Source organism: Callionymus lyra, chromosome 15 (genome assembly GCF_982586985.1).
Source record: "Callionymus lyra chromosome 15, fCalLyr1.hap1.1, whole genome shotgun sequence".
NCBI lineage: Eukaryota > Metazoa > Chordata > Actinopteri > Syngnathiformes > Callionymidae > Callionymus > Callionymus lyra.
In genome coordinates this window covers 6542118-6684708 of record NC_141832.1, presented here as the reverse complement: position 1 = coordinate 6684708, position 142591 = coordinate 6542118, and the positions used below count along the sequence as shown (strand labels likewise).

At 43.8% G+C, this 142591-nt stretch overlaps 8 protein-coding genes across 9 annotated transcripts in view; 5 read left to right on the top strand and 3 right to left on the bottom strand.

Annotated features, from left to right (window-relative positions):
- LOC148064684 (deoxyribonuclease-1-like) overlaps positions 1-6185 on the top strand; it is an 8052-nt gene extending 1867 nt beyond the window's left edge. The window contains exons 2-8 of the mRNA XM_087808780.1: positions 1995-2083; positions 2136-2219; positions 3093-3208; positions 3265-3377; positions 5717-5871; positions 5924-6017; positions 6078-6185. Coding sequence (XP_087664906.1) covers positions 1995-2083; positions 2136-2219; positions 3093-3208; positions 3265-3377; positions 5717-5871; positions 5924-6017; positions 6078-6128 — 702 coding nt within the window. The 3' untranslated portion in view covers positions 6129-6185. The remainder of the gene's footprint in view (positions 1-1994; positions 2084-2135; positions 2220-3092; positions 3209-3264; positions 3378-5716; positions 5872-5923; positions 6018-6077) is intronic.
- Positions 6186-8111: 1926 nt separating this feature from the next.
- On the top strand, positions 8112-13133 carry LOC148064683 (deoxyribonuclease-1-like). The gene is made up of 7 exons (XM_087808781.1): positions 8112-8817; positions 8870-8953; positions 10105-10220; positions 10277-10389; positions 12665-12819; positions 12872-12965; positions 13026-13133. Exons 1-7 carry the CDS (start codon positions 8801-8803, stop codon positions 13074-13076), a joined length of 630 nt encoding a protein of 209 aa, XP_087664907.1. The 5' UTR covers positions 8112-8800; the 3' UTR covers positions 13077-13133.
- Positions 13134-30728: 17595 nt separating this feature from the next.
- eci1 (enoyl-CoA delta isomerase 1) lies at positions 30729-33841 on the bottom strand. Its single transcript, XM_087809072.1, has 7 exons — positions 33756-33841; positions 31989-32090; positions 31806-31933; positions 31600-31746; positions 31417-31538; positions 31178-31356; positions 30729-31080 (listed from the first exon to the last, which is right to left on the bottom strand). Exons 1-7 carry the CDS (start codon positions 33796-33798, stop codon positions 30914-30916), a joined length of 888 nt encoding a protein of 295 aa, XP_087665198.1. The 5' UTR covers positions 33799-33841; the 3' UTR covers positions 30729-30913.
- A 3867-nt stretch (positions 33842-37708) lies between these two features.
- Positions 37709-46049, top strand: LOC148064681 (growth hormone secretagogue receptor type 1). The gene is made up of 6 exons (XM_087808959.1): positions 37709-37835; positions 38045-38220; positions 44296-44547; positions 44635-44935; positions 44989-45078; positions 45817-46049. The coding sequence occupies exons 1-6, from the start codon at positions 37709-37711 to the stop codon at positions 46008-46010; spliced, it is 1140 nt and encodes a 379-aa protein (XP_087665085.1). The 3' UTR covers positions 46011-46049.
- A 4722-nt stretch (positions 46050-50771) lies between these two features.
- Positions 50772-73481, bottom strand: LOC148064680 (histone acetyltransferase KAT7-like). Of its 2 annotated transcripts, none has more exons than XM_087808879.1 (15): positions 73330-73481; positions 65289-65433; positions 63955-64131; positions 63415-63678; positions 63272-63354; positions 62117-62206; positions 60790-60888; positions 60621-60731; positions 59473-59664; positions 59160-59249; positions 54390-54530; positions 54231-54324; positions 53588-53734; positions 53431-53537; positions 50772-53377 (listed from the first exon to the last, which is right to left on the bottom strand). In XM_087808879.1, the coding sequence occupies exons 1-15, from the start codon at positions 73342-73344 to the stop codon at positions 53279-53281; spliced, it is 1854 nt and encodes a 617-aa protein (XP_087665005.1). In that variant the 5' UTR covers positions 73345-73481; the 3' UTR covers positions 50772-53278. The 2 variants fall into 2 exon arrangements, with proteins under 2 accessions (XP_087665005.1, XP_087665006.1); XM_087808880.1 differs by having other exon boundaries at positions 60642-60731.
- A 445-nt stretch (positions 73482-73926) lies between these two features.
- On the top strand, positions 73927-85325 carry aldh16a1 (aldehyde dehydrogenase 16 family, member A1). The gene is made up of 17 exons (XM_087809717.1): positions 73927-74178; positions 75559-75658; positions 75721-75847; positions 76916-77073; positions 77137-77214; positions 80297-80487; positions 80545-80703; positions 81618-81776; positions 81830-81986; positions 82268-82343; positions 83277-83382; positions 83449-83582; positions 83663-83836; positions 84083-84269; positions 84543-84728; positions 84786-84911; positions 84978-85325. Exons 1-17 carry the CDS (start codon positions 74089-74091, stop codon positions 85116-85118), a joined length of 2349 nt encoding a protein of 782 aa, XP_087665843.1. The 5' UTR covers positions 73927-74088; the 3' UTR covers positions 85119-85325.
- An 11874-nt stretch (positions 85326-97199) lies between these two features.
- On the bottom strand, positions 97200-97585 carry LOC148064678 (exostosin-1c-like). Its single transcript, XM_087809750.1, has 2 exons — positions 97421-97585; positions 97200-97364 (listed from the first exon to the last, which is right to left on the bottom strand). Exons 1-2 carry the CDS (start codon positions 97520-97522, stop codon positions 97200-97202), a joined length of 267 nt encoding a protein of 88 aa, XP_087665876.1. The 5' UTR covers positions 97523-97585.
- Positions 97586-104376: 6791 nt separating this feature from the next.
- Positions 104377-132386, top strand: LOC148064677 (NACHT, LRR and PYD domains-containing protein 3-like). The gene is made up of 17 exons (XM_087810182.1): positions 104377-104546; positions 105748-105826; positions 105900-106079; positions 106158-106265; positions 106349-106462; positions 106656-106728; positions 107009-107228; positions 107358-109152; positions 117152-117325; positions 119394-119570; positions 121392-121565; positions 123723-123896; positions 125761-125937; positions 127805-127978; positions 128037-128210; positions 131820-132114; positions 132206-132386. The coding sequence occupies exons 1-16, from the start codon at positions 104510-104512 to the stop codon at positions 131905-131907; spliced, it is 3918 nt and encodes a 1305-aa protein (XP_087666308.1). The 5' UTR covers positions 104377-104509; the 3' UTR covers positions 131908-132114; positions 132206-132386.
- Positions 132387-142591: the final 10205 nt, after the last annotated feature.

Below are 142591 nucleotides of genomic sequence, written 5' to 3'. Positions count from 1 at the left end.
ATGTTTAATGACACCAGAGTTGATACTAGTTGATGTTTAATGACACCAGAGTTGATACTAGTTGATGTTTAAATACATTTTCTCTTCAACAGAACATGGAACAAGTTTGTCAGGTTTTTTACATCAAGGTCTCGATGTATACTTTAGTTTCTTCACAGCAAACATTGACGGAGAGAGTTCATGGAAAAAGATTCATTTGAATCTATGAAGTTAAGAGTTACTCACTTATGGAGGAAGATTTGTTTCTTTATTATTCAATTGAAAAATGTTGCTTCCTTAACTAAACCACCATTAACTAAACCATCCTTAACTAAAACATCAATAACTAAACCAACCTTAACTAAAACATCATTAACAAAACCATCCTTAACTAAACTATCCTTAACTAAACCATCATCAACTAAACCACCCTTAACTAAACCATCATTAACTAAACCATCGTTAACTAAACTATCCTTAACTAAACCATCATTAACTAAACATCCTTAACTAAACCATCATTAACTAAACCACCCTTAACTAAAACATCATTAACTAAACCATCCTTATCTAAACCATCCTTAACTAAACCATCATTAACTATACCATCCTTAACTAAACTATCTTTAACTAAAACATCATTAACTAAACCATCCTTAACTAAACCATCCTTAACTAAACTATCCTTAAATAAACCACCTTAAATAAACCATCCTTAACTAAACCATCATTAACTAAACCATCCTTAACTAAACTGTCCTTAACTAAACCATCATTAACTAAACCATCATTAACTTAACCATCATTAACTGAACCATCCTTAACTAAACCATCATTAACTAAACCATCCTTAACTAAACCATCATTAACTAAACCATCCTTAACTAAACTGTCCTTAACTAAACTATCATTAACTAAACCATCATTAACTTAACCATCATTAACTGAACCATCCTTAACTAAACCATCATTAACTAAACCATCCTTAACTAAACCATCATTACTAAACCATCATTAACTAAACCATCCTTAACTAAACCATCATTACTAAACCATCATTAACTAAACCATCATTAAATAAACCATCCTTAACTAAACCATCATTAACTGAACCATCATTAACTAAACCATCCTTAACTAAACCATCATTACTAAACCATCATTAAATAAACCATCCTTAACTAAACCATCATTAACTAAAACAAGATTAACTAAACCATCCTTAACAAAACCATCATTAACTAAAACATCATTAACTAAACCATCATTAACTAAACCATCATTAACTAAAACAAGATTAACTAAACCATCCTTAACTAAACCATCATTAACTAAACCACCTTAACTAAACCATCATTAACTAAAACATCATTAACTAAACCATCATTAACTAAAACAAGATTAACTAAACCATCCTTAACTAAACCATCATTAACTAAACCATCATTAACTAAAACAAGATTAACTAAACCATCCTTAACTAAACCATCATTAACTAAACCATCATTAACTAAACCATCATTAACTAAAACAAGATTAACTAAACCATCCTTAACTATACCATCATCAACTAAAACATCATTAACTAAACCATCATTAACTAAAACAAGATTAACTAAACCATCCTTAACTAAACCATCATTAACTAAACCATCATTAACTAAACCATCATTACATAAACCATCATTAACTAAACCATCATTAACTAAACCATCATTAACCAAACCATCATTAACTAAACCATCATTAACTAAAACAAGATTAACTAAACCATCCTTAACTAAACCATCCTTAACTAAACCATCATTAACTAAACCATCATTACATAAACCATCATTAACTAAACCATCATTAACTAAACCATCATTAACTAAACCATCATTAACCAAACCATCATTAACTAAACCATCATTAAATAAACCATCATTAACTAAACCATCATTAACTAAAACATCATTAACTAAACCATCATTAACTAAACCATCATTAACTAAACCATCACTATTGCTCGTCAGATCGTTCATCGATACGACATCGTTCTGATTCAAGAAGTTCGGGACAAAGATCTGTCGGCGACGACTGAACTGATGAAACACGTGAACACGTGAGTGACTTTTGTTGAAGACAAGTCGAAAATTTAAACATTTTCTCGACAGAAACTCTCAGTTCACGTACAAATACATCGTCAGTGAACCTCTGGGACGCAGTTCCTATAAAGAACGATACCTCTTCCTGTACAGGTACACCTGTCACTCACACACCTGTCACTCACACACCTGTCACTCACACACCTGTCACTTACACACCTGTCACTCACACACCTGTCACTCACACACCTGTCACTCACACACCTGTCACACACACACCTGTCACTCACACACCTGTCACTCACACACCTGTCACTCACACTCCTGTCACTCACACACCTGTCACACACACACCTGTCACTCACACACCTGTCACTCACACACCTGTCACTCACACACCTGTCACTCACACACACCTGTCACTCACACACCTGTCACACACCTGTCACTCACACACCTGTCACTCACACACCTGTCACACACCTGTCACTCACACACCTTTCACTCACACACCTGTCACTCACACACCTGTCACTCACACACCTGTCACTCACACACCTGTCACTCACACACCTGTCACTTACACACCTGTCACTCACACACCTGTCACACACCTGTCACTCACACACCTGTCACTCACACACCTGTCACACACACACCTGTCACACACACACCTGTCACTCACACACCTGTCACACACCTGTCACTCACACACCTGTCACTCACACACCTATCACTCACACAACTGTCACTCACACACCTGTCACTCACACACCTGTCACTCACACACCTATCACTCACACAACTGTCACTCACACACCTGTCACTCACACACCTGTCATACACCTGTCACTCACACACCTGTCATTCACACACCTGTCACTCACACACCTGTCATACACCTGTCACTCACACACCTGTCACTCACACACCTGTCACTCACACACCTGTCACTCACACACCTATCACTCACACACCTGTCACTCACACACCTGTCACTCACACACCTGTCACTTGTCTTTCCAGGGAAGAGTCTGTGTCTGTGATTGACAGCTTCACCTACGACGACGGCTGTGAGCCCTGTGGCAACGACACCTTCATCCGAGAACCGTTCGTGGTCCAGTTCTCCTCCGAGTCCTCGGGTACGAGTCCCTCCAGCAGCAGGTGTTGATGCTGATGTTTGACGTTTGTGTCGCAGCGACGCCGACCTTCGTGCTCATCCCTCAGCACACGTCGCCGGACTTCGCGCTGCAGGAGACGGACGCGCTCTACGACGTGGCCGCGCACGTGCGCGCTCGCTGGAACACCGACGTGAGCGGCTAGACGCCCGAGACATTCCCCAGCTAGACGTTCAATGTGGTCTAGAAACGTTTGAGAAACATCTTGATTTATCGTGAAAGTTCATATTCGGATCAACTATTTCGTTAAAATGTTTTTTATTTATCTTTAATTTGAATCATTTAATTCCATAATTTCTAGGTTTAAATATGTTTTTATATTGTTCACGAATATAGTTCAATGTTCCAAAAGTTCAAAATACATTTTTTAATTTAATAATTATATATTAATTCAATATAAATGTTGGTGTAAACGAGTCTCCAGACTCAACCAACAGAGCTCAGAGCTACTGATCAAACTTTCAGCCAATCATGTGATGAGCAAACGATCATGTGACTGATCGATCCAGTAGCTCTGGGCTCTTTTAGTAATGTCTGGTGGAACCATAATCGTTACATTTTTACATTGAATTCAAAAGACTAGGAAGTAAAAAGCGTTGAATTTAGAAAATGTATTTTTGAATAATTAAAGTTGAAAATTAGTTTTTAATTAATTTTGAAAATATTGATTTTGTTTTTATTCAAATAATGAAAATGAAATAAATTCTTCATAGAAATGATTGAATTAAAGGTTTGGTTGAGAGAAGTGAATGAAGTTAATGAAGTGAATGAAGTTAATGAAGTGAATGAAGTTACTAAAGTGAATGAAGTTAATGAAGTGAATGAAGTTAATGAAGTGAATAAAGTGAATGAAGTTGATGAAGTGAATGAAGTTACTAAAGTGAATGAAGTTAATGAAGTGAATGAAGTTAATGAAGTTAATGAAGTTACTAAAGTGAATGAAGTGAATGAAGTTAATGAAGTGAATAAAGTTAATGAAGTTAATGAAGTTAATGAAGTTACTAAAGTGAATGAAGTTAATGAAGTGAATGAAGTTAATGAAGTGAATGAAGTTACTAAAGTGAATGAAGTTAATGAAGTGAATGAAGTTAATGAAGTGAATAAAGTTAATGAAGTTACTAAAGTGAATGAAGTTAATGAAGTTAATGAAGTTACTAAAGTGAATGAAGTTAATGAAGTGAATGAAGTTACTAAAGTGAATGAAGTTAATGAAGTTAATGAAGTTAATGAAGTGAATGAAGTTACTAAAGTGAATGAAGTTAATGAAGTTACTAAAGTGAATGAAGTTAATGAAGTGAATGAAGTTAATGAAGTGAATAAAGTGAATGAAGTTGATGAAGTGAATGAAGTTACTAAAGTGAATGAAGTTAATGAAGTGAATGAAGTTAATGAAGTTAATGAAGTTACTAAAGTGAATGAAGTGAATGAAGTTAATGAAGTGAATAAAGTTAATGAAGTTAATGAAGTTAATGAAGTTACTAAAGTGAATGAAGTTAATGAAGTGAATGAAGTTACTAAAGTGAATGAAGTTAATGAAGTTAATGAAGTTAATGAAGTGAATGAAGTTAATGAAGTGAATGAAGTTACTAAAGTGAATGAAGTTAATGAAGTGAATGAAGTTAATGAAGTGAATAAAGTTAATGAAGTTACTAAAGTGAATGAAGTTAATGAAGTGAATGAAGTTACTAAAGTGAATGAAGTTAATGAAGTTACTAAAGTGAATGAAGTTAATGAAGTTAATGAAGTGAATGAAGTTAATGAAGTGAATGAAGTTAATGAAGTTACTAAAGTGAATGAAGTTAATGAAGTTACTAAAGTGAATGAAGTTAATGAAGTGAATGAAGTGAATGAAGTTAATGAAGTGAATGAAGTTAATGAAGTGAATGAAGCGAATAAAGTTAATGAAGTTAATGAAGTGAATGAAGTTACTAAAGTGAATGAAGTTAATGAAGTTACTAAAGTGAATGAAGTTAATGAAGTTAATGAAGTGAATGAAGTTAATGAAGTGAATGAAGTTAATGAAGTTAATGAAGTTACTAAAGTGAATGAAGTTAATGAAGTTACTAAAGTGAATGAAGTTAATGAAGTGAATGAAGTGAATGAAGTTAATGAAGTGAATGAAGTTAATGAAGTGAATGAAGCGAATAAAGTTAATGAAGTCAATGAAGTCAATGAAGTTAATGAAGTGAATGAAGTTAATGAAGTGAATAAAGTTAATGAAGTTAATGAAGTGAATGAAGTTAATGAAGTGAATAAAGTTAATGAAGTTAATGAAGTGAATGAAGTTACTAAAGTGAATGAAGTTAATGAAGTTACTAAAGTGAATGAAGTTAATGAAGTTAATGAAGTTAATGAAGTCAATGAAGTTAATGAAGTTAATGAAGTGAATGAAGTTAATGAAGTCAATGAAGTTAATGAAGTTACTGAATAACGCGTCACTAACTGACCACAGAAGCTGGTTCTGCTCCACAGAAGCTGGTTCTGCTCGGAGACTTCAACACCGACTGCAGCTACGTCTCTGGACCTCAGTGGCAGCAGATCCGACTGTTCACCGACAAAAGCTTCCACTGGTTGATCGGAGACGACGAGGACACGACGGTGTCCAGGACTCACTGCGCCTACGACAGGTGAGCGTCACGTGACCCCGACCCGGACTCGTTCACCACCTGCTCTCCTCAGGATCGTGGTCTCGGGGGACATGATGGACGGGGTCCAGCCGGGCAGCGCCGGCGTCTACGACTTCATGTCGGACCTGAACCTGAGCCTAGAGCTGGTAAAGTTCGGAGCGTCCGGTTCTGGTCGCCGTGAGTGAGTCACGTGTTCTGTGTCTCAGGCGCTGGCGGTGAGCGACCACTTCCCCGTGGACCTGACGCTGCTGAGCTGAGCCAGGACGCTCAGGAGAGACTCACGTAGATCCTCATTAAAATGAAAAGCATCTCAAGAGTTTGTCTGATTGTTGGAAACACACACCCACACACACACACACACACACACACACACACACACACACACACACACACACACACACACACACACACACACACACACACACACACACACACACACACACACTCTGCTGTGATTGGTCAAGCATGGAGGTTTGTCACCGTGCGTCATCAATAGTCTCCACCTCCAAGGAACTCGTTGTATAAAAAAAGCGTGATCACAGCTAGAGGAGGAGTAAAGCCATTATTACCTCATAATTGACTCTCGTAACCTCTCCTTCGTCCAGATTTCAGAGCAACTTTATAAAGTAATAACATGGTCATGATGAGAAGTTACTGCGTCTTGAAGAAAATTCACTACATGACACCAGAGTTGATACTAGTTGATGTTTAATGACACCAGAGTTGATACTAGTTGAAGTTTAATGACACCAGAGTTGATACTAGTTGATGTTTAATGACACCAGAGTTGATACTAGTTGATGTTTAATGACACCAGAGTTGACACTAGTTGATGTTTAATGACACCAGAGTTGATACTAGTTGATGTTTAATGACACCAGAGTTGATACTAGTTGATGTTTAATGACACCAGAGTTGATACTAGTTGATGTTTAATGACACCAGAGTTGATACTAGATGATGTTTAATGACACCAGAGTTGATACTAGTTGATGTTTAATGACACCAGAGTTGATACTAGGTGATGTTTAATGACACCAGAGTTGATACTAGTTGATGTTTAATGACACCAGAGTTGATACTAGTTGATGTTTAATGACACCAGAGTTGATACTAGTTTATGTTTAATGACACCAGAGTTGATACTAGTTGATGTTTAATGACACCAGAGTTGATACTAGTTGATGTTTAATGACACCAGAGTTGATACTAGTGGATGTTTAATGACACCAGAGTTGATACTAGTTTATGTTTAATGACACCAGAGTTGATACTAGTTTATGTTTAATGACACCAGAGTTGATACTAGTTGATGTTTAATGACACCAGAGTTGATACTAGTTGATGTTTAATGACACCAGAGTTGATACTAGTTGATGTTTAATGACACCAGAGTTGATACTAGTTGATGTTTAATGACACCAGAGTCGATACTAGTTGATGTTTAAATACATTTTCTCTTCAACAGAACATGGAACAAGTTTGTCAGGTTTTTTACATCAAGGTCTCGATGTATACTTTAGTTTCTTCACAGCAAACATTGACGGAGAGAGTTCATGGAAAAAGATTAATTTGAATCTATGAAGTTAAGAGTTACTCACTTATGGAGGAAGATTTGTTTCTTTATTATTCAATTGAAAAATGTTGCTTCCTTAACTAAACCACCATTAACTAAACCATCCTTAACTAAAACATCAATAACTAAACCAACCTTAACTAAAACATCATTAACAAAACCATCCTTAACTAAACTATCCTTAACTAAACCATCATCAACTAAACCACCCTTAACTAAACCATCATTAACTAAACCATCGTTAACTAAACTATCCTTAACTAAACCATCATTAACTAAACATCCTTAACTAAACCATCATTAACTAAACCACCCTTAACTAAAACATCATTAACTAAACCATCCTTATCTAAACCATCCTTAACTAAACCATCATTAACTATACCATCCTTAACTAAACTATCTTTAACTAAAACATCATTAACTAAACCATCCTTAACTAAACCATCCTTAACTAAACCACCCTTAACTAAACCATCATTAACTAAACCATCCTTAACTAAACTATCCTTAAATAAACCACCTTAAATAAACCATCCTTAACTAAACCATCATTAACTAAACCATCCTTAACTAAACTGTCCTTAACTAAACCATCATTAACTAAACCATCATTAACTAAACCATCATTAACTGAACCATCCTTAACTAAACCATCATTAACTAAACCATCCTTAACTAAACCATCATTACTAAACCATCATTAACTAAACCATCATTAAATAAACCATCCTTAACTAAACCATCATTACTAAACCATCATTAACTAAACCATCCTTAACTAAACCATCATTACTAAACCATCATTAACTAAACCATCATTAAATAAACCACCCTTAACTAAACCATCATTAACTGAACCATCATTAACTAAACCATCCTTAACTAAACCATCATTACTAAACCATCATTAAATAAACCATCCTTAACTAAACCATCATTAACTAAAACAAGATTAACTAAACCATCCTTAACCAAACCATCATTAACTAAAACATCATTAACTAAACCATCATTAACTAAACCATCATTAACTAAAACAAGATTAACTAAACCATCCTTAACTAAACCATCATTAACTAAACCATCATTAACTAAACCACCTTAACTAAACCATCATTAACTAAAACATCATTAACTAAACCATCATTAACTAAAACAAGATTAACTAAACCATCCTTAACTAAACCATCATTAACTAAAACATCATTAACTAAACCATCATTAAATAAACCATCATTAACTAAACCATCATTAACTATCATCACTATTGCTCGTCAGATCGTTCATCGATACGACATCGTTCTGATTCAAGAAGTTCGGGACAAAGATCTGTCGGCGACGACTGAACTGATGAAACACGTGAACACGTGAGTGACTTTTGTTGAAGACAAGTCGAAAATTTAAACATTTTCTCGACAGAAACTCTCAGTTCACGTACAAATACATCGTCAGTGAACCTCTGGGACGCAGTTCCTATAAAGAACGATACCTCTTCCTGTACAGGTACACCTGTCACTCACACACCTGTCACTCACACACCTGTCACTCACACACCTGTCACACACACACCTGTCACTCACACACCTGTCACTCACACACCTGTCACTCACACACCTGTCACACACACACCTGTCACTCACACACCTGTCACTCACACACACCTGTCATTCACACACCTGTCCCTCACACACCTGTCACTCACACACCTGTCACACACCTGTCACTCACACACCTGTCACACACCTGTCACTCACACACCTGTCACTCACACACCTGTCACTCACACACCTGTCACACACCTGTCACTCACACACCTGTCACTCACACACCTGTCACTTACACACCTGTCACTAACACACACCTGTCACTCACACACCTGTCACTCACACACCTGTCACTTACACACCTGTCACTCACACACCTGTCACACACCTGTCACTCACACACCTGTCACACACCTGTCACTCACACACCTGTCACTAACACACACCTGTCACTCACACACCTGTCACTCACACACCTGTCACTTACACACCTGTCACTCACACACCTGTCACACACCTGTCACTCACACACCTGTCACTCACACACACCTGTCATTCACACACCTGTCCCTCACACACCTGTCACTCACACACCTGTCACACACCTGTCACTCACACACCTGTCACACACCTGTCACTCACACACCTGTCACTCACACACCTGTCACACACCTTTCACTCACACACCTGTCACTTACACACCTGTCACTCACACACCTGTCACACACCTGTCACTCACACACCTGTCACACACCTGTCACTCACACACCTGTCACTCACACACACCTGTCATTCACACACCTGTCACTCACACACCTGTCACTCACACACCTGTCACACACCTGTCACTCACACACCTGTCACTCACACACCTGTCACTTACACACCTGTCACTAACACACACCTGTCACTCACACACCTGTCACTCACACACCTGTCACTCACACACCTGTCATTCACACACCTGTCACTCACACACCTGTCATACACCTGTCACTCACACACCTGTCACTCACACACCTGTCACTCACACACCTGTCATACACCTGTCACTCACACACCTGTCACTCACACACCTGTCACTCACACACCTGTCACTTGTCTTTCCAGGGAAGAGTCTGTGTCTGTGATTGACAGCTTCACCTACGACGACGGCTGTGAGCCCTGTGGCAACGACACCTTCATCCGAGAACCGTTCGTGGTCCAGTTCTCCTCCGAGTCCTCGGGTACGAGTCCCTCCAGCAGCAGGTGTTGATGCTGATGTTTGACGTTTGTGTCGCAGCGACGCCGACCTTCGTGCTCATCCCTCAGCACACGTCGCCGGACTTCGCGCTGCAGGAGACGGACGCGCTCTACGACGTGGCCGCGCACGTGCGCGCTCGCTGGAACACCGACGTGAGCGGCTAGACGCCCGAGACATTCCCCAGCTAGACGTTCAATGTGGTCTAGAAACGTTTGAGAAACATCTTGATTTATCGTGAAAGTTCATATTCGGATCAACTATTTCGTTAAAATGTTTTTTATTTATCTTTAATTTGAATCATTTAATTCCATAATTTCTAGGTTTAAAGATGTTTTTATATTGTTCACGAATATAGTTCAATGTTCCAAAAGTTCAAAATACATTTTTTATTTAATAATTATATATTAATTCAATATAAATGTTGGTGTAAACGAGTCTCCAGACTCAACCAACAGAGCTCAGAGCTACTGATCAAACTTTCAGCCAATCATGTGATGAGCAAACGATCATGTGACTGATCGATCCAGTAGCTCTGGGCTCTTTTAGTAATGTCTGGTGGAACCATAATCGTTACATTTTTACATTGAATTCAAAAGACTAGGAAGTAAAAAGCGTTGAATTTAGAAAATGTATTTTTGAATAATTAGAGTTGAAAATTAGTTTTTAATTAATTTTGAAAATATTGATTTTGTTTTTATTCAAATAATGAAAAGGAAATAAATTCTTCATAGAAATGATTGAATTAAAGGTTTGGTTGAGAGAAGTGAATGAAGTTAATGAAGTGAATGAAGTTACTAAAGTGAATGAAGTTAATGAAGTGAATGAAGTTACTAAAGTGAATGAAGTTAATGAAGTGAATGAAGTTAATGAAGTGAATGAAGTTACTAAAGTGAATGAAGTCAATGAAGTGAATGAAGTTACTAAAGTGAATGAAGTTACTAAAGTGAATGAAGTCAATGAAGTGAATGAAGTTACTAAAGTGAATGAAGTTAATGAAGTGAATGAAGTTAATAAAGTTAATGAAGTAAATTAAGTTACTAAAGTGAATGAAGTTAATGAAGTGAATGAAGTTAATGAAGTTACTAAAGTGAATGAAGTTAATGAAGTGAATGAAGTTAATGAAGTGAATGAAGTTACTAAAGTGAATGAAGTTAATGAAGTTAATGAAGTTACTAAAGTGAATGAAGTTAATGAAGTTACTAAAGTGAATGAAGTTAATGAAGTTAATGAAGTCAATGAAGTGAATGAAGTTAATGAAGTGAATAAAGTTAATGAAGTTAATGAAGTTAATGAAGTGAATGAAGTTAATGAAGTTAATAAAGTTAATGAAGTGAATGAAGTTACTAAAGTGAATGAAGTTAATGAAGTTACTAAAGTGAATGAAGTTAATGAAGTTAATGAAGTGAATGAAGTTAATGAAGTTAATAAAGTTAATGAAGTTAATGAAGTTAATGAAGTGAATGAAGTTAATGAAGTGAATAAAGTTAATGAAGTTAATGAAGTGAATGAAGTTAATGAAGTCAATGAAGTTAATGAAGTGAATGAAGTTAATGAAGTGAATGAAGTTAATGAAGTGAATGAAGTTAATGAAGTTAATGAAGTTACTAAAGTGAATGAAGTTAATGAAGTGAATGAAGTTAATGAAGTGAATGAAGTTAATGAAGTTACTAAAGTGAATGAAGTTAATGAAGTTACTAAAGTGAATGAAGTTAATGAAGTTACTAAAGTGAATGAAGTGAATGAAGTTAATGAAGTTAATGAAGTGAATGAAGTTAATGAAGTCAATGAAGTCAATGAAGTTAATGAAGTGAATGAAGTTAATGAAGTGAATAAAGTTAATGAAGTTAATGAAGTTAATGAAGTGAATGAAGTTAATGAAGTGAATAAAGTTAATGAAGTTAATGAAGTGAATGAAGTTACTAAAGTGAATGAAGTTAATGAAGTTACTAAAGTGAATGAAGTTAATGAAGTGAATGAAGTTAATGAAGTTAATGAAGTTAATGAAGTGAATGAAGTTAATGAAGTGAATGAAGTTAATGAAGTGAATAAAGTTAATGAAGTTAATGAAGTGAATGAAGTTAATGAAGTGAATGAAGTGAATGAAGTGAATAAAGTTAATGAAGTTAATGAAGTGAATGAAGTTAATGAAGTGAATGAAGTGAATGAAGTTAATGAAGTGAATGAAGTTACTGAAGTGAATGAAGTTAATGAAGTGAATGAAGTTAATGAAGTGAATAAAGTTAATAAAGTTAATGAAGTGAATGAAGTTAATGAAGTGAATGAAGTTAATGAAGTGAATAAAGTTAATGAAGTGAATGAAGTTAATGAAGTGAATGAAGTGAATGAAGTTAATGAAGTCAATGAAGTTAATGAAGTTACTGAATAACGCGTCACTAACTGACCACAGAAGCTGGTTCTGCTCCACAGAAGCTGGTTCTGCTCGGAGACTTCAACACCGACTGCAGCTACGTCTCTGGACCTCAGTGGCAGCAGATCCGACTGTTCACCGACAAAAGCTTCCACTGGTTGATCGGAGACGACGAGGACACGACGGTGTCCAGGACTCACTGCACCTACGACAGGTGAGCGTCACGTGACCCCGACCCGGACTCGTTCACCACCTGCTCTCCTCAGGATCGTGGTCTCGGGGGACATGATGGACGGGGTCCAGCCGGGCAGCGCCGGCGTCTACGACTTCATGTCGGACCTGAACCTGAGCCTGGAGCTGGTAAAGTTCGGAGCGTCCGGTTCTGGTCGCCGTGAGTGAGTCACGTGTTCTGTGTCTCAGGCGCTGGCGGTGAGCGACCACTTCCCCGTGGACCTGACGCTGCTGAGCTGAGCCAGGACGCTCGGGAGAGACTCACATAGATCCTCAATAAAATGAAAAGCATCTCAAGAGTTTGTCTGATTGTTGGAAACACACACACACACACACACACACACACACACACACACACACACACACACACACACACACACACACACACACACACACACTCTGCTGTGATTGGTCAAGCATGGAGGTTTGTCACCGTGCGTCATCAATAGTCTCCACCTCCAAGGAACTCGTTGTATAAAAAAAGCGTGATCACAGCTAGAGGAGGAGTAAAGCCATAATTACCTCATAATGGACTCTCGTAACCTCTCCTTCGTCCAGATTTCAGAGCAACTTTATAAAGTAATAACATGGTCATGATGAGAAGTTACTGCGTCTTGAAGAAAATTCACTACATGACACCAGAGTTGATACTAGTTGATGTTTAATGACACCAGAGTTGATACTAGTTGATGTTTAATGACACCAGAGTTGATACTAGTTGAAGTTTAATGACACCAGAGTTGATACTAGTTGAAGTTTAATGACACCAGAGTTGATACTAGTTGATGTTTAATGACACCAGAGTTGATACTAGTTGATGTTTAATGACACCAGAGTCGATACTAGTTGATGTTTAATGACACCAGAGTTGATACTAGTTGATGTTTAGTGACACCAGAGTTGATACTAGTTGATGTTTAATGACACCAGAGTTGATACTAGATGATGTTTAATGACACCAGAGTTGATACTAGTTTATGTTTAATGACACCAGAGTTGACACTAGTTGATGTTTAATGACACCAGAGTTGATACTAGATGATGTTTAATGACACCAGAGTTGATACTAGTTGATGTTTAATGACACCAGAGTTGATGCTAGTTGATGTTTAATGACACCAGAGTTGACACTAGTTGATGTTTAATGACACCAGAGTTGATACTAGTTGATGTTTAATGACACCAGAGTTGATACTAGTTGATGTTTAATGACACCAGAGTTGATACTGGTGTAACCCAGTCAAAGTAAATAAATAATATATATATATATATATATATATATACAATATAATATGTAACATTAAATAGTAATATAATTAGTAAAATGAATATATCAATATAATGTTTTAACTGTGATCATTTAAGTACAAATTGTGAGTTAAAATGTGTTATTGGAATGTGTTATATTTATTCATATATTGCGACTTTTGTGGGGAGTGGATTTTTGTTAATAGAATAATTGATGGCGCACCGGTGCGCGCAGGTGGCGCAGATTATAGGCCCGCCCCTGCCGAGGGAACACGGGCAGAATACCGGTGGTAGGGTTTTGGAGTGGATGTGTGTCGGGCGGCTGTGGACAAGAGGGGAAATACAGTGAAACTGAACGGACAAGTTGGCGAACGTGAATTGTCAACCCGACAATCTGGGCGGCCGTTACTTGCGCCGTGGACTTCCAAACGAAGTCCGGAGAGGTTACGCGGAGTTCCAAAAGATCGTCAGCTCACCACACGTGAGCCGACGGAGGACGAGGGTTCGCTCACACAGTTGAACCCGAGCGGTGGCCGTCAACGACCAGTCCGGGAGCGCACCTGCGGAAAGCGCGGCGGGTGCTGGAGCGCCCCCCCGACGAACCCCCGCCCAGACCTACGCTGAAAGGTACTGTTTTTTTGTATATTGATACCACTCCGCTGGAAGGAGGGACACTTTCGTTTGGATTACGGAGCCCCCCCACACTTCAGACCCGCGACGCCCTGGACCTTTAAAGAGCCGGCCGTGTGCGCGTGTGTGTGTGTGAGTGTGTGAGTGTGTGAGTGTGGGCCCTTGATTGTTTAAATTGTAAATGTACATACGGGTTGTTAGGGAATTTGAGTTTGTTCTTTTTTTTTAATCCCGGTTTATGTGTGTATTTGCAAATTGTTATTATTATTATTGACTAAAAACTAAGTTTTGAATTTAAACCTTGCGTGGTGTGTGTTTATTATTATTTGCCTATAGTGGTTCAAGGGGATTTATATATAGTAATTACGTTAACGGACCCGGAAGCCCTCCCCTACATAAAGCGCTACATAAAATGGAGGCACTGCTGGGATGTTTCTCTTGAGTTGCTTAAATAATAATAATTGATAGATTAATTGATAAAATATAATCATAATTTAAAGTTAAAAGCTAAAAAGCACACGCAAGCAAATCGTTACTTTTTTCAATAGTGTTAAAATTAAATAAGATACAATGGATAAGGCAGCTTTAATATCAGAACTGATTAGCTGGTGCCGTGGCGAGGGGTTGGATGAGAAACATGCCCTTATGGCCATCGTTCCAGAAGATGTGGACATAAGTAGTGTAGAAGAAACTCTGGAAACTATAAAGTTTTTCGGACGTGTCCGTGTCCGTGGGAGGATCTTCAACATGAAGCTGAACAGGCTGACGCTTCTATGTGAATGCAAGGAAGTGGTAAAGGAAGAGAGTGTTCCTCCTGAGGTTAGGACAATCGATGGTGGAGAGGCATGGCCTATCATCGTCATTGGAGAGGTCCCACCAGCAGCTGCGGAGGACTTTAATTTGAAACTTAAAGGGTTGCTGCAGGCTGAGGGGAAAACGATGGAGGACCTCAGATCTTTCTTTCCAAGTGCACCACCGCCTACAAGCTCCACTGAATCAATTCTGCGTGCTGTTGGCAACCTGCTGGAGAAAACGGCTAAACCAGCTGACGGAGGAAGCTACGCACGACTGCGCACCTTCTCAGGGGCCTTACCAACTCCACCCGGTGAGGAACCATTTGAATATTGGTTGGAACAGGCTTGGCTCCTGGTGGATGAGACTGAATGTTCTGAGCGGGAAAAGAGACGCCGGCTTATTGGGAGCTTAAAGGGGCCTGCATTAGAAATTGTGAAGGCAGTAAGGCACACCAATCCGGACGCCAGCCCAAAAGAGTGTCTGCAAGCGCTGGAAAGTGCATTCGGAAGTGCAGAGTCTGGTGATGATCTTCACTTTGCTTTCAGATTAATGCAACAGCTCAAAGGAGAGAAACTATCGGACTTCCTCAGGCATCTGGAGCGGTCGCGCTCTAAAGTGGTTGCAAGAGGTGGACTCCCTACTACAAGCATGGATAGAGCCCGACTCGAACAACTGCTGAGAGGTGCTTCTGGCTCAGATCTCATGCTGATCCAGCTGAGACTGAGAGAGCGAAGAGTTACCCCTCCAACCTTTCTACAGCTGTTATCAGAGATTCATGCTGAAGAGGAGTACGAAGCTTCACGGAGGAAGCTAAGTGCATCGGCACATCAGGTGTATGCTAATCCAGAGGTGGACGCCCGACAAGCTGAAATCCAAACATTGAGAGCCGAGCTGAAGGAACTGAAATTGCTGGTGGCAGCAGCAGTAGCCGGACCTACACCAGTGAAACCTGTTTGCTGGGAGGCTGGAGCAAGTAATGCCCCTGGCCCAGAGATCCAGCACGATGCTGAGCTGACTGCCTTAAGGAAACAAGTAAGGAGACTCAAACACAAGACTAGCCACCGGATGTCTGAGCAAGAAGCCGTAGTGTCTGTGTCTGCGTTAGAAGCCTCTAAACCTGTCTCCAGCGGCCCAAAGGGAGCATCAACCAGGTCGGATACTTTCTGTTATCGTTGTGGTGAGAACGGCCATTTCGCCACCAAGTGCCGAAACCCGGAGAATCCATCCAAGGTCATCAAGAAACTAATTCAGGCATTGAAACTGACGAAAGACAAGCAACAGTTAGGCGAGGCAACCACCAGTCACTGTGGAGTAAAGAGAAGTGCAGTTACCGCAACCGCACCGGCGGGCATTCCTGACCGCTTGGTGGGCCCCCCCAGTATTGTTCCTGTGACAGTGAATGGAATTAGCTGTAATGCCTTATTTGACAGTGGATCTAAGGTCACCATTATTTTTGAATCATGGTATCAAACTTATCTGCCTAATGTCCCAATACATCCAGTGTCTGGTTTAGCCCTGTGGGGGCTGAGTGAGTCGGAGATAAGTTACCCCTACCGTCGTTATGTGGTGGTCCACATCAAGTATCCAGCGCAGGTTGCAGGTGCCGACCAGACAGTGGCCGTCCTTGCACTTATCTGTCCCCAGCCTCGAACTGCTGACCAGACTCCAGTCATTGTAGGGACCAACGCCAGTCACATCCGACACATGATACAGCAAAGTAAGATGAAAGGCATTGACATCACCCAAACACTGGGCACAAGAGTGGCTCGGAATGAGTACAAGCCAGCATTCAACAACTCTACCACAGCATTGGAGGAAGAGGAGGATATTGGCTGTGTGATATGGCCAGGCCCTGGCCCTCTGACTCTGGCCCCTGGGGGTGACTGTAACGCAGTCTGCCATGTTAAGTACCAACGGGATGTCAAGAACGAAGTTTTGATGATCAACTCTTCTCCTGTTACTCCACTGCCAGCTGGCGTGCTACTTCAACCTATGGTGGTACGCAGTGAAGAAGTGAACGTCCACCACTTCCGAGTCCATGTCCAAAACGAGTCGTTGACTGAGACAATTCTACCAGTAGGAACTGTTATCGGACATATGTACCTGACTGATGCGGTCACTGCTCTCTCAGACTCCAATACAGCTGCAACAAAGTTTGATGCCAGAATGGTGAACTTTGGAGACTCACCTGTCTCGGAGGCGTATAAAGAGAGGCTTCGCCAAACACTAGCTGCAAGAGCAAGGGTGTTTTCTCTGCATGAATGGGATGTGGGATTGGCCCAGGGAGTGGAGCACAGGATCCGACTGTCTGACCCCCGGCCGTTCCGAGAGCGCTCTCGGCGCCTAGCCCCGGCTGACGTGGAGGACGTCAGAAAGCACCTGCAGGAGCTGTTGCAAGCAGGGATCATTCGAGAGTGACGTAGTCGGTATGCATCCCCCATAGTGATTGTCCGGAAAAAGAATGGAGCCGTGAGGATGTGCATAGATTACCGCTTACTAAACAGTAGAACCATCCCCGATCAGTACACTACGCCCTGCATTGACGAAGTGTTGGACTCAATGACTGGAAGCAAGTGGTTCTCTGTTCTGGATTTGCGAAGCGGATACTATCACATTCCTATGGCTGAGGAGGACAAAGAAAAGACCGCTTTCATCTGTCCCCTGGGGTTTTTCCAGTTCGAGCGAATGCCACAGGGGATAACCGGAGCCCCAGCTACTTTCCAGCGACTAATGGAGAAGGCTGTGGGGGACATGAACCTGTTGGAAGTGCTGGTCTATTTGGATGACCTCATTGTGTTTGGCAGAACCTTGGAGGAGCACGAGAAGAGACTTCTTAAAGTGCTAGACCGCCTGGCTGAAGTGGGCTTAAAACTGTCACTGGACAAATGTCAGTTTTGCCTGCCAGAGGTAAAATACCTCGGACATGTGGTGTCAGCCAATGGAGTTTCACCGGATCCCTCAAAGATAGAGGCCGTCACTCGCTGGCCCCAGCCTACCAATCTCAAGACACTTCAGTCCTTCCTTGGGTTCTGTGGCTACTATCGGCGGTTCATAGCCAATTATGCCGCCATTGTCAGGCCATTGTCGGAACTGACGAAAGGATACGCCCCAACCCAGATGGGAAAGAAACGTGAAAGGGAGAAGGGCAAAACCTACTTCAAGGACTCTGAGGCCTTTGGTGACAGATGGGATCAGTCCTGCACAGAGGCCTTCCACCATGTTATCCACTGCCTGACCCACGCCCCTGTACTGGCCTTTGCTGACCCGCACAAGCCCTACGTCCTACATGTGGACGCAAGCCTGAGAGGCCTAGGCGCAGTCCTGTATCAGGAACACCCAGAAGGACTGAGGCCCGTTGCGTTCGCCAGCCGGAAGCTGAGGATGTCGGAACATAATTATCCAATACACCAGTTGGAGTTCCTGTCCCTCAAGTGGGCGGTGGTAGATAAGTTCCATGACTATCTGTATGGAGTGCGGTTTACAGTGCGCACCGATAACAACCCTCTGACGTACTTGCTGTCAACGGCAAAACTCAGTGCTGTGGGGCACCGATGGCTATCTGCTCTATCAACTTATGACTTTGACCTTCAGTATCGACCTGGCAGACACAACACTGATGCCGATCTGCTCTCAAGAAACATGCCTGAGGAGAGTTCAGAGGATTGGGAGACCATATCACCAGCTGGTGTTAGGTCCATCTGCAAACGTATCTGCATCCCTGGTTCTGCAAACACCCCCTCAAGGTATGTAGACCAGTTGGGAGCCTCGCCTGAGTGTGTGCCAGATGCATATGCATATCCAACCCAGTTGTGTTTCACTTCACCTGCGCAGTTGTCAAGGCAGGAGCTCATTAAAGCTCAGCAAGAAGATGGAGTCATCAGATCTGTCATCCACGCTGTGGAACGAGGCAACTGGCCTGAGGTAAAAGAATCTAGTCCAGAAAGGTCGCAATTCAGGAAAGAGATGGGCAAACTGATGTTAAAAGATGGGCTGCTCCATCGCTTAAGCAAGAGACTGTCTGGTGAAGAACTCACGCAACGTGTCTTGCCCCAGGAGTTAAGGGAAGTGGTGTTAAAAGCCACTCATGACGATCTTGGACATCTGGGCATCGAGAGAACAACCGACTTGCTGAGGAGCAGATTATTCTGGCCTAAACTGGCACATGATATGGAACAATACATAAAAAACTGTGGAAAGTGTGTAACACGAAAGACCCCCTGTCATAAAGCCCCATTGCATCACATCACAAGCAATGGACCAATGGATCTAGTGTGCATCGACTTTCTGTCCCTGGAACCAGACTCTGCAGGCATTAGCAATGTGTTGGTGGTCACGGACAATTTCACCCGCTATGCTCAGGCTTTCCCCAGTCGTAATCAGAAAGCGCAAACTGTAGCAAAGATCTTGGTGGACAAGTATTTTGTTCATTACGGACTGCCAGCAAGAATACACTCGGACCAAGGGAGAGACTTTGAGAGTCAACTCATCAAAGAGCTCTTAACGATGATGGGGATCAGAAAATCAAGAACTACCCCCTACCACCCACAGGGAGACCCGCAGCCTGAAAGATTCAACAGAACCCTTCTTTCTATGCTGGGCACCCTGGGGTTGGAAAAGAAACGAACTTGGAGTAAACACGTTGGCTACATGGTGCACGCCTACAACAGCACCAAATGTGACGCTACAGGATACTCACCCTACTTCCTGATGTTTGGTAGGGAGGCCAGGTTGCCTGTAGATGTGTGTTTTGGAACCTCGCCTGATGGCAAAGCGGAAAGCTACCATTCACAGTATGTGGAAAAGTTGAAAGAGGACTTACGGTATGCTTACAAGCTTGCATCCAAAGCAGCTTTCCAAACGCATCAAAGGAACAAGAAAGCATAAGACCGAAGAGTCGGTTTCCAGGCGCTGCAAAAGGGCGACAGGGTGCTGATAAAGAATTTAGGCTTAAAAGGAAAACACAAACTTGAAAGTCGGTGGAAGCCTATTCCCTATGTGGTTCTGGAAAAAATGCCAAACTTGCCAGTATATAAAGGGAAACCAGAAGATGGAAGAGGAGGAGAGAAAACTCTCCATCGTGACCATCTCCTGCCGATTGGGCACTTGGTACGGATGCCGACTGCAGTAGCAGATAACACACAGAGCATCACCAGACAAACCAGATCCAAGAAATGCTTACCGGACCCCCCTACTTCTTTTCAAGCAGTCCAGGAGGATTCGGGTTCATCCTCAGAGGCCTCAGAGGTGGAGTGGCCTAGTCTGGCAACACGCTACAGTTGGAACCTGAAGGACATGTTACAACAGGTAAAGGATGCTGTTAGACGTTCAAGTCCTGTTCAAGACGTCCATGCTGGACAATCAGAGGCAGATCCCGCTGAGAAGGAGGACAGCATGGAGGAACACCACAGTACTGGGAGCCACAATACGGAACCAGAGGATGAGGAACGAGAGCTTACTCAAGATGAAGATGCAGTGTCTGAACACCCTAGCGACGATAGGCACCAAGAGGCAGGCACTAGAAATACCGTAAATAGCCCCCCTGTGCAGCGTCCTAAACGAACAATAAAACCAGTCATTAGGTTAACTTATGATGAGCCTGGTAAATCAAAGGACCAGCCATTAACCATCACACATAGGGGTGTGATCATCAAGATTGGGAGATAGTTTGACGAGGACATCAAAGCCTTTTAGAAGGGGGAGGGTGTAACCCAGTCAAAGTAAATAAATAATATATATATATATATATATACAATATAATATGTAACATTAAATAGTAATATAATTAGTAAAATGAATATATCAATATAATGTTTTAACTGTGATCATTTAAGTACAAATTGTGAGTTAAAATGTGTTATTGGAATGTGTTATATTATTCATATATTGCGACTTTTGTGGGGAGTGGATTTTTGTTAATAGAATAATTGATGGCGCACCGGTGCGCGCAGGTGGCGCAGATTATAGGCCCGCCCCTGCCGAGGGAACACGGGCAGAATACCGGTGGTAGGGTTTTGGAGTGGATGTGTGTCGGGCGGCTGTGGACAAGAGGGGAAATACAGTGAAACTGAACGGACAAGTTGGCGAACGTGAATTGTCAACCCGACAATCTGGGCGGCCGTTACTTGCGCCGTGGACTTCCAAACGAAGTCCGGAGAGGTTACGCGGAGTTCCAAAAGATCGTCAGCTCACCACACGTGAGCCGACGGAGGACGAGGGTTCGCTCACACAGTTGAACCCGAGCGGTGGCCGTCAACGACCAGTCCGGGAGCGCACCTGCGGAAAGCGCGGCGGGTGCTGGAGCGCCCCCCTGACGAACCCCCGCCCAGACCTACGCTGAAAGGTACTGTTTTTTTGTATATTGATACCACTCCGCTGGAAGGAGGGACACTTTCGTTTGGATTACGGAGCCCCCCCACACTTCAGACCCGCGACGCCCTGGACCTTTAAAGAGCCGGCCGTGTGCGCGTGTGTGTGTGTGTGAGTGTGTGAGTGTGTGAGTGTGGGCCCTTGATTGTTTAAATTGTAAATGTACATACGGGTTGTTAGGGAATTTGAGTTTCTTTTTTTTTTAATCCCGGTTCATGTGTGTATTTGCAAATTGTTATTATTATTATTGACTAAAAACTAAGTTTTGAATTTAAACCTTGCGTGGTGTGTGTTTATTATTATTTGCCTATAGTGGTTCAAGGGGATTTATATATAGTAATTACTTTAACGGACCCGGAAGCCCTCCCCTCATTATCCTGGTAAGGGGAGCGCTACATAAAATGGAGGCACTGCTGGGATGTTTCTCTTGAGTTGCTTAAATAATAATAATTGATAGATTAATTGATAAAATATAATCATAATTTAAAGTTAAAAGCTAAAAAGCACATGCAAGCAAATCGTTACTTTTTTCAATAGTGTTAAAATTAAAAAAGATACAATGGATAAGGCAGCTTTAATATCAGAACTGATTAGCTGGTGCCGTGGCGAGGGGTTGGATGAGAAACATGCCCTTATGGCCATCGTTCCAGAAGATGTGGACATAAGTAGTGTAGAAGAAACTCTGGAAACTATAAAGTTTTTCGGACGTGTCCGTGTCCGTGGGAGGATCTTCAACATGAAGCTGAACAGGCTGACGCTTCTATGTGAATGCAAGGAAGTGGTAAAGGAAGAGTGTTCCTCCTGAGGTTAGGCCAATCGATGGTGGAGAGGCATGGCCTATCATCGTCATTGGAGAGGTCCCACCAGCAGCTGCGGAGGACTTTAATTTGAAACTTAAAGGGTTGCTGCAGGCTGAGGGGAAAACGATGGAGGACCTCAGATCTTTCTTTCCAAGTGCACCACCGCCTACAAGCTCCACTGAATCAATTCTGCGTGCTGTTGGCAACCTGCTGGAGAAAACGGCTAAACCAGCTGACGGAGGAAGCTACGCACGACTGCGCACCTTCTCAGGGGCCTTACCAACTCCACCCGGTGAGGAACCATTTGAATATTGGTTGGAACAGGCTTGGCTCCTGGTGGATGAGACTGAATGTTCTGAGCGGGAAAAGAGACGCCGGCTTATTGGGAGCTTAAAGGGGCCTGCATTAGAAATTGTGAAGGCAGTAAGGCACACCAATCCGGACGCCAGCCCAAAAGAGTGTCTGCAAGCGCTGGAAAGTGCATTCGGAAGTGCAGAGTCTGGTGATGATCTTCACTTTGCTTTCAGATTAATGCAACAGCTCAAAGGAGAGAAACTATCGGACTTCCTCAGGCATCTGGAGCGGTCGCTCTCTAAAGTGGTTGCAAGAGGTGGGCTCTATCCATGCTTGTAGTAGGGAGTCCGACTCGAACAACTGCTGAGAGGTGCTACTGGCTCAGATCTCATGCTGATCCAGCTGAGACTGAGAGAGCGAAGAGTTACCCCTCCAACCTTTCTACAGCTGTTATCAGAGATTCATGCTGAAGAGGAGTACGAAGCTTCACGGAGGAAGCTAAGTGCATCGGCACATCAGGTGTATGCTAATCCAGAGGTGGACGCCCGACAAGCTGAAATCCAAACATTGAGAGCCGAGCTGAAGGAACTGAAATTGCTGGTGGCAGCAGCAGTAGCCGGACCTACACCAGTGAAACCTGTTTGCTGGGAGGCTGGAGCAAGTAATGCCCCTGGCCCAGAGATCCAGCACGATGCTGAGCTGACTGCCTTAAGGAAACAAGTAAGTAGACTCAAACACAAGACTAGCCACCGGATGTCTGAGCAAGAAGCCGTAGTGTCTGTGTCTGCGTTAGAAGCCTCTAAACCTGTCTCCAGCGGCCCAAAGGGAGCATCAACCAGGTCGGATACTTTCTGTTATCGTTGTGGTGAGAACGGCCATTTTGCCACCAAGTGCCGAAACCCGGAGAATCCATCCAAGGTCATCAAGAAACTAATTCAGGCATTGAAACTGACGAAAGACAAGCAACAGTTAGGCGAGGCAACCACCAGTCACTGTGGAGTAAAGAGAAGTGCAGTTACCGCAACCGCACCGGCGGGCATTCCTGACGGCTTGGTGGGCCCCCCCAGTATTGTTCCTGTGACAGTGAATGGAATTAGCTGTAATGCCTTATTTGACAGTGGATCTCAGGTCACCATTATTTTTTAATCATGGTATCAAACTTATCTGCCTAATGTCCCAATACATCCAGTGTCTGGTTTAGCCCTGTGGGGGCTGAGTGAGTCGGAGATAAGTTACCCCTACCGTCGTTATGTGGTGGTCCACATCAAGTATCCAGCGCAGGTTGCAGGTGCCGACCAGACAGTGGCCGTCATTGCACTTATCTGTCCCCAGCCTCGAACTGCTGACCAGACTCCAGTCATTGTAGGGACCAACGCCAGTCACATCCGACGCATGATACAGCAAAGTAAGATGAAAGGCATTGACATCACCCAAACACTGGGCACAAGAGTGGCTCGGAATGAGTACAAGCCAGCATTCAACAACTCTACCACAGCATTGGAGGAAGAGGAGGATATTGGCTGTGTGATATGGCCAGGCCCTGGCCCTCTGACTCTGGCCCATGGGGGTGACTGTAACGCAGTCTGCCATGTTAAGTACCAACGGGATGTCAAGAACGAAGTTTTGATGATCAACTCTTCTCCTGTTACTCCACTGCCAGCTGGCGTGCTACTTCAACCTATGGTGGTACGCAGTGAAGAAGTGAACGTCCACCACTTCCGAGTCCATGTCCAAAACGAGTCGTTGACTGAGACAATTCTACCAGTAGGAACTGTTATCGGACATATGTACCTGACTGATGCGGTCACTGCTCTCTCAGACGCCAATACAGCTGCAACAAAGTTTGATGCCAGAATGGTGAACTTTGGAGACTCACCTGTCTCGGAGGCGTATAAAGAGAGGCTTCGCCAAACACTAGCTGCAAGAGCAAGGGTGTTTTCTCTGCATGAATGGGATGTGGGATTGGCCCAGGGAGTGGAGCACAGGATCCGACTGTCTGACCCCCGGCCGTTCCGAGAGCGCTCTCGGCGCCTAGCCCCGGCTGACGTGGAGGACGTCAGAAAGCACCTGCAGGAGCTGTTGCAAGCAGGGATCATTCGAGAGTGACGTAGTCGGTATGCATCCCCCATAGTGATTGTCCGGAAAAAGAATGGAGCCGTGAGGATGTGCATAGATTACCGCTTACTAAACAGTAGAACCATCCCCGATCAGTACACTACGCCCTGCATTGACGAAGTGTTGGACTCAATGACTGGAAGCAAGTGGTTCTCTGTTCTGGATTTGCGAAGCGGATACTATCACATTCCTATGGCTGAGGAGGACAAAGAAAAGACCGCTTTCATCTGTCCCCTGGGGTTTTTCCAGTTCGAGCGAATGCCACAGGGGATAACCGGAGCCCCAGCTACTTTCCAGCGACTAATGGAGAAGGCTGTGGGGGACATGAACCTGTTGGAAGTGCTGGTCTATTTGGATGACCTCATTGTGTTCGGCAGAACCTTGGAGGAGCACGAGAAGAGACTTCTTAAAGTGCTAGACCGCCTGGCTGAAGTGGGCTTAAAACTGTCACTGGACAAATGTCAGTTTTGCCTGCCAGAGGTAAAATACCTCGGACATGTGGTGTCAGCCAATGGAGTTTCACCGGATCCCTCAAAGATAGAGGCCGTCACTCGCTGGCCCCAGCCTACCAATCTCAAGACACTTCAGTCCTTCCTTGGGTTCTGTGGCTACTATCGGCGGTTCATAGCCAATTATGCCGCCATTGTCAGGCCATTGTCGGAACTGACGAAAGGATACGCCCCAACCCAGATGGGAAAGAAACGTGAAAGGGAGAAGGGCAAAACCTACTTCAAGGACTCTGAGGCCTTTGGTGACAGATGGGATCAGTCCTGCACAGAGGCCTTCCACCATGTTATCCACTGCCCCTGTACTGGCCTTTGCTGACCCGCACAAGCCCTACGTCCTACATGTGGACGCAAGCCTGAGAGGCCTAGGCGCAGTCCTGTATCAGGAACACCCAGAAGGACTGAGGCCCGTTGCGTTCGCCAGCCGGAAGCTGAGGATGTCGGAACATAATTATCCAATACACCAGTTGGAGTTCCTGTCCCTCAAGTGGGCTGTGGTAGATAAGTTCCATGACTATCTGTATGGAGTGCGGTTTACAGTGCGCACCGATAACAACCCTCTGACGTACTTGCTGTCAACGGCAAAACTCAGTGCTGTGGGGCACCGATGGCTATCTGCTCTATCAACTTATGACTTTGACCTTCAGTATCGACCTGGCAGACACAACACTGATGCCGATCTGCTCTCAAGAAACATGCCTGAGGAGAGTTCAGAGGATTGGGAGACCATATCACCAGCTGGTGTTAGGTCCATCTGCAAACGTATCTGCATCCCTGGTTCTGCAAACACCCCCTCAAGGTATGTAGACCAGTTGGGAGCCTCGCCTGAGTGTGTGCCAGATGCATATGCATATCCAACCCAGTTGTGTTTCACTTCACCTGCGCAGTTGTCAAGGCAGGAGCTCATTAAAGCTCAGCAAGAAGATGGAGTCATCAGATCTGTCATCCACGCTGTGGAACGAGGCAACTGGCCTGAGGTAAAAGAATCTAGTCCAGAAAGGTCGCAATTCAGGAAAGAGATGGGCAAACTGATGTTAAAAGATGGGCTGCTCCATCGCTTAAGCAAGAGACTGTCTGGTGAAGAACTCACGCAACTTGTCTTGCCCCAGGAGTTAAGGGAAGTGGTGTTAAAAGCCACTCATGACGATCTTGGACATCTGGGCATCGAGAGAAAAACCGACTTGCTGAGGAGCAGATTATTCTGGCCTAAACTGGCACATGATATGGAACAATACATAAAAAACTGTGGAAAGTGTGTAACACGAAAGACCCCCTGTCATAAAGCCCCATTGCATCACATCACAAGCAATGGACCAATGGATCTAGTGTGCATCGACTTTCTGTCCCTGGAACCAGACTCTGCAGGCATTAGCAATGTGTTGGTGGTCACGGACAATTTCACCCGCTATGCTCAGGCTTTTCCCAGTCGTAATCAGAAAGCGCAAACTGTAGCAAAGATCTTGGTGGACAAGTATTTTGTTCATTACGGACTGCCAGCAAGAATACACTCGGACCAAGGGAGAGACTTTGAGAGTCAACTCATCAAAGAGCTCTTAACGATGATGGGGATCAGAAAATCAAGAACTACCCCCTACCACCCACAGGGAGACCCGCAGCCTGAAAGATTCAACAGAACCCTTCTTTCTATGCTGGGCACCCTGGGGTTGGAAAAGAAACGAACTTGGAGTAAACACGTTGGCTACATGGTGCACGCCTACAACAGCACCAAATGTGACGCTACAGGATACTCACCCTACTTCCTGATGTTTGGTAGGGAGGCCAGGTTGCCTGTAGATGTGTGTTTTGGAACCTCGCCTGATGGCAAAGCGGAAAGCTACCATTCACAGTATGTGGAAAAGTTGAAAGAGGACTTACGGTATGCTTACAAGCTTGCATCCAAAGCAGCTTTCCAAACGCATCAAAGGAACAAGAAAGCATAAGACCGAAGAGTCGGTTTCCAGGCGCTGCAAAAGGGCGACAGGGTGCTGATAAAGAATTTAGGCTTAAAAGGAAAACACAAACTTGAAAGTCGGTGGAAGCCTATTCCCTATGTGGTTCTGGAAAAAATGCCAAACTTGCCAGTATATAAAGGGAAACCAGAAGATGGAAGAGGAGAGAAAACTCTCCATCGTGACCATCTCCTGCCGATTGGGCACTTGGTACGGATGCCGACTGCAGTAGCAGATAACACACAGAGCATCACCAGACAAACCAGATCCAAGAAATGCTTACCGGACCCCCCTACTTCTTTTCAAGCAGTCCAGGAGGATTCAGGTTCATCCTCAGAGGCCTCAGAGGTGGAGTGGCCTAGTCTGGCAACACGCTACAGTTCGTACCTGAAGGACATGTTACAACAGGAAAAGGATGCTGTTCAAGTCCTGTTCAAGACGTCCATGCTGGACAATCAGAGGCAGATCCCGCTGAGAAGGAGGACAGCATGGAGGAACACCACAGTACTGGGAGCCACAATACGGAACCAGAGGATGAGGAACGAGAGCTTACTCAAGATGAAGATGCAGTGTCTGAACACCCTAGCCACGATAGGCACCAAGAGGCAGGCACTAGAAATACCGTAAATAGCCCCCCTGTGCAGCGTCCTAAACGAACAATAAAACCAGTCATTAGGTTAACTTATGATGAGCCTGGTAAATCAAAGGACCAGCCATTAACCATCACACATAGGGGTGTGATCATCAAGATTGGGAGATAGTTTGACGAGGACATCAAAGCCTTTTAGAAGGGGGAGGGTGTAACCCAGTCAAAGTAAATAAATAATATATATATATATATATATATATATATACAATATAATATGTAACATTAAATAGTAATATAATTAGTAAAATGAATATATCAATATAATGTTTTAACTGTGATCATTTAAGTACAAATTGTGAGTTAAAATGTGTTATTGGAATGTGTTATATTTATTCATATATTGCGACTTTTGTGGGGAGTGGATTTTTGTTAATAGAATAATTGATGGCGCACCGGTGCGCGCAGGTGGCGCAGATTATAGGCCCGCCCCTGCCGAGGGAACACGGGCAGAATACCGGTGGTAGGGTTTTGGAGTGGATGTGTGTCGGGCGGCTGTGGACAAGAGGGGAAATACAGTGAAACTGAACGGACAAGTTGGCGAACGTGAATTGTCAACCCGACAATCTGGGCGGCCGTTACTTGCGCCGTGGACTTCCAAACGAAGTCCGGAGAGGTTACGCGGAGTTCCAAAAGATCGTCAGCTCACCACACGTGAGCCGACGGAGGACGAGGGTTCGCTCACACAGTTGAACCCGAGCGGTGGCCGTCAACGACCAGTCCGGGAGCGCACCTGCGGAAAGCGCGGCGGGTGCTGGAGCGCCCCCCCTGACGAACCCCCGCCCAGACCTACGCTGAAAGGTACTGTTTTTTTGTATATTGATACCACTCCGCTGGAAGGAGGGACACTTTCGTTTGGATTACGGAGCCCCCCCACACTTCAGACCAGCGACGCCCTGGACCTTTAAAGAGCCGGCCGTGTGTGTGTGAGTGTGTGTGAGTGTGTGAGTGTGTGAGTGTGGGCCCTTGATTGTTTAAATTGTAAATGTACATACGGGTTGTTAGGGAATTTGAGTTTCTTTTTTTTTAATCCCGGTTTATGTGTGTATTTGCAAATTGTTATTATTATTATTGACTAAAAACTAAGTTTTGAATTTAAACCTTGTGTAAGAGACATACAGGCTGAAGATGTGCTGCACGGTGTGTTTGAGTGTGTGTGTGTTTATTATTATTTGCCTATAGTGGTTCAAGGGGATTTATGTATAGTAATTACGTTAACGGACCCAGAAGCCCTCCCCTCATTATCCTGGTAAGGGGAGCGCTACACTAGTTGATGTTTAATGACACCAGAGTTGATACTAGTTGATGTTTAATGACACCAGAGTTGACACTAGTTGATGTTTAATGACACCAGAGTTGATACTAGTTGATGTTTAATGACACCAGAGTTGACACTAGTTGATGTTTAATGACACCAGAGGCGATACTAGTTGATGTTTAATGACCCCAGAGTTGATACTAGTTGATGTTTAATGACACCAGAGTTGATACTAGTTGATGTTTAATGACACCAGAGTTGACACTAGTTGATGTTTAATGACACCAGAGTCGATACTAGTTTATGTTTAATGACACCAGAGTCGATACTAGTTGATGTTTAATGACACCAGAGTCGATACTAGTTGATGTTTAATGACACCAGTCGATACTAGTTGATGTTTAATGACACCAGAGTCGATACTAGTTTATGTTTAATGACACCAGAGTTGATACTAGTTGATGTTTAATGACACCAGAGTTGATACTAGTTGATGTTTAATGACACCAGAGTCGATACTAGTTTATGTTTAATGACACCAGAGTCGATACTAGTTTATGTTTAATGACACCAGAGTTGATACTAGTTGATGTTTAATGACACCAGAGTCGATACTAGTTGATGTTTAATGACACCAGTCGATACTAGTTGATGTTTAATGACCCCAGAGTTGATACTAGTTGATGTTTAATGACACCAGAGTTGATACTAGTTGATGTTTAATGACACCAGAGTTGATACTAGTTGATGTTTAATGACACCAGAGTCGATACTAGTTGATGTTTAATGACACCAGTCGATACTAGTTGATGTTTAATGACACCAGAGTCGATACTAGTTTATGTTTAATGACACCAGAGTTGATACTAGTTGATGTTTAATGACACCAGAGTTGATACTAGTTGATGTTTAATGACACCAGAGTCGATACTAGTTTATGTTTAATGACACCAGAGTCGATACTAGTTTATGTTTAATGACACCAGAGTTGATACTAGTTGATGTTTAATGACACCAGAGTCGATACTAGTTGATGTTTAATGACACCAGTCGATACTAGTTGATGTTTAATGACCCCAGAGTTGATACTAGTTGATGTTTAATGACACCAGAGTTGATACTAGTTGATGTTTAATGACACCAGAGTTGATACTAGTTGATGTTTAATGACACCAGAGTTGATACTAGTTGATGTTTAATGACACCAGAGTTGATACTAGTTGATGTTTAATGATCGTTAATAGACTTAAAAAACCAAAACAAATGATTCCGATGTTGACATTAGTTATTATTAAATAATGAAAGTTTTATTATTTTAATCACACGAACATGAACCAGAGAGAAACTCAAACATCTTCCATGAGGCACCAGAACAAACACGTGAGATGTTCTTCAACCTAGAGCTACATACATGAGGGTCTGCAGGTCTAGGGAGAACATGTGGGAGGACATGGAGGAGGCAGCAGCTCCTCAGTTCTTCCTCTTCTTCAGCATCTCCAGGTACAGGCCCAGAGACTTCTGGATGGAGTCCTTGGTGATGAAGCTCACAAAGTTCTTGACGTCGGCCTCTCGACACGACCTCAGCCGGTCCAGGGTCGGCTTCCTCATCATGGACTTGGAGAGTTGGCGAGCGTGATCTGAGGAACCGAGCGTCAATCAAGTATCTTGAACCAGTTCTGAACACGTCAGGACTGTGAAGGTGAGGATCACAGAGGGAGGACTTCAACTACAGACCTGGGATACTCAACCACTGCTTCATAGTGTCTGCCGCGGTGCTCATGAGCTGCTCCTGTGGCACCAGCAGGTCCACCAGGCCGACGCTCAGAGCTTCTTCAGGTGTGTAGAGCTTCCCCAGCTCCAGAGCCACCTCAGTTTGCCGGTGACCCACCGTGTTGACCATGGTGTCCTTGAACCTGGAGACAAGGTCGTTGACGGAACCTCAGGACTCACGGGGACCAGAGAGACCCATTTACCAGAACGGAGCCACGATGCCGAGCCGGGTCTCGTTGAGGCCGATGCTGTATCTGGGGTTGGACGCCATGATCCTGTAGTCGCAGCTGATGGACATCAGACACCCGCCGGCCGGGCTGGAACCCTGAGGGCGGAGAAGGTGGTGAGCCGCGGCAGGAGTCCTTCAGAGGCGTGTCGCCGTCTACGTTGATGGCTGCGATGGTGAACATGTTGGAGCTGTAGATCTTCAGCCACATCTCCTGAACCGCCTTCCAGAACTCCGCGCAGCGCTCCGGACTCTTCCCGTACATCTCCGTGATGTCCAGGCCCGCAGAGAAGATCTTGGGCAGACTCTGGACCACAGGAGGAGACGTTCATAGACAAACCTTCTGATGAGACGACGGGTCAGTACCGAGGTGATGACGAGGCCTCGGCAGCTCTTGTCCATCTCCAGCTTCTCCACGTTGATGCAGAGCTCGGTCAGGAAGTCCAGGCCCAGGCTGTTGACCGGAGGACTGTGCATCTGCAGAACAGCCACACCTGCAGGGAGAAGCTCATGAACCTTCACCAGGTGACCTGAGGAAGAGGAAGATACCTGAGCTCTGGTCCAAGTCCACCGTCATCTTAGGGGACGAGGAGCTGAACCTGGACTGGACGACTGAGGAGCCATGAAAGGACCAGAGCTGTGACTGAAGACCTGGACATAGAGAAGATACAAGTGTATATTGAAGATTAATACACAGATACGATATATATTGATATACAGTGATAGTGTAGTACCAAGGATATATGTGTAGTATTGTCCAGCACTTGACTCTGGTGTTGTGACAGTGTAGTAACAAGTATATATGTGTAGTATTGTCCAGTACTTGACTCTGGTGTTGTGATAGTGTAGTAACAAGTATATATGTGTAGTATTGTCCAGTACTTGACTCTGGTGTTGTGATAGTGTAGTAACACGTATATATGTGTAGTATTGTCCAGTAATTGACTCTGGTGTTGTGATACTGTAGTAACAAGTATATATGTGTAGTATTGTCCAGTACTTGACTCTGGTGTTGTGATAGTGTAGTAACGAGTATATATGTGTAGTATTGTCCAGTACTTGACTCTGGTGTTGTGATAGTGTAGTAACAAGTATATATGTGTAGTATTGTCCAGTAATTGACTCTGGTGTTGTGATAGTGTAGTAACAAGTATATATGTGTAGTATTGTCCAGTACTTGACTCTGGTGTTGTAGTATTTACAGACCACATGACTCTTGACGAAGTCGTAACTACTTTCATTTGTTTTCAAATCAAAATATGTCCAAACATCAGCTTTAAAAGCTGCTGGACTCACTGTATCCTCCCGTCCTCAGTCATCATTCTTTCTTTAGCTGTGGAGGACGTAACGACTGCTGCCATCTAGAGGCCGGAAATGTAATTGCTCCGCAAACATGAACGTGAAGATGTGAATATTTTCAGGTTAAAATTTTGAATAATTTTATTTCATAAACTCTTAAACTATAGAAGTATTTATAGCAAAGTTAAACATCAATAAACTTGTCATTTACATTTCTTCACTTAAATGTCAAAAAACACTGATTAACTGAAATCACAAGAATAATTCGATTTAGTTTTAACTAATGTTATACTTTCAATATATTTATTCAATTCGCAAATTATTATTTATTTTATTCTTTAAAAAAACGTTTTTAACGTGGTATTTGCAGGATTCTGAAAATATTTATAAGACGCTCATTAGTTTTAACTTTAAATTCAGAGTAACATTAATATTTATCTTAAGAAAACCTGAAAATCCTCTCAGTGTTAATTCTTTATTTTACAGAAATTTAAAAACAAGTTAAATATGTTGGATTTGACAGAATTAACATTTAGTGTTAATTTCACTGAATCAAGATACGAACATATTATTATAATAAATGTTATTAATAATTTAAAAAAAATGCATTTTCTTACTTTTATTCGAAAAATTAACGTAACACCGATGACGTCAGAGGAGGAATCGTTCATTTCTGCAGGTGTTTTTTGTTGTTGTTGTAAATATGTCAAATGTTTTTAAAATCAGCATTCTCGTTTGTTATTTGCGGGACCAAACGTATCGTCTTCATATCAACATATTTAGTTTCATTTACACAAAGATAACGACTTTAAAAACTGCGTTTTGACGCTAAAAACACGAATATTTGAGTTTTTTCTGCGCAGGACCTTTGACCGACATTCTACCTTCACAAAGTGTCGTTCAGACGCGGCTCGAAAGATCGTGTGTGATCGTTGAACAACTTATAAACGAGGATAGACGTGATTTAAAGACAAAACCCCGATAAAACGAAGATAAAAGTGATTTGAAGACACAAACCTGATAAAAACAACTTATTTCTCAGCGCTGCTCTCAATGCCATCTTGTCTAACTCGCCTCTCAAGTGTAGACGTCACAGCTCTTCACGCCCACAGCGCCACTTCACTACGGTAATATACCTCTAGTGGCGAAACGTTGTCATTACATTTTCCAGGGGGAAAAAAAAACACCCGTGAAAATAATGATTATTTTTATTTCGTTGTTATTTTTATACGCATTCACTTTAGACACGTATTTATACAAATATAATTTAATAATCGCCTGTAGTTTTAAAAAGAGTTTGATGTTGAAGTTGAAGTGACGTCACGATAAAAACACTATCAATAAAAGTGATCAGAAACATTCTGGAGGATAACGAGGTTGTTTTAGAATATATATATATTATATTAATGTTACTTTGCAATTCGTTCAATTACATATTGTTGTATTATCAACATTAAAATAATGAGCATCTTATAAATGTTTAACTCATCCTCAGAAAATGTCAAACAAAAACTGAATTTTAAAACAGCAATTGAAAATGTTTATTTGCCAATATAATCATTATTGAATTGATTAAAGTACAAATGATTGATCCTCTGCACCGTAGTGTTTTTATTTGCCACATTTATCAGACTTTTCACTGATGTTTACTGACACAGCAGGTAAAGATGTTACAAACACACATTAAAGAACCACTTTGTTCTCCTTATCAAGCGTCGACACTGGATTCACTGGAACATCTTCGTCTCTCAAGTTACCAAGAGCTTCTCTTAAATGTAACTTTCCTGCCTTTTGACACTCGCGTGGAAAGAAAAAAGTTCAACTCCCGGTTAAAGGTTTTCAAAACAATAGAACACGTAACAAAATAAAAGCCTTCCAAATCCTTGCATTTACAAGTGTAGAAATGGTAGAAAGATGAGAGACATTTAGAAACACTGTGTTCTCGTGTCAAATCCATCATTATTGAAGCAGTTGATGATGAGATCAGAGAAGGAGATTAAAAAGGAGATGATTGACCTTGTTTTCACCAGAACATATTTGAAAAAAGACATGATCGAGAAACATGTAGAGAACCAGTCTGAGGAGCAGAAAGAAAAAAGTCAAAATAATATGTGACGTAAACTCATCGACTTCATCTCTACACAAAGAAAACTGGAGTCTTTTATTGGAGGTCAAAGGTTACACTTTATTGACACTGAAGAGGAAACAAGAGTCACAATGATTACAAACAAACAGTCAAAGAAAGATTCATGAAAACACTCGTGGATCACGTTGACGCCTCAGAGAGTCTCTGTCTGAACATCTGCTGGAGACACTTCCAACATCTCCACTTCCTCCACAGGTGCTGGGAGCTGCTCTCGACTCCTGCTCCTCCAGACCACAACAACAACCACAACAACAACAACAACACACATCATGAAAATCACGACGCTGAGCATCAGAGTCCGCACTAGATGGTGATCAACCGCTGGCTCTCCGAACATTACAAGGGTCTTCGATGTGAACACACAACGTCTGTCTTTCTTAATCACACACCAGAACTCTCCGCTGTGTTCCAGAGAGATGTTCGTGATCACCAGGCTCGTGTCGGAGAGAAAGATTCTGTCTTCTTGTTCTTCATATACACATGATGTTCTTCCTTCAGTTCTGTTTGTCTTCATGAACCAGAGAATCACAAAATTCTGTTTCCAGTTGCTACATTGTAGAGTCACGTTCTCTCCTCCAGTGAAGAAGACATCAGCAGGCGGGTCAGACTCTGGACACACAAACAGGTAGTAATTATCATCCTGACCACTGCAATGACAGATGTACAGTATGTACCTGTGTGGTCCAAGGTCAGTAATGGAAACAGAGTGTAGTTGTGACTCTCTTCATGTTTCATCACTGAAATAATCCACCACACGTGTGGTTTGTTTCCACTGATGTCAGAGCAGTTCAGCTCCAGACTCTCTCCCACCCACCTGTGAATGTGATTTTACTTCACAGCTCTGATGGTTCTTCTCCAGACAGTAATAACAGAAGTCATCAAAACTCATGTCAAACGTTACCAGAAGAGATGTTTTGTTCTTCACTTGCTGTAGTTTGTACTCTGAAGATGTTTCATCATCGATTAAAGCTAATTCATCATTTATTCTTCTGTGGTTATATTGAGGTGAAGCCCACTGGACACTCTGGTTTGGTCCCACACTGTCACAAGTCAGCTCCAGTGTCCGTCCAACATAAGGGTAAAACGACCGACGTCTCATCTTTCGTGTGTCACACCAGGAGAGTGGAGTTCTTCTCGTGCGTCACGTTGTTCTGGGTCCAGCACTGTTCTTGGTACTGACCCGAGTCTGAGACCTCCAGTGTCTATTCTATAAGAACCTTCTCTCAGCCAACTGAAGTCATGAGGCTGTGAAGAGAGCCACAGAAGTTTCTTCTCCTCACCAATCCATCTTGAGATCAAGCAGACGTCATGAGCTGGTTTGTTCTGGGAGAAGCGATGACGGTCTCCTTCCATCTTGAGGACCTCAGCGAGGATGTTGTCGGAGAAGAGCGCCACCAGCAGCAGGATCAGTGTAGCCATGTCTGTGTCTGTGAGTGCGAGTCGACTCTGCAGCGACTTCATGATGTCAATCTCTTCACCATCAGCAGCTTCTCGCCTACGATTGGTGGAAACCAGACGATAACATCAGGAGGATGCGCTACATGCTACTTCCTGTTCGCTTTATCAGATGTGAAGCATCAACAGAAACTTGTCAACTCACATGATTGACCTTATTTTAATGCACTTCAGCTAAAAACAACCTGGAGGAGAAGCTGCTGCTGCTTCCAGAGTGTGTTGTCCTATAGAACCAGATGTTACTGCACTACAGCGACAGGACAGTACTACAGAGGGTGGTCAACACTGCCCAAAAAATCAGTGTACTTTAGGTTTACTTGAACACTAACTTTAGGTTTACTTGAACACTAACTTGTGGTTTACTTGAACACTAACTAAGGAAGAAAAAGGAGGAGGAAAAAGGAGAAAGAAGGAGGAGGAGGAGGAAGGAGGGAGGAGCGATGGAGGAGGAGAAAAGAGGAGGAGGATGAGGAAGGAGGGAGGAGAAGAAAGGAGGAGGAGGAGAAGGAAGGAGTGAGATAGGAGGAGAAAGGAGGAGGAGGAGAAAGGAGGAGCGAGGGAGGAGAAGAAAGGAGGAGCGAGGGAGGAGAATGAAGGAGGAGGAGGATGGAGCGAGGGAGGAGAAGAATGGAGGAGGAAGAAGGAGCAGCGAGGGAGGAGAAAAAAGGAGGAGGAAGGAGGAGGAGAAGAAAGGAGGAGGAGGAGGAGAAGAAAGGAGGAGCAAGGGAGGAGAAGAAAGGAGGAGGAGGAGGAAGGAGGAGCGAGGGAGAAGAAGAAAGAAGGAGGAGGAAGGAGGAGCGAGGGAGGAGGAGGATGGAGCGAGGGAGGAGAAGAATGGAGGAGGGAGGAGGAGGAGAAGAAAGGAGGAGGAGGAGGAGAAGAAAGGAGGAGCGAGGGAGGAGAAGAAAGGAGGAGGAGGAAGGAGGAGCGAGGGAGGAGAAGAAAGGAGGAGGAAGGAGGAGGAGCGAGGGAGGAGAAGAAAGGAGGAGGAAGGAGGAGGGATCACGGACGTCTCTTCATCTGAGGACGAGCAGAGAAACACCAGCAGATCCACAAATACAGTAAGATATTATTTCAACGTCTCCTTGTCTTTGAAGATCATGAAATATTTTGTTGATGTTTATCATTTTAAAATGTTTTAATTCACAAATAAGTTTATTCTTGAAGCAGGAGAACAAATAAACAAATAAACAAATAAACACTTTCAATGTTTGTTCATATGAATCAACTCAAGTTTTACATCAGAGTGAATGTTTTCAACAGTTTCCAGTGTTTTCTTCTTCATGTCATCGAGCTTCATCTGAAATCCATCGTCCTCACATCCCAGTGAGCCGGGGACACACGCCGCCCCCTGCTGCTCCCCCCCATCATGGAGGTACTGGAGTTGGGCAGCGGCTGCGAGGAGAACGTCTGTGGACCAGGACCAGGTCTGATGGAGGATTGTTCAAACCCTGAGTGTCAGTGGGAAGAACCTGTGATCGGACTAGTGGAGCTGGGTCAGTGACACACACGTGTGTGTGTATATATATATACACACACATGTGTGTGTATATATATATATATATACATATATACACACATACACACATATACATATACTGTATATATATATACAGTATATATATACATATATACACACACACATATACATATATATATATATACACACACACACACACACACTTATATTGATGTTTGTCTTCAGTGTGTGTCACCGTCATCTACGTCCCCCTGATGCTCTTCGGTCTCCTTGGAAACGTCCTGACGATCCTCCTGGTTTGGCTCCGCCCCCACATGAGGAGCTGCAGTTACCTGTACCTGAGCAGCATGTCTGTGAGTGACCTGTTGATCCTGCTGCTGCTGCCGCTGGACCTGTACAAGGTGACACACCTGTTCTACCACCACACTACAGCTGTACAAGGTGACACACCTGTTCTACCACCACACTACACCTCTACAAGGTGACACACCTGTTCTACCACCACACTACAGCTGTACAAGGTGACACACCTGTTCTACCACCACACTACACCTGTACAAGGTGACACACCTGTTCTACCACCACACTACAGCTGTACAAGGTGACACACCTGTTCTACCACCACACTACACCTGTACAAGGTGACACACCTGTTCTACCACCACACTACACCTGTTCTAGGTGACACACCTGTTCTACCACCACACTACAGCTGTACAAGGTGACACACCTGTTCTACCACCACACTACACCTGTTCTAGGTGACACACCTGTTCTACCACCACACTACAGCTGTACAAGGTGACACACCTGTTCTACCACCACACTACAGCTGTACAAGGTGACACACCTGTTCTACCACCACACTACACCTGTTCTAGGTGACACACCTGTTCTACCACCACACTACAGCTGTACAAGGTGACACACCTGTTCTACCACCACACTACACCTGTTCTAGGTGACACACCTGTTCTACCACCACACTACAGCTGTACAAGGTGACACACCTGTTCTACCACCACACTACACCTGTACAAGGTGACACACCTGTTCTACCACCACACTACACCTGTACAAGGTGACACACCTGTTCTACCACCACACTACACCTCTACAAGGTGACACACCTGTTCTACCACCACACTACACCTCTACAAGGTTAAACACCTGTTCTACCACCACACTACACCTCTACAAGGTGACACACCTGTTCTACCACCACACTACACCTCTACAAGGTGACACACCTGTTCTACCACCACACTACACCTCTACAAGGTGACACACCTGTTCTACCACCACACTACACCTCTACAAGGTGACACACCTGTTCTACCACCACACTACACCTCTACAAGGTGACACACCTGTTCTACCACCACACTACACCTCTACAAGGTTAAACACCTGTTCTACCACCACACTACACCTCTACAAGGTGACACACCTGTTCTACCACCACACTACACCTGTACAATGTGACACACCTGTTCTACCACCACACTACACCTCTACAAGGTGACACACCTGTTCTACCACCACACTACACCTCTACAAGGTTAAACACCTGTTCTACCACCACACTACACCTCTACAAGGTGACACACCTGTTCTACCACCACACTACACCTGTTCTACCACCACACTACACCTGTACAAGGTGACACACCTGTTCTACCACCACACTACACCTGTACTAGGTGACACACCTGTTCTACCACCACACTACAGCTGTACAAGGTGACACACCTGTTCTACCACCACACTACACCTGTACAAGGTGACACACCTGTTCTACCACCACACTACACCTCTACAAGGTGACACACATGTTCTACCACCACACTACACCTGTACAAGGTGACACACATGTTCTACCACCACACTACACCTCTACAAGGTGACACACCTGTTCTACCACCACACTACACCTCTACAAGGTGACACACATGTTCTACCACCACACTACACCTCTACAAGGTGACACACATGTTCTACCACCACACTACACCTCTACAAGGTGACACACATGTTCTACCACCACACTACACCTCTACAAGGTGACACACCTGTTCTACCACCACACTACACCTCTACAAGGTGACACACATGTTCTACCACCACACTACACCTCTACAAGGTGACACACATGTTCTACCACCACACTACAGCTGTACAAGGTGACACACCTGTTCTACCACCACACTATACCTCTACAAGGTGACACACCTGTTCTACCACCACACTACACCTCTACAAGGTGACACACCTGTTCTACCACCACACTACACCTCTACAAGGTGACACACCTGTTCTACCACCACACTACACCTCTACAAGGTTAAACACCTGTTCTACCACCACACTAAACCTCTACAAGGTGACACACCTGTTCTACCACCACACTACACCTGTACAAGGTGACACACCTGTTCTACCACCACACTACACCTGTACAAGGTGACACACATGTTCTACCACAACACTACACCTCTACAAGGTGACACGCCTGTTCTACCACCACACTACACCTCTACAAGGTGACACGCCTGTTCTACCACCACACTACACCTCTACAAGGTGACACACCTGTTCTACCACCACACTACACCTCTACAAGGTGACACACCTGTTCTACCACCACACTACACCTCTACACGGTTAAACACCTGTTCTACCACCACACTACACCTCTACAAGGTGACACACCTGTTCTACCACCACACTACACCTGTACAAGGTGACACACCTGTTCTACCACCACACTACACCTGTACACGGTGACACACCTGTTCTACCACCACACTACACCTGTACAAGGTGACACACCTGTTCTACCCCCACACTACACCTGTACAAGGTGACACACCTGTTCTACCACCACACTACACCTCTACAAGGTGACACACCTGTTCTACCACCACACTACACCTCTACAAGGTGACACACCTGTTCTACCACCACACTACAACTACACAATACATTACACCATCCACTACACAATACATTATACCATCCACTACACAATACATTATACCATCAACTACATAATACATTATACCATCAACTACACAATTCATTATACCATCCACTACACAATACATTATACCATTAACTACACAATACATTATACCATCAACTACACAATTCATTATACCATCCACTACACAATACATTATACCATCAACTACACAATACATTATACCATCCACTACACAATACATTATACCATCAACTACATAATACATTATACCATCAACTACACAATACATTATACCATCCACTACACAATACATTATACCATCCACTACACAATACATTATACCATCCACTACACAATACATTATACCATTAACTACACAATACATTATACCATCAACTACACAATTCATTATACCATCCACTACACAATACATTATACCATCAACTACACAATACATTATACCATCCACTACACAATACATTATACCATCAACTACATAATACATTATACCATCAACTACACAATACATTATACCATCCACTACACAATACATTATACCATCCACTACACAATACATTATACCATCCACTACACAATACATTATACCATTAACTACACAATACATTATACCATCCACTACACAATTCATTATACCATCCACTACACAATACATTATACCATTAACTACACAATACATTATACCATCAACTACACAATTCATTATACCATCCACTACACAATACATTATACCATCAACTACACAATTCATTATACCATCCACTACACAATACATTATACCATCAACTACACAATACATTATACCATCCACTACACAATACATTATACCATCAACTACATAATACATTATACCATCAACTACACAATACATTATACCATCCACTACACAATACATTATACCATCAACTACACAATACATTATACCATCAACTACATAATACATTATACCATCAACTACACAATACATTATAACATCAACTACACAATAATAATTACACCATCAACTACACAATACATTATACCATCAACTACACAATACATTATACCATCCACTACACAATACATAATACCATCAAATACACAATACATGATAACATCAACTACACAATAATAATTACACCATCAACTACACATTACATTACACCATCAACACCATCTCATGGACAATCAACTACACAATCAACTACACAAGCATCAACACAATCATGCAGACACACACTTGTGTATCGTCCAGAGAGAAAAAGTGTTTTGATGAAAAAGATGCTGCAGATGAAACTCAATTTACTTTATTGAAGACGAAGTCACAGCTGAGCTGTTTATGTGTGAGTGTGTGTGTGTGTGTGTGTGTTTGCGTGTGTTTGTGTGTGTGTGTGTGTTTGCGTGTGTTTGTATGTGTGAGAGTGTGTGTGAGTGTGTGTTTGCGTGTGTTTGTGTGTGTTTGCGTGTGTTTGTGTGTGTGTGTGTTTGTGTGTTTGTGTGTGTGAGTGTGTATGTATGTATGTGTGTGTGTGTGTGTGTATGAGTGACAGATGTCATCATATCGTTCTTATCACTGAAGCCAAAAATCAAATTTTTAGTTGTTTCTATATATTGTTGATTAGAAACAAACAGCATTGTTGTTAAAAACATGTCATTACAAATGAAACATAAACTCATTTATTTTAAGATATATTTCAATGGAACGTTGAAAACCAAACCCGTAATCTTTGGGTCACGACATTGTGATCGTTGTCTTCTGGCTTAGCTCTCTCTTGACTGAGAGTCATACCAGTTATGAGGACCAACCTCTGGCTCAGTCCGTGCAGACGGATCTTAACAGGGTCCCTGATCCTCCATATTCACGCAGCACCCAAAGAGGACACCCCAGAGGGACACAGGTGGACATGTTGGACAAACTCCCGTGAACCCTCGAAGATCCTGCCGAGGGCGCTGATCCACAGTTCCCCAACTCCAACGGACACCATCTCTTTCCTCCTGAGTCTGAGGTTTCCAGGACCCCAAATAGACCTTGCCCAGGAGACTTAGGACCCACTATGGTTGGAACACACCCTGCGATCACCCTTCGTACAAAGAGGAACCACCATCCAAGTCTTCCAATCCAGAGGTACTGCCCTCAATGACCATGTGATGTTGCAGAGGCGTATCAGCCTAATCCAAGGCCTTAAGAAACTCTGGGCGGATCTCATCCACTCTCGGGGTCACCAAGGAGCTACTTAACCACCTCGGCAACCTCGGTTCCCAGTGAGAGAGGAGCCGACACCAGAGTCCTGGACTCTGTTTCCTCCTTGTGAAACATGTCGGTGGCACTAAGGAGGCCTCGAAGTCTTGTTTCCAAAGATCAATAACGAAAGGAGCTCAACAGTCTTCCTGAAACCCAAACTGCAGATCGCTGGGCCTGGTACCTGTCACTGCTCCCAAAATTATGCAGGCCAAACATGCTCAATACGCTTCAGACAGTTGAGGCATCATGGCCGAGTCGGACTCACTGTCCCCCACCTCACCAGTTGAAGTCTTCAAGTGTCCAAGACAAGACGACAAGACTAGAGACTCGATCGTGGAACTACAAACCACAGTGTCCATGTGGACAGTCTATGATGAGCACAGAAGTCCAATAATAATGGACGGTTCTTTCCGAAACACGCTATGCTGGGTCTTACTGCCATTGCCAACACGGGAATTGAAGTCTCCCAGAAGGACGAGGGAATACCTTTGGAGCCATTTCGAGCACCTTTTCCAAGGCATCCCAAAAAGGGTGGATACTCTGAGCTGCTGTTTGGAACAAACCCACAGGATCTGTCCCCCAGCCTTAAAGTGAAGAGAGACCCCCCAGTTCAACAGGGGGAGGTCAACCTGACAGGTATCGATCCCTCTGAGAATTCAGTATTGCTACCCGTGCTCGGCGCCAACCAGTAGCAGCTCCAGAGTGGAACAGTGTCTGACCCCTAGTAAGAGTACCTGATCCAGCTCAGGATCCTTCCAGGTCAGAGAGGTGACATTCCATGTCCCTAGAGCCAGCTGTAGCAGCTGAGAGTGGGCTTGCCAAGTTGCCCGCCTGAGTCTTCTGCCCGGCTCACACAGCACCGAACACTGCCCCATGTTTCTTTTTGGGCTGTGCCCAGTCGGGCCACATGGGTGTTGACCCAGACACCATGTGCTTGCCATCAGCCCCATCCCTGGGCCTGGGTAATCCAGTAAGGGTTCTTGAGCTGCTCTTTGTCTGGTCCCTCCTCCCAGACTTCATGTCTTTGGTGACACTACCTGAAGTTCCAGGGATCATTGGGACACACAAAACCCTCCATCACGTCAAGGTGGTAACTCCAGGTGGGATCATGTCACGATTAAAAACTAAAATGCAATAAAAACAAGATAAAAGTGAACATAAAGAAACTGTTATTAAATAAGATGTTATTTTATATTTCTATAATAATGTCTTCATTGTCTTCGTCTTCGTCTTCTTCACCTGATCCTGCAGCTCTGGCGTCCGAGACCCTGGACTCTGGGCGACTTGGCCTGCAAGTCAACCATGTTCCTCTCCGAGTGCTGCACCTTCTGCACCATCCTGCACATCACCTTCCTGTCCCTAGAGCGCTACATAGCCATCTGCTGGCCCATCGCCGCCAAGACCCTGGTCACCCGCCGCCGCACCAAAGCCGTCATTGTCGCTCTGTGGATCTCCGCGGCCATCAGCGCCGCGCCGGTGCTGGTCATGGTGGGCGTGGAGGACGTGGGTGTGGACGAGGTCGGGAGAGGACAGAGGCCTGGAGCCTTCATGGACCCGGAGATCAACGCATCCGTGTGGAGGACGCCCGAGCTGGACTGGCCTGGAGTGGGAGGAGGGACAGCAGGAAGTGCAGGAGACAAACAGGAAGTTGTGGACGGGCAGAAGAGGCTGAGGGAGGATGAAGGCGGGGGCGACATGAGGGAGTGTCGCTGCACGCACTACGCCATCACCTCAGGCCTGCTGTCCGCCATGTTGGTCCTCTCCAACCTCTACTTCCTGATCCCGGTCTGCGTCCTGGTCCTGGTCTACGGACAGGTCGGGCGCACGCTCTGGCTGCGGCCGCGGAGCAGCCGGAGAGACCAGAGCGACCGTAACACTGTGAAGATGTTGGGTGAGTCAAAGTCACACTAAATAAACCTTTTCACCACCTTCCTCGTCCTCCAGGAGTCATCGTCCTCGCCTTCGTCCTCTGCTGGCTGCCCTTCCACGTCGGCCGCACTGTCTTCTCCCTGTCTCTGGGCATCGGGTCGGAAAGACCTGACACTAACATGGACACACACATGGGGACAAACATGGACACAAACATGGACACACACGTGGGGACAAACATGGACACAAACATGGACACACATGTGGACACACATGTGGGGACAAACATGGACACACATGAGGAGACAAACATGGACACAAACATGGACACACACCTGGGGACAAACATGGACAAAAACATGGACACACACGTGGGGACAAACATGGACACAAACATGGACACACATGTGGACACACATGTGGGGACAAACATGGACACACATGAGGAGACAAACATGGACACACACGTGGGGACAAACATGGATACAAACATGGACACACATGTGGGGACAAACATGGACACAAACATGGACACACATGTGGACACACATGTGGGGACAAACATGGACACACATGAGGAGACAAACATGGACACAAACATGGACACACACGTGGGGACAAACATGGATACAAACATGGACACACATGTGGGGACAAACATGGACACACATGAGGAGACAAACATGGACACAAACATGGACACACATGAGGAGACAAACATGGACACACATGTGAACACAAACATGGACACACATGAGGAGACAAACATGGACACACATGAGGAGACAAACATGGACACAAACATGAACACACATATGAACACAAACATGGACACACAAGGACATTCTATCAACACAAACTCTTCACGTGCACGAGTCGCGCACACAGACTCACACCTGTACTTCCTCTACTTCCTGTCCCAGTACTTCAACCTGGTCTCCAGCGTCCTCTACTACCTCAGCGCCGCCGTCAACCCGCTGCTCTACAACCTCATGTCCGAGCGCTACCGACAGGAAGTGCGAGGCCTCCTGCGGACGCACACGTCTGCGGAGCGACGACACACATTCACGTCCACACAGTCCACCACCGCTGTGTAGACACACACACGCAGAGATGAACACACTCTCTCAAATATGTGTATAGAAGTATAGACAACTATGTTAACAGTTACACACAAGCACACTACTCACAGATATACTGTTTGTGTTAGTTTGTGTTTGTAAGTGTTTGTGTGTAAGTGTTTGTGTTTGTAAGTGTTTGTGTGTGTTTCATATTCTTGACGTCATGTTTCAACTCTGGATCAGGAACGTTCGTGTTTTCCTTTGACAAAAGTGACGTGATGAGAAATAAAGTTGTAATACAAACGTGTAGCCACCAGAGGTCAGTGTCGCTTGATTTAAATTCCATATCTTTCTTCGAATCTGTCTTTGTTTCTGTCTGTCTTTCTTTCAATCTGTTTTTTCTTCTTTCTGTCAGTCTTTCTTTCTTTCCTTCTTTCTTTCTTTCAATCTTTCTTTCTTTCTTTCAATCTTTCTTTCTTTCTTTCTTCCTGTCTCTTTCTTTCTTTCAATCTTTCTTTCTTTCTTCCTGTCTCTTTCTTTCTTTTTTTCAATCTTTCTTTCTGTCTTTCTTTCCTTCTTATTGTCTGTCATTCTTTCAATCTTTCTTTCTTCCTGTCAATTTCTTTCTTTCAATCTTTCTTTCTTTCTTCCTGTCTCTTTTTCTTTTTTTCAATCTTTCTTTCTGTCTTTCTTTCCTTCTTATTGTCTGTCATTCTTTCAATCTTTCTTTCTTCCTGTCAATTTCTGTCTGTCTGTCTGTCTGTCTGTCTGTCTGTGTCTGTCTGTCTGTATTTATTCTTGTCTCTTTCTTTCTTTCAATCTTTCTTTCTTTCTTTCTTCCTGTCTCTTTCTTTCTTTCTTCTTACTTTTTTTTTCTCTCTCTCTCAGGATTTAAACCTCATTTCAATATTAAAACTGATCCGACGCACAAATGAATGATCACAACAACAACACAATCGACTGATATTTCTTCCCGTCATTATTGGACTGTTGCCGCGACGACACTCGGGGGAGGAGCCTGACAGAGTGATGCTCACCAACGGCCCCCGGAGAGCTGGGACGGATTTACGTCTTCACCGTTGTTGTCCAGTAGTTTTTCTGCTGAAGTGATTCTTGACTTTACACCTCAGTGTTGAGACCAACAACCCTGGTTTAAAACTACACAACACTACACAACACAACAAATAACAACACTACACTACACTACTCAAGAGTGTTGATACCAGGGAGTTTTACCAACAACCCTCGTGTATAACTACACAACATAACACAACACGACACAATACAACACGATCAAATATTCTGATTCTGAATTATAAATCAATTTCAATGATCTTATATTGATTATTACTATCTTAACTGTTAGACACACACACACTCACATACACACAAACACCCTGACACACACACAAACTCTCTCTCACACACTCACACTCACACAGACACACACTCACACACACACACCTGTCATGAGGGTCTGTTCTCTCCATCATGAGGGGGCGAGGCCTGGCGAGTGTTTAAAAGCTGCTGCTCTTCCTTGGATCACAGTAACACACTCACACTCACACACTCACACACTCACACACACACACTAACACACTCTTGACACGCAGGTGTGTGTTCGGACTCATGGAGGCGCTGAAGTTGCTGCTGGTTCTGCTGGTTCTGGGGTCTCGAGAGGAAGAAGTCGAGGCCTGGAAGGTGAGAGGCTTTTATTTTGAAACTTCATCTCGACTAATAAATATATAAAAGTGTTTATTGGCTTAAATGTATCGAGAAATAAATGATTCAAAACTACAGTAAATTAATAAGAGAAACAAATGTACAATTATTTTAAATGAAATATTTTATTATTAATGTTTTAGTTAAATTCTGATCAATTTTACTGTGAACGACTCAAAATTAAACATGTTTATAAAATGTATTTATCACAAAATTCAACAACATGTAGAAAAGTAAGAGATGAAAGAAAGACAAGATCAAAGAGGTGAAAGAAGGAAAGAAGAAAAGATCAAAGAGGTGAAAGTAGGATAATACATACTGGCATATACAATATGTGTGTATATATAATATATGTGTAGTTATATGTGTGTGCATATATATAATATATGTGTATTTATATGTTTGTGTGTATATATAAGTGTGTATATATATGTGTGTGTATATATAATGTGTGTATATAACATATGTGTATATACATATGTGTGTTTATTTATAATATGAGTGTATATATATGTGTGTGTATATATAATATGTGTGTATATACATGTGTGTGTTTATATAAAAAATGAGTGTTTATGTGTGTGTATAAATAATATGTATATATATATATGTGTGTGTATATATAATATGTGTGTATATATATGTCTGTGTATATATAATATGTGTGTATATACATGTGTATATAACATGAATGTATGTGTGTGTGTATATAACATGAGTGTATATGTGTGTGTGTAACATGAGTGTATATGTGTGTGTATATATAACATGAGTGTATACATGTGTGTATATATAACATGAGTGTATACGTGTGTGTGTATATAACATGAGTGTATACGTGTGTGTATATATAACATAAGTGTATACGTGTGTGTTTATATAACATGAGTGTATACGTGTGTGTATATATAACATAAGTGTATACGTGTGTGTTTATATAACATGAGTGTATATGTGTGTGTATAACATGAGTGTATATGTGTGTGTATATATAACATGAGTGTATACATGTGTGTATATATAACATGAGTGTATACGTGTGTGTGTATATAACATGAGTGTATACGTGTGTGTATATATAACATAAGTGTATACGTGTGTGTTTATATAACATGAGTGTATACGTGTGTGTATATATAACATGAGTGTATACATGTGTGTATATATAACATGAGTGTATACATGTGTGTATATATAACATGAGTGTATACGTGTGTGTGTATATAACATGAGTGTATATGTGTGTGTATATATAACATGAGTGTATACGTGTGTGTATATATAACATAAGTGTATACGTGTGTGTTTATATAACATGAGTGTATACGTGTGTGTATATATAACATGAGTGTATATGTGTGTGTAAATATAACACGAGTGTATATGTGTGTGTAAATATAACATGAGTGTATATGTGTGTGTATAACAAGAGTGTATATGTGTGTGTATAACAAGAGTGTATATGTGTGTGTATATAACAAGAGTGTATATGTGTGTGTATAACAAGAGTGTATATGTGTGTGTATAACAAGAGTGTATATGTGTGTGTATATAACAAGAGTGTATATGTGTGTGTATAACAAGAGTGTATACGTGTGTGTAAATATAACACGAGTGTATATGTGTGTGTAAATATAACATGAGTGTATATGTGTGTGTATAACAAGAGTGTATATGTGTGTGTAGCCGGTGCGGCGGCGGATCACAGAGCGACTGTCAGAACTTCTCAAACGATCCAGAGCTCAGACGTTTCACGGCCTGATGGGAAGAAGTCCAGGTGAGTTTTTACAAAGTAAACCTTTATTTAAAAACGCGTGTAACGTTTTCAACTGATTCACACACGTCGAAGATAAAACACACTTTTGAACGTTTACAGTTAAGCTCAAGCGAATGGTTAAAGGTCAAAGGTGAAAGGAAGTCTTCATGTCTTCAGCAGGAAACAGAGCAGAGATGTTCGTGGGACTGATGGGAAGAAGTTTGGATGAAGGTGAACAACTTCCTGTTTCACAATAAGACACACGGTCCATGGATTTAAACTTGATTTTTCTTTCTTTCAGACGCGCAAGAAAAGTGGAAATATGAATAAAGAAGAAGAACATCTTCAAGTCTGACTCATTAAAAATATGTTGTGAGACATAAGACTCGTTTATTATATTCAAGCTATCAGAGCCAAGTTTATATTATTCTTTATTATTTAAAATAGTAAAATAACGTTTTAAACATTTGCTATAAATGACGGTCTATAGAGAAAAATAAACATTAATAAAACGTGTGCGATTTAACTTTTTTTCTGAAGTTTCAACGTAAATAAACATTTAATTTCATTAACAAATCTATTATCTTTCAAGAAGTCAATGAAGCGATGCTTCCGGTTCCGTGGAACGCTAACAATGCTAACCGCTAGAAACAACGTTATGGTTTTATATTTAAGGTTCATCACAATCTTTAACAATATTCTATCTTCAAGTTAAAAAACGTGTGTAATCGTTTAAAATGTAACGATTAATGTTTTATAAAACGTACCGTCTGCTGCCCTCTGGTGCATCAGCGTGAAAAGTCCGCGTGACAACATTGAAAATTGGTTCCTAGTAAACAATCCCATTGATCACGTGACTTGGATACTTCGTGATATTTATTATTTAATTGCTCCGTTTCTGTTGAGAAGAACTGGATCTGTTCATTAAATATGCGATTAATTTAACTGTGTTTCAAATAGACGACAGAAAAATGCTGCAGATTAAACCAATAGTGTATTTCTTCTCACATTTCCGGTTCCGGTCTGCGCGTCACAAACAAACATCACAAATATATCGTTTACATCCTTCTTTACAATTATTCATCAACAGATCGACCTTCATCGATAGATATTTGTTGTTTGGTTTATGTTCGGATAAAAACTGAAAAGAAAAAAACAATTGTTTCTTTTTTAGTGAAAAAACACGCTAAAAAAAGACAATAAATGACTAAAATAGTTGCTCATTGTGTGTTTCAAGACGACATATTCACACACTTTTTTTAAGACGGATCATCGTTGGTCACGTGACCACGTCATGTGACAACAAACGAGTCGGAGGGTCGTGTGAGTTCATTTATTAGATCCAATCTACAGGTCGACGCACAAACCATGGAGTAGAAAACGAGTTCAACACAACAACAGCAATAAATTAACCAGTGAAACACAAAACGACAACGAAGGCAACGGTTTGTCAGAAAAGATGAATCACGTCTGGAACTGTGGGATTCAAACCCTCAACTGTAACATTCATCAGGAGTGTGTGTGTGTGTGTGTGTGTGTGTGTGTGTGTGTGTGTGTGTGTGTTTCTGTTCTCAGGTGTTACTTCAAATGTGTCGGGATTGGAACCTTCAACCTCAACAACTCAAACCTTCTGTGTGCGAGACACTGTGTGCGTCTGCGAGTTTGTTTTGTGTTCACGACTAGGTTCACGTCACAGTCGTTAAGTTCAAAGGTCAAAGTTCTTTTATGTTTTATATCAATAAAGTGTTTGACAAATAATATCTTTGAGGGTTTTTTTCATGAAAATATTCTCGGTGTTTGTTCATGTTTGTGTTGCAATTAAATCTCCGGCCTCTAGATGGCAGCGGTCGTTACGTCCTCCGCAGCTACAGGAAGAATGATGACTGAGGACGAGAGGATACAGTGAGTCCAGCAGCTTTTAAAGCTGATGTTTGGACATATTTTGGTTTGAAAACAAATGAAAGTCACGACTTCGTCAAGAGTCATGTGGTCTGTAATTTCTGCAACTATGCTGTGTCTTTTTTAACGGTTGCCAAGCAACAAAATTTCGTTGCCAGTTTCACCGCTGTGTTTTTCTGTGAAACGACAATAAAAGTACTAGACAATACTACACATATATTGTTACTAGACTTTTACTACACACCTAATGATTACTCTTCTATTGATTATTTCAATCTGAAAGGTGTTTTATTTTGAAAGGATGGCGTTTCCTCTGACGTAACATCATCATGTGACTCTTGACTCGCTCGATCCAGTGAAGTTTTCATTGACAATAAAGCCATTTATTTTGACCTCTGACCTCGTCATGACGTGAGGAAACGTTTGTAAACACAAAGTAAAACTGCTCAGAAGAAAATAAAGTGTTTCATGTTGGCTGAGATTTGAAGGACAGAACGTGACTTAGAACAACATAGACCAGTGGAGTCGAGATCTGTCTGTGGCTCCGGAGACGTGAGAGAGACTTGAGGGCCAAACATCACATGAAGAACAAGTCGACTCTTGTGGGAACAAACTTGAGTTTCATGGTTCAGTCACAGCCAGAGGATCATGTGTCTGTGTGCGACTGATCATGTCTGGTTCATAATGTGGCCCCTCACATCAAGTCTGGTTCATTATGTGGCCCCTCACATCAGTCCTGCTTCATAATGTGGCCCCTCACATCAGTCCTGGTTCATAATGTGGCCCCTCACATCACTCCTGCTTCATAATGTGGCCCCTTACATTAGACCTGCTTCATAATGTGGCCCCTCACATCAGTCCTGCTTCATAATGTGGCCCCTCACATCAGTCCTGCTTCATAATGTGGCCCCTCACATCAGTCCTTGTTCATAATGTGGCCCCTCACATCAGTCCTGCTTCATAATGTGGCCCCTCACATCAGTCCTGGTTCATAATGTGGCCCCTCACATCAGTCCTGCTTCATAATGTGGCCCCTCACATCAGTCCTGGTTCATAATGTGGCCCCTCACATCACTCCTGCTTCATAATGTGGCCCCTCACATTAGACCTGCTTCATAATGTGGCCCCTCACATCAGTCCTGCTTCATAATGTGGCCCCTCACATTAGACCTGCTTCATAATGTGGCCCCTCACATCAGTCCTGCTTCATAATGTGGCCCCTCACATCAGTCCTGCTTCATAATGTGGCCCCTCACATCAGTCCTTGTTCATAATGTGGCCCCTCACATCAGTCCTGGTTCATAATGTGGCCCCTCAAATTAGTCCTGGTTCATAATGTGGCCCCTCATATCAGTCCTGCTTCATAATAAGGCCCCTCACATCAGTCCTGCTTCATAATAAGGCCCCTCACATCAGGTCTGGTTCATAATTTGGCCCCTCATATCAGTCCTGCTTCATAATGTGGCCCCTCATATCAGTCCTGCTTCATAATGTGGCCCCTCACATCAGTCCTGCTTCATAATGTGGCCCCTCACATCAGTCCTGCTTCATAATAAGGCCCCTCACATCAGGTCTGGTTCATAATGTGGCCCCTCATATCAGTCCTGCTTCATAATGTGGCCCCTCACATCAGTCCTGCTTCATAATGTGGCCCCTCACATCAGTCCTGCTTCATAATAAGGCCCCTCACATCAGGTCTGGTTCATAATGTGGCCCCTCATATCAGTCCTGCTTCATAATGTGGCCCCTCACATTAGACATGCTTCATAATAAGGCCCCTCACATCAGTCCTGACTCTGGCTGTGACTGATGAGCTCGGAGTGTGTGTGTGTGTGTGTGTGTGTGTGTGTGTGTGTGTGTGTGTGTGTGTGTGTGTGTGTGTGCGTTCATGCCAGTGTGGGACCAGGAAGTGTGTGTCGCGGCTCCTCTACGTTCCTTTAGGCGGCGTCCACTTCAAGGCGTTGGCGTCGATGGTCTTGCTGCTCCCGCGTTTCCCCTCCTTGGACTTCCAGTCGTCGATCAGGTCCTGCAGACAGGAGGCGCTATAGAGGCGGCGCGTCACACCTGAGGCGACCTTACCTGTCTCTTCAGGACCAGGTGTTTGCCCTTCCAGTACTTGAGCATCTGCAGCGACTGCAGCGTGCTCACGATGTCCACCGGGTTGACCGCCGTCTCCTGGCTGATCTCTGCACCACAGAGGAGTTAGCTCCGCCCCCAGCACACCTGCGCCTCCTACCTTTGATGGAGATCTCCTTCCCCTGGAAGCTGTGCAGGTATCGCAGCAGCACCTCCTTCCAGTAGCTGCGATAGCTGATGAGGCCCAGGTCAGACAGGGGGCGCTCAGGAGAACCTACCTTCTCCTCCACCTTGGACAGCAGGTAACCTGGCGACATGTTGTTGTTTACACTCTGAGCTTCTTAAGTCTTTCTTTACACTCTGAGCTTCTTGAGTCTTTCTTTACACTGAGAGCTTCTTAAGTCTTTCTTTACACTCTGAGCTTCTTAAGTCTTTCCTTAGAGCTTCTTAAGTCCTTCTTTACACTCTGAGCTTATTAAGTCTTTCTTTACAGTCTGGGCTTCTTAAGTCCCTCTTTACATTCTGAGCTTCTTAAGTCTTTCTTTACACTCTGAGCTACTGAAGTCATTCTTTAAACTTTGAGCTTCTTAAGTATTTCTTTACACTCTTATCGTCTTAAGACTTTCTTTACACTGTGAGCTTCTTAAGTCATTCTTTACACTGTGAGCTTCTTTAGACTTTCGTTACACTCAGAGCTTCATTTGTCCTTCTTTACAATCTGAGCTTCTTAAGTCTTTCTTTACACTCTGAGCTTCTTAAGACTTTCTTTACACTCTGAACTTCTTAAGTACTGATGAACTCACTGAAGTCGATGAGCATCTTGCCGAATCCCTGCCTCATGTACTGAGGCATGGTGAGGATGCAGGACACGTTGTAGTTCAGGAAGGAGTTCTTCTCCTGCAATAGACAATCCATGAGTCAAGTTCTTCTCCAGGTCTGAAGAGAAGGATGAGAGTCCTCACCTTGGAGAAGTAGCCCACCAGGTGGCAGCCCGTGTTGTCGGCCTCCGTCATCACGTAGAAGAGAAACGGCTCCACGTCGTAGTACAGAGTCTTGTGGTCCAGGAAGAGTTTGGCCAGAAGACACAAGTTCTGACAGTAGATCTGCAAGAGGTTTGGACTCATGAGACTCAGCCATGACACCATTATGACTCGACCATGACTCGGGCAGGACTGGGGCATGATTTGGGCAAGACTCGACCATGACACGATAATGACTCGACCATGACACGATAATGACTCGACCATGACACGATAATGACTCGATCATGACACGATAATGACTCGACCATGACACGATAATGACTCGATCATGACACGATAATGACTCGACCATGACACGATAATGACTCGATCATGACACGATAATGACTCGATCATGACACGATAATGACAAGATCATGACACGATAATGACAAGATCATGACACGATAATGACTCGACCATGACACGATAATGACTCGATCATGACACGATAATGACTCGATCATGACACGATAATGACAAGATCATGACACGATAATGACAAGATCATGACACGATAATGACAAGACCATGACACGATAATAACAAGATCATGACACGATAATGACTCGACCATGACACGATAATGACTCGATCATGACACGATAATGACTCGATCATGACACGATAATGACAAGATCATGACACGATAATGACAAGATCATGACACGATAATGACAAGACCATGACACGATAATGACAAGATCATGACACGATAATGACTCGATCATGACACGATAATGACTCGATCATGACACGATAATGACTCGATCATGACACGATAATGACAAGATCATGACGATAATGACTCGATCATGACACGATAATGACAAGATCATGACACGATAATGACAAGATCATGACACGATAATGACTCGATCATGACACGATAATGACAAGATCATGACACGATAATGACTCGATCATGACACGATAATGACAAGATCATGACACGATAATGACTCGATCATGACACGATAATGACAAGATCATGACACGATAATAACAAGATCATGACACGATAATGACTCGATCATGACACGATAATGACTCGATCATGACACGATAATGACTCGATCATGACACGATAATGACAAGATCATGACACGATAATGACTCGATCATGACACGATAATGACTCGATCATGACACGATAATAACAAGATCATGACACGATAATGACTCGATCATGACACGATAATGACAAGATCATGACACGATAATAACAAGATCATGACACGATAATGACTCGATCATGACACGATAATGACAAGATCATGACACGATAATAACAAGATCATGACACGATAATGACTCGATCATGACACGATAATGACAAGATCATGACACGATAATAACAAGATCATGACACGATAATGACAAGATCATGACGATAATGACTCGATCATGACACGATAATGACAAGATCATGACACGATAATGACAAGATCATGACACGATAATGACTCGATCATGACACGATAATGACAAGATCATGACACGATAATGACTCGATCATGACACGATAATGACAAGATCATGACACGATAATGACTCGATCATGACACGATAATAACAAGATCATGACACGATAATGACTCGATCATGACACGATAATGACTCGATCATGACACGATAATGACTCGATCATGACACGATAATGACTCGATCATGACACGATAATGACTCGATCATGACACGATAATGACAAGATCATGACACGATAATGACAAGATCATGACACGATAATGACTCGATCATGACACGATAATGACTCGATCATGACAAGTTAATGACAAGACCATGACACGATAATGACTCGATCATGACACGATAATGACTCGATCATGACAAGTTAATGACAAGACCATGACACGATAATGACTCGATCATGACACGATAATGACTCGATCATGACAAGTTAATGACAAGACCATGACACGATAATAACAAGATCATGACACGATAATGACTCGATCATGACACGTTAATGACAAGACCATGACACGATAATGACTCGATCATGACTCAAACATGACACTATCATGACACGATAATGACAAGATCATGACATGATAATGACAAGACCGTGACACGATAATGACTCGATCATGACACGATAATGACTCGATCATGACAAGACCATGACTCGATCATGACAAGACCATGACTCGATCATGACACGATAATGACACGATAATGACTCGATAATGACTCGATCATGACACGATAATGACTCGATCATGACAAGAACATGACACGATCATGACAAGACCATGACACGATAATGACAAGACCATGACTCGATAATGACTCGATCATGACACGATAATGACACGATAATGACTCGATCATGACACTATCATGACACGATAATGACAAGATCATGACATGATAATGACAAGACCGTGACACGATAATGACTCGATCATGACACGATAATGACTCGATCATGACAAGACCATGACTCGATCATGACAAGACCATGACTCGATCATGACACGATAATGACACGATAATGACTCGATAATGACTCGATCATGACACGATAATGACTCGATCATGACAAGAACATGACACGATCATGACAAGACCATGACACGATAATGACAAGACCATGACTCGATAATGACTCGATCATGACACGATAATGACACGATAATGACTCGATCATGACACGATCATGACTCGATAATGACAAGACCATGACTCGATCATGACACGATAATGACACGATAATGACTCGATAATGACTCGATCATGACACGATAATGACTCGATCATGACAAGAACATGACACGATCATGACAAGACCATGACACGATAATGACAAGACCATGACTCGATAATGACTCGATCATGACACGATAATGACACGATAATGACTCGATCATGACACTATCATGACACGATAATGACAAGATCATGACATGATAATGACAAGACCGTGACACGATAATGACTCGATCATGACACGATAATGACTCGATCATGACAAGACCATGACTCGATCATGACAAGACCATGACTCGATCATGACACGATAATGACACGATAATGACTCGATAATGACTCGATCATGACACGATAATGACTCGATCATGACAAGAACATGACACGATCATGACAAGACCATGACACGATAATGACAAGACCATGACTCGATAATGACTCGATCATGACACGATAATGACACGATAATGACTCGATCATGACACGATCATGACAAGACCATGACACGATAATGACTCGATCATGACACGATAATGACTCGATCATGACAAGCCATGACACGATAATGACTCGATCATGACACGATAATGACTCGATCATGACAAGACCATGACTCGATCATGACACGATAATGACACGATAATGACTCGATCATGACACGATAATGACAAGACCATGACTCGATAATGACTCGATAATGACTCGATCATGAAACGATAATGACAAGACCATGACACGGTAATGACAAGACCATGACACGATAATGACTCGATTATGACACGATAATGACTCGATCATGACACGATAATGACTCGATCATGACACGATAATGACTCGATCATGACACGATAATGACGTGATCATGACACGATAATGACAAGACCATGACACGATTATGACACGATAATGACACAATAATGACAAGATCATGACTCGATCATGACACGATAATGACTCGATCATGACACAATAATGACAAGATCATGACTCGATAATGACTCGATCATGACACGATAATGACAAGATAATGACTCGATCATGACAAGACCATGACACGATAATGACAAGACCATGACACGATAATGACTCGATCATGACACGATAATGACTCGATCATGACACGATAATGACAAGACCATGACACGATAATGACTCGATCATGACACGATAATGACTCGATCATGACACGATAATGACTCGATCATGACACGATAATGACTCGATCATGACACGATAATGACTCGATCATGACACGTTAATGACAAGATCATGACACGATAATGACTCGATCATGACACGATAATGACTCGATCATGACACGTTAATGACAAGATCATGACACGATAATGACTCGATCATGACACGATAATGACTCGATCATGACACGTTAATGACAAGATCATGACACGATAATGACTCGATCATGACAAGATAATGACTCGACCATGACACGATAATGACTCGACCATGACACGATAATGACTCGATCATGACAAGATAATGACTCGACCATGACACGATAATAACAAGATCATGACACGATAATGACTCGACCATGACACGATAATAACAAGATCATGACACGATAATGACAAGACCATGACAAGATAATGACTCGACCATGACACGATAATAACAAGATCATGACACGATAATGACTCGACCATGACACGATAATAACAAGATCATGACACGATAATAACAAGATCATGACACGATAATAACAAGATCATGACACGATAATGACTCGATCATGACACGATAATAACAAGATCATGACACGATAATAACAAGATCATGACACGATAATGACTCGACCATGACACGATAATAACAAGATCATGACACGATAATAACAAGATCATGACACGATAATAACAAGATCATGACACGATAATAACAAGATCATGACACGATAATGACTCAAGCACGACTTGACCGCGACAGGAGCAGGACACAATAATGACTCGTCCTCACCTTGTTCTTCTTCCCGTCCACCTCGAACACGGAGATGTTGGTCTTCCTGTAGATCTCGTCTCCAGGCGGATGCTTCCACACACACTTGGCCTGCAGACACACACGTGTCACACACTCATCAAAGTATATCTTCATGAATTTAAGGTTTATTGAAACTAATCATTCAAGTTGAAATCATGGAAAAATCTTCTGATCTTTTCTCTAAATGAAAGTTTCACCAGGATGTGTTCCATCAATAATAAATCAATAATACTCTGATGACAGGTACAGTGTAGCGGCTCGTTTTCAAGTACTACCATTCAAGTCGTCTCACCATGTGGCGCCGCAGGATGGTCTGGCTCTTCATGTACTTGAGGCAGAACTCGCACATGTAGAGTCGGCCCAGCCGGGCGTACTCCTCCGGGTAGGGCGAGTGGTACCAGGTGTCCAGCTCGTAGCGGCCGAACACGATGGTCTTGATCATGTTGCTGCCCTCGGACACCTGGCCGGCCAGACGCAGCTTCTCCTGCTCGGGCAGAGACACAGAGGCTTCAGAGGAGGGGGACTAGCGCCGCGGAGACTTCCAGACAAACGCTGACTGAAGGAGGAACATGGAGAGAAAGAAAAAACTGACCTCTGTGGAAAAAAAAAAAACGTTTAAAATGTGTTTCGCTGGAAACAGAAGCTAAAGTTTACCAGATGGAAAAAAATGACTGACAAACTGCAACTTAAAGTCCCTTTGTTTGAAAAAAGATGGTCCTGTCATTCAATATTAGGGACAAGAACTGGTTGGTTGGTGAGCAATTACTGTTGTAATACAATTGTGATTTGTTTTTGTGGATTTGTTTTACTTCTCTTCCTCCTCAAACTTATTGTTTCAGTTCTGAAGAACTAAAAGTATAATTGAGACGCATCATCTGAACACAGATACTGTCGAACTGAATGTTTAGCTCTATCTTAATTTGTCTCAAGGTAAAGGTTATTTTTGTTTTTGTTTGTTTTTATTTTTGGTATTCTTTTTTCTTTTTGAATTGCCTTTGTAAGTAAGTTATTTTTATTTATATAGCGCTTTTCCAGACCAGGGTCACAAAGCGCTTAAACAATCAAAACAATATTCAATAAAGTATATACTTTAAAGGTCAAGATAAAACTGATAACACAACAGGAGTTCCAGAAAATAAAGTATTTGTATCGCTGTGTTTCATGTATCTACCTGATGGGTGACTTGAATAGGAGTACCTTGTTGCATGTGTACTACATATTATGGATATGTCATCTACGATTGATGTGAATTAACAATAAAGAAGTTAAAAAAAATAAAAAAAATAAAAAAGTGTTTCGCTATTTCAAGCAAACGATGAAACGTGAAAAAGGTGAAACGATGAAACGATGAAACGTGTGATGAGAAGATGGCGAGAGCAGCGAACACAGGAGGAACAGAAGAGCAGCAGCAGCAGACGGAGGTGAAGATGACTCTCTTACAAGGTCTTCCGATGCACGTGCCTGCGCTTTCCTGAACAGCTCCAGGTCGTAGTCGCTGGTGATGTTCTCCAGCAGAGGCTCGCGGCTGCTGCCGTGCGTCTGCCGGTGATCCTGGGAAGACACACCACGGGTTTGGACCGTCGTCAAAAACACTCGCTCGTCTACCGACCGTGTGCTTGTCCTTCTCCTCCTTGTTGAGGCTGCTGTTCCTCTTCCTCCTCAGGTCCGTCACCTTCTCCTTGTAGCTGAGCTGGTGCTCGGTCGGGCCCTGGAAACACATGTCGATCGATGAAAGCTGAGGAGACTCGTCAGGATCGACTCATTCGTTGCGTTTTTAAACAAATACTTGTTTCGCTCCCTCTGCTGTTCAAACGTTGTAACTGCATTGTTGTGAAAACAGAAGTGTCTCCGACACCACATGAACGACTTCTTCCATGATAGAAATAATGGCTTCACTCCTCCTCCAGCTGTAATCACGCTTTGTTTATACAACGAGTCCCTTGGAGGTGGAGAGAACCATTGACGACGCGCGGTGACAAACCTCCACGCTTGACCAATCACAGCAGTGTGGGTGTGGTTATGGTCAACAAGATTTAATAGTGTGGAGTGTGGAATCGTGGAGTAATACTACAGAGAATCGTGGAGTAAAACTATGGATAATTGTGGAGTAATGATACATAGAAATGTAGAGTAATACTATGGAGAATTGTGGAGTAAGACTATGGATAATTGTGGAGTAATACTAGGGCGAATTTTGGAAAAATACTACAGAGTATCCTGGAGTAATACTACAGAGTATCCTGGAGTAATACTACTGATAATAGTGGAGTAGTACTACAGAGAATCGTGGAGTAATAGTACAGAGTATCCTGGAGTAATACTACAGAGTATCGTGAAGTAATACTACTGACAATCGTGGAGTAATACTAGAGAATCGCAGAGTAATACTATGGATAATTGTGGAGTAATAATACATAGAATTGTGGAGTAATACTATGGATAATTGTGGAGTAATACTACTGAGAATTGTGGAGTAATAATAATGAGAATCGTGGAGTAATACTACGGAGAATTGTGGAGTAATACTACTGAGAATTGTGTAAAAAGACACTTTAAAAAAGCAATAAGCTCATAAAAACTTATTGCTCGATAACGAATCCGATGCTCGTCCATTAACCAAACATGTTGTTGAACTAGTATCCGCTCATATAATCATAATATCATCCACGTATCATTCTGGTCACACAAGAGGAAACTTTACCTCCTGGTTATACTTGTAATATCCAGTTGTGTGTCGATGCAGTTTCTCTTCCTGACTGATCGCTCGCAGCATGAAGTCAGACTGAGAAGCTTTTATGAGCGGAGGCGAGCGGCGGCGCAGCTGCAATAAACTTCCTCTCGCCAACATATTAACAGGAAGTGCTTCTCTCGGGCTGAATTCAGGATCTCATTAAAGCTTCTGACGGCGTGTGATGGAGCAGGTGCGTCATGCGTACCTGGCTCCTGGTGGCGTGTCGGTTCTCGTCCTGCCGGTGCGACAGAGTCCGCTCCTCGCTCGCCGCCTTTTCCCGCGTCGGCGCCTTCCCCTGTCAAAACATGGCCGACGGGTCAGACCCGCGGCGCCGACTCGTCGTCGGGAGGTTCGGCTGATGTGCGGGAGATGAAGGAGCTCCATCTTTGCAGGGTCTACGGCCCCCTCGTCGCGCCGCGTTAGCGATCTACGCCAACATGTGATTGATTTCTACAAACACTTCAACCACACGCACCTCACTTACGGTGCAACAAAACACTGACCTCCCATGATGCCTTTCTGCACAACGCTCTAGTTGAACGAGGTCAAAAGAAGTTTCTGAATCACTGATGTTTTATTACAGTCTGATCCTTCTTTATTTTATTTTGTTTAACAGCCGTATCTGGGCGGCAAAGCCAGAGGGGAGCGGGTCCTTGACACCCGCGCGACCCCAAACAAAACAAGGGATTTCATTGACAGGTTCATGATGTAACCCCTGAAATAATCCAGTATAAATGTTTGTATCATTTGAATCATAACTATAATTGTTTGCCGGTCTCTCATTATGGTGGAGTCGCTGCTACGTTTTACAGAGATACGCGTTTGATTATTAATAAATATATAATATTTGTAATAACTACAGCAGAAAAGTTATGGTGATACTAGAAAAAAAAAACCCACTAAAATCTACTAAAAACTTGGTTTTAATGACTGTAATTGTATTGAAATGTGTTTATTTTATTTTGTGTTTGTCAGTTCAATTCATGAACAAATCAAGATTAGAACCACCATTTATGGAGAATATAGTTGGGATGTAAGGATTTAAGATCTTCATATATAAAAGCACATTCAAATAATGATTTGTTCAAAGGTGTTCTGTACTTTAACAGATCATTAACCAGGTTCAAACTAGTTGTCGGTTCACTGGTGTTCTTTACCTTCTTTCATTTCTTTACTTTAATCATCATTATGATCATTTTAAAGTAGTAATATACACATGTATAGTGACTATATACCTATATAAGATTGATGTTCTACACATTCGTATGAGACTCTAACACTTGGACGTCCATGTGTTTGAAACAATGTAATAAAAAACGTTAAAAATAAAGGCGTGTCGTGCGTCGTCAGAGGATCATACCTTGCATTCGTCCACGGACAGATTGTGGTAGAGAGGACATCCTGAGATGGAAAAATGTCTCTCGTGTCTCCCGGTCAGGTGACCTAAGAGGTGAAAGGTCACGTTAACCACACGTTTCGGCGCCACTGACGGCGGCGGCTCACCCAGGGAGTTGCACCCGGGCGTCGGGCACTTCATGTTGAAGTTGTAGCTCTCGTGGAAGCGTCGGCGCTTGGGCCGGTGCGAGAGGTCGTGCTCCGCCGCCTCCTTGAGCGACAGCTCCTTGGCCAGACGCTCGTCCTCCTCCTGCGAGACGGCGGCGTCGTTGCCGGACGAGCCGCAGGCGTCGAGGTCCGACTCGGACGAGGCCGCGTTCCCCGTCGGCGTGCGCGGCGGCGACTCCTCGTGCTCGGCGCGCCTCTTCAGGCCTGGCGAGCGGGACGAGCGGGCGGATTAGCGACCTCACCTTTGACCTTTGACCCGTGTCAAACCGACATGGAGCGGAGGTTTCGCGTGACGACATCGGGACATTGAATGTTACATTTCAAATGTTTGCGAACCGACTTCATCGTCTTCTCTATTCAAGTCTCTCTAACGGAACGTCTCTCGAACCTTCACCTTCTATGAACCCTGACCGAACAAGAGTCACGTGACCCCGCCATCATCGACCTACAACAGTCAAAGTGAACCTGAAGGAGTCTTACCGTTGGTCTCGGTGTCAGACCCGGACGACCTGCTCTGGCGCAGCGGGTACTTTTTGGCGGCGGAGTGTGTCGCCCCCTGCTGGCTGCGAGTGACCCTGCGGCCGGAGGTGAAGACGGCGGAAGATGCTTCGTCCGCAGCTTCATCTGGACTCACGGCCGCGTGAGACGAGCTGCTGTCTGCGAGGAAGACACAGAGGTTCAGGTGCAGAAGGTCTACCTGGCCGTCGGTTCCTTCTGATGGTGGTGAGTAGAAGGAGGTCAGAGGTCAGAGGTCAGAGGTCGGGTGTGAGTGGGGTCGGCCTGTCTGGACAGATGTTCGATGACCGGACAAAAACAATAGGAAGTAGTGAAGAACATCACAACACACATCATATTAGAGGATTATTTCCTGCCATAACACGATCATATTATCTTAACTTCCCTTTGATCGAACAAACTGAGATATTTATGAAATCACTGCTGAGTCGTCAGAACATGTGATGCGTCTGATCGATGAAGATGATTCAAGCCTGTAAATGAATCAAGTTATACATTATTAAATGTAGGAAATTACAGCAAAAATATTAGCTTTTCACGCTACTTGTTATTTATTAAGGTTAACATTATTCCATCTTTAATTCAAAATAGAAACACATTCAGTTATGAGGTATTTGACTTGATTCATCTGGTTAGTGGTGAAAAGTTGACTTACTTTAGTTCAAAACTAAGAATTAAATTCAGTCTTTTCTATTTTGAATGGTTAAAAACCATTTAAATAATTAAAAGCCAGTCACGTGACTCACTCATTACTTTTTTTTGTAATTAAACCACATTTTTCTATTGAATTTAAAAGCGTATCAATTTTGAAAAATGACTTTTGAATTACTTTAATGATCAAATTAGGAATTTTGAAATGTCCTGCGACAACATTTCTATGTTCTTTGATATAAAATATTTACAAAACAACAAGTTGTTTGCTGCTTTGAAGTTAAAACTTTTTTTTTTTTTTTTGCTAAATTTAAACATTTTCCAACAAATAAACTACAGTAAAGTACACATAAAGTACAACTATACTAACTAATAAAGGACACGTGTCTACTGAACTTATACTACTCAGGTGATGAAATAAGAGATAAAATATTTATTATTAACGTAGTTATTCAATATTATATTCACACGTCATCCTCTGGCGTCAGTTAGCATAACGTAGCTAGTTAGCATCGTGAAGCTGTGGCTCGACAGACACAAAATGGAGGCTAAAGAAGGAAGCGAACGTGTTGATGACGTTTGAATCCAACACCTTCAACCCTGGAATGTTCCTTTAAATGTGCGACTCGTCCGCGCGAACACTTTACCTTGAGAGTTCCGGCTGAGGCGCAGTGACGTGCGGGTCAGGCGCGTGCTGGTGCGTCGGCGCGCGTGCACGCCAGCCTCGGGTTGCTCGAGATCGGCGGAAAAATCCGAGTCCTCGGTCCCGTCCGAGCTGCTGCCCGCGGGCCTCTGAGGGGACGGAAGAGACACGGATCAGGGTCTCACTACTCACCGCGCGTGACTCGTCTTTGACTGACGTCAGAGCTGACGGTTCTGGACAGAGGATAGTCCAACATGGAGCCCATGCTGTCAATCAAGAGTCTGGGATCTATGTGTGCGGGTCCAGGGCCGGGGTCTGGAGCAGGTTCAGGGACTGGGTCTGGAGCAGGAGGTCCCTCCACATGACCGTCAATGGAGGTGCATGAGGGGGTTCAAATGAAGACCCTGTCCTGGGTGGGGGTGGGGCTGTGGTTGCCATGGCAACACACACGGACATTCTTTCATGATGTGGCGAGAGACGGTTGTTGAGGTGTTTATTATTTTTATTATTATAATACATTCTGTTTAAAAACCATCTTATTAAGAGACATTTATTTCATTTATCTGCGTTTTCTTTTGAAACATTTAATTTTTCAGGCTCTTTGTAGAAGAAAAATACAAACGTGATTATGTAGTTTTACATGTACAAATATTTGACAACATAATATAAAAACTACAAAATAAATAAGAGCAATAATAGGAGAGGCAAAGTAAAGTTAACAATGTCAAAAATGCAAACAATAATAAACAAAGACTAACATTTTGATTTGGTGAATGAAAAGTAAGTAATTAAGTATTTATGAAGTACAACGAGTGTCATCAGGCATTACTCTGATTCTGTTTGGATGTATTTTGATAATAAGGCAAAAATATTTATCTTTTTTTTAAAGCAAATAATGGAATTTATTATAGTATTTTTTAGAAATGGAATTTATTATAGTATTTTTTAGAAATCAATCAAATATACGTATGAAAAACTTCTACATCCACATCAATGACAATTAATGTGAAATAAAGGCTATTTTTGTTCCCAATATCATAAGAACTGATCCATAATGTGGAGATCGGGTTGAGCACTAGACAATAAATACTATAATCAAACGTATAAAAAAAAAAGTTAAAAGTTGACAGCAGTTAAAAAGTTACTGTCCAAAAACATTATAGCAAGACTTAACACACACATGAAAATAAACAATATATATTATAATCACATAATGCATAAATAATACACAATAAAAGCAATAATAATGAGGATTAAAAAAAGAAGTAAAAATACACGCGCATCAATCACCCGCCACATGATGACTATTTGACAACAGCGCATCAATCACCCGCCACATGATGACTATTTGACAACGGCGCATCAATCACCCGCCACATGATGACTATTTGACAACGGCGCATCAATCACCCGCCACATGATGACTATTTGACAACGGCGCATCAATCACCCGCCACATGATGACTATTTGACAACGGCGCATCAATCACCCGCCACATGATGACTATTTGACAACGGCGCATCAATCACCCGCCACATGATGAGTATTTGACAACAGCGCATCAATCACCCGCCACATGATGACTATTTGACAACGGCGCATCAATCACCCGCCACATGATGACTATTTGACAACGGCGCATCAATCACCCGCCACATGATGACTATTTGACAACGGCGCATCAATCACCCGCCACATGATGAGTATTTGACAACGGCGCATCAATCACCCGCCACATGATGACTATTTGACAACGGCGCATCAATCACCCGCCACATGATGACTATTTGACAACGGCGCATCAATCACCCGCCACATGATGACTATTTGACAACGGCGCATCAATCACCCGCCACATGATGACTATTTGACAACGGCGCATCAATCACCCGCCACATGATGACTATTTGACAACGGCGCATCAATCACCCGCCACATGATGACTATTTGACAACAGCGCATCAATCACCCGCCACATGATGACTATTTGACAACAGCGGATCAATCCCCCCCCACATGATGACTATTTGACAACGGCGCATCAATCACCCGCCACATGATGACTATTTGACAACAGCGCATCAATCACCCGCCACATGATGACTATTTGACAACAGCGCATCAATCACCCGCCACATGATGACTATTTGACAACGGCGCATCAATCACCCGCCACATGATGACTATTTGACAACGGCGCATCAATCACCCGCCACATGATGACTATTTGACAACGGCGCATCAATCACCCGCCACATGATGACTATTTGACAACGGCGCATCAATCACCCGCCACATGATGACTATTTGACAACGGCGCATCAATCACCCGCCACATGATGACTATTTGACAACGGCGCATCAATCACCCGCCACATGATGACTATTTGACAACGGCGCATCAATCACCCGCCACATGATGACTATTTGACAACAGCGCATCAATCATCCGCCACATGATGACTATTTGACAACAGCGCATCAATCACCCGCCACATGATAATTATTTGACAACGGCGCATCAATCACCCGCCACATGATGACTATTTGACAACAGCGCATAAATCACCCGCCACATGATGACTATTTGACAACAGCGCATCAATCACCCGCCACATGATGACTATTTGACAACAGCGCATCAATCACCCGCCACATGATGACTATTTGACAACAGCGCATCAATCACCCGCCACATGATGACTATTTGACAACAGCGCATCAATCACCCGCCACATGATGACTACTTGACAACAGCGCATCAATCACCCGCCACATGATGACTACTTGACAACAGCGCATCAATCACCCGAAACATGATGACTATTTGACAACAACGCATCAATCACCCGCCACATGATGACCATTTGACAACAGCGCATCAATCACCCGCCACATGATGACCATTTGACAACAGCGCATCAATCACCCGCCACATGATGACCATTTGACAACAGCGCATCAATCACCCGCCACATGATGACCATTTGACAACAGCGCATCAATCACCCGCCACATGATGACCATTTGACAACAGCGCATCAATCACCCGCCACATGATGACCATTTGACAACAGCGCATCAATCACCCGCCACATGATGACCATTTGACAACAGCGCATCAATCACCCGCCACATGATGACCATTTGACAACAGCGCATCAATCACCCGCCACATGATGACCATTTGACAACAGCGCATCAATCACCCGCCACATGATAATTATTTGACAACAGCGCATCAATCACCCGCCACATGATAATTATTTGACAACAGCGCATCAATCACCCGCCACATGATGACCATTTGACAACAGCGCATCAATCACCCGCCACATGATGACCATTTGACAACAGCGCATCAATCACCCGCCACATGATGAGTATTTGACAACAGCGCATCAATCACCCGCCACATGATGACTATTTGACAACAGCGCATCAATCACCCGCCACCTGATGACTATTTGACAACAGCGCATCAATCACCCGCCACATGATGACTATTTGACAACGGCGCATCAATCACCCGCCACATGATAATTATTTGACAACGGCGCATCAATCACCCGCCACATGATGACCATTTGACAACGGCGCATCAATCACCCGCCACATGATAATTATTTGACAACAGCGCATAAATCACCCGCCACATGATGACTATTTGACAACAGCGCATCAATCACCCGAAACATGATGACTATTTGACAACAGCGCATCAATCATCCGCCACATGATAATTATTTGACAACAGCGCATCAATCACCCGCCACATGATGACCATTTGACAACAGCGCATCAATCACCCGCCACATGATGACCATTTGACAACAGTGCATCAATCACCCGCCACATGATGACTATTTGACAACAGCGCATCAATCACCCGCCACATGATGACTATTTGACAACAGCGCATCAATCACCCGCCACATGATGACTATTTGACAACAGCGCATCAATCACCCGCCACATGATGACTATTTGACAACGGCGCATCAATCACCCGCCACATGATGACTATTTGACAACGGCGCATCAATCACCCGCCACATGATGACTATTTGACAACGGCGCATCAATCACCCGCCACATGATGACTATTTGACAACGGCGCATCAATCACCCGCCACATGATGAGTATTTGACAACAGCGCATCAATCACCCGCCACATGATGACTATTTGACAACGGCGCATCAATCACCCGCCACATGATGACTATTTGACAACGGCGCATCAATCACCCGCCACATGATGACTATTTGACAACGGCGCATCAATCACCCGCCACATGATGACTATTTGACAACGGCGCATCAATCACCCGCCACATGATGACTATTTGACAACGGCGCATCAATCACCCGCCACATGATGACTATTTGACAACGGCGCATCAATCACCCGCCACATGATGACTATTTGACAACGGCGCATCAATCACCCGCCACATGATGACTATTTGACAACGGCGCATCAATCACCCGCCACATGATGACTATTTGACAACGGCGCATCAATCACCCGCCACATGATGACTATTTGACAACAGCGCATCAATCACCCGCCACATGATGACTATTTGACAACAGCGGATCAATCCCCCCCCACATGATGACTATTTGACAACGGCGCATCAATCACCCGCCACATGATGACTATTTGACAACAGCGCATCAATCACCCGCCACATGATGACTATTTGACAACAGCGCATCAATCACCCGCCACATGATGACTATTTGACAACGGCGCATCAATCACCCGCCACATGATGACTATTTGACAACGGCGCATCAATCACCCGCCACATGATGACTATTTGACAACGGCGCATCAATCACCCGCCACATGATGACTATTTGACAACGGCGCATCAATCACCCGCCACATGATGACTATTTGACAACGGCGCATCAATCACCCGCCACATGATGACTATTTGACAACGGCGCATCAATCACCCGCCACATGATGACTATTTGACAACGGCGCATCAATCACCCGCCACATGATGACTATTTGACAACAGCGCATCAATCATCCGCCACATGATGACTATTTGACAACAGCGCATCAATCACCCGCCACATGATAATTATTTGACAACGGCGCATCAATCACCCGCCACATGATGACTATTTGACAACAGCGCATAAATCACCCGCCACATGATGACTATTTGACAACAGCGCATCAATCACCCGCCACATGATGACTATTTGACAACAGCGCATCAATCACCCGCCACATGATGACTATTTGACAACAGCGCATCAATCACCCGCCACATGATGACTATTTGACAACAGCGCATCAATCACCCGCCACATGATGACTATTTGACAACAGCGCATCAATCACCCGCCACATGATGACTACTTGACAACAGCGCATCAATCACCCGCCACATGATGACTACTTGACAACAGCGCATCAATCACCCGAAACATGATGACTATTTGACAACAACGCATCAATCACCCGCCACATGATGACCATTTGACAACAGCGCATCAATCACCCGCCACATGATGACCATTTGACAACAGCGCATCAATCACCCGCCACATGATGACCATTTGACAACAGCGCATCAATCACCCGCCACATGATGACCATTTGACAACAGCGCATCAATCACCCGCCACATGATGACCATTTGACAACAGCGCATCAATCACCCGCCACATGATGACCATTTGACAACAGCGCATCAATCACCCGCCACATGATGACCATTTGACAACAGCGCATCAATCACCCGCCACATGATGACCATTTGACAACAGCGCATCAATCACCCGCCACATGATGACCATTTGACAACAGCGCATCAATCACCCGCCACATGATGACCATTTGACAACAGCGCATCAATCACCCGCCACATGATAATTATTTGACAACAGCGCATCAATCACCCGCCACATGATAATTATTTGACAACAGCGCATCAATCACCCGCCACATGATGACCATTTGACAACAGCGCATCAATCACCCGCCACATGATGACCATTTGACAACAGCGCATCAATCACCCGCCACATGATGAGTATTTGACAACAGCGCATCAATCACCCGCCACATGATGACTATTTGACAACAGCGCATCAATCACCCGCCACCTGATGACTATTTGACAACAGCGCATCAATCACCCGCCACATGATGACTATTTGACAACGGCGCATCAATCACCCGCCACATGATAATTATTTGACAACGGCGCATCAATCACCCGCCACATGATGACCATTTGACAACGGCGCATCAATCACCCGCCACATGATGACCATTTGACAACGGCGCATCAATCACCCGCCACATGATGACCATTTGACAACGGCGCATCAATCACCCGCCACATGATGACCATTTGACAACGGCGCATCAATCACCCGCCACATGATAATTATTTGACAACAGCGCATAAATCACCCGCCACATGATGACTATTTGACAACAGCGCATCAATCACCCGAAACATGATGACTATTTGACAACAGCGCATCAATCATCCGCCACATGATAATTATTTGACAACAGCGCATCAATCACCCGCCACATGATGACCATTTGACAACAGCGCATCAATCACCCGCCACATGATGACCATTTGACAACAGTGCATCAATCACCCGCCACATGATGACTATTTGACAACAGCGCATCAATCACCCGCCACATGATGACTATTTGACAACAGCGCATCAATCACCCGCCACATGATGACTATTTGACAACAGCGCATCAATCACCCGCCACATGATGACTATTTGACAACAGCGCATCAATCACCCGCCACATGATGACTATTTGACAAAAGCGCATCAATCACCCGCCACATGATGACTATTTGACAACAGCGCATCAATCACCCGCCACATGGAGCACTATTTGACAACAGCGCATCAATCACCCGCCACATGATGACTATTTGACAACAGCGCATCAATCACCCGCCACATAATGACTATTTGACAAAAGCGCATCAATCACCCGCCACATGATGACTATTTGACAACAGCGCATCAATCACCCGCCACATGATGACTATTTGACAACAGCGCATCAATCACCCGCCACATGATGACTATTTGACAACAGCGCATCAATCACCCGCCACATGATGACTATTTGACAACAGCGCATCAATCAGCCGCCACATGATGACTATTTGACAACAGCGCATCAATCACCCGCCACATGATGACTATTTGACAACAGCGCATCAATCACCCGCCACATGATGACTATTTGACAACAGCGCATCAATCACCCGCCACATGATGACTATTTGACAACAGCGCATCAATCACCCGCCACATGATAATTATTTGACAACGGCGCATCAATCACCCGCCACATGATGACCATTTGACAACGGCACATCAATCACCCGCCACATGATGACCATTTGACAACAGCGCATCAATCACCCGAAACATGATGACTATTTGACAACAGCGCATCAATCACCCGCCACATGGAGCACTATTTGACAACAGCGCATCAATCACCCGCCACATGGAGCACTATTTGACAACATCACAACAGTCGTGGGCGCGATTTGCATACGGCCAATGAATTAGCGACGTGGGCGGGGCTTGATTATGTTATGCCCAATGACAACCAAGCGTTTCTCGACACTGACCAATCAGCGTGTTGTTTTGGTGCTGGCGCCTCGCTTCGTTCGAACAGTTCTTTCCGCGTCAGATCAAATCGCATCTTTCCATTAAACACACACTTTCCTCCGGTGATCACACATGTAAACACACACCGAGTGATCGTTCACAGGTGTGAAATGATGAACGTGTGAATCTGAACAACAGCAACATCCTTGCGTGGCATTAGTACACGAGCTAAGCTAAGCTACCAAACATTCAAAATGACGGTCAAAATGACAGCAAATGAAAGTCAAAGTTAAACAAATGCAACGTTTCCTGTCGATATGTATCTGCACTGACGGTGTGAGGTCGACACGACCATGACGTGATGTTCGATCCGTGGACGAGCACGAGCACAACGCTCACCTTTCTTCTGGGCATGTTGCACCGACAGCGAGTGAGTCTCGGTATGAACTCGGGTTTGGTCCCACAGGCGCCAAGAACCTGCTGCTATAACAACAGTCAACAAGCAGCTCAATAGAAAAAAGGGCGCACCAATTTCTTTGGCAGTTCCTTCACTGCGCATGCTCGGTCCGACACATAAATACATCCGCACTGGAGGCGAGAAACACGAGAGACGGTTGGTTCCTTTGTGACGCGACGACGCGATTGAAGTGACACAACATCAGGTGGACGTTAATTCAGAATAAAATAATTTAAAAATAATTATAATAATTTAAATTCATAAAATCCTTATTGAGAAAATAAGCGGAATTTAGCTTATATCGACCACTATTATAGATTAATTTCTGATGCAACCGATGTATTGTGTTATGCTGAAAATGCCGCGCAAAGTGATACATTTTTTATTATTATATTGCATCACTAGACACGTATCATAACGACAATAAAACAAGGTCAACGTTGTCACAATTAAAAATAAAAAAATTAAAATAAGTAAGTTATCGCGGGCGATTTCATCGCTTCCGCCTCAGAAGGAAGTTCGACCGGAAGTGAGTAGGTGGGAGTTATCTTGGTGTGTTCGCTCCTTTCCTGTCTTTCCAGAGCAGCTCGAGTGTCACACGCGCGCACGTCGAGCTGACGCGAGGACGGTTCACGCGCCTTCACGTCAACTTTGATCGACGTTCGAGTCCAAACACACACTTTTGAGCTCGTGTCAGTATTATGGCCGGAACCCCCCGCGCGACCGTTCACGACATCTTCCTCACCATGGATGACGGACCTGCAGCAGCTCCCAGCCTCACCTGTGCACAGGTGAGTGTGACGTCATCACAGGCGTCACAGTGACGAGCACGATGAGTGCCAGTCTAGTGCTGTGGTCTCTCGTGAGGATCGTTAACTGGACTCACAAGACCAACATGTGACTCGAGTCAAATACTTCAAATGTTACTTTAAAAACTTTGATTTTACTTTGATAACTTGTACTTTATACTTTGATAACTTGTACTTTATACTTTAATAACTTGTTCTTTTACTTTAATAAATTGTACTTTATACTTTGATAACTTTTACTTTATACTTTGATAACTTGTTCTTTTACTTTAATAAATTGTACTTTATACTTTGATAACTTGTACTTTATACTTTGATAACTTTTACTTTATACTTAAATAACGTGTACTTTATACTTTTTCTTTCTGTCAACAAGTACACGAGGCTGTACTTCAACATACTAACTTTAACTCACTTGAAGTTAACCATTCATCCTAAGAAATAAAACAAATAAAAAACACCTTGAAAAATGTTACACAAACGTTTATAAAAAATATAAACTGTTACAATAATTGATAAAGTTTTTAAGCTGAAAATATAACGAGTGAAAAGTTCAAGGTTAAAACATGAACTTTGATCTAACTGTCAATAGTTGACCCTCTGCTGGTGAACACACACACACACACACACTCGCACACACACTCGCATACATACACACGCATTCACACACGCACGCATACACACACACATACACACGCATATACACACACACTCGCACACACACACTCGCTCGCACGCACACACACACACTCACACACACACAAATGAAAACACACTCGTATTTAAACACACACACAAATGATAAAAAACACTCACCCACACAAATGAAAACACACTCGTATTTAAACACACACACAAATGAAAACACACCCACCAACACAAATGAAAAGACACTCGTATTTAAACACACACACAAATGAAAACACACTCACCAACACAAATGAAAACACACTCGTATTTAAACACACACACAAATGAAAAAACACTCACCCACACAATGAAAACACATTCGTATTTAAACACACACACACACAAATAAAAAAAACACTCACCCACACAATGAAAACACACTTGTATTTAAACACAAATGAAAACACACTCACCAACACAAATGAAAACACACTCGTATTTAAACACACACACAAATGAAAACCCACATATTAAAGAAACACAAATTTAAACACACATGAAAATTGTGCTTCTTTCATATTTCAGAAGTTGTGTCGTCAGATATAACTTGTGTTGTGTTTCACAGCATCCATGCGCGTGTGCGGCTGCAACACAGTTGTGTGAGCATGTAGTTGTGTGAGCACGTAGTTGTGTGAACACATAGTTGTGTGAACACGTAGTTGTGTGTCTCAGGCGTGGCTGGACCATCATCGTCGAACCCTCGGCTTCTTCATCGACGGGAACTTTGTTCTTCCCCCGGGGAGACCCACGCAAGCCCTGCTGGACTCACAAGGTACTGCAGGTCACACGAGACACTGAAGAAGGTCCTCGTGTCTCACGATGATGATGTCACAGGTGCTGAGGTGTGCAGCCACATGCTGGCCACTGATGATGACATCACCGAGTGCATCTCCTCGTCTGTGATTGGTCGGAGGTCTTGGGCCGCCCTTTCCTGCCAGCAGAGGTCCAAGGTTCTGCTCAGGTAGGTTCTTCAGTCTGATGGTTCTGATGGATGGTTCTGGTTCTGACTGATGGTTCTGACTGTAACTGACGGTTCTGACTGATGGTTCTGACTGTAACTGATGGTTCTGATGGATGGTTCTGGTTCTGACTGATGGTTCTCGTTCTGACTGATGGTTCTGGTTCTGACTGATGGTTCTGGTTCTGACTGATGGTTCTGAATGTAACTGATGGTTCTGCCTGATGGTTCTTACTGATGGTTCTGACTGTAACTGATGGTACTGTCTGATTGTTCTGGCTGTAACTGATGGTTCTGAGGGATGGTTCTGGTTCCGACGGATGGTTCTGGTTCTGACGGATGGTTCTGACTGTAACTGATGGTTCTGTCTGATCTTTCTGGTTCTGACTGTAACGGATGGTTCTGACTGTAACTGATGGTTCTGTCTGATGGTTCTGACTGTATATGATGGTTCTGACGGATGGTTCTGGTTCAGACGGATGGTTTTGACTGTAACTGATGGTTATGACTGATGGTTCTGTCTGATGGTTCTGACTGTAACTGATGGTTCTGTCTGACGGTTCTGACTGTAACTGATGGTTCTGGTTCTGACTGTAACTGATGGTTCTGGTTCTGACTGATGGTTCTGACTGTAACTGATGGTTCTGTCCGACGGTTCTGACTGTAACTGATGGTACTGTCTGATGGTTCTGGTTCCGACGGATGGTTCTGGTTCCGACGGATGTTTCTGACTGTAACTGATGGTTCTGTCTGATCTTTCTGGTTCTGACTGTAACTGATGGTTCTGTCTGATGGTTCTGACTGTAACTGATGGTTCTGTCCGACGGTTCTGACTGTAACTGATGCTACTGTCTGATGGTTCTGGTTCCGACTGATGGTTCTGACTGTAACTGATGGTTCTGACGGATGGTTCTGGTCCAGACAGATGGTTCTGACTGTAACAGTTGGTACTGCCTGATGGTTCTGGTTCTGGTTCTGACGGAAGGTTCTGTCTGATGGTTCTGACTGTAACTGATGGTACTGTCTGATAGTTCTGACTGTAACTAACGGTTCTGATGGTTCTGGTCCCAGGATGGCGGGTCTTCTCGGGCAGCACGGTCAGTGTGTGTCACAAGTGTGTGACTTGAGCGGCGCCTCGTGTTCCTCCGGCGCTCTGGTCCGACTGTGTCAGTTCTACAGCAGCTGGGCTCAGCTCAGAGACACGCTCATCGCCAACTGGACTCCTCTGGGTCAGAACCAGCTTCAGCTTCTTCACTTGACGTCATGTTTGAAGTTTAGTTCTTGTTCTGCAGGAGTCGTGTTGGTGACGAACTCCGACGACTCTGGACCTTATTCTCTCTTCAGCAAAGTCCTGCCGGCGCTGTCTATGGGTATATAGATGCACACACACACACACACTGTCTATGGGTATATAGATGCACACACACACACTGTCTATGGGTATATAGATGCACACACACACACTGTCTATGGGTATATAGATGCACACACACACACACACTGTCTATGGGTATATAGATGCACACACACACACTGTCTATGGGTATATAGATGCACACACACACACTGTCTATGGGTATATAGATGCACACACACACACACACTGTCTATGGGTATATAGATGCACACACACACACTGTCTATGGGTATATAGATGCACACACACACACTGTCTATGGGTATATAGATGCACACACACACACACACACACTGTCTATGGGTATATAGATGCACACACACACACTGTCTATGGGTATATAGATACACACACACACACACTGTCTATGGGTATATAGATGCACACACACACACTGTCTATGGGTATATAGATGCACACACACACACACACTGTCTATGGGTATATAGATGCACACACACACACACACTGTCTATGGGTATATAGATGCACACACACACACACACTGTCTATGGGTATATAGATGCACACACACACACTGTCTATGGGTATATAGATGCACACACACACACTGTCTATGGGTATATAGATGCACACACACACACTGTCTATGGGTATATAGATGCACACACACACTGTCTATGGGTATATAGATGCACACACACACACACACACTGTCTATGGGTATATAGATGCACACACACACACTGTCTATGGGTATATAGATGCACACACACACACACACTGTCTATGGGTATATAGATGCACACACACACAAACACTGTCTATGGGTATATAGATGCACACACACACACTGTCTATGGGTATATAGATGCACACACACACACTGTCTATGGGTATATAGATGCACACAAACACTGTCTATGGGTATATAGATGCACACACACACACACACACTGTCTATGGGTATATAGATGCACACACACACTGTCTATGGGTATATAGATGCACACACACACTGTCTATGGGTATATAGATGCACACACACACACACACTGTCTATGGGTATATAGATGCACACACACACTGTCTATGGGTATATAGATGCACACACACACACACACTGTCTATGGGTATATAGATGCACACACACACACACACTGTCTATGGGTATATAGATGCACACACACACACACACACTGTCTATGGGTATATAGATGCACACACACACACTGTCTATGGGTATATAGATGCACACACACACACTGTCTATGGGTATATAGATGCACACACACACTGTCTATGGGTATATAGATGCACACACACACTGTCTATGGGTATATAGATGCACACACACACACACACACTGTCTATGGGTATATAGATGCACACACACACACATACTGTCTATGGGTATATAGATACACACACACACACACATACTGTTTATGGGTATATAGATGCACACATACTGTCTATGGGTATATAGATGCACACACACACTGTCTATGGGTATATAGATGCACACACACACACATACTGTCTATGGGTATATAGATGCACACATACACACATACTGTCTATGGGTATATAGATGCACACACACACTGTCTATGGGTATATAGATGCACACACACTGTCTATGGGTATATAGATGCACACACACACTGTCTATGGGTATATAGATGCACACACACACACACACTGTCTATAATAATAATCATAATAATAATTAATTATTATTATACATAATAATAATAATAATAATCTCTATTTATATAGCGCCTTTCTAGACCAGGGTCACAATATGGGTATATAGATGCACACACACTGTCTATGGGTATATAGATGCACACACACACTGTCTATGGGTATATAGATGCACACACACACACTGTCTATGGGTATATAGATGCACACACACACACACTGTCTATAATAATAATAATAATAATAATAATAATATCTATTTATATAGCGCCTTTCTAGACCAGGGTCACAATATGGGTATATAGATGCACACACACACACTGTCTATGGGTATATAGATGCACACACACACACTGTCTATGGGTATATAGATGCACACACACACACACTGTCTATGGGTATATAGATGCACACACACACACACACTGTCTATGGGTATATAGATGCACACACACACACACACACACACACACACACACACACACACACACACACACGCACACACACTTTCTATGGGTATATAGATGTACACACACTGTCTATGGGTATATAGATGCACACACACACTGTCTATGGGTATATAGATGCACACACACACTGTCTATGGGTATATAGATACACACACACACTGTCTATGGGTATATAGATGCACACACACACTGTCTATGGGTATATAGATACACACACACTGTCTATGGGTATATAGATGCACACACACACTTTCTATGGGTATATAGATACACACACACACTGTCTATGGGTATATAGATACACACACACAGTGTCTATGGGTATATAGATGCACACACACACTGTCTATGGGTATATAGATACACACACACACACTGTCTATGGGTATATAGATGCACACACACACTGTCTATGGGTATATAGATACACACACACACTGTCTATGGGTATATAGATACACACACACTGTCTATGGGTATATAGATACACACACACACTGTCTATGGGTATATAGATACACACACACACACACTGTCTATGGGTATATAGATACACACACACACTGTCTATGGGTATATATATACACACACACACTGTCTATGGGTATATAGATGCACACACACACTGTCTATGGGTATATAGATACACACACACACTGTCTATGGGTATATAGATACACACACACACTGTCTATGGGTATATAGATGCACACACACACTGTCTATGGGTATATAGATACACACACACTGTCTATGGGTATATAGATGCACACACACACTTTCTATGGGTGTCTATATATATATATATATATATATAGACATGTATGTATATATACATACATACATACATACATACATACATACATATACCTTGATGTTCTTCACCTGCTTCAGGTAACGCCGTCATCGTTGTTCCTGGTCGTGCCAGCAGCGCCTCTGCTCTTCTATTGGCTCAGCTCTTCACGGGGGCGGGTCTTCCTGTGGGGGCCATCAATGTGTTGACAGGAAGTGACATCATTACTCTTGCGGCTAAAGTGTCCGAGAACCCGGACGTGAACTACGTCACCTATGCTGGCAACGAACAGGTGAGTGGTTGTTGGTTCTATTCCCGCAGTCTTGTCATGCTGGTGTCGTCGTCTCAGGATGGCGTGCAGTTGTGTCGGGCGGCGGCGAGCAGCGGCGTCCACGTGTCTGTGACCCCTCACCTCGGCGCCACCTGTCCCTTCATCGTCTTCGAGTCAGCTGACCTTCACAGCGCCGCGGACGCCGTCATCGAGGCGGCGTTCAAGAAGAAGAGAGAGGTGGACGCACACACACACACTAGTGGACGCACAAACACTCTAGTGGACGCACAAACACTCTAGTGGACGCACACACACACACTAGTGGACGCACAAACACTCTAGTGGACGCACACACACACACTAGTGGACGCACACACACACACTTGTGGATGCACACACACACACACTAGTGGAAGCATACACACACACTTGTGGATGCACAAACACACTTGTTGATGCACATGCACACACACACACACACACACACACACACACTAGTGGACACACACACACATACTAGTGGACGCACAAACACACACACTTGTGGACGCACACTTGTGGACGCACAAACACACACACTTGTGGACACACACTTGTGGACGCACGAACACACACTTGTGGACGCACACACACACACACACACTTGTGGACGCACGCACACACACACATACTTGTGGACGCACACACACACTTGTGGACGCACAAACACACACTAGTGGACACACAGATGCACAAACACACACTAGTGGACACACGGATGCACAAACACACACTAGTGGACGCACAAACACACACTAGTGGACGCACAGATGCACACTTGTGGACTCACACTTGTGGACGCACAGATGCACACTTGTGGATGCACAAACACAAACTAGTGGACACACAAACATACTCTAGTGGACACACAAACTCACTTGTGATGACAAGCACACAGATAAAAACACAAACGTTTGATACACGCGCACAAACCTTTTATTAACAAATCGCATACAAACATTAATGACACAACAAAACATGACACAATAATGAGAAACACACAGTGAGACAAATACACAAGTTACAAGTGGATAAACACAAACGCACATCATCATGTCACAAATACACACACAAACTGAGACGCACACTCACATGTTGTTGTTGTGTTGCAGGTCAACTGGGTGTTGTGTGTCCAGGAGAGTGTGTTGCAGGACGTTGTGGAGTGTGTGCGTGTGCGTTTGTCCAGCCTCAAGTGTGTGTGTGTGAGCAGCGAGGCCCAGAGGCGGGAGGTGGAGGCTGCAGTTCAGCAGGCTCAGCAACAGGGGGCGACGGTGAGTCAGAGTCGTCCGGACCACTGCAGGATCTAAAGTATCTTCTTCTCTAGTTGGTCCAGTCTTCTGCCCCCCCCTCCTCCGGCGCCATGTACCCCCCCACCCTGCTGTGCGGGGCCACGCCCTCTTCTCTCTGCGTGTTAAGCCCCTCCCCCGGACCCCTGCTGCCCCTCATGACCTTCAGGAGCAACACTGAGGCCGCGACCCTCGGTGAGATACTTGTTATTGTAGTATTAGTGTGGCATCATTGTTGTAGTATCATTGTAGTAGCATTATAGTATCATTGTAGTAGTATTATTGTTGTATTATTCTAGTATTATTGTAGTATCATTGTAGTAGTATCATTTTAGTATAAACAATTTCCCGAAGGATCAATAAAGTTCTACCTGTCATAGTAGTATTATCGTAGTATCAATATAGTATTGTTATATATATATATATATATATTTGTTGTTCTAGTTGTAACTGGTTCCTGTCATGATTGTCGTCAGCGAACCACAGTCCTCACGGTCACGGCGCCTCCGTCTGGACTGAAGACCTGACTCTGGCTCTGGAGACCTGCAAGAAGTGAGTCCACCATTAAAGGTTCATAGTTCAAAGTTCAATTTCTTAATAAATAGTCTGGTATTTTAATTCCTATAGTTCAAAAATATGTTTTATTGGTAGTATTTTAAATTCAATATAAATGATGGTGTAACAGAGTCACCAGACGTGACTAACGGAGCACAGATCTACCTGATCAGGTGTTTCTACGTCGTCATGTGATCGTCTGTGCGTCACATGATTGGCTGAAGGTCCGACATTTATAAATATAAACGACCACAAGATAACGCATGAAAAGATATTGAATCTAGAAAATTCAATGTTGTATTTTTAGATGAAGAATATCAATGAACTTTTATTAATGAAAGAATGAACCTTTAAATAAAGAGTTAAATGATTCAATATTAAAAAATAAACCTTTAAATAAAGTATTAAATGATTCAATATTAAAAAATAAACCTTTCAATAAAGTATTAAATGATGCAATATTAAAAAATAAACCTTTCAATAAAGTATTAAATGATGCAATATTAAAAATAAACCTTTAAATAAATAAAGTATTCAATGATGCAATATTAAAAATAAACCTTTAAATAAAGTATTAAATTATTTAATATTAAAAAATAAACCTTTAAATAAAGTATTCAATGATGCAATATTAAAAATAAACCTTTGAATAAATAATAAATAAATGATTCAATATTAAAAAAATAACCTTTAAATAAATAAAGTATTAAATGATTGAATATTAAAAAATAAACCTTAAAATAAAAAAAGTATTAAATGATTCGATATTAAAAAATAAACCTTTAAATAAAGTATTAAATGATTCGATATTGAAAATGTGAGACAAAAGGCTACAAATAGAAAAATGTATTTTAGAACATGATGCAGGGTGTCCTCTGCCTCTCACCCGGGGTAGCTGGGACGATGCTCACCTCTGCGTTGCTCCTGCAGCTTGTGCGTGGGCTCGGTCTGGATCAACTCGCTGTCGCTGCTGGATCCATGTTTCCCAGCCACGGGTCACAAGGTCAGCGGCACCTGCACGGACGGAGGTCAAGAGGTCGGTGTGACATCATCATCCATGTAAGGGGGGGGTGACTGACGTTGTGTGACTGATCCTCTCCAGGGTCTGTACCAGTATCTCACTCCCTCTTCATCCTCCTCCTCCTCCTCATCATCACCTCCTCGACGCTCTCAAGTGGACTTTGATGCGTTTGGAACTGAACCATGCGCAGCTGTAGTACCTGATCTCACCAGCAGGTGTGTATGTGCAGCGACACATACTGATGAAGACACTGATGAAGCTCCTCCTCTTCTTCTTCCTCCATCCTCCTCTCCAGCGCTCCCAAGTCCTTCCTACAGTTCGTGGCAGGTAAGGCCTGCAAGTCCGTGTCCGGCTGCACTGTGGCGGTGCCGGCACCAGGGGGCGCCACAGGCACAGTGGCGTATTGTCCTGACGGAGGCGAGAAGGACGTGAGGAACAGTGTGGAGGCTGCAGTCAAAGTTCAACCAGGGTGAGAAGACTCTATGACGTCATCATCTTCATCTCCTTCTTTCTTTTTCTTCTTCTTCGTTCCACTTCTCTTCTTTATCATTCTTAAACTCTTTTCTTCCTCTTTGTTTTATTATCATTCTTTCTTGTCGTTTCTCCTTCTTTCTTATCATTCCGTCTCCCTCTTTATATTTCTTCTTCCTCACTCCTTTATTCATTCTTAAATTACCTCCTTCTCTCCTTTCTTCTCGTCCTCTCTCCGTCCCAGCTGGATGAAGAAGAGTGCATCCTCTCGTGCTCAGTCGCTGCTGTCTCTGGCCAAAGGTCTGGAGGTCAACAAGAGGTCGTTGGCTTCAGCTGTCGGCGATCAGACGGGTCTGGAGGAGGCGGAGCTTAGTGTGACCCGACTCTATGAGTGGGCGTCGTACTGTGACAAGATCCAGGGATCAAGTCTGGTGAGTGATGATGATGATGGTGATGATGATGATGGAGATGATGTTTAGATGAAGATGATGATGATGATGAAGGTGAAGATGATGAAGGTCAAGATGAATATGGAGGGGATGAAGGTGAAGGTGATGATGATGATGATGTTTAGATGAAGATGATGAAGATAATGATGTTTAGATGAAGATGATGAAGATTATATTATGATGATTATGAAGATGATGTTTATATGATGAAGATGATGATGATGAAGATGAAGATCTGACCTGGTCCAACTTCAGTCCGTTCCTCAGTCCGGGTGTGGTCTGGCGCTGCCTGAGGCTCTGGGTGTGATCGGGGTCGTGCTCCCTGACAAATTCCCTCTCCTCGCCATGGTAACCATCCTCGGGGCGGCCATCGCCACCGGCAACGCCGTCGTCATGGTTCCCAGCGAGACGTGTCCACTTCCTGCACTGACCTTCATCCAGGTGAGACCCCGGGTTCACCTGACGCGACGAGCCCCGTGACCTTGTGTTCTCCTCCAGGTACTCCAGGCAGCAGATCTGCCCGCGGGGCTGGTCAACGTGGTGACGGGTCGCAGTGACCCGCTGACCCGCGCACTCGCCAACCACAGCGTCATCCGGGCCGTGTGGTACTGGGGCGGTCCTGAGGTGGGCGTTAGACCCCTCGACCTCTGACCTCGTCCTCATCTCACCTTCCTGACCTCTGACCCCCAGGGTTGCCAGTTCCTGCGGCACACCTGTCCCCTGAAGATGCTACGTTGCCACGGCGACCAGGACTGGCGGGCGTCATCGGTGCTGGAGCACATGTGGAGGAACGCCGTCCAGTGGAAGAGCGTCTGGATCCCCACTGCCTGAAGACCCTCGAGCAGACCTCAGGGCCGGAAGCATCATCCACGAGTCACTGGTTCAACTCTGGAGCTGTGAGAGAGTTACACAAATAATAATAATAAACGCTTAACTTCTTTGATCGTTATATTAAAATATCATGTTGATCCAAATACGTGTGAAACAAATAAAAAGTATTCAATTGAAGATAAAATAAATAATAAATACAAACAATTATTTTTCGTGAGTTGAGACGTGTTTTCGAACCTTCACCTTCATTAATGCCTTGCTCCTGTTCAACCCATGAATAAAACGTCAACTTCCTGTTTCTACTTTCACTTTCTCGACCAGAGGGAGGTTCGGATTCTGCCGAGTCATGATTCTGCAGAATCATGCTAATGACTCGGCACAATTTGGTCCAGACACGCGAAGAGACTCGACGAGATGTTTGTGAAGGTGCGACGTCGTGAGTTTGTTCTGTAACATCTCGGTGAAAGAGAAGAACCTTCAGAGACGGTGAAAGAGAAAAACCTTCAGAGATGAAGACGATTAAAGAGAAGAACCTTCAGAGACGATGAAAGGGAAGAACCTTCAGAGACGAAGACGATGAAAGAGAAGAACCTTCAAAGATGAAGACGATGAAAGAGAAGAACCTTCAAAGATGAAGACGATGAAAGAGAAGAACCTTCAAAGATGAAGAAAATGAAAGAGAAGAACCTTCAGAGACGATGAAAGGGAAGAACCTTCAGAGACGAAGACGATGAAAGAGAAGAACCTTCAGAGACGAAGACGATGAAAGAGAAGAACCTTCAAAGATGAAGACGATAAAAGAGAAGAACCTTCAAAGATGAAGACGATGAAAGAGAAGAACCTTCGGAGACGATGAAAGGGAGGAACCTTCAAAGATGAAGAAAATGAAAGAGAAGAACCTTCAGAGACGATGAAAGAGAAGAACATTCAGAGACGAAGACGGTGAAAGAGAAGAACCTTCGGAGACGATGAAAGGGAAGAACCTTCAAAGATGAAGACGATGATAGGGAAGAACCTTCAGAGACGAAGACGATGAAAGAGAAGAACCTTCAGAGACGAAGACGATGAAAGAGAAGAACCTTCGAAGACGATGAAAGGGAAGAACCTTCAGAGATGAAGACGATGAAAGAGAAGAACCTTCAGAGACGAAGACGATGAAAGAGAAGAACCTTCGGAGACGATGAAAGGGAAGAACCTTCAAAGATGAAGAAAATGAAAGAGAAGAACCTTCAGAGACAATGAAAGAGAAGAACATTCAGAGACGAAGACGGTGAAAGAGAAGAACCTTCAGAGACGATGAAAGAGAAGAACCTTCAGAGACGATGAAAGAGAAGAACCTTCAGAGACGAAGAAAGAGAAGAACCTTCAGAGACGAAGACGGTGAAAGAGAAGAACCTTCAGAGACGATGAAAGAGAAGAGCCTTCAGAGACGAAGAAAGAGAAGAACCTTCAGAGAAGAAGAAAGAGAACCTTCAGAGACAAAGAAGAATCGCTGATGTTACAATCACAGAATCAGCAAAAACAAGTGAACGACAGAAGATGTTGAGACGATGAAGAGAAATGAACGAATGAAACGTAAATGAAAGATTTAACGACTCGTTCATACAAAAGAAAGAAGGTAAAAGCTTAAGAAACTAAACAAAAAAAGAATCAAACATCTTTAATTATCAAAGTTTGTTTTATTTTGTGATGAAACATTTCCGTATAAACACAATAAACATGAAAACCCCTGAGTTATCATCATAATCTCAGGTTCTACAAATTGGTGCGAATGGCCGATCTCACCCAATGAGAAAGCCTTTGGGAGGAGATCGCCTCACCCCGTCGGCATCCACCGTGGCAGATGAATAGGGCATCAGAGCGCCTAAACACAGCCACCCGCCGCAAGTAACAGGCCAAAGCCCTCACTGGACACAACAGGTGAAGACGTTCCTGAGTCCAAGTCCAAGTGGAACAAGGAACTCAGAATCTTCTGGCGGAACGCTGGGTTAGGACGCAATGACACCGAAGACTCCTCGACACCGAAGGAAAGACACTTAGGGCTAGTGGAGAGAGCACAAAGCTCACTCGCTCTCTTCGTGGACGTCAGTGCCAGAAGGAGCGATACCTTGAAAGACAAGATATCCAGTGGGACTTGGTCAAGAGGCTCGAAGGTCGGGCGTGTGAGAGAGTCCAGTACCAGCTGGAGATCCCACTGAGGGCTGGAAGGCCTAGCAGGAGGTCAAAGCCTGCAGGCACCCCGTAAGAAACGCGCCACCAGATGGTGGGTGCGAGCCGAAGCACCCTCGAATCCGACATGCCTCATCGCTATGGCTGATGCGAACACTCTCAGTGTCGCCACAGTCCGTCCGCTCTCCAGCAAATGTTGCAGGAAAGACACGACAGCGGAGACCAAACAGGAGCTGGGGTCCAAGGACCTGTCTGCACACCAGTGGGAGAAAATCCCCCCAGCCACCAAGTCCTTGACTTCCTCCATGTCAGAAGGTCCAAGGTCGTCTCGGTCAACGGTGAGCCTGTCGAGCGCACTGCACAGGAGAGCCATGTTGTTCGCAAGGGAGACCACCTGTGTCACCTCCATATAGGTTCTGTTGAACAAAATAGCCGTCAACCTGTCTTCAGCTCTAGGCAGAGCTACAGGTCGGCCTGGCCAGAGCCGAGCTCCCGGGTCGAGGGCAGCACGTACCGCATCCGAGGGCTCCGGGACACCGCGCCGCCAGTCCACCCCGTCCACATGGCAGTAGGGTCCGTAGGAACCTACAGGAGGCCCCGCAGCCATGGGTGAGGCAGACCCCAGGGGCTCGACCTCCATGCGGTTTGCCACGGCGGTGAAGATGCGTGGGGGGACGTCCAGCGGGTAGCGAGGAACCAGCCACTTTCCCCCGCCCGCTTCGACATCTCCGGGCTTAGATCCGAACAGGGTGCCCGGATCCGCCTCATAACACTGCCGGTCGTCCTCCTCATTGTAGTCGGCCCACGACTTGGCTGGAGGACGGGGCGGTGCCTCGGGGTAACCAATAGCGAAGCGGTTAGAGGGCGGAGCACCAATATGAAGTATAACACACTTGTATTTAAACACACACACAAAAATGAAACCCCACATTTTAAAAAAACACAAATTTAAATACACATGAAAATTGTGCTTGTGTCATAATTCAGAAGTTGTGTTTGTCAGATAAAACTTGTTGTGTTTCACAGCATCCATGCACGTGCGCGGCTGCAACAGCTGTGTGAATATGTAGTCGTGTGAATGTAACCCAGCTGTTTATTTGGTGTTTTATGTTTCAATTATTTTAACTAGAATAATATAATTTAACCCAGTTGTTATTTTTGTGTTTTATGTTTTATTACTTTTCGATGCTTGTATCGCATTATGACACTGTCGCTTTAAGACGGCCATTGTTTTTACTTGTGTTCCACTGATGAGACTCAGGTATTCAGATGCTTCAGCGGCTCAGAGACTGATGCTGTGTCTCAAATCGCATTCTAGCATACTAAAAGTTAGTATTTTTAGTGCGTTAGTGCGTCTCAATTCTTAGTATGCGAAATTTAGTGCGCCATGCACACTAAATTGCACACGCCCACAAAACTGAGCATGGTTCGATGGACACTAACCACACTAAACAGCCGCCATCTTAGTGACGTTTTAAACGGAAGTTACGTCATATATAAATGCATATATATGCATATACTTACAGGTGCATTTTCCGCAGCAGTAGGAGGATAAACACGTCTTCGCTGCTGATACCAGCTTAAATATTTCGCGATTATTTAGATTCTCAAATTTTTTCTTTATTTATTTTTCCAAAGTTGCAAAACGTGCTGCCAGCAGGTGGCGATAGCGTTCAAACAGCTGGTTGAAACATTGTTAAATAGAAGTAGAAGAAGAAGCTGTCATGAGATTTCCGGTTAGTGTGTAGCAGCAGTGTTTGATTTGAGACATACTATCTGTGGAGAATTTGCGTACTAGTTAGTACGTACACCAAACTGATGCATACTAACTTCTAGCATACTAAGAGTAGTATTCGATTTGAGACACAGCACATGACACGTGTCATCGCTCCTGCATTTCAATGAAAACACTCGCTTGTCACTCCTAGAACTTCACCTGTTCTTTGCTGGTTCCTGATGGTCACCGAAGGAGGACGAGTAAACATCTGTTCCACAACGACTTCCAGGACAAACTTGAGTATTTCAGGATTGATACTCACTCTTTTTTCACTTTTATTTTGCTGGCCAGCACAACAGACAATATTATTTTCTTTATAAGACAGTACATTTTCCAGCCAAGGAGGCTATTTTTGTTTTTTGTTTGTTTATTGAATACTTTGTGAAAGTATATTTTGTTTATATTTTAATAATAGTTTAGAATAGGAGACAATAAATATGTATTTTCTCTACTGTGTGTGAGGTGGATGAATGTTCTTCTGTCCATAATTATTTTATTTACTTGACACTGCTATCAACCCTACATTTTCCATATTGGTTACATCAAGAAAGGGGAAAAAATGGCGCCCGAACAGGGACTTGAAGCGCATCCATCTTACCTCACATTAAACTGAATACATCTAAGCTCATCTCATTATGGTTTAATCAAATCTTATAATTTTGTGGTATAGTGCAGAAAACAAAAATGGAGTTATGTGATGTTTATGGTTTTTGACCCAGAATGTATTCTGGCTTTTGCTTCCTTTGATTTAGTTTTAGTTTTAGTAGAGAATCAAACGAGTGGAAAGTCTTCATGATACCATATTGTGTGAGTTCACCGAGTCAATAACTCCTATGCTCTTGGATCAGGAACACTTATTTGGTGATTCTTATTTTGAAGTAATTCAAGTCGATGAGTACCATCCTCAAAGATCAGATGAGGTTCTATCTACCTGCAATACAGTGCCGCTCTTGTGTTATTGATGACATGACTGCCAGCTTTAAGGAGCAAGTAAATGATCTTGCAATGGCCTACAATATTAGTCCCACTATTTTGAGTCAGGTCGCAGCAAATCAGATCTCTGGGAAGAAGGCTAGTCACAAAGGTCCTGCTTGTTCAACCCCTGCCTTTGGCCTGAAGACACAATTCTCTGATCCACAAACTCCAGTGACCAACAACATTGAACAGTCATCTTTCCCTGCTGAAGCAGCCACAACTGAAAGTTTACTCATAAATCCTCTCCCAGCAGATGTTCAACGAGTCATTGTGGAGCATATTGTGAAACACGACTCACCTGTTCTCACTCCTCATACACGAGAACTTTGGCCTTTCTTAGGAGCCTCTCCAAAACCTGCTAATGAGGTAGAGTACAGCATCTGGCGTGTCCGAGCTAAACAGATACTGAATGATACAACAATTCCTGAATGTCATCAAAGGCGCATGCTACTTGACAGTTTGCTAGTTCCAGCTTTGCATGTGGCTCTTTCTGTTGGCTTAGAAGCCCCGCCAAGTGTGTATCTTCAGGAACTGGACCAAGCTTATGGAAATGTCAGAGGAGGTGAAGAACTGTACATTCAGTTTCTGGAGACGCATCAAAACAGTGGAGAGAAAGCTTCTGATTATCTGCGTCAACTTCAAACCATGCTGAAAGATGTTGTGGAAGGTCAAGGTGTGACAAAACAAGAAGCAAATTCTCAGCTGTTAAAGCAACTTCTCAGAGGCTGTTGGGAGGACGCCATGATAACCACGCTTCACCTGAAAGAGATTATCGGTGATTCACTTAAGCAAGCCACATTTCCTGAGTTGCTATTTAAGTTCAGAACATATGAGAAAGAAAGTCAGCTCAAAGAAATGAGAAAAAAGAGACACATGGGAGCAAGCTCGATTAAAGTGTATTCCAAAACTCTTATCCTCTGAAAAGCCAGTGTGTCCAAACTGCAATGCCTCCCTTGAGGTTGACATCCATCATAAGGAGCAACTTGAGGAGAGAATAAGACAACTAGAGGCGGAACTTAAGAATCATTCCCCGAGCACAAATATCAGCACTCTAAGGAGTGATAAGGCTGTTCAGGCCCCACAGAAGCCGAAAAGCAATAACACAGCCTCGGCTTATTCAGCGCCACCGCGCAGCACAGCGCAAGTAACAGGAAAGTTGGGATGTTTTGTTACAACTGTGGAGAAGACTTTCACATGAAGCCAGAGTGTAATAATCCAACAAATGCTTGTACAAAAGAAACTGTGTGAGAGACACCAGGCCAGACAAAGACAACGTCCAATACGTCAACCAAACTCAAGCTCTCAAGATGGTACCACATTCCGCAGTCAGTGCATATATGACTCTCCAAGCAACTTCTCAGATCCCACATGGAATCGTTGGTGAATCTTGCACTGGCTGGACAATACTTGTTAATGCTTAATCGATACAGGATCGCAGGTGACAATACTATCCCAGTCCTTTTATTCACAACACCTTTCTCATAGACAACTACACTCTATTAATGTTGCTCTTGAGATTGAAGGTGCAGCGGGGCAGAGAGAGCCATATAATGGATATGTGGAAGTGGATGTATAATTTCCAAAAGATGTGTGTGGCACAAACAAAAGTTTTCACATTTTAGCTTTGGTCAGTCCAGATCAGACATACAATGAAAACTATCCACTTCTTGTTGTGACCAATGCCTTACGCCCCATGATTCAAGACTGCATGAAAAAGGGCGGGACACAATTCTTGCAGACCTTGTCAATACAAGCTGAATGGGCAATGGCTTATTCTGAATGTCGCAATCAACATTTCACTTCATACTGATATGCACTGTCTCAAGGCTAGCTTGAAAACAGACTAAAGATTAATCAGCGACTTAATGAAGCATCTGTCTGTCTGCTCAGTTCACACCTGTGGGCGTGAAACAAAAGGGCAAAACGGAACACACCCAAAAAAGTAAGTAAGTAAGTAAGTAATATTTATTTATATAGCGCTTTTCGAGACCAGGTGTTGTTCTCGGTGTTGTCTTGATCTTTGAAGTATGTACTGTTTTGAGTATTGTTTTGATTGTTAAAGCGCTTTGTGACCCTGGTCGGGGGGCTGGAAGACAAAGGAACTTGCCCACACAACAGGCAAGGAAGGAAGTTACTCTCCAGGTGACCCGAGACAGGAGCTAACATAAAAGAACCACTGCCCCGAAATAGGCGACCCCCTGGACAGGAAACTTTCCCTTAAATAGAAAGAAGCCCCATAACCCGAGACCGTCTTTCCCGGAGCTATTGACCTGTAGAGCTGCCGGCAAAGATCGAGTCCTTTCGATCGTAAAGTTGTATCTTTGTTTGACTTGTAGCGGCGAATAAACGACCCGTACACTCTGCATTTTGACCTTTTCTCTCCATATAACAAAGTATTAAGACCCGGACGCGACGTCGTGTTGTAGCGACAGAAACGGACAAGTTTTAATCGTTTTACACACTAAATGGAAAAGTGGGGAGTTCCAAGCCCTTGTTGGAGGTTCAGAGCAGACTTTTAGTCCGGGAGGTTTGATAGTCTATGATCAGATCGTTGACGTAAATTCTGGATCTCACAACAAGTTTCAGCTAACTGTGAAGAATGCATCTCAGCATGACATCACCTTGTTTCCCAAAACAGTTATTGCTGAATGTTCCCCCATTGATTGGGCATTGACAATTCAAACCTCTAACGCAGAAATCTCATATGACAATGCATTATTGCAGACACATTCTCTTTTGGTTCTTCAAGACCAAAGAACTGATGTGCCTACTGAGACTATTCGTCTTGACTTTGGTGATAGCCCCATCTACGAATCTTTTAAAGAGCACATACAGGCTACAGTGGCTAAAGAAGTTCCTCATGCTTTTTCAAGACATGACCTGGATGTTGGAGGTGGTAAAGGAATTACACACCGCATTGAACTGGAGTCTCACATTTCCTTTAAAGAGCGTACCAGACGTGTCTCACCTGCATATTTCAACGATTTAAAAGGGCATCTTCAGGATCTCTTGGCAACTGGTATTATTGAGGAGTGCCATAGTCCTTATGCCTCTCCAATAGTAATAGTCAAGTAAAGTAAAGAAAAATGGGTATTTAAGAATGGTCGTTGATTATAGAAAACTGAACAAGTTGACCAAGAAAGATGCTTACCCATTGCCTCGAATAGAGGAGACGTTTACCTTACTCTCAGGCTCAAAATGGTTCACGGTTCTTGATTTGAAGAGTGGCTATTACCAACTAGAAGTTGAACCATCAGATCGACCAAAGACAGCCTTTACAACTCCATTTGGAACCTGGCAATTCCGGAGAATGCCTCAAGGTCTGACAAACTCCCCTGCGACGTTCCAACGGACCATGGAAAAGGTGATGGCAGGGATTAATCTTCAAGAGGTGGTCGCTTTCCTTGATGATCTCATCATTTTTTCAGATACTTTAGAGGAACATGAGGAGAGGGTGATGAAAGTTCTTAAACGCACTGCTGATTTTGAACTTAAATTAGCTCCTTCCAAATGCAAATTCTTTCAGACCTCAGTAAAATATCTTGGACATGTGATATCCATGAAAATAGATCCGACCGAGTGTGCTGAACGATTACAGACCGGTGGCACTGACTTCGCAGCTGATGAAGACACTGGAGCGGCTGGTCCTCAAACATCTCAGGCCACAAGTCCAGCACGCGCAAGACCCCCTGCAGTTTGCCTACCAGCCAGCAGTTGGTGTGGAAGATGCCATCCTTCACCTCCTGCATCGGACCTACTCCCACTTGGATAAAGGAAGCGGTTCAGTGAGAATCCTGTTCCTGGACTTTTCTAGTGCCTTCAACACTATCCAACCCACTCTGCTGCAGGATAAACTGACTAAGATGCATGTGGACCCTGGTCTGGTCTCCTGGATTACGGACTATCTTACTGATCGACCACAGTATGTCAGGCTGAAGGACATCAAGTCTGACACTGTGGTGTGCAGTACAGGAGCACCTCAGGGGACAGTACTGACCCCTCTCCTCTTCACCATCTACACTTCAGACATCTGCTACAACTCAGAGCTGAGTCTCGTCTAGAAGTATGCTGACGACACTGTTATTGTTGGATGCATCAGGGACAACAGCGAAGACGAGTATAGGAGTCTGATACATGACTTTGTGGACTGGAGTGAGAGGAACCACTTGCAGCTGAACAACTCAAAGACCAAGGAGCTGGTCTTGGACTTCGGGAGGTCCAGGACAAAGCCACGTCCAGTGTCCATCAGAGGCGACGAGGTGGAGATAGGACAACTATAAGTACCTCGGTGTGTGGATGGACAGTAAACTGGACTGGTCCTGCAATACAGACCATGTATATTACAAGGTTCAGAGTAGACTGTACTTTCTGAGGAGGCTTCGATCATTTAACATCTGCAAGAAGCTCCTCTGCATGTTCTACCAGTCTGTGGTGGCCAGTGTCATGTTCTATGCTGTGGTGTGTTGGGGTGGAAATGTGTCCAAGAGGAGTGTCAACAGGTTGGACAGGTTGATCAGGAGGGCTGGCTCTGTGGTTGGAATGAAGCTGGACTCACTGGTGACAGTTGCTGAGAGGAGATCATTGAACAAACTACTGTCCATCATGGATGATGACATGCTCCTACCCAGGTGCAAAACAAATAGACTCAGGGACTAGACTATTCATCCCTCGGGCTATTAAATTGTACAATTCTGAGTTCGGGGGCAGGAGTGGAGTGAGAGTATCTGGATGTTCTGTTCTATGTTAGTCTTTGTATCCTTTGTCTTTGTTGTTTTTCTTTGACCTATGTTCTTTGTCTTTACCTTTAGACTTAGATTGTGTCATCTTGTTCTTCCTCTTTATGTTCTTCTTATTTTATTTTTTATGTATTATTTTTTATTTTTTATGAAAAATTGCTGGCTATTGGTAAAAAACAATTTCATCAATAAAGTTTTACCTTACCCTACCTTACCTTACCTTATCGGCCCAGGGAATTGAACCTGATCAAGACAAAGTTGCTGCGGTGAAATCCTGGCCTCGTCCAACGGTCAAAGAGGTCTGTTCATTCCTAGGTTTTGCCGGGTATTATCGAAGGTTTGTCAAAGATTATGCCCGTATTGTCAGACCTTTGAATGATTTATTGAAATGGGATCTTGCCTCCATAAAAGGGAACTCAAGTCAATGGCAGCGGAAGAAATCGGCTTTTCTTGGGAAAAGTGGACCTCTGACTGCGAAAATGCTTTTCAGATTGTCATTGAAAAACTAACCACAGCCCCTGTACTTACTTTTGCAAACTGGCAGTTTCCATATTGGTTACATGAACATGTAGTTGTGTGAACATGTAGCCGTATGAACGTTAAGCCGTGTGAACGTGAAGCCGAGTGAACGTGAAGCCGTGTGAATGTGAAGCCGTGTGAATGTGTAGTCGTGTGAACGTGTGAACATGAAGTTGTGTGAACATGTAGTTGTGTGAACATGTAGTTGTGTGTCTCAAGCGTGGCTGGACCATCATCGTCGAATCTTCGGCTTCTTCATCGACGGGAACTTTGTTCTTCCCCCGGGGAGACCAAGGCGAGCCCTGCTTGACTCACGAGGTACTGCAGGTCACACGAGACACTGAAGAAGGTCCTTGTGTCTCACGATGAACCAAGACGTCCTCACACCCGAGGCGTCATACCGTCCGACGCCGTGCAATTCACCCCTGGCACCCCTGAGGTGACTGTAAGGAAATGACAACTTTACTGTAATCAATCATCTAGATTTAACACACATTTCAAATAGTCACTTGATTAACTGATAATCTTTCATATTTAATTCATATTAAATAATCCTATTCTTCCATTGCATTCACTGACTGCAACACAAGGCCGAGGTCACAAAGCCTTGCACACACAGAAAGATTAAACAATCCCAGATTCCAGGAAGTCTGGACACCTGTTTGAGAATTCACTCTGAAGGACACAAGTCGCTGGGAACAGACAGATTCTAGAAAACAACAAACCTTCGGTAAGTTGCCATTACGATCACGTGCGACGGCCATCTTAGAATCAAGTGTTTACAGTTACTGACCATTCCTACATTCACATTTGACTAGAGGCGTTAACCTGAATATTCTACTATAAAGATCCACCATTTTGTCTGATCTTTGCGTTCTGGCATTCGAAGACGTCTGCGATAGATCTCTCTGTTGATAGATCTCTCTGCTTCCTAGCGCTTGTGTTCACGTAAGTTTGTCTCTGACTTTTGCATAATTCACTAAACGAGCATTTTTCTTAAACTCATCCATGTGTCTGTCCTTCATTCCACCACCACGTACAAGGCTGGGGAGGGGTCGGTTCATCGGAACACAAAATCCCCACATATAATATTTGTTTTTCACTACAAACAAAGGTTCCATGCAAACCTCTGTGCTTGACCAATCACAGCAGAGTGCGTGTGGTTATGGTCAACAAGAAACAGTGTTTAGTTTCCTTCTAGTGGTAGTTTCACAGCTTGAATTTAAGTTCAAATCGAATAATCTGACAAGATTATTATATTATTATAACAACATTTATATATATTTTTTATTTTTTATATATGATGTTTTTTATGTATTTTTATTGGAATTATAATAAAAAGATATGTTGGAAGTTACTGTATCACTCAAAGTTACTTCTGAGACTTATTTTGCTGCACCGTAAATAAACCTGACACTTGAAAGAATGCACATAAAGTATGACTTACTCATGTATCCCTGAAGTACTACACACATCTGAGGATGTCCCTGTAAGTAAGAGTGTGTCTTTGTCAAGATTGTGTTGATACGTATCATGATTTATTTTTGGACCAACATCCTTCGAAGTCGAATCGGGCCGAGGACAAGTCTGGAAAACTTCCTGGTGAGCGCATTCGTCAAACTTTTCCCCTCACTATGTCTCCCTCTCCCTCTCCCTCCTCTGTTATTTTCCTGGATGATGATGGACTAGAGCTCAGATGATGGAACCCTGGATTCAGGATATGTTCACCCTCGACATGGTGAAGAGAGAACCACACGTTGAGCTGGAGCGACTTTACTTTCAGCCTTTTTTGAACTCTGTGGCTCTGATGGATCATGCCGAGCGTCTGTAACGGAGATTATTGAGACTTGTCTGGACGAACAACAGCTCCACGTCGGCCTCAGATGGAAGAAGTTCTTCAGGTGGTCACCTGTGGTAGAAGACAGCTCCAGTCAGCACGATGGAGTAGTTCTTGGTCCACTTGGACGTGTAGCCCCAGGCATGTTTCAGGGGGTCCCAGAAGTGGCTCCTGGGCGGGTAACCCACGATCCTCTCGGGGAAGCTCCTCCACACCAGGAAGGCGAAGTTGACCTGAATGACAAGAGTCAATCCTGAAGCTCCTCCTTCTCGCCATCGTGTCCACAAACCTCACTGGTCAGCAGAACCGTGTCCTCGTCCAGGCTCAGCACAGCTTCCGTTTCTATGGCAACGTGAGGTAGAAACCGACTGGAGGCCTGCGACACAAACATGAGCCATCGGGGAAAGTCAGGACATGAGCGACACACCTGTCACAGAGAGGACGAGATTCTTACCTTCCGTCTGCCGTCCGTCACCGTGAGAGGAACCGGCATGGGCGGCCACTTGCTCCGACTGGGCGGAGCTTTCTCACTGTTCCAGATGATGAAGATCTGCAGGAATGATGTCGACGTTCAATAACATCCCAGAAAACTCAGGTTATAAGAGTCTATTATTTATTACTAGAGTTTATGTTGGTGTCTCAACAAGAAGGATCTGTTTCACCTGCAGTTCAAACAAAACTCTGCAGCGAGAATTCTGATTCGCTCTCGTCGAAGAACTCACATTTCTTCGATCCGTAAAACTCTTCACCTTTCAAAGTCCATATGTATCAACACTGAAAAGTACAACGTTCAGAATTCCCGCAAGGTGGCGTACGCCCGACTCAGCTGGTTCGACCATTTACCTCAGTGACCATGTTGAGATGTTCACATCAGTTACATTAACCATCAATATTGATCATAAATTAACACACAGTAGTTACTTATTAAAGTTATTCATATGTTTTTATTCACCAAATTAATAATCAGCATTAATTAAGAAAACATAGATCATTTTATAATGAATATTTTAATCTGCCATTTTACACTATTCAGAAAAAGAAATGAATAATGATTATTTAATTTTTTTTATAATATAACAAAGAAAATGATGCTTCAAGTCAACAAAAGATGAAGATTTTTGTGAAACAAGGTTTGATCAAAGTGAAGCTGCAGAATGAAATTACAATGTAATGTTTTAAGAATATACCTGGAATAATGGAGCACCACCTTTGAGTCTTAGTCCAAAGGAAACTATTAAAATTAATAATATTATAATTATTATAATTTACTTTGGTGTTTTAGTGGAAGCAAAATCAAACATGAAGGAAAATCGCTACACAAATATTACTTACTAACTTACTTACATACAAATCCCCCTTCGGTCATTGTGGGGAAACCGTCGATGTTTATCAAGGTCAAGGTTGTTGTACGACCTTGAATGTCATCCAACTCATCTAAGATGGTCCCAGGGTGTCCATAGGGTTCCTGGCAATAGAGTCACTGATACACAGATTGATGTGTTTCACCCTTATCACCCCCTTTCCTACCATTAACCAAACATTTGGTAAAGACCATATGGTTCGTGGAATGGAGTTCAGAACATCATGTTGGTCAATTCTCTACATCCGGGCCAATGACAGGGGTGTGTCTAAAACCAGATAAAAAAAGAATAAAAATATTTGCATCACGACTGAAAGTATGCAATGAGAGGGATGAAAGAGTTGACAGAGAAGAAAAAAATCACACAAAGGGGAGAAGAAAAATAATGTAATTGTGAAAAGAAAATATTTTTTAACAAAAATAAAAAATAAAATTGAGAAAAAGGAAAAAAAAAGAAAAAAAAAATGTTTGGGCTTGAACTCAGAGGTGGTATGGTGTATGGAAGTTTTAGAGAAACGTCTAACTGTAGTTATAATGTAGGTCAGGTATTATTTATTTAATTTTGAACTTTTGGTAAGCTTAATTTTTTCTTTGTCGTCCTATTAATGTGATTTTTGACCCCTTTGCGGATTTTTGTTCTTGTACCATTGACAGACATTTCCAAACATCTCTTTATTTAATTTTTTATTATTATATTATATTATTTATTTATTATTTATTTAAAGTAGGGTAAGTATAAGTAGTAAAAGCAGTAGTATAATTAGTAGCAAAAGTACAAGTAGAATTTGTAGTAAATGTATAAGTAGTATAAATAGTAAAAGGCGTAGTAGAATGAGTAGTAAAAGTAGAAGCAGAATTAGTAGTAAAACTACAAGTAGAACATGATGCACAGGAGTTTACTAGTGAGTCTAGCTTCAACCACAGAGCCAGCCCTCCTGATCAACCTGTCCAACCTGTTGACACTTCTGTTCCCAACCCAACACACCTCAGCACAAAACACTGGCCACCACAGACTGGTAGAACATGCAGAGCAGTTTCCTGCAGATATTAAATGAACGGAGCCTCCTAAGAAAGTACAGTCTACTCTGAACTTTCTTATACACATGGTCTGTGTCAGTTTACTGTCCAGCATTACACCGAGGTACAACTTGTCGCCTTTTATTGACACTGGACATGGCTTTGTCCTGGACCAAAGTCCAGCTCCTTGGTCTTTGAGGTGTTCAGCTGCAAGAGTTGTAGCAGAAGTCTGAAGTGTAGATGGTGAAGAAGAGGGGCCAGTACTGTCCCCTGAGGTGCTCCTGTACTGCACACCACAGTGTCAGAAGTGATGTCCGCCAGCCTGACATACTGTGGTGGATCAGTGAGATAGTCCGAGATCCAGGAGACCAGACCAGGGTCCACATGAATCTTTGTCACTTTGCCCTGCCTCTGCCCTGCAGCAGAGTGGGCTGGGTGGTGTTAAAGGCACTAGAAAAGTCCAGGATCAGGATCCTCACTGAGCCACTTCCTTTATCCATGTGGGAGTAGGTCCGATGCAGGAGGTGAAGAATGGCATCTTCTACACCGGGGGGCTTGTGCGTGCTGGACATGTGGCCTGAGATGTTTGAGGACCAGCCGCTCCAGTGTCTTCATCAGCGCCACCGGTCTGTAATCATTCAGCTTGCTCGGCCGGATCTTTTTCGGGACTGGAACTATACAGGAAGTCTTTTACAGCGTTGGTACTTTCTCCAGCATCGCTTCACCTCCTGCTTTGCTGACCTCATGGCACCTCTGCCCCTGCTCCTGAAAGCCGCCTTCTCTCTGTTAAGGACATCCTTGACCTCCTTTTTTACCAACGGCGTTAAATTAATTTATTATTAGGGTAACAGCGGACAGTCTTAGCAGGGGCGACAACGTCTGAGCAGAAATCTAAATATATAATCCGTTATATAGTGTTCCTGACCCTTGATGTCCTCTTGAGACTTCAGCAGCACATCCCAGTCTGTGGTGTCAAAGCAGTCTCTGATGGCGTCCTCCACAGCTGGCGTCCACTTTCTGATTTTCCTAGTGGTCACAGTCTGTCTCTGCACCAGAGGAGTGTACTGTGACTGAAGGTGGACCAGGTTATGATCGGACCTTCCAAGTGGAGGTCATTGTGCGAGAACCCACAGGCCAGGAACTCCTCCAGAGACCAGAGGTCTGACTGTGCCCTGGTGTCCGCAATGGTGGATATTTTTGCCCCCTGGACCGGGCCTCCACCTCCCAGTCCGACAGGCTCGTTGATCGATACGGTGTTTGACCTCTAAGCTTGGCTCGCCAAACTTGGAAAGGGGCCTGAGTAGCACTTATTCCTCAGCCGTTACAACTACTGGATTAACGTCCAACCACCGTCATAAACACAAACAATTTCAATTCAATTCAATTTTATTTAAAGTGTCTTATCATAACAAAGTTATCTCAAGACACTATACAGTTGAAATAAGACTACAGTTGATTAAGGAAAAATAGATCCCAGCAATTCAACAAAGAGCAAGAAACAAAACACTGTACAGTGAGCTGTACAGTGAGCAATGGCGAGGAAAAACTTCCTTTTAGAAGGCAGAAACCTCGAGCGGAACCAGACTCATTGTTGACGGCCTGCCGCTTTGACCGGCTGGGAGGAAGGATGGGGGGGTAGACAGATGGATAAGGAGAGGAGTGAGGGAGGATATAGTGAGAGAAAAGAGGAGAGTGTAGGAGGGTCCATGGGGGTGCTGGAGAGAACTCTGGATCTGATGACTTGGTGAAGATCCTGGATCAGCAGCAGCTCTGGAGGTGGATCCCTGGATCAGCAACAGCTCTGGAGGTGGATCCCTGGATCAGCAGCAGCTCTGGAGGTGGATCCCTGGGGCTCCGGGAGAGAAATAAAAAGGTGTGGGTTTGGGACAAATGTATACAATACACAGGTATACAGACTCCGGTGACGGGTGAAGATATATAGAGGGGAGAGGGGGGGGGGGGGTTGAAATAGCCAGGCCAGAGGGCACATACCTAGCACAGCAGATCCAGACACAGGGGCCAGAGCCACAGCAGGAACCCGCGGGAGACCAGGACCCGGCAGGCGAGATAACCACCAGAGCCGACCCCAAACACCAGCGAGAAGGCGGACCACCACCGGGGGCGCGAGAGGGCAAGCACAGGCGAGGACGACCGAGGAAGCAGAGAGGGGGAGGCACCAGGCGCAGGCACCGGGGCAGAGGGGCAGCCAGAAGAACCAGTCAGGGGATAGGGCCCCGGGGCCAGGCCGGGCGACGGAGGACCCCCAGACCGTCAGGCTGCCACCAAGTCCATAGCAGGGGACCGAGTCAAGGAGATAGGGATCTACCACAGCAGCGGCGGCGGAGCCCCCCCCAATACCCTGCGGCCAGTAGCCGGGTCGAGTGCCACCGCATGAGCCCGGGGGAGCAATGGCCAGGCACCGGCCCAGGTCCCCCGGGTGACAGGGGGGCCACGGTTGTGCGGGCAGGGCGGGGGCAATGGGGCTGCAGCCATCCGGGAACGGCCCCCAGTCTTTGAACTGTAGACTGTCCCCAACAGCCGCAGCCCACCTCCCCCATGAGGGAAGTTTGGGGGGCCAGCAGTATTCCATGGGTGGTCCACGGTCTCTAAGGTGCCGAGGCCCCGCCCATCACACGTACTGACCCCCAGCCCCCGCCCCCACCCACCATGCAGCACCCAGGGGGACAGCAGCACTTGCATGGGCGGTACATGGTCACTACGGTAACATGGGTCCGCCCAATGCCTCCGCCGTCCCCCCAATGTGGCCCCGCCCAGTGTGGCCCCCCCCCCCACCCGGGAAGCCCCCGAAAGACCGACCAACCCGGCCACGAACCCCCAGGACCAAGGGCGACAAACTCCCCGACCACGGCACATGCCACACAGGGCGGGTAGAGGACCACAGCCACCGCTGCAGCAGACACCCACCCCAAGACAGGCCCCCCACCACAGACCAGGTGAAGCCATCGGGGCCGGAAGGTCATCCAGAACACCCGGCCAGCCCCAGCCCCACCCCTAACGGTTCACCCGCCGACCCCGGCGGGACCAGCAACCCCCCAGCCCCAGCACCGCCCCCAGCGCAACCCCCCATCCACCACCCCAGCCACCCCCGCCAGCACCAGCCCCCACGCACCATCAAAAACCCCCCGGAAGCGGGCCACCCGCCCGCCGGCACACGGGGCCATCGCGGCACCAGCGGTCACCACCACCAGGCCCAAGGCACCCACAGGCCCCACCCGCCGGACCCCCACACCCGAACAGGCCAAGCCAGAACGGCCCCGGCGAGAAAAGAAGGATATACAGAGCTTGGTGTCTAAAACTAAAACTAAAACTCCTCCAGCATTCTCAGCCTATAGCAGCTAAGATAAACAGTTTTGTTTGTTATGACAGCTAGAGATAAACAGTCAAGTTAATTATAGGCTTTATCGAAAAGTAAGGTTTTAAGATTATTTTTAAACATAGAGAGGGTGTCTGCCCTCCGGACTGAAGCCGGTAGTTTGTTCCACAGCAGAGGGGCTTGAAAACTGAAGGCCCTGGCTCCGAATCTACATTTAGAGATTTGTGGTATAACTATCTAGATCAGAGTTTAGGGATCATAAGGTCCTTGAGGGTTGGTAAGTTTGGATTAAATCTTTAATGTATGTTGGTGCTAGACCATGTAAGGCTTTATAGGTTAGGAGAAGGATTTTAAATTGTATTCTAAATTCTACAGGAAGCCAATGTAGGGAAGACAGTACAGGGGAAATGTGTTCGCGCCTCTTAGTCTTAGTCAGGACAGGAGCTGCAGAGTTCTGAATGAGCTGAAGAGTTCTGAGAGACTTTTTAGAACAGCCTGACAGAAGAGAGTTACAATAGTCCAGCCTGGAGGTAACAAAAGCATGGATGAGCTTCTCAGCAGCATCTAAAGGAAGGAAGTGCCTAATCTTTGAAATGTTACGAAGGTGGAAGTAAGCAGTCTGTGAGATTTGTTTTATGTGTGAGTTAAATGATAAGTCCTCGTCAAAGCATACACCCAGATTCTTTACAGTGGTGCTAGTAACAGGAGCAAGTCCATTTTGTAAAGCTAGATCATTAGTTAATGATTGTCTGAGATGTTGTGGACCAACAAGTAAAACCTCAGTCTTTTCCGAGTTCAGTAGGAGGAAGTTTTTGGTCATCCATGACTTGATAACTGTGATACAGGACTGTAATTGTGTTAGCTGAATTCTTTCATCTGGCTTCATGGACAAGTAAAGTTGGGTGTCATCAGCATAACAGTGAAAATGTATAGAGTGTCTTCTAATCAAGTCCCCTAGTGGGAGCATATAGATTGTGAATAGTATTGGACCAAGAACAGAACCTTGTGGGACACCATAGCTGACCTTAGTGTGTGTCGATGAGAGGTGGTTGACATGTACATAGTGCGTTCTATCCGACAGGTAAGATTTAAACCAGTTAACAGTTAACAAGATGGCCGACTACCAACTCAGTCAACGTATAATGGTTATATACTACCACCCGGTGGCCAAGAGTATTCCACGAACACAACGAAGAGTTTGTGGTGAAAAAAATCACGTGTCAATGATGCTTCAGAAGTGCTGATGTGTTTGTCCATCACTGTCATGGAAACTTCTGTCAAGTGTGTGAACTGAAGACACCTGGAGGACATCTGCAGCATTTGGATCAGAACCAAGACTTGTTTGGATGAAAAGTACAAAACTAGATGAAACTGGATAATAAACAAGTGAAAGAGATAAAGCTGTGTTTGCGACAGGTGTGGCAGGGACAGGTGAACAAGACTGCATTCCTTCTTCTAGATCAAGATTGTGACTGAACTTGTCAAACGTCTTTATCCTTGTGGCACATCTTGTGTTGTTGAACTATGTTATAAAAGTGTGAGTCAACAACACACTATGTTGCACTGATGTCTCTGACAGGACACACCTCCTCACTGACGGTTGATCAGTGTTTCCCTGAGTCTGGATTACAAGCAGCTCAGCTCACCTGGAAGTTTCACCTACAAACATGGACACAAGTCTTCAGAGCAGAGAGCTGCTCACAGGTCAGTGACTTTTTTCATGCTGCCATGTTCCCCAGCCAGAGTGTGAATGCATGAGTCAAGAGTAAGTTTGTGAGGTGAATAAATTAATAAAGAGTTAGGTGAATAGATTAACCAAGAGTGAGTTTGTGAGGTGAATAAATTAATAAAGAGTGAGGTGAGTAAATGAATCAAGAGTGAGGTAAAGACATGAAACGAGAGTGAGGTGAATAAATGAATCAAGAGTGAAGTTAATACATGAATCAAGAGTGAGGTGAATAAATTATACAATAGTGAAGTGAATACATGAAGAGTGAGGTGAATAAATGAATCAATGTGAATACATTAGATTTTTTCCTTTATTTAACAGGGACACTGCACAGCTTAGCATAGTACTTCAATTATCTTAAAAACAGGTTTGGTATAATTTGGTGCTGCTATGTCTTTAATTCTTTCACCAAATGTATGTGATAGATTCTGCACTGACTCAATAAAATAATTATTAAACGCAGAGGTAATTTCATTACAATCACTGGTTAAATTTCCATGTACTTTCAATTCATGTCCAGTTACCTGATCAGACTCTCTCTTTGTAAATTCATTAATGTTCCTCCACATCAGTCTATTCCCTTTCCTTCTTTGATAATGTCCATAAAAAAGTTTGCCTTTGCTTTCTTTGGTTCATTCACTACTTTGTTACGAAGTAAAAACTCGTCCATCATTAATTGATTTAGTGCTGTTTTCACAAGTTGTCATTGAACCAAGGCAGGTTGACCTTGGGGTGTCCATTTCTGAAAGTTTTGCTGTATTTTTCTTTAATTCTATTTATGGCATCTAAAAATGATTCACAAGAAGCCTCTATATCATCTGTGAATAGAACATCACTCCAATCAGTTTGGCTTATTTCTTCCTTAAATGCATTCATGTCCCGTTTCCTTATTCCATAGGAATGTTTAATTATCTCTTGCTGGTAAGTAAACCTGTTTTTTGGCAACTTCCTTGCAACATGAGTCATATTGTGATCCGACAAGACAGTGAGGAGATAATAAGATTTAATGATCCTCTCAGGCTTGTTACTGAACAAGTTGTTACATCAGTCAGTATCAGAGAGTGAACACATGAATGTGTGGTTGAGCAACAACATGTTGTTTGTACTGATGAGGTTTTATTATAGTATCAACAACACAACGATGACGAGTGATGATGCTGTTGTGTTTGTGTGCAGGTGTGGACACAGAGGAGGAAGATCCTGCCTCTAAACCTCCTCTGGGTGAAGACCATGACAGTCAGACCAGAGCTCAGAGGTGAGAAGATCACGTCTCTGTCACACCTATAAATACTGGAATCTTCTTCTCACTGAAACTTGTGTGTGTTCAGATCGAAGCTACGTACATCTGCTGGACCTGGACCTGGACCTGGACCTGGACCTGGACCTGGACCTGGACCTGGACCTGGACCTGGACCTGGACATGGACCTGCTCCCAGCTGTGTGTCTATGAAGAGTGACTGGTCTATGGGAAGATCGATTGACTTCAGAGGTGAACAGAAGCATCAGAGGTGAGAGACAACAGGAGCAACATCTACTGGTCAGATGGTGAACGACAGAAGTGTTGATCAGAGTTGTGTCTCTTTCAGGATCTATCAGGAGAAACAAGAAGAGTCTGAACTCAACTGTGAGTCTCTGAAGAGTGACAGATCTTTTGGAAGATTGTTTGACTTCAGAGGAGAACAGAAGCATCAGAGGTGAGAGACAACAGGAGCAACATGACATCTACTGGTCAGATGGTGAACGACAGAAGTGTTGATCAGAGTTGTGTCTCTTTCAGGATCTACCAGGAGAAACAAGAAGAGTCTGAACTCAACTGTGAGTCTCTGAAGAGTGAAGCATCAATGCACCCTTTTCTTGATTTCAAAGGTGGACAAGAGTCTTCAGGAGACAGGTGAGGTTTTCTTCTCTCTTTTCTCCACTGATACCAACTGCTCATGAACTGTTAGTCAAAAGTGCTGCAGACAGTCGTGAAAGAAAGTCAACATCCAAGAGAAGAAGCAACAAACTGAAGCCATGAAGTCTTGCTCAGATCATTGGTGACATTGTAGAAGTAGAACTTATCGACTACCTGATGTTCTTCACAGAGAGGATCAGCAGGTCTCAGATGTTCTCCAGTGTGTCCAGCAGCATCAGACAGATGTGGACTCCACGATTCAGGTACGTTCTTCAGCCTCACCTGCGAACTACAGCAGCTGCTTCTGCTGCTTCATGAAGCTCTGAGTACTGGACACCTGCATCTGTCAGCTTCACACTTGAGCTGTTCCTACATGAACCAGAAGGTCTGGTGTGGCTCAGACTCTTGTTTGGTTCTGGAGAGAAGATGAGATTTAAATTGAATATTTCCTTCTATGACGTCAATAAGAGACGAAATATCACGTCCTGCTCTTGAAGAAAGTTGGGACCTGCCTCTAGTCACATGTGTCTGTGTGTGTTTCAGCTGCTGGAGGAGAAGGTCATGACCCTGGTGAAGGAGGAACTGAAGAGAGTGAAGAAGTTTCTCAGACCAGGTGAGCAGAAACACCTGGATGATGAGGAAGAGGAGGAGTCGAAGTGTGAAGAGGAGCAGATGAGGAGCAGCAGAGAAGCTTTCCTGACGATCATCCTGAACCTCCTGAGGAGCATGAAGCAGGAGGAGCTTGCTGGTCGTCTGTGGGGAAGTAAGAGGATTTGAACCTTCAACCTGCTGATTATGAAGTCTTGAAGTCAATTTGTGATGGAAGTTCCTGCAGCTGATGAGAAGATTGATCTTCTAGAATCTTGAGATTCATGTGACTTCTCTTCTTCAGGAAGTCGTGCTGGAAAGCATCAAAGACGACTGAAGAGGAGCCTGAAGAAGAAGTTCCACAGTGTGTCTGAGGGGGTCGCTAAAGCAGGAAACTCTGCTCCTCTGAATCAGATCTACACGGAGCTCTACATCACTGAGGGGGGCACAGACCAGGTCAACCAGGAGCACGAGGTCCGACAGATCGAAGCAGCCACCAGGAACCAGACCAGACCAGAAACCACCATCAGAACAGAAGACCTCTTTAAAGCCTCGCCTGAGAGAGAAACACCAATCAGGAGCCTGCTGACGAAAGGCGTGGCTGGCATTGGGAAGACCCTCCTGACACAGAAGGTCACTCTGGACTGGGCTGAAGACAAAGCCCACCAGAACTTCCACCTCATGTTTCCTTTCACCTTCAGAGAACTGAACCTGCTGAAAGAGAAGAAGTTGAGTTTGATGGAACTTGTTCATCTTTTCTTTCCTGAAACCAAAGATCTCATCAGTTTTGAAGGACTCCAGATCCTGTTCATCTTTGATGGTCTGGACGAGTGTCGACTCCCTCTTGACTTCCTCAACAGTCGGGTCCTCACAGCAGCTACAGAGTCCACCTCAGTAGACGTCCTGCTGACAAACCTCATCAGAGGGAATCTTCTTCCCTCAGCTCGTCTCTGGATGACCACACGACCTGCAGCAGCCAATCAGATCCCTCCTGGGTGTGTGGACATGGTGACAGAGGTCAGAGGGTTCACTGACCTCCAGAAGGAGGAGTACTTCAGGAAGAGGTCCAGTGATGAGGAGCAGACCAGCAGCATCATTTCTCACATCAAGAGGTCACGAAGCCTCCACATCATGTGTCACATCCCGATCTTCTGCTGGATCATTGCCACAGTTCTGGAGGACATGTTGAAGAGAGGAGAGACAGGACAGCTGCCCAACACCCTGACTGAGATGTTCATCCACTTCCTGGTGGTTTTGTCCAAAGTCAAGAAGATGAAGTACCATGGAGCAGCTGGGACAGACACAGTTTGGGATCCTGAGAGCATCAAGATGATGGAGTCTCTGGGAAAACTGGCTTTTGAGCATCTGAAGAAAGGAAACTTGGTCTTCTATGAATCAGACCTGACAGAGTGTGACATCGACATCACAGCTGCTTCACTTTACTCAGGAGTCTTCACTCAGATCTTCAGAGAGGAGAGAGGACTCTACCAGGATCAGATGTTCTGCTTCATCCACCTGAGTCTTCAGGAGTTTCTGGCTGCTCTTCATGTTCACCAGAACTTCATCAAGTCTGGAGTCAACTTGCTTGATTCACAACAACCATCCAGACTATCAAGAATGTTTAGAAACAAACTTCCAATCAAAAGGTTCTACAAGAGAACCATCAATGAAGCTGTAGAAAGTCCAAATGGACATCTGGACTTGTTCTTGCGCTTCCTTCTGGGTCTTTCTCTGCAGACCAGCCAGAGTCTCCTGACAGGTTTGTTGACACAGACAGAAAGTAGCTCCTGGACCAATCAGGACACCGCAAAGCTCATCAAGAAGAAGATCAGTAAGAATGTGTCTCCAGAGAGAATCATCAACCTGTTCCACTGTCTGAATGAAGTAAAGGACACTTCTCTGGTGGAGGAGGTCCAACAGCAGCTGAGATCAGGACGTCTCTCCACAGATCAACTGTCTCCTGCTCAATGGTCCAGCCTGGCCTTCATCTTACTGTCCTCAGAGGAACATCTGAAAGTGTTTGACCTGAAGAAATACTCTACCTCAGAGGAGGTTCTTGAGAGGCTTCTGCCGGTGGTTCAAGCTTCAAATGAAGTTCTGTAAGTGGATCATTGAAACATCTCTGATATGAACCATGAATGTTTGATTTCCTTCTTCATTTTATAGAGATTTTAGATCATTTTAGAGAAACTCCAACTTCCTTTCTCTCTTCATCATTTTTTTTCACGTTGTTTTGTAAATCCATCATTTTCTAAAGTCACTTTTTGAAACAACATCAACTTATATTTGAATTTCATGAGCAAACACTTGAACATGTGTCGTGGACACAAACACACAAACAGGGAATGAACAACTGTATGTTTCTCCCTCAGGCACAGACAGGGTTTATTTTAGGATTGTCCCCAAAATCCAGCGTGAAAACTGAACATAAATGATGAAGAAAATGAAAAGTTGAACCAGTGTTAATAGAACAGAAAATAACATTCAGAAACAACCTCCTTCAAAAATAGTCTCCAAACTTGACAATGTGAAGCAAACATGGGAGAAGAAGTGAAGGTGAATGTGACGGAGGATGATTGACACTCCATCTGTGTCACAACATAGATCCACTGGATCCAAAGATGGAGAGAATTCACCTTGAATTTTCTAACTGTAAACATTCAAATGAAGACAACAATGTTGAGAGAGTGCAGGAGTGTGAGTGACAAATGAAAGTTACATATGTAACTACGGTTCTATGAGTCCCGGATGACCGCCAGAGGCGGTGCTTCAAGCACTGCATGTATCCATCTTGCGCATGCGCAGTTCGAGTTTAATACCAACAAAGTCACCTGTGACCCCTGATGACCCGGAAGGGTATATCTTCCGGTGACATCAGAGGATCTGTTCCTGCAGAATCTTCTCGCGAAATCACAAGGATTCTGAGTGACAGAACGCTCTGGCGGTCATCCGGGACTCATAGAACCGTAGTTACATATGTAACTTTCGTTCTATTTCGTCCCTACTGACCGCCAGAGGCGGTGCTTCAAGCACTGGATGACCCATAACAACAAGGTCACAAAGAATCCTAGTACATACACCTCATTGAGGGGAAGCAACAGAGTCGGGCAACCGGACCACACCTCATGGATGAGGAGTGGCGACGTTCACCCGATAGAACCCGAAAAGTGCTTGGTGAGGCCCATGATGCTGCCTCACAGATGTCCCCTAGGGGTACCCCGCGTAGGGCTGCCCATGACGTAGACATCGCTCTGGGAGAGTGGCACCTCACCCCGAATGGCAGGGGGTGACCACTTCCTTTATATGCGTGGGTAAACACATCCACGATCCAGTGAGAGCACAGCCTTTCCTAGGGCCACCATAGCAAATGAGGAGCTGGTCCGACCGTCTTATACTTGCGGTTGCAGCTACATAGGTTCTTAGAGCCCGCACAGGGCACAGCAGTCCAAACGCGTCTTCCCCTTCCGGGGGAATAAGTTGTGCCACTTGAATGGGACGGTTGAGGTTTGATAATGACAGAACCTTTGGGAGAAAAGCCATATTTGGCCAGAGGGTAACCCCTGAGCAGTCTGAGCTCCACCGCAGACATGACTCACTCACAGACAGGGCATGTAGTTCCCCGATACGCTTCGCTGAAGCAATGGCAAGGAGAAAAGCAGTCTTAGCAGAAACCCACTTCAGCTCTGCCTGAGCCAGGGGTTCAAAGGGAGGCAGACACAAAGCTTCGAGCACCAGGTGCAAATCCCATGCTGGGGGACGCTGTGTGCGTGGGGGGCGCAATCGCCACGCGCCCTTTAGAAAGGGGGACACTAGTCTGTGGGACCCCACTGTGTTATTATCTACCCGAACATGTCGTGAGGAAATGGCTGCCACGTATACTCTCAGTGTAGCAGGAGACCGGCCACTGTCCAATAGTGACTGGAGGAACTCCAGAATCTTTGGGACTGAACAGTGCACAGGGTCCTCACCCCTGTCTGAACACCATGCAGTTAACAGTTGCCATCTATTTGAATACTGCAGCCGTGTAGAAGGCGCCCTGGCGTTTAGTATAGTGTCGCAGACAGCATCTGAACACTGCGTCAGAAGCGGGTTGGGCCCTGCAGCGGCCAGACCCAGGTTGCAGGTGAAGAGGGTCGGGACGCCAAATCTGGCCCTCTAGCTGAGACAGGAGATCCTTCCTGTCGGGGAGGCGCCATGGTGAGCTGTGGCAGAGCCTGCGCAGCAGTGGAAACCATGTTCTCCCTGGCCAGAAGGGGGCTACCAACAGCAGCCTGTGACCCTGATGGAGGACCCCCTGTAGTGTTAAGAATATCAGAGGGATTGTAGGGAAAGCATAGAGGAGATCTTCTGGCCAGTCGTGCGATGGGTCGACTGCTCTGTGGCAAACAGATCTACCTCTGCTCTGCCGAAGATGTCCCAGATATTGAGCACCACCTCTGCATGAAGCCGCCACTCCAATGGAGGCTTGCCTCGAGAGAGCAGGTCTGCGACCTGACTCTGGTCCCCGGGCAAAAAACATTGCTCTCAGGCTGGCCAGGCGTGGAGCCGCCCACAGTAGGAGGTCCCGGGATGCTTGCAACAGCTGTGCAGACCTGGTGCCCCCCCTGGTGGTTTATATGCGATACGGTCGACACATGTATGACCGCACAAGCACATGTTGCCCTCTCAGTAAGGGAAGAAAGTACTGCAGGGCCATATACATAGCTCGTAGCTCTAGTACATTTGATGTGCTCCGAGCAATCTCGAGCAGACCACAGCCCCTGGGCTGTATGGTTTGCCAAACTGCACCTCACCCTGAGGGGAGGCGTCTGTTGTGATGGCCTCTCGACGGAATGCAACCAAACCCATCTGCACGCCTTGGAGGAGAAAGGTCTCTCTCCACGGAGCCAGAGCAAGGAGGCAACGGTGTGACACCTTGAGTCTCCTGTGCCGGTGCCACCTGGCATCCAAGTGAAAGTTGTTCAGCCACCTCTGAAGGGGGCGTAGCAACAACAGCCCCAAAGGGACCACGGTGGCGGCAGCCGTCAGTTTGCCTAGGAGTCGCAGAAACTCCACGTAATGCAGCCACATGCCCCTGCAGAAGAGGGAAGGAGGCGGAGGATGTCGTCCACCCGCTGTGGTGAAGGGCAGGCTTTCATTGAGACTATATCGAGTGTCATCCCGAGAAAAAATGTGCTCTGCTAGACTAGGCAACTCCTTGAAGAGTTGACCCTGAGAGCTAGTCGAGACACATGAGAAAGAAGGCTTGTGGTGTCCAGGGTCACCCGAGACCGGGACAGAGCACAGATAAGCCAATCGTCTAGGTAGGGCAGAATCTTCATGCCCTGCGACTGCAGGGGCGAGAGGGTTGCCATCACAACCCTGGTAAGGAGCCCGTGGCGAAGGGAGAGGCCGAACGGGAGCACCCTGAACTGAAAATGACGTCCCTGAAAGGCGAACCTCAGGGACCGTCTGTGGTGTTGTGCTATGGGCACATGAAGTAAGCATCCTTCAGGTCTACTGAACTAAGCCACTCCTCTCTGGAAACAGCTCGCAGAACCTCTGCAGGGCTGAGCATGTGGAATTTGAAGGCCTTCAGGAACTTGTTGAGTCCCCTCAAGTTGAGGATAGGATGGAGTCCGCCATCTTTCTTGTTACCAGAAAGTAAGTCGAGTAGACCCCTCCTGGTTGTAACAGGGGATCTATCTGCTCGATTGCACCCTGGTCCAGGAGGACGGACACCTCCTGGTTGAGGGTTTGGGCTTTGCCGGGTCGTGTATGATGGTCATCTTGACCAGGCCAACGGTTGGGGGCCGGCGTCGGAACTGAAGTTGTACCCATTGGTCAACTGCTGAGCAGGCTGTGGACCTGTTGAGTTTGTCTGGCTTGGACAGTTCTCTCAAGTGCCTCTAGCGCGGCAGGTCCAAAGAGTTCCCCCCGGTTCCACTGGAACACTGCGGAGGGTTCTCCCGCATGCCTATGCAAATTATGGACGAAGCATCCAGTGGAGTCTCCTGTAGGGATGCTGATAAAGCAAGCACCAGGTGGGGCATAGAGTTACCTATGTGTCGCATTCGTGCCGCTGCCTCATAGGCTTTGGAGAGCAGCTATTGTTGGCTCAACCGCTGGTATGCGGCCCAATCCAAACTTGGGTGCATGCTGCCTGGCTGCCCGGCTCCGGCCGTCTGAAGTTGCACGAGAGAAGGCTCTGCAACTCCCTCAAATATTCGTCAGATGGAGGCACAGTAAAGTTGGCGGGAGCTGATCCGCGCCTGAAGAGCACTGGCCGAAGCTGGCTGAGCCTGCGGTATATCTAACTGCAGGCGAGCCAGGGCCGTATGAATGACAGCCCCGTTGAGCCGTCTTCAGAACCAGCAGTAGAACTGTGGGCTGAAATACGGGAACCTGCCACGGAGACGTGGGAGGCTACATGCCGTGGCACCACCTCCTCTCCATATTCGGCGAAGTCAGTGGCTGAAGCTGCCATGGGGATTACATCTTCCTCCGGTACCAAGATGGCTGGAGGAGGAGCAGGATCACCCAACTCTCTTTCCCCGGGCATGAAGCTGCAGTTCATACAGGGATCTTCTGACAGACCTTCCCTCAGATGCTCGAGACCAAGGCATGAGGGACACATATCATGGCCATCCTCAGGCTGCAGGGAAGCCAACAGACTGAGCAAGAGTGGCCGCCAAGCATGTTAGCAACGAGCAAAAGGCCACACAGAGAAAAAACAACAAACGCTGGGAGCGGGAGCGAAAACACAGCCTTCACCAACGAGTGTTACACATATGAGATAGAATTATCACAAACGCTGGGAGTGGGAGCGAAAACAGCCTTCACCAACGAGTGTCACACATATGAGATAGAAGTATCACAGATGCTGGGAGTGGGAGCGAAAACAGCCTTCACCAACGAGTGTCACACATATGAGATAGAAGTATCAGAGATGCTGGGAGAGGAAGCGAACACGCAGTCGTCACCAACAAGTGTTACACATATGAGATAGAATTATCACAAACGCTGGGAGCGGGAGCGAAAACACAGCCTTCACCAACGAGTGTTACACATATGAGATAGAAGTATCACGGATGCCGGGAGAGGAAGCGAATACGCAGTCTTCACCAACAAGTGTTACACATATGAGATAGAAGTATCACAGATGCTGGGAGAGGAAGCGAACACGCAGTCGTCACCAACAAGTGTTACACATATGAGATAGAAGTATCACAGATGCTGGGAGAGGAAGCGAACACGCAGTCGTCACCAACAAGTGTTACACATATGAGATAGAAGTATCACAGATGCTGGGAGAGGAAGCGAACACGCAGTCGTCACCAACAAGTGTTACACATATGAGATAGAAGTATCACAGATGCTGGGAGAGGAAGCGAATACGCAGTCGTCACCAACAAGTGTTACACATATGAGATAGAAGTATCACAGATGCTGGGAGAGGAAGCGAAGACGCAGTCGTCACCAACAAGTGTTACACATATGAGATAGAAGTATCACAGATGCTGGGAGAGGAAGCGAATACGCAGTCGTCACCAACAAGTGTTACACATATGAGATAAAAGTATCACAGATGCTGGGAGAGGAAGCGAACACGCAGCCGTCACCAACAAGTGTTACACATATGAGATAGAATTATCACAAACGCTGGGAGCGGGAGCGAAAACACAGCCTTCACCAACGAGTGTTACACATATGAGATAGAAGTATCACGGATGCCGGGAGAGGAAGCGAATACGCAGTCTTCACCAACAAGTGTTACACATATGAGATAGAAGTATCACAGATGCTGGGAGAGGAAGCGAACACGCAGTCGTCACCAACAAGTGTTACACATATGAGATAGAAGTATCACAGATGCTGGGAGAGGAAGCGAACACGCAGTCGTCACCAACAAGTGTTACACATATGAGATAGAAGTATCACAGATGCTGGGAGAGGAAGCGAACACGCAGTCGTCACCAACAAGTGTTACACATATGAGATAGAAGTATCACAGATGCTGGGAGAGGAAGCGAATACGCAGTCGTCACCAACAAGTGTTACACATATGAGATAGAAGTATCACAGATGCTGGGAGAGGAAGCGAAGACGCAGTCGTCACCAACAAGTGTTACACATATGAGATAGAAGTATCACAGATGCTGGGAGAGGAAGCGAATACGCAGTCGTCACCAACAAGTGTTACACATATGAGATAAAAGTATCACAGATGCTGGGAGAGGAAGCGAACACGCAGCCGTCACCAACAAGTGTTACACATATGAGATAGAATTATCACAAACGCTGGGAGAGGGAGCGAAAACACAGCCTTCACCAACGAGTGTTACACATATGAAATGGAAGTATCACAGATGCTGGGAGAGGAAGCAAATACGCAGTCTTCACCAACAAATATAAAAGAATCTACTTCAGTAGCTGAAAAAACAGCAATATAAATGTCGGGAGAGGGAGCGAAAACACTGCCGTCACCAAGAGAAATCGAAATACAACCAAAAGCGATTACAACAGGTTGTACTGATATATAAATATTTAGTGTACAATGTTGGGAGAGGGAGCGAAAACACTGCCGTCACCAAGAAATCAAAAGTACAACCAAAGTGAGTACAACAGGTTGTACTGGTATTCATTGAATATAAATATAGAGTACGATATCGGGAGAGGGAGCGAGTACACTTCCGTTCACCGAAATAATCAGAATACAACCAAAAGCGAGTACAACAGGTTGTACTTATATTCAATGATATATAAATATAGAGTACAATGTCGGGAGAGGAAGCGAGTACGCCTCCGTTCACCGAAATAAATCAAAATACAACCAAAGCGAGTACAACAGGTTGTACTGATATTCAATGATATATAAATATAGAGTACAATGTCGGGAGAGGGAGCGAATACACTTCCGTTCACCGAAATAAATCAAAATACAACCAAAAGCGAGCACAACAGGTTGTACTGATATTCAATGATATATAAATATAGAGTACAATGTCGGGAGAGGGAGCGAATACACTTCCGTTCACCGCAATAAATCAAAATACAACCAAAAGCGAGCACAACAGGTTGTACTTATATTCAATGATATATAAGTATAGAGTACAATGTCGGGAGAGGGAGCGAGTACGCTTCCATTCACCGAAATAAATCAAAATACAACCAAAAGCGAGTACGACAGGTTGTACTGATAATCAATGATATATAAATATAGAGTACAATGTCGGGAGAGGGAGCGAGTACGCTTCCTTTCACCGAAATAAATCAAATACAACCAAAGCGATTACAACAGGTTGTACTGATATTCAACGATAAGAAAATTGGTACTCAGCCAAACGATGACGATCTCCGGAAGTGTCCACGGCAAGCCGCTACAACTTCTCCGCGTCAAAAGTTTGTTGCAGTCTCTGGAGGGCGAAAGTTTCGCAGCTCCGACAGAAGTCGCGTGACTACCGGCAACGAAAGAGCTAGTCCTTGAGCTAGCTCGGTGACATGCTACTTGCGCAGCGAGAAGATGAAAAGGAACAGATCCTCTGATGTCACCGGAAGATATACCCTTCCGGGTCATCAGGGGTCACAGGTGATTTTGTTGGTATTAAACTCGAACTGCGCATGCGCAAGATGGATACATTCAGTGCTTGAAGCACCGCCTCTGGCGGTCAGTAGGGACGAAATAGAACACACACACATTGTTTGAGCTTGTATTACCTGCAACACCTTCACACTCACACCTGACACTGTTATGAATAATAACTTTGTAAACCTGTTCATATTGAATTTAAGGTTAAAAAACAAATAGAATAAATTGACTGAAGTGAATCTTCACGATTGAATCAGTGTCTTGATTAAATTGAAGATATTTTTACTCTGGAAAAGAATTAGACACAACAATTGAGAGAAAACACACAAAAACACTGAGATAAGTAAGTGAATAGAAAAAGAATCAATGATGTGTTATTATGATCAACATACATGTAACAACCTTTTATTTTCATTTGTCCTTGTTGTTTGTTTTGTGACTCTTTTTATTTTTCCTTATGTTATCTTGTGTTTGTTTCTCATATAAACACAAATCAATCCTCTTGTTGACGACACTCGTCTCTTTCACAGGCTGAGCGACTGTTTCCTGTCAGAGAGAAGTTGTTCACTTCTGTCCTCAGTCCTCAGCTCTCCGTCCTCTAGTCTGACTCTACTGGACCTGAGTCACAACAAGCTGAAGGATCCAAGAGTGGAGCTGCTGTCTGCTGGACTGAAGAGTCCACACTGTCACCTGGAGACTCTCAGGTCAGAACATCATGTCTTCAGCTTCAGAACATGTGAAAGTCAGAGGTGAGACTCCAGAGAGTCAAAGTTGAGTCTCCAGTGAGTTCTTCAATGAAGCAGATGATTCTAAGTGACCTCAGTCTTCAGCAGGTTCTACTTGAACTTGATTTGTTCTTCTGCTGGGTCGTGCTGTTCAGTATGTTGACACATATTTACTGATCTCAGATCCATTCAAACACATTTGATTCTTAGACTTTTGAACTCTTGTGAGATAAACAGAGAGGAAGTGGACTTTCAAAATAAAACTAAAAACGTTTCACAATAAAATAAATAACATGAACACATGAACTTAAATCCACTGCAAACTTCAAAATAATACAAAGAATATTCAAAGTAGAAACAAGTTACGACAACAGTTAGTCTGAAGCTAAAATGAAAAACACCTGATGATTCAATGAACTCATGACTTGTATGAAAACCATTAGATTTTCACTGATTATTATAAAACATTGAACCATCAACATAATCCTGTCAATCAAGTCTGAAGCCATGTTCGAGTCTCTAGATCACATGTGTCAAACCGGTCCAGCAAAGGTTCAGGGTGGTGAAGGTTTTTGTTCCAACCAGTCAAGCACATAAAGTTGAACCAATCAGGCGTCTGAAGACAGTAATCAATTAATTGTCAGTCAGGTGTTGCTTGTTAAGCCGACACCTGATTGGTTAACTCATGTGTGCTTGACTGGTTGGAACAAAAACCTGCACCACCCTGAACCTTTGCTGGACCGGTTTGACACCCCTGCTCTAGATGAACCATCTATAGGAGATTCACTCAATAAAGACTCACAGCATGGATCAGTGACCAGAAGATGATTTGACTTTAGACTCACTAAAATAACTGAGTCGACGCTCGAGTCACAAATGACTCGTCTGGGTCGACTCTTGAGTCACAAATCACTTAACCAGGTGCAGTAGTGAGTCACTATTCACGAGTCCCAGTGTACTGGAGTCACAAATCACGAGTCACGAGTCTGATAGGTGCGACCAGAGTTGGACTCGAGTCCAAGTCGTCGACTCGAGTCCATCTCTGCCAAAAGTATTGTCTTCAAACATGGAAGATTGTTTCAAATATCAATGAAAGGTGACAGTAAATCCTGGTTTGACCCTCCTAGGCCTCCATAGTCAAACCTGGAACTACAGAGAAATCATTTGAAACCTGGAGATTTAAAGGAACGACATGTTTGAACAATGATGGAGGAAAACTTTGAAGACTTTAATAAATGTTCAAAAATATCATTAGAAAATAAGAAAATGGCAAAACATCTTCAATTGAAACATGTTTATGAATCATGAATAAAAAGTGTCACCAGATGGAAACAAACTGATCCATATATTGATTGATGTCCAGAAACAACCTCCTTCAAAAATAGTCTCCAAACTTTGACAAATGTTTCAAAAGTTGAAACTAATTCAGTGCATGTGAAGCAAACATGGGAGAAGAAATGAAGGTGAATGTGACGGAGGATGATTGACACTCCATCTGTGTCACAACATAGATCCACTGGATCCAAAGATGGAGAGAATTCACCTTGAAGTTTCTAACTGTAAACATTCAAATGAAGACAACAGTGTTGAGAGAGTGCAGGAGTGTGAGTGACAAACACACACACATTGTTTGAGCTTGTATTACCTGCAACACCTTCACACTCACACCTGACACTGTTATGAATAATAACTTTGTAAACCTGTTCATATTGAATTGAAGGTTAAAAAACAAATAGAATAAATTGACTGAAGTGAATCTTCACGATTGAATCAGTGTCTTGATTAAATTGAAGATATTTTTACTCTGGAAAAGAATTCGACACAACAATTGAGAGAAAACACACAAAAACACTGAGATAAGTAAGTGAATAGAAAAAGAATCAATGATGTGTTATTATGATCAACATACATGTAACAACCTTTTATTTTTATTTGTCATTGTTGTTTGTTTTGTGACTCTTTTTATTTTTCCTTATGTTATCTTGTGTTTGTTTCTCATATAAACACAAATCAATCCTCTTGTTGACGACACTCGTCTCTTTCACAGGCTGATCAAATGTCGACTGTCAGAGAGAAGTTGTTCACTTCTGTCCTCAGTCCTCAGCTCTCCGTCCTCTAGTCTGACTCAACTGGACCTGAGTCACAACCTTGACCTGAAGGATCCAGGAGTGGAGCTGCTGTCTGCTGGACTGAAGAGTCCACACTGTCACCTGGAGACTCTCAGGTCAGAACATCATGTCTTCAGCTTCAGAACATGTGAAAGTCAGAGGTGAGACTCCAGAGAGTCAAAGTTGAGTCTCCAGTGAGTTCTTCAATGAAGCAGATGATTCTAAGTGACCTCAGTCTTCAGCAGGTTCTACTTGAACTTGATTTGTTCTTCTGCTGGGTCGTGCTGTTCAGTATGTTGACACATATTTACTGATCTCAGATCCATTCAAACACATTTGATTCTTAGACTTTTGAACTCTTGTGAGATAAACAGAGAGGAAGTGGACTTTCAAAATAAAACTAAAAACGTTTCACAATAAAATAAATAACATGAACTTAAATCCACTGCAAACTTCACAATAATACAAAGAATATTCAAAGTAGAAACAAGTTACGACAACAGTTAGTCTGAAGCTAAAATGAAAAACACCTGATGATTCAATGAACTCATGACTTGTATGAAAACATTAGGTTTTCACTGATTATTATAAAACATTGAACCATCAACATAGTCCTGTCAATCAAGTCTGAAGCCATGTTCGAGTCACTAGATGAACCATCTATAGGAGATTCACTCAATAAAGACTCACAGCATGGATCAGTGACCAGAAGATGATTTGACTTTAGACTCACTAAAATAACTGAGTCGACGCTCGAGTCACAAATGACTCGACTGGGTCGACTCTTGAGTCACAAATCACTTAACCAGGTGCAGTAGTGAGTCACTATTCACGAGTCCCAGTGTACTGGAGTCACAAATCACGAGTCACGAGTCTGATAGGTGCGACCAGAGTTGGACTCGAGTCCAAGTCGTCGACTCGAGTCCATCTCTGCCAAAAGTATTGTCTTCAAACATGGAAGATTGTTTCAAATATCAATGAAAGGTGACAGTAAATCCTGGTTTGACCCTCCTAGGCCTCCATAGTCAAACCTGGAATTTAAGCGAAAACATTTGAAACCTGGAGATTTAAAGGAACGACACATGTTTGAACAATGATGGAGGAAAACTTTGAAGACTTTGACAAATGTGAAAAAATATCATTAGAAAATAAGAAAATGTCAAAACATCTTCAATTGAAACATGTTTATGAATCATGAATAAAAAGTGTCACCAGATGGAAACAAACTGATCCATATATTGATTGATGTCCAGAAACAACCTCCTTCAAAAATAGTCTCCAAACTTTGACAAATGTTTCAAAAGTTGAAACTAATTCAGTGCATGTGAAGCAAACATGGGAGAAGAAATGAAGGTGAATGTGACGGAGGATGATTGACACTCCATCTGTGTCACAACATAGATCCACTGGATCCAAAGATGGAGAGAATTCACCTTGAAGTTTCTAACTGTAAACATTCAAATGAAGACAACAGTGTTGAGAGAGTGCAGGAGTGTGAGTGACAAACACACACACATTGTTTGAGCTTGTATTACCTGCAACACCTTCACACTCACACCTGACACTGTTATGAATAATAACTTTGTAAACCTGTTCATATTGAATTTAAGGTTAAAAAACAAATAGAATAAATTGACTGAAGTGAATCTTCACGATTAAATCAGTGTCTTGATTAAATTGAAGATATTTTTACTCTGGAAAAGAATTCGACACAACAATTAAGAGAAAACACACAAAAACACTGAGATAAGAAAGTGAATAGAAAAAGAATCAATGATGTGTTATTATGATCAACATACATGTAACAACCTTTTATTTTCATTTGTCATTGTTGTTTGTTTTGTGACTCTTTTTATTTTTCCTTATGTTATCTTGTGTTTGTTTCTCATATAAACACAAATCAATCCTCTTGTTGACGACACTCGTCTCTTTCACAGGCTGGACTACTGTCGACTGTCAGAGAGAAGTTGTTCACTTCTGTCCTCAGTCCTCAGCTCTCCGTCCTCTAGTCTGACTCAACTGGACCTGAGTCACAACGACCTGCAGGATCCAGGAGTGGAGCTGCTGTCTGCTGGACTGAAGAGTCCACACTGTCACCTGGAGACTCTCAGGTCAGAACATTATTTCAAACAAACACAAACACACACATGGATGTAAACAGTGAATGGATTCATGTTTCTTCATGAAACCTTTTTCACTCTGAGAAGGATTTGAATGACTTTTCCTCGACTCATGAACTTGGTTCTAGAAGTTGATATTTCATGAACACAACAGGAAGGTGAAGAATATTTCAAGTCACTCAACACAACACAAATCACACCACAAAACTCACACAACAAGAGTCACACACAACAAATCACAACACAAATCACACAACACAAGTCACACAACACAACTCACATGACACGAGTCACACAACACGACTCACACAAGTCACACAACACGAGTCAAACAACACGACTCACACAACACAACTCACACAACACAACTCACAAAACACGACTCAAACAACACAACTCACACAACACAGTCACACAACATGAGTCACACAAAAGAACTCAAAAGTGACACAACACAACTAACACAAGTCACACAAGTACACAACACAAGTCACACAACCCAAGTCACACTACACAAGTCACACAACACGAGTCACACAACACGACTCACACAACACAAGTCACACAACATAAGTCCCACAACACGAGTCACACAACACTACTCACACAACACAAGTCACACAACATAATTTGCACAACACAAGTCACACAACACTAATCACACTACACAAATCACACAACACGATGCACACAACACAAGTCACACAACTTAAGTCACACGACACGAGTCACACGACACGAGTCACACAACACAACTCACACAACACAACTCACAAAACACGACTCGAACAACACAACTCACACAACACAAGTCACACAACATGAGTCACACGACAAAAGTCACACAACAAAAATCATACAACAAAAGTCACACCACAAAAGTCACACAACAAAAGTCACGCAAAAAAGGCACACAACAAAAGTCACACCACAAAAATCACACCACAAAACTCACACAACAAGAGTCACACACAACAAATCACAACACAAGTCACACAACACAACTCACATGACACGAGTCACACAACACAAGTCACACAACACGACTCACACAAGTCACACAACACGAGTCACACAACACGACTCACACAACACAACTCACACAACACAACTAACAAAACACGACTCGAACAACACAACTCACACTACACAAGTCACACAATACGAGTCACACAACACAAGTCACACAACATAAGTCCCACAACACGAGTCACACAACACTACTAACACAACACAAGTCACATAACACAACAAGAGTCACACAACAAAAGTCACACAACGCAACTCACACAACACAAGTCAAATAACATGAGTCACACAACGAGTCAAAGTCGAGTGTGAGTGAAGTTACACAACACCAGTGTGAGTGGAGTTACACAACACCAGTGTGAGTGGAGTTACACAACACCAGTGTTAGTGGAGTTACACAACACCAGTGTGAGTGGAGTTACACAACACCAGTGTGAGTAGAGTTACACAACACCAGTGTGAGTGGAGTTACACAACACCAGTGTGAGTGGAGTTACACAACACCAGTGTGAGTGGAGTTACACAACACCAGTGTGAGTGGAGTTACACAACACCAGTGTGAGTGGAGTTACACAACACCAGTGTGAGTGGAGTTACACAACACCAGTGTGAGTGGAGTTACACAACACCAGTGTGAGTGGAGTTACACAACACCAGTGTGAGTCGAGTTACACAACACCATGGACATTGACACTCCATCTGTGTCACAACATAGATCCACTGGATCCAAAGATGGAGAGAATTCACCTTGAAGTTTCTAACTGTAAACATTCAAATGAAGACAACAGTGTTGAGAGAGTGCAGGAGTGTGAGTGACAAACACACACACATTGTTTGAGCTTGTATTACCTGCAACACCTTCACACTCACACCTGACACTGTTATGAATAATAACTTTGTAAACCTGTTCATATTGAATTTAAGGTTAAAAAACAAATAGAATAAATTGACTGAAGTGAATCTTCACGATTGAATCAGTGTCTTGATTAAATTGAAGATATATTTTTTTTTGTTTGTTTGTTTTGTGACTCTTTTTATTTTTCCTTATGTTATCTTGTGTTTGTTTCTCATATCAACACAAATCAATCCTCTTGTTGACGACACTCGTCTCTTTCACAGGCTGAGCGACTGTCGACTGTCAGAGAGAAGTTGTTCACTTCTGTCCTCAGTCCTCAGCTCTCCGTCCTCTAGTCTGACTCAACTGGACCTGAGTCACAACTACCTGCAGGATCCAGGAGTGGAGCTGCTGTCTGCTGGACTGAAGAGTCCACACTGTCACCTGGAGACTCTCAGGTCAGAACATCATTTCAAACAAACACAAACACACACATGGATGTAAACAGTGAATGGATTCATGTTTCTTCATGAAACCTTTTTCACTCTGAGAAGGATTTGAATGACTTTTCCTCGACTCATGAACTTGGTTCTAGAAGTTGATATTTCATGAACACAACAGGAAGGTGAAGAACATTTCAAGTCATCCCAACACAAGTCACACAACACAATGCACACAACGTAAGTCACACAACTTAAGTCACACGACACAAGTCACACAACATGAGTCACACGACAAAAATCATACAAAAAAAGTCACACCACAAAAGTCACACAACAAAAGTCACGCAAAAAAGGCACACAAAAGTCACACCACAAAAGTCACACCACAAAAGTCACACCACAAAAGTCACATCACAAAATTCACACCACAAAAGTCACACAACAAAAGTCACGCAAAAAAGTCACACCACAAAAGTCACATCACAAAAGGCACACAACAAAAGTCACACAACAAAAGTCACGCAAAAAAGGCACACAAAAGTCACACCACAAAAGTCACACCTCAAAAGTCACACCACAAAGGTTACACAACAAAAGTCACACAACAAAAGGCACACAACAAAAGTCACACCACAAAAGTCACACAACACGAGTCACACAAGTCACACAACACGAGTCACACAACACGACTCACACAACACAACTCACAAAATACGACTCGAACAACACAACGCACACAACACAGTCACACAACATGAGTCACACAAAATAACTCAAAAGTGACACAACACAATTAACACAAGTCAAACAAGTACACAACCCAAGTCACACAACCCAAGTCACACTACACAAGTCACACAACACAAGTCACACAACATAAGTCCCACAACATAAGTCCCACAACACAAGTCACACAAGTACACAACACGAGTCACATAACACAACAAGAGTCACACAACAAAAGTCACACAACGCGACTCACACAACACAAGTCAAATAACATGAGTCACACAATGAGTCAAAGTCGAGATACACAACACCAGTGTGAGTGGAGTTACACAACACCAGTGTGAGTGGAGTTACACAACACCAGTGTGAGTGGAGTTACACAACACCAGTGTGAGTGGAGTTACACAACACCAGTGTGAGTGGAGTTACACAACACCAGTGTGAGTGGAGTTACACAACACCAGTGTGAGTGGAGTTACACAACACCAGTGTGAGTGGAGTTACACAACACCAGTGTGAGTGGAGTTACACAACACCAGTGTGAGTGGAGTTACACAACACCAGTGTGAGTGGAGTTACACAACACCAGTGTGAGTGGAGTTACACAACACCAGTGTGAGTGGAGTTACACAACACCAGTGTGAGTGGAGTTACACAACACCAGTGTGAGTGGAGTTACACAACACCAGTGTGAGTCGAGTTACACAACACCATGGACATTGACACTCCATCTGTGTCACAACATAGATCCACTGGATCCAAAGATGGAGAGAATTCACCTTGAAGTTTCTAACTGTAAACATTCAAATGAAGACAACAGTGTTGAGAGAGTGCAGGAGTGTGAGTGACAAACACACACACATTGTTTGAGCTTGTATTACCTGCAACACCTTCACACTCACACCTGACACTGTTATGAATAATAACTTTGTAAACCTGTTCATATTGAATTTAAGGTTAAAAAACAATAGAATAAATTGACTGAAGTGAATCTTCACGATTGAATCAGTGTCTTGATTAAATTGAAGATATTTTTTTTTTTGTTTGTTTGTTTTGTGACTCTTTTTATTTTTCCTTATGTTATCTTGTGTTTGTTTCTCATATCAACACAAATCAATCCTCTTGTTGACGACACTCGTCTCTTTCACAGGCTGGACTACTGTCGACTGTCAGAGAGAAGTTGTTCACTTCTGTCCTCAGTCCTCAGCTCTCCGTCCTCTAGTCTGACTCAACTGGACCTGAGTGAGAACTGGAACCTGAAGGATCCAGGAGTGGAGCTGCTGTCTGCTGGACTGAAGAGTCCACACTGTCACCTGGAGACTCTCAGGTCAGAACATCATTTCAAACAAACACAAACACACACATGGATGTAAACAGTGAATGGATTCATGTTTCTTCATGAAACCTTTTTCACTCTGAGAAGGATTTGAATGACTTTTCCTCGACTCATGAACTTGGTTCTAGAAGTTGATATTTCATGAACACAACAGGAAGGTGAAGAATATTTCAAGTCATCCCAACACAAGTCACATGACACGAGTCGCACAAGATAATTTGCACAACACAAGTCACACAACACTAATCACACAACACAAATCACACAACACAATGCACACAACGTAAGTCACACAACTTAAGTCACACGACACGAGTCACACAACATGAGTCACACGACAAAAATCATACAAAAAAAGTCACACCACAAAAGTCACACAACAAAAGTCACGCAAAAAAGGCACACAAAAGTCACACCACAAAAGTCACACCACAAAAGTCACACCACAAAAGTCACATCACAAAATTCACACCACAAAAGTCACACAACAAAAGTCACGCAAAAAAGTCACACCACAAAAGTCACATCACAAAAGGCACACAACAAAAGTCACACAACAAAAGTCACGCAAAAAAGGCACACAAAAGTCACACCACAAAAGTCACACCTCAAAAGTCACACCACAAAGGTTACACAACAAAAGTCACACAACAAAAGGCACACAACAAAAGTCACACCACAAAAGTCACACAACACGAGTCACACAAGTCACACAACACGAGTCACACAACACGACTCACACAACACAACTCACAAAATACGACTCGAACAACACAACTCACACAACACAGTCACACAACATGAGTCACACAAAATAACTCAAAAGTGACACAACACAATTAACACAAGTCAAACAAGTACACAACCCAAGTCACACAACCCAAGTCACACTACACAAGTCACACAACACAAGTCACACAACATAAGTCCCACAACATAAGTCCCACAACACAAGTCACACAAGTACACAACACGAGTCACATAACACAACAAGAGTCACACAACAAAAGTCACACAACGCGACTCACACAACACAAGTCAAATAACATGAGTCACACAATGAGTCAAAGTCGAGATACACAACACCAGTGTGAGTGGAGTTACACAACACCAGTGTGAGTGGAGTTACACAACACCAGTGTGAGTGGAGTTACACAACACCAGTGTGAGTCGAGTTACATAACACCAGTGTGAGTGGAGTTACACAACACCAGTGTGAGTGGAGTTACACAACACCAGTGTGAGTCGAGTTACACAACACCAGTGTGAGTGGAGTTACATGACGCCAGTGTGAGTGGAGTTACACAACACCAGTGTGAGTGGAGTTACACAACACCAGTGTGAGTGGAGTTACACAACACCAGTGTGAGTGGAGTTACACAACACCAGTGTGAGTGGAGTTACACAACACCAGTGTGAGTGGAGTTACACAACACCAGTGTGAGTCGAGTTACACAACACCAGTGTGAGTCGCGTTACACAACACCAGTGTGAGTGGAGTTACACAACACCAGTGTGAGTCGAGTTACACAACAAACGTGTGAGTGGAGTTACACAACACCAGTGTGAGTGGAGTTACACAACACTAACACTAACACTGACATTAAACACAAACACACATCAATCCTCTCACAACAGTGAGTCATGTGATCATTTATACATCAAGTGTTGAACTGATGAAAACTTCATTATTTCATGTGTTGATCAAGTTGATCCTGATTGAAATCAAAGTCTTCAAATGTTCACACAATCATGTGATGATCTTATGAACGTCAAGAGTTCAGTGTTTCCTCCAATCAAGGCTTTCAAGGCAAAATAGAGAAAAAGTCTCTTGTTGACGTTTCTGTCTCTTTCACAGGCTGATCTGCTGTCGACTGTCAGAGAGAAGTTGTTCACTTCTGTCCTCAGTCCTCAGCTCTCCGTCCTCTAGTCTGACTCTACTGGACCTGAGTTACAACGACCTGAAGGATCCAGGAGTGGAGCTGCTGTCTGCTGGACTGAAGAGTCCACACTGTCACCTGGAGACTCTCAGGTCAGAACATCATGTCTTCAGTTCTTCTGATTTAATGAAACTGTTTCTCCTTCATTAGTCTGTCAGCGTGTAAGATCTCAGCAGGAGGTTGTTCTTCTCTGGCCTCAGCTCTGACATCTAACCCGTCCCACCTGAGAGAGCTGGACCTGAGCTACAATCATCCAGGAGGACCAGGACTGGAGCTGCTGTCTGCTGGACTGGAGAGTCCAGACTGGAGGCTGGAGACTCTCAGGTATGGACGGAGCAGCAGAACTCACTGACTGAGCTCCAAAGATCTTCTGAACATGTGATCAGAAGCAGAGAGATGTGAGTGTGTGACGCTGCTCAGACTCTTCATCTGAACTGAGCACATGAATCCAACTCTCAGAGCTTCTCCATGTTCTCCTGCTGGACACCAGTGGAAGAACGAGGAGACAGTGGAGACTGAGCGAGTGTTTCTATGATGTTCATCATGATATAATAAAACATTTGGTTTAAAACTTTCAAGAGACTCAAGTTCACTTCACAATAAATAGAATAGAATAGAATAGAATAGAAAATGTTTATTCATCCCCAGAGGGGAAACACACTTTTACAACAGCACAGTTGAAAAAAATAAAGTGCAAGGAAAAAAGAAATAATGAAAGAGATAATAAAAAAATAAAAATAAAACAATCTTAAAAATATACAGATTATTTACAATATTAGACATTTAACACTATTAACAAAATAAAATAGAATAAAATACAAATAAAATAAAAACAAAAAATAAAATAAAACACACGAGAAGAAAAACACACTAAGGATTAGCATCAGGATATTTAAAGTAGAGAGTTAAATATCCTGACACCAGTTGGGATGAAGGGCCTTCTATAACGCTTCGTCCTACACTGGGGGTGCCTGAGCCTGCCACTGAAGGAGCTGGCCAGCTCCTCCACGGTCAGGTGCAGTGGGTGGAGAGTGTTGTCCCTGATGGAGGATAGTCTGGAGAGTGTCCTCCTCTCTCCCACCTCCTCCACCGAGTCCAGCGAGCGGCCCAGGACAGAGCCGGCCCTCGTGACCAGCCTGTTCAGTCTCTTCCTGTCCCGGTCCGTGCTGCCTGCTCCCCAGCAGACCACAGCGTAGTGGATAGCAGAGGCTACCACGGAGTCATAGAAGGTCCTTAATAGTGGTCTGCACACTCCGAAGGACCTCAGTCTCCCCAGGAGGTGGAGGCGACTTCGGCCCTTCTTGTACACGGCGTTGATATGTGTAGACCAGTTCAGTTTATTGTTGAGGTGAACACCCAGGTATTTGAAGCTGTCCACCAGCTCAATGTCCGAGCCCTGGATGCTCACCGGTTGATGTGGTGGGGACTTTTTCCTGAAGTCAATCACCATCTCCCTTGTCTTACCGGTGTTTAAGCAAAGGTAGTTGCTCTCACACCAGTCAACAAAGTCCATGATGACTGACCTGTACTCCAGCTCGCCCCCCCAGACACGCAGCCCACAATGGCCGAGTCGTCAGAAAACTTCTGGAAGTGACAGCTGCTGGAGTCATAGGTAAAGTCCGCCGTGTAGAGGGAGAAAAGGAAAGGTGACAGCACTGTCCCTTGAGGCACCCTGGTGCTGCAGATGGTCACCTAAGACCTGCAGTCCTGCAGTCTCACATACTGCGGCCTGTTGGTGAGGTAGTCCATCGTCCATGCTGCCAGCTGTGTCCCAACTCCTGCGACCTCCATCTTCTTCCTTAGCAGCGCCGGCTGGATGGTGTTGAAAGCACTTGAGAAGTCAAAAAACATGACTCTCACAGTGCTACCGGCGGCTTCCAGATGAGTCAGTGCCCGGTGCTGCAGGTAGATGACGGCGTCATCCACCCCCATCTTTGGCCTGTAGGCGAACTGCAGCGGATCCAACGCAGAGCTCACCGTCGTGCGTAGATGGCGGAGTACCAGCCTCTCCAAGGTCTTCATCAGATGGGAGGTCAGGGCGACTGGTCTGAAGTGGCTTGGCTCCTTCGCGTGCACCGCCTTGGGAACCGGAACAACACAGGAGGTCTTCCACTGGACCGGGACCTTCTCCAGTTTGAGGCTCAGGTTAAAGATGTGTGTGACCAACTCACAAAGTTGATCATCACAGTCCCTGAGCAGTCTGGGGCTGAGTCCATCTGGTCCAGCAGCTTTCCTGATCTTCAGTCGCCTTAATTCTCTCCTCACCTGTTCAGATGTAACGGAGAGAGGTGGGGGGTTGGGCAGCTGAGGCAGTAGGGCATGTTGGGGGGGATAACAGTTGGGGGGAGGGGGCTGAAGCAGAGGAAGGACAGCTTTGTGAAGAGTGGGGGGCAGAGGTGGAGGGAGGAGGGGGGCCCTGATCAAAACGGTTGAAATACTAGTTAAGTTCAGTGGCCCATCTTTGGTCTCCCCCTGCTGTGGCTCTGGCTCCACTCTGGCCATGACCTGAGATGTTCTTCAGGCCTTTCCACACATCCCTTGTGTTGCCCTGCGCCAGTTGCTCCTCCAGTTTCCTCTTGTACTCCTCCTTGGCCATCCTGATCGCCTTCTTCAGCTCTCGCTGGACCTCTTTAAGCTCCTCTCTGCTCCCTGAAGCAAACACCCTCTTCTTTTTGTTCAGCAGAACTTGAAGTTGAGGGGTCACCCATGGCTTGGTGTTGGCAAAGCACCGCACCTTGCGGGTCGGCGCAACGATGCCCTCACAGAACTTGATGTAATCTGTGGAATGGTCATTGAAGGTGTCGATGTCATCACCGTGAGAGAACACGCTCCAGTCTGTAGACTCAAAGCAGTCTCTCAGCCTCTCCTTGGCTTCATCATTCCACATCTTAACAGTTATTTTCTGTGCAGGCTGCCTCCTCACAATGGGAGTGTATTCAGGTCGCAGACGTATCAGGTTGTGACCAGAACGGCTGAGGGGGTGTAGGGGGGTGGAGGTGTAGGCACCTTTTATATTTGCATACAAAAGGTCCAGAGTCTTGTCCTCCCGGATGTGGCACTTCACGTATTGTGTGAAGGTGGGAAAAATGGAGGAGAGTCAGGCATGGTTAAAATCCCCGTTTATGAGCAGGAGAGAGTTCGGGTGTTTGAGCTGCAGGTCAGACACCCGAACTCTCTCCTGCTGATAAAAGGTTAGAAAGAAGGTCAGACGGGTAGATGTGAGGTCAGATGGGTACATGTGAGGTCAGACGGGTAGATGTGAGGTCAGATGGGTACATGTGAGGTCAGACGGGTAGATGTGAGGTCAGATGGGTAGATGTGAGGTCAGACAGGTAGATGTGAGGTCAGACAGGTAGATGTGACGTCAGACGGGTAGATATGAGGTCAGACGGGTACATGTGAGGTCAGACGGGTAGATGTGAGGTCAAACAGGTAGATGTGAGGTCAGACAGGTACATGTGAGGTCAGACAGGGTTAAATCAAACACCATGATTTTGTGAATCTATTGAGTGGATTTTAGAATCTATTTATTTATGGAACCTTTTGTGGAATCACCTCCTTTGATCGACAACAATCATTTCTGACACACACACTCACGCACGCACTGACATACAAACACACACACATACACAAACACACCCACGCATGCACACACACGCACGCGCACACACACGCACGCACGCACGCACGCACGCACGCACGCACGCACGCACGCACGCACGCACGCACGCACGCACGCACGCACGCACGCACACGCACACGCACACGCACACGCACACGCACACGCACACGCACACACACACAGACACAACATCAGGTTCTTCTCTTCATTGTCATCAGAACCGTCACTAGGCACTAGTGACAGTCCTCCAGGGTCTGTCGTCTGGTCCAGCCTCCAGTCCGGCCTGTCTCCCATGTTCACGCTCTCTCCAGGTCCTTGTACTTCTTGCGGAACACGGACACCTGGTCCTTGAAGAGCACCGAGTCCAGGCGCAGCTGCGAGTGCACCAGAGGCATGTAGCCAAACCAGCTGGCGAAGGTGTTGATGCACTCCTGCCGCTGACTGAAGTGCTCGGGGTTGACCCAAGGAACCGTCCTGGTGCCCTGGTGAGCCACGAGAAGGTGGTGAGACTAAGAGCATCGGCAGGATCTCAGGAAGAGGAGCGCCCACCTGTGGACCCGGGAGCTCCTTGGACTGCTTCCTCTGGGCCACTTTGATTGGCGGCAGGTGCGTCTCATTCGTCTCTTTGTTATTCATTTCTCTTTCATAACAGAACCCGAACTCTAACCCTCTCTTTGTCTCTTTTCCCTACTTCCAGGGTCTCCTCACACTGGTGCAGGCACTTCTGAAGGGTCAGGGGTCAAACTATTTGGACAAATCAATTTGAAAACACGTTTTAATGTTTTTTGTGAATTTTGTCACGTAGTTTCTGTGTGTACTATGAGTGATGTTTGCCTGATGTCTTGTCAAAAGTACTGCAGTAATTATAAAGTACATGTTCAACATATGAAATCATTTGAAAGAATCACTTTCTTCTATCAACTCCCTTTTTTCACAGTGTCTCCCACAGATCCTAAGATCCTCTACTGTGAGGATTAATATTGAGCACAACATTACCACGTGTCAGACCTGAGGAGGAACTACACTTTACACATTCGTCAACCTTACGTTAATCAACCATTTCTTGGTTTCCAATGACATTCATCTGAAAAAAGGAGGAGAAGTTAGTTTTAATAGTGTGTTTGCAAAGATTCTTCAAACGATCGTCCACGTGTCACTTTTGACCTGAAGATCTACAGGATCATGTATTCGCGTCAAACTGCTTCGTTCACCAATATTTATTGATGCTGATGACGTCGAAGACATGGTTTCTGTGGAATATTAAAACTTTCGGTTTGGTCCAGTACACGTGCCACGAATCTTCTTAGGTGGGTAAGATATTATTCTGAACCCCTGTTATATTATAAAGTACATATTTACCTGTCAGTCTGCCAAGTATCTTCTGAATCGATCAATTCGCACATCGTTTTTTTTGGAGCCGTTTCCTGTTGGAGTCGCACGAGTCATGTTGACATTTTCAGTCACTTCCACCTGATTTCATGAAGTTCATCAATTCAATACGACGTCACTTTGCTTTATGTATCCACTGTTTTACATTTAAACAAATGATACTTTTGTTTCAAGACTCAAGTTCTCATCGCCAGTGAGCCCCACAAAAGATGTTCCTGTCATCGCCGTTGACCAACTTCCTGGGGGAACTGCTGACGATTACGCCGACCATGTGTGTTCAGCAGTTGACGTCTTGCCTCTGAATATGCAGATGACCAGCACGAAGATGTTGAGACGGTCGACAATAATCAACAACGTTTCAAATTCAAGGACGGATCGAGTGGCAGTAAACCAGTACACGAGAGATGGGGTAAAACTCTCAAGGAGTTAAACTGCCATCTTCACCCTCTTGATACCAGTTCATGTCCATCAACTTTAAAATCCCTGGAAGTGAACAAAGTTCTTTGGTAAAGACTGTCTGGCAGGTGATCTAGTACTTCAGATAAATAAGGTACAAGTACAGAAAGGGTGACCCAAAGGGATGCTCTATATTTTTAGAAAATAAAGGCCTACAGGTATAATACCTCGTCACCGTGGTGATAGATCTTCACTTCTTCATATCTCCGGTAAACTGATTGAACATTTTTAGAGTTTTTTCTACTGTGTCATGTGGTAGTTGGCAGGCGTGCATTAAGAAGGACTTTGAAAACACACACACACATACTTACTTATGTCCTTTTAGGGCGCGCCTCTCAATACCCCCCTTCGAGTACAGACCTTTCTGAATGTGTTACAGAGATGATGGCAACACGAAAACATTACAAAAAAATTCCTGACTATGAAAATCAGATTTTTGTTTTCAGACTCTTTTGTCCCATCAGTGTTTTTACCTTGAGATTGGGGAAAAAATATTTTTAACGTCCATTGTGGAGACTTCAGCTACACACACACGTCCTCACACCTAAGGCGTCATACCGTCCTACGCCGTGCAATGTCCCCCTGGCGTCCCTAAGGTAACGTTATAGGGGGGACAAAAACATTGGTTTTAGCCTACCCGGGTCACCCAGTAATATATAGAGCACTCCCCGACGTCGGATTCAAACGACCTGGGTTACATTTGAGGCGTCGCCTTACTCGTTGTTACCATGGTAACGTGACGTGACGTGTCGCTGTTGTCATTTGGCTACCGTAATTCTAAAACTATGAAGCGCACTTGAAATGTTTAATGTCAACAGTGCGATTCGACCCCCGACTTCGTTAATGACCTCGAACCACTTTGAGGTCATACAAGACGGCTATAAATTGGTAAAAAATGCTTAATTTTTATTTTTTGAAGCTTGGATTGTTCACGCATCGCGGAAGTCAAGATGCTCTCGCGGAGTAATACATGCTTAAAAGGTCCTGTAAAAAGTGACTATATTGTATATTTTTAGGTGTTTCAACTCCATAATGTTGACATTGTTTTATGAATGAGTAAAATAAAGTCTGTATGTGCTATTTCAACACGTCCTCACACCCAAGGCGTCGTACCGTCCTACGCCGTGCAATGTCCCCCTGGCATCCCTAAGGTAACGTTACAGGGGGGACAAAAACATCGGTTTTCGCCTACCCGGGTCACCCAGTAGTATACAGAGCACTCCCCGACGTCGGATTCAAACGACCTGGGTTACATTTGAGGCGTCGCCTAACTTGTCGTTGCCATGGTAACGTGACGTGTCGCTGTTGTCATTTGGCTACCGTAATTCTAAAACTATGAAGCGCACTTGAAATGTTTAATGTCAACAGTGCGATTCTACCCCCGATTGTGCTTAATGACCTCGAACCACTTTAAGAGATGAACATAAATCGGTAAATAATGCTTAATTTTTATTTTTTGAAGCTTGGATTGTTCACGCATCGCGGAAGTCAAGAGACTCTCGCGGATTTATACGTGCTTAAAAGGTCCTGTAAAAGTGACTATATTGTATATTTTATGATATGAATGAGTAAAATAAAGTCTGGATGTGCTATTTCGCTTGATCCTCTTTATAATCCGGTGCGCTTTTCTATGAAAATAGAACCTTTCATTGAGATTGCGTTTATGGACATATGTTTTCTTTTTATTTAGCTGCGATTATGAGCGTCTACGTGACGTTTGTCACTAATAAACTGATCGTGCAGGAATGTAGAGCCGTCACACCACAGGAATAAAATGAGATATTGTGCTTGTTTGTTTAAAAGCGCCATGGAATACAATTGTAGACGTTTGCTTGTATAAAGACCAAGTTAAGTTTTGTATTTTGCTAAAATACAGCTAAAAAGTTTTCAAACTGCCGCACACGCAACTTCCGCCAAACACCCGGACGATGACGTCAGACTTGTTGTTACTCGTTGCAGAACATGCGTTTTTGTCCTCACGTTTGTGCTGTAACTTGACGGAACCAGGCGCGCGTCACTCGTCTATTGAGGTAAGATATAATTATTGCTTTAAGACTCAGAAATAAGGTTTCATTGCGTTTAATGTAACTTTCTGTGGTAACGAGAGCTAGTTCGCTAAAACTTAGCCTTTTAAACTATAATGCATTTCACAGACGTATTTTGTTTGTTATTTTGAAAGGACGAAAATATATTTATATTCCAATAAAAAGTTTGCTATATTGGTAGGTCATGGTAGGCGAATTATTTTATTAATATTCAAGATATTGATTTCATTTATCACTTCCGCATATTAATACAGATAACATATTTATCGTATTTAAGTATATAAGTATACGTATATTTGAACCCTTTTGGATGAGGGATTTGATCTTTTGTTGTTTTCTTTAAATGAAAGAATATATATATATAATAATGAAAAGTAATTTAAATTCCAGCATAAAGAGGTAAACCAGATGGAAACACCATCAAACAATGGATGAAGTAAACATGGAGAGCTTATCTCTGAATGATCAAGTATACTTGCTTGTATTTATTGATTTATTATATTTAAAAGGGAGCACTAGTATGTTTTTGTTTTGTTTTTGCATGGAAGTGACCTGCAAGAACTGCCCAGAACTCCAGACCTGCTTGACATGAAACCTTTCTCTCAGTGGTTCCTGACAAATGATTTCAAATGTGAAGTAAGTGAGTAATATATGTAACATAGTGAACACAAACTTGTAAACCTACAGAACATCCCATCATGGAAATAATCTAAAATGCAATTCTATGTTCTTTTCTAGGTGAGATGGAGTGCTGCATATCAGGTGCTGGACTAACCATCGGAGGTGGAAGGGGTCTACAAATGTCAAAAGCAGGTGAGATGGTTACATCATACACACTTTGGTCATTAAAATAGTCATGTTTGGTAATAATGATCAATACATTTCTGTGGCAGGACGCACTGACATGCTGACGCTTATGGTCAAGGTTTTCTGGCTTCTGTTGTAGGAAACACTTGGTCGTGCCTGTCAAGGTGGAAGGTACACTAGACTGAAGAGTCTTTTTCAATAGATTTTACACTTCAAATGATTGGAATCATACAACTTCATACACAATGTTTTCCGATTCTTTTGAGTTTCAGACAAAGAGGATTCAACGTTGTTATGGCCCTAAGGAGACGGCAGGAAGTGAAAGATTCTTGAGAAGAAGATGAACCACCTCTGGAAGTCCCTGTCAAGTCGTTGTGATTCCCTGAAAGAGTTGTCTCGCATGGCAGCGTCACAGCAAGGTAAGAGTTTATTTAGCAAGTGAAGAACAGAAGTACAGCTGCTCATTCTTATTGTCTTATTCTTTTAAGATGCACCATGGGCTTGACTGGTGAGGCTTTGAAGGATCTTCAGAGCCTTTGAGGAGCAGCAGCAAGTCAGCATGACGTCAATTCAATTTCAATTCAATTTTATTTAAAGTGTCATATCATAACAAAGTTATTTCAAGACACTATACAGTTGAAATAAGACTACAGTTGATTAAGGAAAAATAGATCCCAGCAATTCAACAAAGAGCAAGAAACAAAACACTGTACAGTGAGCAATGGCGAGGAAAAACTTCCTTTTAGAAGGCAGGAACCTCGAGCGGAACCCGACTCATTGTTGACGGCCTGCCGCTTTGACCGGCTGGGAGGAAGGATGGGGGGGTAGACAGATGGATAAGGAGAGGAGTGAGGGAGGATATAGTGAGAGAAAAGAGGAGAGTGTAGGAGGGTGCATGGGGGTGCTGGAGAGAACTCGGGATCTGATGACGTGGTGAAGATCCTGGATCAGCAGCTGCTCTGGAGGTGGATCCCTGGATCAGCAACAGCTCTGGAGGTGGACCCCTGGATCAGCAGCAGCTCTGGAGGTGGATCCCTGGGGCTCCGGGAGAGAAATAAAAAGGTGTGGGTTTGGGACAAATCACTCGAACCATGAATCGGACCAGAACCTACTACACACAAGTCTACGCTGAGGACGAGACCATCAACGTCGTGCAGATTGACTCTGATGGTTACTCGTGACATTTGTGACGATCTGTGAACATTTGTTTGATATGAAACCTGTAATAAAGCACAATTTGACATCATTTTGAATAATGCTCCCATAGTATTCATCATCAGTGCAGTAATGTGTTATGAAAATGACTATTGGTGATTTAAAAGTTGTAAAAAGGTCTCTGTTTACCCCAGTTTGAGATCGACATAGAGTTCAACATGAACAATATTCAGGCAAAGCAGACATCATATGTTAATGATCATGAATGAATGCTTTATTTTGAACATGTTACATAAGAAAGTAAACTTAAGAAAAACAAACAAAACCAATGACATTAGTCAAACAATAATTATAGTCAAACAATAATATTTACCCAACATGTCCAAAGTAAGAAGGATGAAGCATAAGCTTTTCTATACCTAACCCTTCACTACTGAATTATTAACCATCAACACCCAAAGTATTCAACAAAATACAAACATAAACAAACAAACATGCAGGAAAACACAGTGGAGATATTTAAGATATAAATAGAGATAAACCACTGCTTTCTTGAAATCACCACACTTGCAATAACTTTCATAATTTCATAATGTTGTCATTCCATGTGATATGAGTAAGCAGTAAAAAATGATTTATTTCATCAGTAATCATCATTGTTTAAAATAGCAACTGAAGAGCTATTTGTAAATTACACTCAAACTATGAAATAGAAGATATATGTTTGAACCACATGTTTGAACTTCAAAATATACATATTTATGTTATTGATACGTGACTCAGGACTGCTGTTATACTATCAGAAAACTACACACACCAACATGATTTATTTGTTTGTAGTGGCCTGTGCTACATCAAAGGGTTAATTCTCTATCTTCAAGAGGCATGAAGGCCCTTGTAAAACTGATATTTATATGACACATTCAGATGGTCTCCTACTATCATGTGAGAAGTTTGTGTGTCTATGAGTCCAAAAATGAGGGAGAGGTTGTCATTCACCTGTCAAGATGGTCTCTGAGTGTAACAGAATGACCAGACCTGATCCTTCAGAAATGGACTTGGGCAACTTTTTTTCTACTTGGACCTCAGAGCTGATATTTGGATATGTTATTCTAGACTCCATTCTGAGTTGAGCTGTGGTGGTTTGATGTTGCTATGAACTTCCTGTGCCCCATGAAATCATGGGAAACTTGGAGAAATCTGGACTTTGAAGCTCTATAAATCGACCATTGTTAATTTAAATGATCTGAAACTTTTAGAGGTTCTTCATGTTTCATTTGTACACATATCTTTTCCACGGTGTTTCTCTAGGTGCTTCCTGAAGGTACTTCCGGTTTGGGAGGGGTTATCACTATGGTTCTACCAGCATATGATTTTAGATGTGTAAGAGACCAAGTTACAGCACAAACGTGAGGACAAAGACGCATGTTCTGGGACGAGTAACAACAAGTGTGACGTCAACATCCGGAGGTTTGGCGGAAGTGCGGCAGTTTGAAAACTTTTTAGCTGACGCTAAATTTAAACTAAACTTAACTCGGTTAAGTTAAGTTAATACATCTACAATTGTATTCCATGGCGCTTTTAAACAAACAAGCACAATATCTCATTTTATTCCTGTGGTGTGACGTCTCTACATTCCTGCACGATCAGTTTATTAGCGTGTGTGACGTCACCTCTGCAGGATCGCGATTACTGATGACAAACGTCACATAGACGCTCATAATTGCATCTAAATAAAAAGAAAACATATGTCCATAAACGCAATCTCAATGAAAGGTTCTATTTTCATAGAAAAGCGCACCGGATTATAAAGAGGATAAAGCGAAATAGCACATCCAGACTTTATTTTACTCAATCATAAAACAATGTCAACGTTATGGAGTTGAAACACCTAAAAATATACAATATAGTCACTTTTACAGGACATTTTAAGCATGTATTAATCCGCGAGAGACTCTTGACTTCCGCGATGCGTGAACAATCCAAGCTTCAAAAAATAAAAATTAAGCATTTTTTACCGATTTATGTTCATCTCTTAAAGTGGTTCGAGGTCGTTAAGCACAATCGGGGGTAGAATCGCACTGTTGACATTAAACATTTCAAGTACGCTTCATAGTTTTAGAATTACGTTAGCCAAATGTCACGTCACTTTACCATGGCAACGACGAGTTAGGCGACGCCTCAAATGTAACCCAGGTCGTTTGAATCCGACGTCGGGGAGTGCTCTGTATATTACTGGGTGACCCGGGTAGGCGAAAACCGACGTTTTTGTCCCCCCTGTAACGTTACCTTAGGGACGCCAGGGGGACATTGCACGGCGTAGGACAGTATGACTCCTTGGGTGTGAGGACAGCTTTATCTCTTTCACTTGTTTATTATCCAGTTTCATCTAGTTTAGTACTTTTCATCCAAACAAGTCTTGGTTCTGATCCAAATGCTGCACATGTCCTCCAGGTGTCTTCAGTTCACACACTTGACAGAAGCTTCCATGACAGTGATGGACAAACACATCAGCACTTCTGAAGCATCATTGACATCTGATTTTTTCACCACAAACTCTTTGTTGTGTTTGTGGAATACTCTTGGCCACCGGGTGGTAGTATATAACGATTATACATTGACTGAGTTGGTAGTCGGCCATCTTGTTCGTGTTTATGATGGTGGTTGGACGTTAATCCCGTAGTTGTAACGGCTTAGGAATAAGTGCTACCCAGGCCCCTTTCTAAGTTTGGCGAGCCCTGCCTGATACCCCGCCGCACTGGGACGGGTCGACTCAGCCCTGCCCCCGTCTTAACCAAGCACTGAGCTCCACTGTATAAAACTCCAACCCATGACAAAAAACCTTCACCAAAACCAAAAGCCTTTAGTGCAGAAAACAAATAAGAATGGTCGACTCTGTCAAAAGCTTTTTCCTGGTCAAGACACAAAATACCAGCATTTGCATCGTTGGAAGCCCCACAGAAGTCAATGATGTCCTGGATTAGAAAGATGTTATCCATTATTGTTCGGTCTGGCACACAATACGTTTGATCCGTGTGGACGACCATTGCTAAGCAGTTTTTTAGTCGGTGAGATAGAGCTTGAGAAAGTATTTTATAATCGGTGCAAAGCAGTGCCACTGGCCTCCAGCTCTTTAATAAGGCCAGGTCGCCCTTCTTGGGCAGCAGAGACAGTACCGCACGCTGGCAGGAAGCAGGAAGCCATCCTGTTCCAAAGCACTCAATGAACAGCTCATGCAAATCGGGTCCCAGAAAGTTCCAGAAGTGCTTGAAGAAGTCAGCAGACAGTGCATCAATGCCAGGTGCACGTCCTGATGCCAGTTGATTGACAGAATCTGTTAGCCTGTCCAGGGTCAGCTCACAGTCCAAACCATCTTTCTCTTCTGGGCTGAGTTGGGGAAGCTCCTTCTGAAGATCCTCCCGGCACTCCATATTGCACTGTCCCGCCCCGAAGAGTTCAGTGTAGAAGTCCACAGCATGGCTCCTTATCTCACCCAGGTTTGTGGTCACCCTTCCTCCAGGAAGCTTCAGGCAGGTCATCTGCTTCTTCTGTGCCGCCGATCTTTCCAGGTTGAAGAAGAAAGCTGTCGGGGCATCCATGTCTTTTAGTTGGAGAAAACGAGACCTGACAAGGGCTCCTTTTACCCTTTCTTGCAGGAGGGAGCTCAACTCTGACTTTTGCCCTTTAAGAAGTTGAGCAGATGCAGGATCTGAATTACTGTGCAGCTCTTTCTCTATGTCTTTAATGCTGACCTCAAGCTTGTGGACTGCTGCCTTAATTGTTGCCGTGGAGTGGGAGGTGTGTTGTTGGCAAAAAAGACGAATTTGTGTCTTCCCAACTTCCCACCACTGCTTTAGAGAACTGAAGCTACTCTTCTTTCCTTTCCATTGCTCCCAGAGAATCTCAAATCCCTGACAGAAGGCGCTATCTTGTAGTAGTTTAGTTACGGTGACTAGGTGGTGGTCGGTAAAACCAACTGGGCTGATGTCACTGTGTGTGAGTCTGGATATGAGATGCTGGGAGATATAAAACTTGTCTAGTCTGGCCGCAGAAGTCATGGCCCTCACCCATGTGTACTGTTTAGAACGGGGATGCTTGACTCTCCAAGTGTCTACCATGTCTCGTTTTTTAAGGAGGACCAGAGGGTTATTCTTCCCAGTCCATCATTCGGAGCATATACATTTATGAGACAGAACATAGAACCTTCTAATTCCACCTCAACAATTAGAAGCCGACCCTGTATAACTTCAGTGGTGGATAGAATTGTTAAGTTTAGTCCTGGTCTAACCAGGACAGCTACTCCTGCACTGCAGCTGGTGCCATGGCTTAGAGCGTCGGAACCCCCCCACCATAGCCCCCAATCCTCATCCACTGGCTTGGTATGTGTTTCTTGTGAGAAAATCTTTTTTTGAAGGACTATTTCGGCTATTAAAGCCTTTTTCTGTCTGTCTCTCCCACCGTTTATGTTCAAAGATCCTATCTTAAGGTTCTGCATTGGAGGCAAAGGGGTAAGAAACAAACACAAAGAGACAGGAGAAGAAACAATGAGAGTAGAAAAGTAGGAGCCCAAGTGATACATGATCCTTTTTACTTTTTATTTTTAACGGTTAGTATTTTTTGCTTTTCTTAGGGTCGTGATGTGTTTCTTTAAGCGATAACGTTTTTTTTCGTCCAGGAGTTCAAATCCAACAAATTTTTTTATTGTGTTCACAGATTTAATGAACTTTTCAGTGTTACTAAAATGATCAGTAATGTTTATAGATTTGTTATATGTCACGTCGAGGAAATTGTTGATATCTTCTAGAGAGTAGAGATCGTCTACACTTCTGAGGCTTTCACACACAGACACTGCGTCCGAGTCGGATCCATATTCCATTTCATCCACGTGACACGATTCTTGACTGTTACACGCTTGGTTTTCTTTCACCGTTTCATCGATGACGGTTTGATCAACAGTCGTGGAGGCTGTTGCTTCTGCAGCCTCTTTGTTGTCCTCCGTGTGTTGACTGACACCTGTCACCTGCGCGTCCTTCTGCTCCGCTGGCGAGCGCGCAGCAGCGCCAGGTGAGGCGCTCACCGCGGCGCCAGGTGAGGCGCTCACCGCGGCGCCAGGTGAGGCGCTCACCGCGGCCGCCGCCACATTCTTTCTGTGCGGACACGCTGCACGTTTATGTCCAACATCTCCACACTCTAAACATTTGAACTGCCCTGAGCTCGCGTACATGAAGGCT

Bases quoted from the DNA above. Each gene is read 5' to 3' on its own strand.
- eci1 (XM_087809072.1), bottom strand. From the start codon at position 33,798: ATGGCATTGAGAGCAGCGCTGAGAAATAAGTTGTTTTTATCAG. The intron at 32,091-33,755 runs GTTTGTGTCTTC...CTCTATGTCCAG, and splicing joins AAATAAGTTGTTTTTATCAG to GTCTTCAGTCACAGCTCTGG. The intron at 31,081-31,177 runs GTCTGTAGTTGA...TCGGTTCCTCAG, and splicing joins GCAGTGGTTGAGTATCCCAG to ATCACGCTCGCCAACTCTCC.
- LOC148064683 (XM_087808781.1), top strand. The intron at 8,954-10,104 runs GTACACCTGTCA...TTGTCTTTCCAG, and splicing joins CGATACCTCTTCCTGTACAG to GGAAGAGTCTGTGTCTGTGA. The intron at 12,966-13,025 runs GTAAAGTTCGGA...TCTGTGTCTCAG, and splicing joins TGAACCTGAGCCTGGAGCTG to GCGCTGGCGGTGAGCGACCA.
- LOC148064677 (XM_087810182.1), top strand. From the start codon at position 104,510: ATGGACACAAGTCTTCAGAGCAGAGAGCTGCTCACAG. The intron at 107,229-107,357 runs GTAAGAGGATTT...TCTCTTCTTCAG, and splicing joins TGCTGGTCGTCTGTGGGGAA to GAAGTCGTGCTGGAAAGCAT. The intron at 109,153-117,151 runs GTAAGTGGATCA...TCTCTTTCACAG, and splicing joins CAAGCTTCAAATGAAGTTCT to GCTGAGCGACTGTTTCCTGT.
- LOC148064681 (XM_087808959.1), top strand. From the start codon at position 37,709: ATGGAGGTACTGGAGTTGGGCAGCGGCTGCGAGGAGAACGTCTGTGGA. The intron at 44,936-44,988 runs GTGAGTCAAAGT...CTCGTCCTCCAG, and splicing joins TAACACTGTGAAGATGTTGG to GAGTCATCGTCCTCGCCTTC. The intron at 45,079-45,816 runs GACCTGACACTA...CACACCTGTACT, and splicing joins TCTGGGCATCGGGTCGGAAA to TCCTCTACTTCCTGTCCCAG.
- LOC148064678 (XM_087809750.1), bottom strand. From the start codon at position 97,522: ATGTTTGTGTCGCAGGCCTCCAGTCGGTTTCTACCTCACGTTGCCATA. The intron at 97,365-97,420 runs GTTTGTGGACAC...CTTGTCATTCAG, and splicing joins CGGTTCTGCTGACCAGTGAG to GTCAACTTCGCCTTCCTGGT.
- LOC148064680 (XM_087808879.1), bottom strand. The intron at 64,132-65,288 runs GTAAAGTGTTCG...TCTTCCTCGCAG, and splicing joins CCTCAGCCGGAACTCTCAAG to ACAGCAGCTCGTCTCACGCG. The intron at 54,325-54,389 runs GTGAGGACTCTC...TGTCTATTGCAG, and splicing joins TGGTGGGCTACTTCTCCAAG to GAGAAGAACTCCTTCCTGAA.
- aldh16a1 (XM_087809717.1), top strand. From the start codon at position 74,089: ATGGCCGGAACCCCCCGCGCGACCGTTCACGACATCTTCCTCACCATG. The intron at 83,837-84,082 runs GTGAGAAGACTC...TCTCCGTCCCAG, and splicing joins GCAGTCAAAGTTCAACCAGG to CTGGATGAAGAAGAGTGCAT. The intron at 84,729-84,785 runs GTGAGACCCCGG...GTTCTCCTCCAG, and splicing joins CTGCACTGACCTTCATCCAG to GTACTCCAGGCAGCAGATCT.